This window comes from Leucoraja erinacea, chromosome 3 (genome assembly GCF_028641065.1).
Source record: "Leucoraja erinacea ecotype New England chromosome 3, Leri_hhj_1, whole genome shotgun sequence".
In the NCBI taxonomy this organism is placed as follows: Eukaryota; Metazoa; Chordata; class Chondrichthyes; order Rajiformes; family Rajidae; genus Leucoraja; species Leucoraja erinaceus.
This window is the reverse complement of record NC_073379.1, coordinates 93,620,161-93,764,339: the sequence shown is the minus strand read 5'-3', so window position 1 is coordinate 93,764,339 and position 144,179 is coordinate 93,620,161. Positions and strand designations below refer to the sequence as shown.

Sequence of the window (144,179 nt, the reverse complement as noted above, 5' to 3'; positions counted from 1 at the left end):
CCAAAGTTGTCCTGCATAGGTTTCTACAGTCACTTGTCAGGGACCTTCTGTCAGTGGTGCAACAGTGGAGAAAAAGTAGGACAAGGAGATTTCACGTATTCACCAATGAGCTGTTGGCAATTGGATGACCTTTGGAATGATACGAATTATATATTTGAATTATAAATAATTTGGAAAGTTGATTTTATATGAGGTTGTATTCCAATGTTATATTCAAACTCACACCCTCATTGCAATAATGGGAGGAGGAGACAAGAAGGATGGTCTCAAGCTGGTTGTGTTATGTTTTTTTAGCATTGGAGCCAGATTAATTTGTCACGGTTGACTACTACTGTTCCAGACCTATTTACCACAGAGGTGATGGCCAGGATGCAAGGTTGCAAGGTTGTGTAGCATATGGAAACCCATCAGCGGGACTTTCTCTGTTTATTACTACAGTTGCTGTTGAGAAGCTTAAGCAACAGAATCAGTGTCGATGTTCAGCTATATCAGTTTTCTTGTGACTTAATGGCTTTCATTAAGTGCCTGTTACCCTGGGCTTTTCATTATAGTCATGGGCCACGTGAATTGCGGTTGCCACCGCTATCTATCCCCTTATTTATCAGTGATAATCAAATACTGATACTGCAACTTGGAAGTTCTAAACATTTAACAAGAGTCATCTGGTAAGTTTGGTATTAATTAGAAATATGTATCCATCTTGTTGTGAGAAAAACTGAAAGATGATTGTACAGTTTTTGTGGTCAGTGGTGAGGTAAATATCTTGAAGGCAGATTAACACAAATGTTTAGGAAACTTTCAGAACATTATCAGTTTTATCTTAGACTCAACTGTCACACAACTACTATCATCTTGTCAAATAGGCTAAACACCATTTCTATATTTAATTTTGAAATTATATTTATTCTGTAAAAATGAGACCAGAAAAAAATAGGTTTACTGAGACAGCGGTTGTTATAAAAATCCTAAGGTTATATTTTATTTAAGCAATGTATATTCTGCTATCCGTATATAAGGATAGATTTAACTTCATCATGTGGACATCATGGGCAATGCCTTCAATTAATGCAGAAAGGAAAATCTGATCTAAATGATCACAGCCCCTTCAGTGCATTTCTTCTGCATTGTTTCAACTGCAGAGAAAATTCCAATCCATCCTGCAAGATCCTTTTCCTTTTATTCAATCTATATATTTATTGTGCATGTGGAAAGGACAAATTTCAGACTAGTTAAGATGTGCCCTTTATTTTAGTTTGCATTTGCAGTTACCAATAATTAGCATTAGAATTGACTTTATTTTGAAAGCATCATTTGCATTACTAGCAAGCTTGAAATTAATTGCCCATTCCTTGCTTTTCTTCAGAAACTGGTGGCAAGTCTTTTTGAACAGTCCACATAGAGACAGTGCTCCTGCAGTGTCGATAGACAGAGAATCCATGGTTTTTAAACCTGTAGTGATTGAGGAGCTCTACTAGATTTCCAACTTAGAAAAGTCTGCAACTTGGAGAATCTATTGGGACTGATGGTATATTCGCAAACATCTGCAGTATGTTGTTCACCTTCTTTGCTAACCTTTCCATTTCTGTTGGTGTCGGACATTGATAAGGGTGGTAAAGAATGCTTGCTTTCACTGGTCGGGGCATTGAGTATAAAAGTTGGGGAGCCATGCTGCAGTTATAAAAAAAAATTTGATTCCGCCACAAGTGTAGTAATGTATTCAGTTCAGGTCGTCACATCATAGGAAGAATATGGAGGCTTAAGAGGATGTAGAAGAGGTTCACCGGGATGTTGCCTGGATTGTCTCAGCAATTTGGAGAAGTGGGGTTACTTTCTCTGGAGCATTCCTATCAAAGCCAATAACACAGGTATCGATGGACTGGTTCTTAAACATCATCAGACTGAACTGGCAGAAGCCTCATTCTCCAAACGGTCCAGATAAGCTTCATGCCCTTAGCTCAGTTATGGGCTCAGTAATGGCCCCATGACAGTTCAATGAAGTATTATCTAGAAACAGATAGTTCGATTTTCAAGAGAGAGTTAGATAGAGATAGCAGAGTCATGGGGTATGGGGAGAAGGCAGGAACGGGGTACTGATTGGGGATGATCAGCCATGATCACATTGAATAGTGGTGCTGGCTCGAAGGGCCAAATGACCTACTCCTGCACCTATTGTCTATTGTCTATAGATTATAAAGGTGCCATGAATTTAAATCTCAATAGCCCCAAAAATTCCAACAAGCTGAAGCTTGATTCAAACTGAAAAGAAGAAAGTGGTAAGAAAAGAGATAAATAAAACACATCCAATAATGGAAATAATTGAAATGCCATTAAGAAATGTCTGGGAATCCAGGATTAAAATACTGTCTCTACAGAAAAGTTCACTGAATCATTTTAGGTTAGCTTTGAAACAAGGGGTCACTGGAACTGAAGGCTGGCATCAATAGATTTTTATTTCATGTTTCGAGTTATATGTGTTTAGAATGGGAGATGGGTCACACAGGGAATTAACTTGTAAATCTGTGACATTTTACACAAGGATCATAAGCTTTGTAAATAAATGTAGCAATTACACAAAGCCTGTCAATTATTACAAAGTTGGATTACATTGATTGTCCACAGATAATACAATGCCTATGCAAACAAACTTTAAATTACAGAGAAAATAGCATAATTATTATATTCACACATATAATGTTTATGATACAGAAATGTATCTTTGGAAACTAATTTCTTATTCACTATTAGTCCTCAAGTCTGGAAACTTGCATAATTGTCATATGCCCACACATAAAACAGAGGATGAGGATGATGTAAGGACATTCCTGATTAACTAGATTAACATGTTAAAAATGATTTGAAGGAAAAAAAAAGGCTTGTCAAGGGATGAATGATTCAATGCATCAAAACACCTCTTCATTGCTGAATAATAATTTCATATCTTGCTTGTCAGAAGGTGGGGGAACAGAGTGATAATGGTTCTTCTTCCCCAATCGTAAAGTATGATTGGGACCTTTGAATTTTACTCAGGAAGAATGAGCAAAGAATATTAAACCCACCTGTTTTCGTTTCTCGTGGGGGCGTCCAACAGTTAGTATAAATAGGTGTAACTAGGACAGCAGTCTATATCTCTCCTATCAGCAAACAGTCCATTGCTGGCTTCAAAATGAGTAAGTCATTCTTGAATACAGAATTTGCAGATGAATGAATGTGTGAGAGGTTTTGATGTTCAGCACTGTAAGATCTAAAATAGTACACTGTACTGCAACAAGAACTTTCAAGTACGTATAATACATCTTTTTATTTCACAGTCTCTTTTAGGTGCATTATCTTGTTCCAGGTTTTATTTGTGTTTGCGGATGAGAAGAATGCCAGTGTACTTAAAGTATGTAACGAAACAGAACTGAAACAAGATCAACAAATAATTTTCGATGGCTTGGTAAGTTATTTCATTCCAAATAGGATTATATTTAATTTTGATTTATAGGATACGTGAACACTGAATTCTGTGTGATATTAAATGTTAAAAGTCCTCCGTCGGGCATTTGATAGAGCTATTCTCTGGATATTGAGACAAAAGCAAAATACTGGACGCAGTCAACAGGTTGGACAGCAGCTACAGACAGGGAGATAAGAGTAAACGCTTCAGATCAATGACAAGTACTTTAGCATGTTGCTTGCCCTGATGCGTGTTTCCAACATTTTTAGGGTTTTTTAATTTAAATTTAAAGAATCAGCAGTTTTTAAAAATAGATTTTTGTGTCTCCAGGCGCAATGTCAGGTTAACGGTGTCTGTTCAGGTAGGATTTGTATGGGAGCTACTGCATGCCTTTCGACACGGGTACTTCTGAATGCTCCGTTATGTAAATGCAATCCGACCACATTGCAGGAAACTATGGACAAAATTGTGGGGTCAGTGGTATCACCCATAGCTAAGGTGCTGGAGGAGGACAGGAGGGTGGCTAATATTGTGCCGCTATTTGAGAAAGGCAGTAATAAAAGCCTGGGAACTAGAGACCAGTGAACCTAACATCAACCTGAGCTTTATCAGGCACAGGCTAAACCGCATTTGGAGAATTGTGAGCAATTTTGAGCCCCATATCTGAGGAAGGATATGCTGGCATTGGAGAGGGCCCAGAGGAGATTTACGAGAATGATCTTAGAAAATGATTGGATTAATTAATGATGAGCGGTTGACCGCACTGGGTCTGTATGCGCTGGAGTTTAGAAGGATGAGGAGGACGTCATTGAAACTTATCGAATAGTGAAAGACCTGGATAGCGTGGATCAGGAGAGAATCTTTCCATTGGTGAGAGAGTCTGGTATCAGAGGGCATAGACTCAATAAAAGTACATACCTTTAGAAAGGAGTTGAGGAGGAATTTCTTAATCATGGGATGGTGAACCTATGGAATTCATTGCCACAGATAGAGGCCAAGTCATTGGGGGTTCAGTATTGATGTGGATAGAGAACTGGCTGGCAAACAGGAAGCAAAGAGTAGGAGTAAACGGGTCCGTTTCAGAATGGTAGGCAGTGACTAGTGGGGTACCGCAAGGCTCAGTGCTGGGACCCCAGATATTTACAATATATATTAATGATTTGGATGAAGGAATTGAATGCAACATCTCCAAGTTTGCGGATGACACGAAGCTGGGAGGCAGTGTTAGCTGTGAGGAGGATGATAGGAGGCTGCAAGGTGACTTGGATAGGCTGGGTGAGTGGGCAAATGCATGGCAGATGCAGTATAATGTGGATAAATGTGAGGTTATCCACTTTGGTGGCAAAAACAGGAAAGTAGACTATTATCTGAATGGTGGCCGATTAGGAAAAGGGGAAATGCAACGAGACCTGGGTGTCATGGTACACCAGTCATTGAAAGTAGGCATGCAGGTGCAGCAGGCAGTGAAGAAAGCGAATGGTATGTTAGCATTCATAGCAAAAGGATTTGAGTATAAGAGCAGGGAGGTTCTACTGCAGGTGTACAGGGTCTTGGTGAGACCACACCTGGAGTATTGTGTACAGTTTTGGTCTCCTAACCTGAGGAAAGACATTCTTGCCATAGAGGGAGTACAGAGAAGGTTCACCAGACTGATTCCTGGGATGGCAGGACTTTCATGTGAAGAAAGACTGGATAAACTCGGCTTGTACTCGCTAGAATTTGGAAGATTGAGGGGGGATCTTATAGAAACATACAAAATTCTTAAGGGGTTGGACAGGCTAGATGCAGGAAGATTATTCCCGATGTTGGGGAAGTCCAGAACAAGGGGTCACAGTTTAAGGATAAGAGGGAAGTCTTTTAGGACCGAGATGAGAAAATCATTTTTTACACAGAGAGTGGTGAATCTGTGGAATTCTCTGCCACAGAAGGTAGTTGAGGCCAGTTCATTGGCTATATTTACGAGGGAGTTAGATGTGGCCCTTATGGCTAAAGGTATCAGGGGTATGGAGAGAAGGCAGGTACAGGATACGGGGTTGGATGATCAGCCATGATCATATTGAATGGCGGTGCAGGCTCAAAGGGCCGAATGGCCTACTCCTGCACCTATTTTCTATGTTTTCTATGTTTCTATGTATTTCTGTAACATAAATTAACAGATACTTGATTAGTACTTGGGTTACGGGAGAAGGCAGGAGAATGGGCTTAAGAGGGAAAGATAGATCAGCCATAATTGAATGGCGGAGTAGACTCGATGGACTGAATGGCCTATTTCTGCTCCTGTAACTTATGAACTTATGACAAGGTACAAAATGATAGGCTGATATGAAACATTAGGTCATATGTGATTCAGGCAGAGCTGGCCAACTGGATACAAAATTGATTTGAAGGTCGCAGACAGAGGGTGGTGACAGAGAGTTGTTTTTCAGACTGGTGGCCTTTAACAAGCACAGGGAGAGTGAAACCACAAAATACTGCAAATATCTTGTTGCCACAATCAACAATAAACAACTGCTCCCTCCATGAAGATGGTAATAGACAATAGACAATAGGTGCAGGAGTAGACCAATGACACCAACATTGGCGGTGCAATGGACAGTGAAGAAGGTTATCTAAGATTACAAAGGGAACTTGATCAACTGGGCTAAGGAATTGTAGCTGAAATTTATTTCAGATAAAGGCGAAGTATTACATTGTGGTAAGACAAACCAAAGCAGGACTTACACAGTAAATGATAGGAATCTTGGGAATGTTGTAGAACTGAGAGATTACGGGTTACAGATATATTGTTCCAAGAAAGTGGGGACACATGTAGACATGATGGGGCAGAATATGTTTGGTACACTTGGCTTTATCGATCATGGCTATTGAGTACATAAGCTGTGTTACAGCTATACAAGATGTTGGTAAGGCCATATTGGGAGTTCTGCATACAGTCCTGGTCACCCTGCTGCAGAAGGATGGCATTAAACTGGAAAAGATTTACAAGAATGTTACTGGGTTGCAGAGTTTGAGTTATAAGGACAGGCTGGATAGGCTGCGACCTTTTTCCCTGGCATACACTGAGGGGTGATCAACTAGAGGTTTGTCAAATTATGAGGGACAAAGAACAGGTGAAGAGCTGAGCAGTCTTTTTCCAAGGGTGTGGGATTCTAAAAGTAAAGGGCGTGGGTTTAAGGTGAGAGGGGATAGGTTGACAGGGGGTCCTGAGAGACAACTTTTTTCCACACAGAGGGTGGTGCATACATGGAAAGAGCTGCCAGAGGAAATGGGAGAGGTGGGTATGACTATAACATTCAGAAGAGACTTTCAGAAAGGTTTAGAGGATTATGGCCAGGGCAGACTTAGCTGGGTTAGATTAGGCAACTTGGTCAGATGGACAAATTCAGCCGAAGAGCCTGTTTCCATGCTGTATAATTCTATGACAATATATCATAGTTGGTACCATTAAAACATGATTAATGCAAATACATCAAATACAGTAAAAGGACATAATTAACTGATTGCTTTCTTTGTTTATTCAGAACATCAAACGAGGGCTTCCTAACAAGGTACATTTTCATGCATGTTAATATATTGCCTCTCATTTATCAAATCATTTTTATAAAAGAAAGTAAATAAATAAGCTTCTTAAAACAATGCAACTTACGTAGCGGTCTAAGTCTTTGTCAGGTTGAGCTTCAGTGAGAGGAGAGGAAAATGGAAAGGTACAAGAAATTCTAGAATATAGGGTTGGGTGAATGAAGTAAAGTAAAGCCATCAATGAGGAGGCAAGAGAGGGGGGTGAGGAAGTGTATGAAGCCAGTTTGCAGTAGGTTGTATGGTTTGAGAAGATGAAGGGAGTTGAGAATTTTTTTTAATGAAGCTGCCATTGAACGTTAACCAACTGGGAGGAGATGGAGGAATGAAACGATACAAATTAAGATGTACACAGCAAATTAGTGATAGTAAGACTAAATTAGTTAGACAGCTAGGCTTGCACTGCATTGAGCGTAGAGGAAACAAAATCATAAAGGAGGGAGAGTTTCATCAGCAGACTTGGTACTGGAAGGACAGTGGGTTTGGACACTCTGCTTGAAGTCAAATGTAGGCTGACCCCATCAGGGTCATAGTTAGACATGGTGGCATGTCGCTAAAACATTTGACAAGGAGAAGGATACAATCTGTGATTAGAGAACAAGTAACATGAAATGCCAAAATAAGAACTGTTATGGTATTTATGGATTCACAAGGCTACCCACCATTCGATAAAATGATTGCTGATCTAATCTTGACCCCAATTCCACTCCCCTGCCTGTTCTCCAATATCTTTCATTCTCCTAGAGCCCAATAATCTGTTCACTTCAGCCTCCATAGCCCTCTGAGATAAGAAAGTCACAGGTTCACTCCTCAACACATTCCTAAATGTGGACCTCCGATTCTGAAACCTCACTCCCCACTGCCAAATTTTACAGCTGAGAGGAAGCTCCATCTCACGATCTTTCCTGTCAAGTCCTCTCAACTTTATGTCTCGATCAGATCACCTCTCATTTTTTAGGCCTAGTCTGCACAAACCTTTCCCACAAGGCAATCATTCCAAAAGTCCACCTTGTGAACCTCTTCAAACTGCTTGCAATTATTGCAAACATACCGCTCCTAAAATACAGCCAGACTATACACAGATTATTGCACAACTATGGGTAGACTTATGAGTAAGCAGCTTAGAAGCGGACCAGCACTTGACATTCAGTATCACTTTGACAGTAATGCAGATTAACCTCAAGGCATAGTCATTAACTTTCCCAAGTTGCCCAGAGTTTGTGTGTTTCTCTGTAATAGAAACCGAGGAGACATTTTCATGAAGGACCTTGCCCATATCCTGCAACTACACACACTAACCACTTTGATTTATGAGGTGCCCTATTCTTTCTATGTACCCCTTTCCCCCTTAATTTACTTAAAATCTATTTAGATACTCTTTAATCTTATCTGCCACATCTAGTCAAAGTCAAACCAGGACAAGGCCTTCACAGTGAATATTGGTGAGGCTGCACTTGGAGTATTGAGTTCAGGTTTTGGTCACCCTGCTATACAAAAGATGCCATTAAACTGGAAAGAGCGCAGAGACTGATGAGGGAGTTGCCAGGACTAGCTATAGGGAGAGTTGTGCAGGCAAGGACTTTATTTCTTTGAGGACAGGTGGCAATCTTAAAGAGGTGTATAATTGATGTGGGGAATAGATTCGGTGAATGCACAATATTTTCCAGGGTAGTGGAATCAAGAACTAAAGGGCATAGGTTTAAGGTAATTGGGAGAAGATTTTAATAGGAACCTGACAGACAACTTCTTCACTTAGAGGAAAATGAAACCTTCACTTTTTCCAACCATAAAAACATGATGGATTGATGTGCCTTTAAGGAGCTGGGACTGTACATTTGTCTTTGCTGTTTTTGTGAACTTTATAACCGAGTTATCTTTATATTGCTAAAGCCTCAAGGATCCCCTGTAATCTACTACCCCAGGATGAAATTACGGCACCTCGAGTCTAACATTTACGTTAGATACTCTCTTCCCTTTTATATACTTGCAGGAGCTCCACTCTTATTATGTGTTATATCATCTTTTTGGTACTTTGTTCATAATCTATTTTCTCCATTCTGAAACTATCTCAATTTATGAATCCCCTTCCTAATTTTCTGGACGCTCACTAATTTTCTCAATATTTTATTGCTTTTCTTTGGGTTTGAATCGAACTTTGAATTGGAATTTTCTTTTCTTTGAATCCTTGACTTTCTTAGTTAGTGATAGATAGACTAAGTTATCCTTTTGGGGAAAGCACAAAGTTTTGGAGTAACTCAGTAATTGTTCTGGAATAACCAGTAGCATATTTAGAGGATATGGTTAGGTGATATTTCAGGTCGGGACCCTTCTTCACATTGATTGTAGTAGCGGGGATGAAAGAAAAGAGGTGGATGCGAGGTCAAAGCCTAGTAAGTGATAGGTGGATACAGGTGTGAGGGCTTTTAATTAGCAGATGTGCGGACAAAGGTTAGAGGTAAAAACAAAGACAAAAGGGTGTAAGGAGCAGAGGAGAGAGATATGAAGCTAGAGGAAGGGATATAAGTGTAATAGTGTGGGGAGACAGTGGGAGTGGGCAAATAGTGGGAGAAATTGGTGTGCACCTGGGTGGGGCACAGGCAAGAGAGGGTGAAAATAGTTTGGGGGCGGGGGTTTGGTTGTTACCTAAAATTGGAGAATTAAATATTAATACCATTGGAGTTATTCCAGCACTTTGTGTTTTGCTCAAGATTCTAGCATCTGCAATTCCCTGTTTCATTACCTTTTTCGTAGAGTTCTGCTTTCTTGCAATTAAACATTTCTTTGTTGAAATTTTTGATTTTTATTTGGCAATGCTTTTACGTGGGTCAAAGCCAGTGGTTTATGCCTTCCCAAACAGATGGATGGAAAATGAAAACAAAGGGTGTAAGATAAGGAGAGAAGAGGAGTGAGATGTGAAGCTAGAGGGAGGGATATAGGTGGGCCATTGGGGGAACATTTGCAGAACATTAAGGCATAGAATTGTGAGCAAAATAGAGATTTCGAATATGTGGGATTTTTATCAAAATAAATTCCCCATTGGAAAAAAATCAATGCCCAAGTTCTAATTCTGGCCCTCTGCTTTTGCTAGCAGACTATATAACTACCCGAAACATGTTTTAACTTTATTGTCTAATATGTGCCAATTCTATCACTTATATCTATTGCTTTTCATTTCATTTAACACGCTATTGTCATTTTATGAGTGAAACGTGGTAACCAATTAAAAAAATGACAGAATATAATCAATTTGATTTTAGAACCCACTCCAGAAAATTGTATGTGTCACCTGCAAGCTCCAGGGTGAATGCAGTAATATAAACATCTGTACTGCAGTACGGTCAGTCTTCAGAGCTTGCGGCAAGGACATTTGTAAGGTAAGTTTTAAATGTTGTTTACTTTTCTCACTGTTCAAACATATATTACAGTATTCAGTGAAGATGTTGATACCAGTTCTAAATGTTGCACAATCATCAAAATTATTTTGTGATTTTGAGATCATATTTTGTAATCAAGTTATGACATTGGAATCAGAATATTTATGACACATGAGGTTGTTTGGCCCATCATACCTGTGCTGATCAATGAAGAGCAATGCAACCCAGTCCCTCTTTCTGGTACCAGGTGTATAGCTCTGCATGTGACCTTTTTTTTTTAACGTACATCCAAGTTATGTTGGCAGTGAATACCCGACCTCTACCGACTCCTGGGTTAATATATTTTTCTTAGTTCCTCCTCAATCTTTCTATCAAATACATTAAATCTTTGTCCACAGCAATCCATCTGTGAAGGGGACTATGTCATTTTTGATTATTCTACCTTGGTCCTTCATAATTTCATACAGCTGAATTTATCTTCCTCTGTTCCAAAAAAAACCCACCACAACCTATCTAGTTTATCCACGTGACTCCAATTTTCCAGTCCTGGCAACAACTTAGCTTTGTATTTAAGAAGGAACTGCAGATGCTGGAGAATCGAAGGTACACAAAAAAGCTGGAGAAACTCAGCGGGTGCAGCAGCACCGACACTTCCCTACCATTCCTTGACCTCACTATCTCCATTGCAGGTGATTGACTTCTGACCGACATACACTATAAACCCACTGACTCCCATCGCTATCTGGACTACACTTCTTCCCACCCTGCTTCCTGTAAGGACTCCATCCCCTACTCCCAATTCCTCCGTCTACGCCGCATCTGCTCCACGGATGAGGCGTTCCACACCAGGACATCTGAAATGTCCTCATTATTCAGGGAACGGGGGTTCCCCTCCTCCACCATAAATGAGGCTCGCACCAGGGTCTCTTCCATACCCCGCAACACTGCTCTCTCTCCCCATCCCCCCACTCACAACAAGGGCCGAGTCCCCCTAGTCCTCACCTTTCACCCCACCAGCCGTCACATACAAAAAGTAATCCTCCGTCAGTTTCGCCACCTCCAACGTGACCCCACCACTCGCCACATCTTCCCATCTCCCCCCATATCTGCCTTCCGCAAAGACCGCTCCCTCCATAACTCCCTTGTCAATTCTTCCCTTCCCTCTCGCACAACCCCCTCCCCGGGCACTTTCCCTTGCACCCGCAAGAGATGCAACACTTGTCCCTTTACCTCCCCCCTCGACTCAGTTCAAGGACCCAAGCAATCGTTCCAGGTGCGACAGAGGTTTACCTGCATCTCTTCCAACCTCATCTATTGCGTCCGCTGCTCTAGATGTCAGCAGATCTATATCAGTGAGACCAAGCGGAGGTTGGGCGATCGTTTCGCCGAACACCTCCGCTCGGTCCGCAATAACCAAGCTGACCTCCCGGTGGCTCAGCACTTCAACTCCCCCTCCCACTCCGTCTCCGACCTCTCTGTCCTGGGTCTCCTCCATGGCCACAGCGAGCAGCACCGGAAATTGGAGGAACAGCACCTCATATTCCGTTTGGGGAGTCTGCATCCTGGGGGCATGAACATCGAATTCTCCCAATTTTGTTAGTCCTTGCTGTCTCCACCCCTTCCTCAGTCCCCCTGCTGTCTCCTCCCATCCCCCAGCCTTCGGGCTCCTCCTCCTTTTTCCTTTCTTGTCCCCGCCCACTCCCGCCCCGATCAGTCTGAAGAAGGGTTTCGGCCTGAAACGTTGCCTATTTCCTTCGCTCCATAGATGCTGCTGCACCCGCTGAGTTTCTCCAGCTTTTTTGTGTAACTTAGCTTTGTAACTTGGCTCTGAACTTGGCTCTGAGTGTGTTGCCTTTGTAAATTTACTCTGCAAACTAGTGCAGAACCTCATCTGTCATCGATACTTCTGGCATAAAATCCCTATTCTATTCTTTGTATACTACAGAAATGCATGAATGTGCTTTTTTACCCATGTCATTGAGTTGAACTCCTATTCCTTAAAGATCTGAGAACATGCACGCAAGGTCCCCAAATTTCTCAATATCTTCCATTTATTTTACTTTCCCTTGTTTTGGTTACAAAGCCCAAGTGCTTTACCTCAAACTTATTTGGTCGTATTTCTCATTATCCAGATTTGATAATCCCAACTTGTTTTCCTTTTTGGGGAATAGACTTTTGGTTCTTGCATGGCTTTGAAACGGATATATCTTTACATAATTGTCCAATTTTGTTAACATTATTAACAGTGACATTGGTCTTACTTCAGTGTATAATCTTCACCTTTTATCTTTGTACCTTGCAGTAAGCACCTCACAGTGTGATTGTCCTTTGTTTGTAACTAATTCTGTATTAATGAAAACATAGACTTCAGATGCTGGAACCTTGAGCAAAAATAAACTGATGTGAAACACTCAATGGGCCAGGCAGCACATGTAGAGGGAAATGGACTGACAACTTTTCACTATCATCCACCTCTCTCTATTCTTGGTCCCCAATTTTCTCCCCCCAACCTGCTTTCCACTCACCATTCCTCCTTGTGGTTCTACATTTCACTCCCTACCACCCTACTCGCCATCATTTGCACCCTTTTGGCCTCTCCACCTATCACCTCCAGCCACGGTTTCTATCCCTATCACTCCACCCCCACCCGACCTTCATCTGCTAATCAACTTCTCCTTGCCTGGATTCACTTAACACTTGTCAGGCCTTGCCCCACCCCTTCCTCTTCCCTCTTTCTGCCAGCTATCTTCCTTCTACTCCATCAGTCTGAAGAACTGTCCCAACACAAACCATTACTTATCCATGTCTTCCAGAGTTGATGCCTGATCCGTTGAGTTACTTTCAACTAGCACCTTCAACTGAAGTAACCTTCCTTTACTCAAGATTCCAGCATCTACAATTTCTTATGTCTCTCTAAGAATTTAGTTTTTTGTTAATCCAACTGGTCCAAGTATTAAATTATGTGAATTTCATCATGAAAGAATCAATGTTATTGTTGCACTGTGATTTATTCTTTTCAAAATGTACTAATTATTGCTTTTCTATTTTAAAGGACACAGAGGCATTATGTCCAAAAAATAATCGTAAATCCACTCCGGGGGAGAACAATGGTAACTCATCACAAAAAATGCATTGCAATCCAAACAAGACAATAGCTATCCTATATAGCAATTGGCTTCAACTAGAATCAAACGTCATCAATCATAAAACTCCAACGATCCACTTGCGTAAAAGGTTTTCTGGAGTTGTGTATCATAATTAATTTGATGAAGGAATGTAAGAAAATTATTGTTATGATTTTTTAATGCCATTACATACAACACATTATAAGAACCACGTCATAAAAAATAATCGCAAGGCTAAATTTGTGATGACTACAACTTTAAAAATTATTATTTCCTACAATTGGAATTTATAAAACATAGAACCATAGAAAATAGGTGCAGGAGTAGGTCATTTTGCCTTTCGAGCCAGCATGCCCATTCAATATGATCATGGCTGATCATCCAAGATCAGTACCCCATTCCTGCTTTCTTCCCATATCCCTTGATTCCTTCAGCCCTAAGAGCTATATCTAACACTCTCTTGAATACATCCAGTGAATTGGCCTCCACTGCCTTCTGTGCCAGAGAATTCCACAGATTCACAACTGTCTGGGTTAAAAAATTGTTCCTTATCTCAGTCCTAAATGGCCTAACCCCTTCTTCTTAAACTGTGCTGCATGGTTCTGGATTCTGCCAACATTGGGAACATAGTTCCTGCATCCAGCCTATCCAATCCCTTAAGAATTTTATATAATCAAGCTTTCATATTTTATATTAAAATATGCAGTTATTTTAGACAGATAAATCATTTATTTTTGTCTTACATAAAAATACAGCACAATCTATAAGGAATGTTAATACATACTGATATTGATTTATTCAGCTGTGCAAAGCAATAGGAATTGTCAATTTTACTAACGCACTAAGTTTTTAATTTATTTAATCCAGTTAATTTATAAATACAATCTGCTATATTCTAGCTTCAGTATTTTCTGTATTAAATGTAAATCCAGGTGGAATATTAACATTTAATATCTATGACTGGAATCTTGAAATATTTATGTGTATTTATTATTAAAAACATTAAAAACAGATGTGAATCTGGTTTAATTTCGATATCAAATAGTCCTTGTTTGACAACTCATTGATTTTCACCATAACCTATGATAAAAAATTACCCTGAGGGGTAACGTTGTTACACAACGAGTGGTGGCTTTATGGAATGAGCTGCAGAGGGGGTACAGTAGTTGAGGCATGTACTATCATAATGTTTAAGAAACATTTGGACAGGTACATAGATAAGAAAGGTATAGGGTTATGGGCCAAGTGTGGGCAGGTGGGATTAATGTAGATGGGTATGTTGGTTGGCGTGGGCAAGTTGGGTTGAAGGGCCTGTTTCGATGCTGTATGAGTCTATGACTTTATTGTATTGTATTGTATTTTAATGACCACACAGCCAGGCTGGTGGAATTTGGGTTGTCAGGTGCAATACAATAATAAAGAACACACAACCACAATAAAAAATGTAACACAAACATCCACCACAGCATTCATCACTGTGGTGGAAGGCACAGAACTTGGCCAGTCCTCCTCCATTTCCCCCCCATGGACAGGACCAGAGTCCAGAGTCAGTCCAGGATCGGCTCTTCCTCACCGGAGACCGCGGCTTTAAGTTGTTGTAGGCCGCAGGCCGGCGGTCGAGATTTAAAGTCTCCGCAAAGGACATGGAACTGTACGGGACTGACCCGTTGGACTAAATATTCCCTGTATTATAAATAGTTTGAAATGTAAATGAAAAAATAGATTAAGAAATACAAAGGATAAATTTCACAAAATTGTATTTTGTTTCAACTTTCTTTGAAAAAGTGTGCATTCAATGGACCTGCTGATTTTCAACAAATTGAGGCATAATTGAAGTGGCTCTTCCGTGACCACTATGGTGGCCAATTACATAACAATTGGGGAGAACAGATTGTAAGAGATTCCTGAGTAATAGAGACCCCCGAATATGTCATCGAGCCCATTGGAAACAATTAATCCAATTATGCTCATGCCAGTTATTAGGTTGCTCCCATTTCCTACCTCCCAATCTGTCACCTTGTGGGTATTTCTATTCAAGTAATCCAGATAACAGTTCTTGAAGCTTTTGTATATTCTGTCTGAATGGAGAGGGGAGAAGATATAAAATGGTTGGCGCAGCGGTAGAGTTGCTGCTGCCTTACGGCAAATGCAGCACCAAAGACCCGGGTTTGATCCCGACTACAGGTTGTCTGTACGGAGTTTGTACGTTCTTCCCGTGACCTGCGTGGATTTTCTCCGAGGTCTTCAGTTTCCTCCCACACTCCAAAGACATACAGGTTTGTAGGTTAATTGGCTTGGTAAATATACAAATTGTCCCTAGTTGGTGTAGGATGGTGTTAATGTGCGGGGATCGCTGGTCAGCGCGATGGTTTCGGGATTGATGGTTTCCGCGCTGTATCTCTAAACTAAAAGAAGGAATGACCGAGAAGTGAATGGTCCTTGGATGGAGAGAGGAGAGCAGAGGGGGTGAGAGAGAGGGGAGGGGAGGTGAGAATGAGGGGGAGCGAGGGGTTGGGGGGTGGGAGGGAGAGGGAGAGAGGGAGAAGGAGAGAGCTTTGTAATGTGCCTATTTGCATCCATAACTCTCCAATTCTTTGGTCCAAGCAGCTGCCAACCCCAAGCCGTGATGAATCCCAATAGGATGCTTGCTGTGTTGCACTCTGTATTTCCCTTTTGTACTGATTGTTTCTGTGTATGGTATATTGCCACATCCCTCATATTTTTGTCATAATTAGTTGTTTTGTATATTTTTAACCATAGAAACATAGAAAATAGGTGCAGGAGTAGGCCATTCGGCCCTTCGAGTCTGCACCGCCATTCAATATGATCATGGCTGATCATCCAACTCAGTATCCTGTACCTGCCTTCTCTCCTGATCCCTTTAGCCACAAGGGCCACATCTAACTCCCTCTTAAATATAGCCAATGAACTGGCCTTTTGTGGCAGAGAATTCCACAGATTCACCACTCTGTGTGAATATTTTTTTTCTCATCTCGGTCCTAAAAGATTTCCCCCTTATCCTTAAACTGTGACCCTTTGTTCTGGACTTCCCCAACATCGGATACAATCTTCCAATCAGCAACCCACTTTGGTGCAGTTGTTTTTTTTTAATTTAGGTCGGTTTAACCTTTTAAGTTAACAGCAGGGGTTGGGTCCTCCCAATGGTTTTTCTTTCATATCAGAATGTATCAATTCTGTCAGATCCCCTTAAATAACTTCGACCAAATTCCAATTGATTGACCCCCCCCCTCCCCAATCTAATCTGCAAGTTAACTTTAGCTATATCTGCATTTTTGCCCTCAATATACACTACTTTAAATTTGAAACATTACAACACTTGGGGGGAGAGCTATTTTGCTCTTTCTCAAAGTGAATGATTATTTTTACTTCCTTTGGGGTGCCTTCAAATTGAATTTGTAAATAAATCATATCTCATTGCGCAATAGGATCAGAAAGCTAGTTCCAAAATGTGCAATTTATGGACATTATCCCGTAAACACTCCATGAACTCTTCATCGAGGCAATCATTACCCATATAATATTCCAGTCTACATAGGCATTTAAAAAATTAATTATTGCCATACCATTCTGACAAGTTCCCATTATTTATTCCTTATATTCTGTTCTATCATGTGATTACATCAAGTCTATAAACTCTCACAAATTATATCAATGAGATTGCCTCTACATCTAACCTCAAGACATTATAAAACCAGTTCTCCTCTTGACAAAACCAGCATTCCAGGAATCAAGCTGTTGTGTCTCCCTCTAGGGGCGCTGCACTGGCAGCAGCCTCTACCTACTACTGTCTGTTATTTCTATCTTTTTAAAAATTTTTAGTTAGTCTGAAGTCTTGTGTTGGGGGAAACTTTTACTTTTCTATGTGGGGGAGGGGGGCAGGGTAAGGGGGAAACCGTTTCCCAGTCTCTTCCTAGCGGGGACGCGACTATTTCTCCGAGTCGCGTCCTCGCCCCCCACCTCGCGGCCTACCAGCTCGGATCGGAGCGGCCTTTCCTGCCGGGGACCAGGAACCGGACCAGGGCTGCTACAGCGGCGGCGCAGCGCTGGAGTCACCGCGGAGCGGGCGATGCCTACATGGGTCGCCGTTTGGTGCTCTGAAGCGTTGAGCTGCTGCTCCAACATCGTGGAACTCTGGTGTGGAGAGCTTCCAACGCGGGCGGCGCTGACCGTCATCGTGGAGTCCTGGGGCACCTTGCAGAGGGTCTCCAGCAGCAGTCTCCACCCGGCGCGGCCTGCGGACTTTGGAAGCCGCCGACTCCGGTAGGAGGGGCCGACTCTGGTGTCCACGCCGCTGAGGACGTCCCGCAGCCCCGACGTCGGACTTACAACACCCCAGCGAGCGGGCCTGAACATCAGGCCGCTGGTAGCGGCAACTGCGGAGAGCACGGGATGGCCCTGACCACGGGGAACAATGGAGGAAGAGAATGACTTTGGTGCCTTCCTACACAGTGGGAAACTTTGATTCTGCTGTGTGGGGATGTTTTATGTCAAACCCTATAGTGTGTTGTGTCCCTTTTTTTATTGTATGGCTGTATGGGAATTTCATTTCACTGTGCCATCTGGCACATGTGATGTATAAATCTATCTTGTATCTTGTATCTTGTATCTATTGTAGGTACGGTGCCCTCCATAATGTTTGGGACAAAGACCCATCATTTATTTATTTTCCTCTGTACTCCACAATTTGAGACTTGTAATAGAAAAAAAAAAGCATGTGGTTAAAGTGCACATTACATGAGGTAACATGAGGGGGAACTTCTTTACTCAGAGAGTGGCAGCTGTGTGGAATGAGCTTCCAGTGGAAGTGGTGGAGGCAGGTTCGATTTTTTATCATTTAAAAATAAATTGGATAGTTATATGGACGGGAAAGGAATGGAGGGTTATGGTCTGAGTGCAGGTAGATGGGACTAGGGGAGAATACGTGTTTGGCACGGACTAGAAGGGCCGAGATGGCCTGTTTACATGCTGTAATTGTTATATGGTTATACATTGTCAGATTTTAATAAAGACCATTTTTATACATTTTGGTTTCGCCATGTAGAAATTACAGCACTGTTTATCCTTTCTCGCCCCCATTTCAGGGCACCATAATGTTTGGGATATAGCAATGTCATGTAAATGAAAGTAGTCATGTTTAGTATTTTGTTGCATAACCTTTCCATGCAATGACTGCTTGAAGTCTGTGATTCATGGACATTACCAGTTGCTGGGTGTCTTCTCTGGTGATTCTCTGCCAGGCCTATTTTGCAGCCAACTTTAGCTTATGCTTGTTTTGGGGGCTAATCCCCTTCAGTTTTCTCTTCAGCATATAAAAGGCATGCTCAATTGGATTCAGATCGTGTAATTGACTTGACCACTCACAAATTGACCTTTTTTTAGCTTTGTTGCTTTAGCAGTATGTTTGGGACCATTGTCTTGCTGTAGAATGAACGGGGAGTCAATGAGTTTTGAAGCATTTGTTTGAACTTGAGCAGATAGGATGTGTCTATACACTTCAGAATGCATTATGCTACTACCATCAGCAGTTATATCATCAATGAAGATAAATGAGCCAGTACCTTCAGCAGCCATACATGCCCAGGCCATGACACCGCCACCACCATGTGTTTCACGGATGAGGTGGTATGCTTTGGATCTTGGGCAGTTCCTTCTCCTCCATACTTTGCTCTTGCCATCACTCTGATATAAGTTAATCTTTGTCTCATCTGTTAGCAAGACCTTTTTCCAGAACTGTGGTTGCTCTTTTAAGTACTCTCGGCAAATTGTAACCTGGCCATTCTATTTTTGCGGGTATCCAGTGGTTTGCATCTTGCAGAGTAGCCTCTGTATTTTTCTTCATGAAATCTTCTGCAGACAGTGGTCATTGACAAATCAACACCTGACTCCTGAAGAGTGTTTCTGATCTGTCGGACAGGTGTTTGGGGATTTTTCTTTATTTATAGAGAGAATTCTGTCATCAGCTGTGGAGATCTTCCTTGGCCTGCCAGTTCCAGTCCCTCTCACCAGCACTCTTTTTCTTCTTAATGATGTTCCAAACAGTTGATTTTGGTAAGTCTAAGGTTTGGTGATGTCTCTAATAGTTGTATTCTTGTTTCTCAGTCTCATAACGGCTTCTTTCACTTTCATTGGCACAACTTTGGTCCTCATGTTGATAGACAGCAATAAAAGTTTCCAAAGACTGGAGGAAAGACTAGGTGCTGTGAGCTCTCTTATACCTGCATTAAGGAGGCAATTAAACACACCTGAGCAATTACAAATGCCTGTGAAGCCATGTGTCCCAAACATTATGGTGCCCTGAAATGGGGGACTATGTGAAAAAAATGGGGGACAGATGAAATCAAAATGGATAAAAAATGGCCTTTAATCTGGCAATGTGCACTTTAACCACATGTGATTTTTTTTCTATTACAAATCTCAAATTGTGGAGTACAGGCAAATAAATAAATGCTGGGTCTTTGCCCCAAACATTATGGGGAGCACTGTATATGCTTCCTTAGGAAGGGAGACTAGTGTAGTATAAATCCAGATGTGGTCTTAATGTGGCCATTTACAATTGGAGCCGAGTCTCTACACATGCCTTCAGATTCTCTTGCAACATATTGATCTCCGTTGCATTTACTTGCATTATCTGTATGTTAGCTTTAAGTCATCTTTGTACAAGGACGCCAAGGTCTCTTTTTCAAATCTCTTGTCATTTAACAAGTACTCTGCTTTCTACTTTCTCTACCATAATTCATGAGGATTAGTTTTTTGCACATCACATTCCATCTACCACATCCTTGCCCATTTAACCAACCTATTTCCCTAAAAGCTCTCTGCATCCTCTTTACTGCCTACCAATCATAGCATGATCAGCAAATTTAGATATATTACCCTCGATCTCCTTATCCAAATCATTAATGTATCTGGGACTCAGGTGATAGACCCTGTGGCACATCATTAATCAACCAAAAATGGTTAACCTATTAACCAATCCTCAACCTACCTCAGTTAACTCTGATTTACTTAACTCATACCATTGTTTTCAACATCATAGGACATGGTGTTTCCTATCATCCTTGATGCCAATTCCACATGTAAGTTTTACTCTGGTTTTCAGCAGCTAGCTTGCATCACATGTTTTAGAGGTGGATGTTATTTCATCTGGCATCAGGGAGACGCCTAGACATGCGTGTTCTACTTCACGTAACTTATAAATAGTGCAAAAAAGCACTAGCTATAAATTTGCACGCCAAAAATGGTTTGCTGTACAATCCGAGTCTGATTAGATTTCCAGGTCAGTACTTTTCAAGCTTAATGAGATTCATTAAGTATTTAATGTTGAGTAAAAAGTTATAATGTGAGACATAGTTATGAAGATTAATTTGATTCACTCCAGTGTAGATACACCATATATCATGTAGACATAAGCAATTGCAGATGCTGCTTTACAAAAAAAGACACAAAATGCTAGAGTAACGCAGCAGGTCAGGCAGCATTCTGGAGAAATTTTGGGACCCTTCTTCAAACATTGTATAAGGGGGAAAGCAAGCTGAAAGAGAGGTGGGATGGGACAAAGTCTGGCAAATGACAGGTGAATACAGTTGGTTGGGGGGGGGGGGGGGGGGGTTGATTGGCAGATGGGTGGGAAATGCTAGAAATTACAAGAATATTTGTAGATTTGTAATATGAATAACCCAGGAGCATACACACTGGGGAAACGATGGGAAAAGAGGCTAACATATATTTATGTAAGACGATAAATAATAATACTGTAGCGGGGCCTGCTAGCGTAAGCAGATATCGAACCCAGCGGTTGGAAGCCGCGGTCACGTGACTCGGGAGGGGCTGTTGTTTTCGCACGTTTTTTCCCTTGCGCGCGTTAGTTTAGCGCTGACCACCGTTGTGGGCAGACGTGTCTGATAAGCCTATATGCTGCAACTTGAACTTTCGAATAAAGATCTGTTGAAAACTCCAGTAGTTGTTTCTCAGACCACTAAAATACGGTGAAATGTTATAAGACGCCAGGTACTGTCACAATATAAATAAATGTGTATATATAAGATATGTAGGAAAGAACTGCAGATGCTGGGTTAAACCAAAGATTGACATAAATAGCTGAACTAACACAACGGGACAGGTGGCATCTCTGGAGAAAAGGAATGTGTTTTTTCGGGTCGAGATCCTTCTTCAGACATCGGACGGGTACGGGGCAATGAAATAAGGCACAAGGGCAGCCTGTGTTTGGGAGGAGCTAGAAGGTAGTTTAATATAACACGAAGTATCGGTAGGGCCCTCGATGTGCTGATTACCAATAAAAAAGTGCTGACCAAATGGGAACCCAAGGGATCCAAAGGACAAACTACAATGCATTATATACTTTTTTAATTCAAAAAATGATAGGGAAAGGATATGATCCAGATGCACTCCTTGCTGAACAAAATGTTTTGTAGCAGGGATAAGGAAAAAATAAGCAGAGTCATAGAGTGATACAGTGTGGAAACAGGCCCTTCTGCCCAACTTGCCCACACCGGCCAACAATGTCCCAATTAAACTAGTCTCACCTGCTTGCGTTTGGTCCATATCCCTCCAAACTTGTCCTATCCATGTACCTGTCTAACTGTTTCTTAAACTTTGCGATAGTCCCAGCCTCAACTACCTCCTCTGGCAGCTTGTTCCATACACCCACCGCCCGATGAGTGAAAAGGTTACCCCTCAGATTCCTATTAAATCTTTTCCCCTTCACCTTGAACCTATGTTCTCTGGTCCTCAATTCCCTTGTCACTTAAATCTATAAAAAGCAGTAATTATACTTGCAGCCATGGCGAAGTACTAGCAAGGAACGGTAAAAATAGCAGCAGTGGAGTGTACACAAGATGAGGAGCGTAAGAAGCCATGCGGGAGAATGGTGGTGGCTGAGTTGCCTATGGCCCCCCTTGTGGACAGAAATGCCATGAACCGGATGGCTTAGGCAATTAGGCATGGGTACGATGAGGACTATGGGCCACCCTCACCCAATGAAAAGGATAGAACAGAAATTAGCCACAATTGCAGCAGCTCCGATTTGGACAGTAGTCAGGATGACAAGGGATGAACTACACAGACAGACTGTGAGGAACCTTTGACAGCACCAGCGAAAAAGATGATTTGAAATGACAGGAATCGGGTATTTTGGGATATGTTAGTGTGATAAAGAGAGGCTCAGTTGTCAGCAGCAGTGTGGAGAAATAAGGCGAACAGCGAAGGAAGAGAAAGCAGAGGATTTCTCACAATTTTTAGATGTCAAAGAAAATTGGAAGCTGCGTTGATCTGGAGTTTTGTGTGAAAATTGGATGGTGTTTGAATGGTCTGTGAGATTCAGCATATAGGATAAGGTGTGGCAACCTGCAAGTTAATTTTGATTTATATGAGTAGAAGTGAAAATGCATAAAGAGTGCAAAGATTGTTACAGTACTTGTTTAAGAAGGAACTGCAGATGCTGGAAAATCGAAGGTAGACAAAAGTGCTGGAGAAACTCAGTGGGTGCAGCAGCATCTATGGAGCGAAGGAAATAGACAATGTTTCTGAAGAAGGGTTTCGGCCCGAAATGTTGCCTATTTCCTTCGCTCTTCTATATGATTCTGCTCCTCTATATGAAATAAATTAGCAGTATCCCTTTATTGTTATGAGGCAGTGTCTCTCTAAGTTGTGTGAGGAGGGGAGGATCTCTAACCCATTCATCTTTTATTCTTTGGACTATGTGTTCAAAGGTGTCAGTTACTTACAAAGGTTTTCACGAAGGAGAAGTGCAAGCATGCAGTTTTGTTTTGTCTGATTTGTATTTTAACTTGGTGTTTGTTTTATTTTCCTAAAATTTCCTTTTGATTTGATTTCAACAAGGGATTCGGATTCCGCACTGACAATTGGAATCCAGGTTAAAATCTTAAAAATATGAGTGTCTCTATTCCAGGTATGAGATTTTCATTTAACTTCAAACAGAAAAAAAAATTGTTCCCGATGTTAGGGAAGTCCAGGACAAGGGGTCACAGCTTAAGGATAAGGGGGAAATCCTTTAAAACCGAGATGAGAAGAACTTTTTTCACACAGAGAGTGGTGAATCTCTGGAACTCTCTGCCACAGAGGGTCGTCGAGGCCAGTTCATTGGCTATATTTAAGAGGGAGTTAGATGTGGCCCTTGTGGCTAAGGGGATCAGGGTGTATGGAGAGAAGGCAGGTACGGGATACTGAGTTGGATGATCAGCCATGATCATATTGAATGGCGGTGCAGGCTCGAAGGGCCGAATGGCCTACTCCTGCACCTAATTTCTATGTTTCTATGTTTCTATGAGATGCTGACATTTCAAGTTCAAGTATTTCAAGTTCAAATGAGTTTATTGTCATGTGTCCCTGATAGGACAATGAAATTCTTGCTTTGCTTCAGCTCACAGAACATAGTAGGCATTTACTACAAAACAGATCAATGTGACGATATACCATTTCAGAAATAAATTGGTATTTGGGGAAATTGGAAATTTTGTATATTTATACTGGGAACTGGGGAGTAATCTTAAACATTGCTTTTATTATCAGCAATGTATGTTCAAATGGTTTATTACTGGTTTTCATTTTCCGAGTTCTTTCCGGAAAGATGGCTGATGTAATCACAGTGTTTTTGCCTTCTAGACTCTAGACACACAGAGGTCCACCAAGTCCATGTCGACCAGTGATCACCCTGTGTAGCGGAAGTTTTTATATCGTTCAAGAGATTACTCCCTCTAGCCGCTAAATGGACTGCATGATTAAGGGAAATGTCTTTATAAGCATGCGAGCTCACCATCGGGGACCTTCAGAGCTTCTTAGAATATAGAATAGTAGAATATAGAATAGTTTCTTTATTGTCATTGTAACATGAATCATGTACAACAACATTTAAAAATGTCAGCCAGTCAGTGCACAATTCAAACATTTCTAAAAGCTAACGATACATACAGGTGCACAACCTTTTATCCGAAGATCCAAATAACGAAAACCTCCGAATAGCGACATTTTTTCAGTCCTTGAAAAAAGGTCCTTGAAAACGTTCACGGAGGGCGGCCCGCAGAGGTGACAGCGGAACCTCCGGTCGGTCCTCGAAGAAAGGGGAACTAAATCCCCATTCATAAAAGAGAAGGTGAGGGTATATTGCGCGGGAGGGTTAATAATTGACAATATGCTGCTGTCTGCCCTCTGAGTTAAAAAAGTTCCCACGGTAGACTCACGATACACAGTGTATCGTGAGTCTTGCGTGGGAACGTTTTAACTCAGCGGGCAGGGAGCAGCAGATTGTCGCTCCCTTCAGTTTCACCCCACCTACACCCCTCTGCTTCCCGGCCATGTGTGTGACCCCTTCCCTCCCCTCTCCAGCTCCCCGCCCATTGCACCGGCGTGGGGGCTTTGCACTGTCTTCACGTCGGCAATGCCAGTCACCGGAGACGTCAGGACCAACGGGACACCGACCCCCAGGCCCACTGCAAGCACGGAGATCCCAGAGACCCACAGCCAGCAGCAGCCCAGCCCCGTTCCAACTCCAGAGGAAAACTGCAAACTAGCGGGAGACATCGGGACCACCAGAAGCCGCTCCCCGATGGGGCCGCTACGGCGACAAGTGGCAGTTCGCCCACAGCCCGAGCTGTGCCCCCTCATCGGGACACCGACCCCCAGGCCCACTGCAAGCACGGAGATCCCAGATCAGCAACTCCAGTCCAGCCCCGCTCCAACTCCAGAGGGGCAGCTGCTGCTGGTGCGCAAGGTGCGTCTTGTTCTCGGGCTGTGGGCGAACTGCCACTTGTCGCCGTAGCGGCCCATCGGGGAGCGGATTCCTCTGGAGTTGGGGGTGGGGGGGAGGGGGAGGGGGGTATTGTGCTGTTTGATCGCCCCCTGCTATCCCAGGGACAGGGAGACAGGACGTTCACCGAGGGCGGCCCGCAGAGGTGACAGCGGAACCTCCGGTCGGTCCTCGACGAAAGGGGAACTAAATCCCCATTCATAAAAGAGAAGGTGAGGGTACATTGCGTGGGAGAGTAGGAATCCCAAGACAAAGTTGAGTGAGCGTTCACCGAGGGTGGCCCGCAGAGGTGACAGCGGAACCTCGGGTCGGTCCTGGAAGAAAGGGGAACTAAATCACCTTCATAAAAGAGAAGTGGAGGGTATATTGCCCGGGAGGGTATATCGCCTACCTGGAAGAAACCGGACATTTTTTCCAGGATGTCGTCTGCACACCAAAGCTCACGTTTGGCGCCTCTGCTGCACACGGATATAAGAGTGTGAAAATGTCGCCTTAGGCCGCCTTAGGGCATGTAGCCCCGCTAGGGTGACATGAGTGCGGGAGGTGATTCAATGCTGCGGTCACATTTACAAATTCAGGAATTCATTCAACACACTGCATTTCATACAGACATTTATTCTGCAAGAAAAAAACTACACTGAAGACTCAAACTCGCGACCGAGAAACTGCCGGGATCAAGGCGCAAACTCGCGACCTTGCAGATATGAGCCGGGCACTCTACCACTGAGCCAGCCATTAAAATCTACGCTAAAAAATTTCCATTCCGAAGACCGACAAATTCCAAATTACGAAAAGTGTCTGGTCCCAAGGCTGTCGGATAAAAGGTTGTGCACCTGTACAAGGTAAAATATTAAAAGAAGATAAACAACTAAAATAAATATCATGAAAATACCACATATAAACACCCAACCCTACATCCTTCTGTCGATTTCACAGTGTACCACAGTCCCTTAGTATGTATCGCCCCTGCGTTCCTTGGCGGCTACATTTAGTGCCTTTATAGCAGTGGGGTAAAAACTGTTTTTAAGTCTGTTTGGCCTTGTCCTTGTAGATCTGTACCGTCTGCCTGACGGCAACAGTTCAAACAGGGAGTGTCCGGGGTGGGAAATGTCCTTTATAATACTCTGGGATTTTTTGATGCAGCGGGAACTGTGTAAGTCCTTCAAGGTAAGGAGAGGGCAGCCAACAATCCTCTGGGCGTTGTCAATGGCCCTCTGGAGCGCTTTCCTCTGAGCCGCTGTGCAGCTGGTGTACCATACGCATACACAGTATGTTAGGATGCTCTCAATGGAGCACCGATAAAATTCTTCCCAGATAAGTCTTCAAAACACAGTCCTTTGATTAATAAATTCTTTATTGTTGATGAAAAACAATAAGGTACATCCAAACTTCTTCCGACTCATACACTAATCTTCATCAAACTCCAGTTTATTGCATTAAAGGTTAGAAAATTCCTCATGTCTCCGTCACGCTTCGCATGGTCTCCATGCTGGTCCCAAACTAAACTAAAAACTAAAATTTAAAGACACATGCCATAATTAATGACACACAAAACAAGCCAAATGGCCACTACACCCTGTACACTAACACAATCCTACACAGTAGGGACTTTACCCAAGCCAATTAACGTACAAACCTGTATGTCTTTGGAGAGTGGGAGGAAACCGGAGTACCCGGGGTATGCAGTCACAGGGAGAATGTACAAACTTTGTACAGACAGGACCCGTATGCAGGCTCAAACCTGGGTCTCTGGCGCTGTAAGGTAGCAACTCTACAGCTGCACCACTGTGCTGCCCAATTTTCTTGTAAAATCCGAATGTGCAACCAGGATTCCTGTCTCCCAGAATACAAACGTGTACTATGCTTGAAATTCAGCATGTGTCTGGTAAGTTCTAAATAAGGGTCCATGCAATACTGTGCATGATTATGTCAGATCCTATCTTACAAAAAGGTTTGAGAGAACTCACCCATGGAGGCAAAAAGTTGAGAGAGAAAGTAGATTGGGAGAAGAACAAACTCGTGCATTTACTGTAAAAAATCCAGTAGGCTCTGACCGCCTCTCAAACTCTGGGGCTCCCAGATTTGTCTAAACCCTTCCATTTGTACTGTGACAACGAGAGAAGGTACGATATAGTAGTAGTGACACAATACCATGGAGACAGAATAAGGTGACATTCACACTATTTAACTAGACAAAGTCCAGTGGTCGCTGGGCTGCACTGACATGTTCAAGCACTCAACTAATTAGGAGTGAAACTGCAATTTCACATCTCCCACCACCATAGAGTTTGTGTATTAGTGGAGCGAATGAACGAGCCACTTAAGAACTAAATTTAACTAAAAGCTTGACTGAGACCAGACAGAAATTGGTTAAAGTACTCCCTGTTATTCTGAAGAAGTACAGAGCAACCCCAGCTAGAGAGCCAAGTGAACAGCCTAAGAGCCTGTAGATTAACCTTTATTAACCCATGTCATTTATAATCTCCACTACACATATAATGCATGCCACCCATTACATGGTATTACGGTACTACACAAACGCTGACGGCCAGCTGGCAGAACGTATGCTGAGCTTTATGAGCACGGCTTTTCAACTTAAATGCTCTGTATTTCTGAATGGAATAAAGACCTATGTTTTACCATGTATGTTGTAGTGGATCATGAACAAACCGAGCCATTATAGAAGTGTACAAAATTCCTAAGGGGTTGGACAGGCTAGATGCAGGAACATTGTTCCCGATGTTGGGGAAGTCCAGGACAAGGGGTCACAGCTTAAGGATAAAGGGGAAATCCTTTAGGAACGAGATGAGAAAAACATTTTTCACACAGAGAGTGGTGAATCTCTGGAACTCTCTGCCACAGAAGGTAGTTGAGTCCAGTTCATTGGCTATATTTAAGAGGGAGTTAGATGTGGCCCTTAGATGTGGCTAAAGGGATCAGGGGGTATGGAGAGAAGGCAGGTACTGGATACTGAGTTGGATGATCAGCCATGATCATATTGAATGGCGGTGCAGGCTCGAAGGGCCGAATGACCTATTCCTGCACCTATTTTCTATGGTTTATTATCGGAATGACCTACCGGACGATGCAATAACCGGAAGAATAGGGGTTTGAAATGGAAGGGAATGAGGTTTTGAGTACATCCAGGAGTTAGTAAAGTGATTACACAAACCTAAGAAGGAGGTAATTGTTAAACAGTTGATGAAACGTTGGGAAAAGGAGAAGATAAGCATTGAAGCTAAATGCCAAAGGATGCAGATCAGATAATGGTTAAAATTCTCCCAGAAAAGACTTGTCTCCAATCCCAGCAGAAGGAACCATATAGTGCAATAGTGGCTAGAGAAACATGTGTTCTAGTGAACTTGAGGGGGACTGCTGGGTTGAAACATAGGACTCAGTTGAAGCAGTATAAACTATAAAGGAAAAATGTAACTAACACTATCAATAGTTGGCTGAACTAATTGAAATAAGTTAAAAAAAACTGCATACAGGATACAGTTGTAAATGATGGTGGAAATACTTCTACCTGCACAAATGGAGCTATGCTAACAATAGAACAAATTATGTAGTGTGAAGGGAAAATGTTACTTGGATATTTTGGAATTGTAGTATTTGGGGTTGGCTCACTGGAGATCAAAAGACGGAGACACAAATGCAGTTCATTATATATTGTAGTAGGTATGGAGACCCCATTACAATAATGTGTGGTTTAGTTAAATTGATGTACAACTTATTCACCTCTATTCTACATTTCTACAATGATCTATTCCTTTTTTCTTCATTCCCTTTGTCCTGTTTTCACACCTTACACGGCCTTATCTATATACTTCCTTATGTATGTACCTCCCACTCCACTGACATCCATCTGAAGAAGGGTCCCGATCGAAAACGTCACCCATTCCTTCTCTCCAGAGATGCTGCCTGTCCCGCTGACTTACTCCAGCATTTTGCGTCTATTTTATTCACCGCTAACATCCACGACCGAGAGCCTGACCCTCTGTGATAAGGATATCAAGGTGGTGGATGGTCAAATGTAGTGATGCTGAAGGGTAATTTTTGTTCCCTATTTCCAGTATCTTCAGGTGATGCTTAAACTCATGAGGTTGGACATTCCAGAATGGTGCTCTAGACCTACATAGGAATCATTCCAATATCTGTTAAGGGATTAGATTAGGAAAAGGGATAAAAACATGTGGAACTTAAAGAGGATGAGAAGAGATAGTGGGAGCAGGAGGTGCAGCAGGGATATCCAAAATTGATATCATAGATGCAGCAGGACTTAGAAAAACAATTTGAACAACTGAGAGAGACGATACAAAGAATGGCAGCAATGTTATTTAATGATACTCTAAGACTCAATAAAGCAGAGGAGGAAGCAAGTATTTCCTAAAGTAGTTAAAATACTTAAGCCAACGAGGGGTCAATAAATAGAATGATGGACAGTGATTATTTCTGAGGAAGAGCACAGGGAACAGGTGTAGTAATAAAGAACTGCAGAGCACCTCATAATGACAAGGATTATGTCATTATGTTATCGATATACTTAGAAGTCTGACCTTGGATGTGTGTGTATGTGTATAATCACATCTTCTCGAAAAAGCGACGTGGTAATGGTAAGATTTTTACATATTCCGGTGGAGATTTATCCCATGGAGTCCGAAATCGCTTTATCTGAAAATGTCATGCTTTATTTCTCGAGTTATTAATGAAAATGGTCAAAAATCTGACAAAACTTTGTAATAAAAATAACTGTCTTTCGCTGATGACATCACAATGGATATACATGCCTGCTTGACGTCACCCCCCACCCCCCCCCCCCCCCCCCCCCCCTCCCCCCCCCCCCACCCCCCCCCCCCCCCCCCCCCCCCCCCCCCCCCCCCCCCCCCCCCCCCCCCCCCCCCCCCCCCCCCCCCCCCCCCCCCCCCCCCCCCCCCCCCCCCCCCCCCCCCCCCCCCCCTCCCCCCCCCCCCCCCTCCTCCCCTCCCCCTCCTCCCCCTCTCCTCCCTCCTCCTCTCCCCTCCTCCTCCTCCCCCTCCTCCTCTCCTCCCCTCCTCCTCCTCTCTTCCCCTCCTCCTCTCTTCCCCTCCACCTCTCTTCCCCCCTCTCCACTCCCCCTCTCTCCTCCCACCCCCCACCCTCCCCCCCTCCCCCCCCCCCCCGCCTCCCTCCCCCTCCCCCCCCCTCCCCCCCCCCTCCCTCCCCCCCCCTCCACTCCTCCCACCTCCCCTCCTCTCCCCGTCCTCTTCCTCCCCCCGGCCTCTCTCCTCTCTCCCCTCCCCTCCCCCTCCCCTCTCCCTCCTTTCCCCCCCTCCCCTCGTCCCCCCCCCTCCTTGTCCCCCCTCTCTCCTCGTCCCCCCCCTCTCCCCTCTCCCCCCCCTCCTCTCTCCCCGCCCCCTCCTCTCCCCCTCCCCGGCCTCTCTCCCCCCTCTCTCTCCCCTCTCTCTCCATCTTCTCTCTCTCTCTGCCTCTCTCTCCCTCTCCCCACCTCCTCTCTCCTCCCCCCCCACCCCCCTCTCTCCCCTTCTCTTTTCCCCTCCTCTCTCTCCTCCCCTCCCCCCCCCTCTCTCTCCCCTCCTCTCTCCTCCCTCCCCTCATCTGCCCCCCTCTCTACCCCCTCTCTCTCTTCCTCCCCTCTCTCCCCCCCCCCCCCCATCTCTCCCCTCTCTCTCTGCCCCTCTCTCTTTCTGTGCCCTCTCTGTCTCTGCCCCTCTCTGTCTCTGCCCCTCACTCTCTGTCTCTGCTCCTCTCCCTCAGTCTCTTCCCCCTCTTTTCCACCCCCCCTCCCTCTCCCTCTCTAGACGCACCTGCGAGTTGGGGGCTATGCATGAATGGATAGGGCGGGGATGGGGTAAAAGGAGCGAATGAATAATATTAATATAATATCAAGGGGGGTGGTTAGTGTGTGTGTGTGTGTGTGGGGTGTGGGTAGTATGTGTTTGCGCTGCAGGCTGCTCTACCACCCGCAACCATGCATTGAGGGGATGGGACCCAATGGGTCCCACTTGGGCTAGTTACTATTAAAAAATAAAAACAGTTAGAAATCTGAAAGAAAGTAGATGATGAAAGGCCATGACTTGAAACATTAATTCTGCTTTCTCCTACCATAAATGTTGTCAGACCTATATATTCCAAATCAATTTCGCTGTAATGCTACACTTTTGCTGCAGAAACATAAACAGAAAATGCTAGGAGCACTCAGCAGGTAAAGCAGCATCAGCGGGGAGAAAATCAGAGTCTGTGCTATGGGTCAAAGATGCTTTAGCATAACTGGAAATGTGAGAAAACGTGTGCTTGATATCAGAAGGTCAGGTTGGAGGAATGGATTTATACAGTGGAGAGCGAACAGAGAGAATGTTCGGTATAAGAAGCAGACCAAAGTTGTTAAGGTAGCAATTACTGTAATAAAAAAACAATTAGAGGTACCACAATAAAACAAGTTGACGCAGAAAGTGCAGCTACGTCTGTGAAGAGAAATAACATTGAGATGATTAGTTAAAATTGTTAAATTCAATATTCAAGGATTGCAAGACAACCAGAAGGAAGAGGAAGTATTATTCCTTGATCTTATGCTGGTCATCTTTTGATCTCTTGATGCTGAACTTGGAGCAACACTCATGAATCTACTGATGATCCATGGCAACACAAAATAAACAATTCTGAAGCACCATTGCACTACTGAGCGAATGGTATACTGTTCAGAATTTAATCATTAAAAACTCACTGATGCCATGTGAGCACCAACAACAAAGTCAGCATAAACGTTCCAGTTGTTGCTCTTGAGAAGGTGCTGGTGAATTATTTTGAATATCCCCAGTCTTATTGGTGTTGTGTTCAGAGTTTAGGATTTAGACACAGTGGTGATGAAGGAACAGTGATATATTTTTAAGTTAGAATACTGTGTGACAGAGAGGAATTTGCAACTGATGGTGAACCCATGGACCTGCTACATTATGTGGCAAAGATTATGGGTTGTGCCGAGGTAGCACGGATGGTCAGTAACAGCAATCTATTTTGTAATATGCCGCTGTGGAGCCATTGAGTAAATGTTTGTTGCATCATCAAGAATGTGCACTGTATATGAACCAGAATAATAAATTTCTCAATTGAAATTCTGCTTTACAGCTACATTAGATGCACCAACAATAAATACATTGTCCATTCTTAGTAAAAATAAATCTGACCACCATAGTTTAAAACAAACTTTGTAAAGCAACCACAATAGTGAAAAGTCCAGGAAAGAACTGCAGATACTGGTTTACACCAAAGATAGACACAAAATGCTGGAGTAACTCAGCAGGAAAGGCAGCATCTCTGGATAGAAGGAATGGGTGACATTTCGGTTTGAGACCCTTCTTCAGACTGAGCGTAAGGGGAGAGGGAGTTACAGAGATAAGGAAGTGTAAGAGATGAAGAGACGAGGCTCTGGTAAGACCACATCTAGAGTATTGTGTACAGTTTTGGTCTCCTAATTTGAGGAAGGACATCCTTGTGATTGAGGCAGTGCAGCGTAGGTTCACGAGATTGATCCCTGGGATGGCGGGACTGTCATATGAGGAAAGATTGAAAAGACTAGGCTTGTATTCACTGGAGTTTAGAAGGATGAGGGGGATTCTTATAGAAACACATAAAATTATATAAGGACTGGACAAGCTAGATGTAGGAAAAATGTTCCCAATGTTGGGCGAGTCCAGAACCAGGGGCCACAGTCTTACAATAAAGATTAGGTCATTTAAGACTGAGGTGAGAAAAAACGTTTTCACCCAGAGAGTTGTGAATTTATGGAATTCCCTGCCACAGAGGGCAGTGGAGGCCAAATCACTGGATGGATTTTAGAGAGAGTTAGATAGAGCTCTAGGGGCTAGTGGAGTCAAAGGATATGGGGAGAAGGCAGGCACGGGTTATTGATATGGGACGATCAGCCATGATCACAATGATTCGCGGTGCTGGCTCAAAGGGCCGAATGGCCTCCTCCTGCACCTATTTTCTATGTTTCAATGTTTCAAGGAAAATGGAGAATAGATCATTGTTAGCGAGGAGAAGGTGACAACGAAGCAAACAGGGATACAATATAATCAGGGGGACAGAGACTGGTCAGAGAACTGGGGACGGGGAGGGATGGAGAGAGAGGGAAAGCAAGGGCTACTTAAAGTTAGAGAAGTCAATATTCATACCGCTGGGGTGTAAGTTGCCCAAGCGAAATATGAGCGGCTATTCCTCCAATTTGCGCTGGGCCTCACTCTGAAATGGAGGAGGCCCAAGACAGAAAGGTCAGTGTGGGAATGGGAGGGGGAGTTCAATTGTTTAGCAACTGGGAAAAGTCTGTCGTGGTTTACTGCTGAGAAAGGGTTGTGGTGAGGGTTGTGCAAGTTAAACCGTCAGGTTGATGAAAGAAAGCTGTTCTTTAACCTGTAGGTTCAAAACATCTGAGATGTTTATGTTACATTTCATTGCCCTGTGCGGTGTCCATATAATGTCTAGTGGTGTTATCAATCAAACAAGCCGGATTTCATGAATCTGAAGGATTTCTGAAGAAGGGTTTCGGCCCGAAACGTTGCCTATTTCCTTCGCTCCATAGATGCTGCTGCACCCGCTGAGTTTCTCCAGCTTTTTTGTGTACCACCGGATTTCATCTAGTTCCTTTTCAACCATGAGCAGTTCATCATGCAAGCCTGTATTGGATATCCAGGCAGTCTGAATTACTCTTTCATGTGATACCATTCCTCAGAGGTATCTTTATGTCAACAGACCATTAAGTTGCAGAATTGATATCGGGCAGCAAGGCAATCACTTCCAGTTATGACTTTTGAATTTAGTTAAGGGGTATGAGACATAGATGTAGGACTCGGGTACATTAGTAATCATGCTGTCGCAAGAAATATAAAGAAATTACAAACAAATCATGTCTGCAATGCTCCCGCCACAGCACATTCCAGTGAATTATGCAGACCAAGGCCTCCAGAGAAAACTTTGAGGTCAGCAACCATTCATCTCCATGCAAGCATTTTCTTGGTATTTGCAGTAGGATAACCTTAATGTGAGCTGTCAGCCTTCATGTGCTTCCCCCTGTGCTTAGTAAAGCTAGCATTCATTCCATGCTGATAAGCATATGGAAAATATGATGCCATGGGTAACTCCAATATTCACTTACACTTTTAAAAATTAATTTTGAATGATTCATTTTTTTGCTTTAATTTCCCAGTAAAATTTTAAAGGTGATTCATAGGGCAATGATTTGTTCTCATGTTTTCCTAATGTTGAATGCATTGAATAATTTTTATTCATTGCCATAACTTAACCACATGCAGTTGATGGCTAATCTTGTTTAAAACATATCCAGAGATAATTCCAGTGACATCAGTGGGAAGAGGAATATGTCGAAATAATGTCGGAAATATTCCACCGGGTGGCGCTTCGATGGCACTACAGTCTGTCTGTCATTTTCATCTGTTTAAAAGTACCTGTATGTGTTAATGTTCCCTGGTTTGCTTTATGTGGGGGGGGGTTGGCGGGGGGGCGGGGGGGGGGGCGGGGGGGGGGGGGGGGGCGGTGGGGGGGCGGGGGGGGGGGGGGGGGAGGGGCCAGGGGGGGGGGGGGGGGGGGGGGGGGAGTCGGGGAAAACTTTTATTCAATCTCTTACCTTACCGGAGTTGCGATTGTCTTCCGGGTCGTATCTCCGGTCGTTCTGCGGCCTAACATCGTAGTGATGGAAGTCTTGCTCAGGACACTTTGACCTTTACCACCTCGGGCAGCTGAGGAAATTCAGAGTCTCTCTGAGGATCCTTCAATCCTTCTACTCTGGTGCAGTAGAAAGTATCCAGACCGGACACATCTCGATCTGGTTTGGGAACAGTTCTGTCCAGGGTAGGAAGGCTCTGCAGAGAGTAGTGCGTTCGGCCGAACGTATCATGGGAACTACATCTTGTATGTGTATGTGACAAATAAAGTTGACTTGGTTCAGCTTGTTTGTTCTATTTTTCCCTTTCGTTTCTTCAGCCCAGCCTGACCCAGTTCCTTTGATAGCTAAAAACAGCTCATTTACACTGCGCCATGCTTTCAATAATAATGGTGCTGCTAATCAGGCTGGAGTTTCCCCGACAACTGGAGAAGTATTAAGATAAACAAACATTGCGAAACAACCCAGCTGTTCGTTAAGGCACAATAAAGAGTATTAATATTTGCTGTTGCTGATGTTGGTTGTCACTAACAGACCTGGAGGCAAAAGAAGCACCAAAGAGACATTTTATAAGCTTGATCTCCTGCTCCTTAAGGGCCCGGCCTACTTGGCCATCATTTACGCGACAGGCCGGTAGTGACTGACGCCCGACGTTCGTGCACGTTGTCATGCGTCCGCACAGCCGTCTGGAGCGCGTGACGTCATTTGAAGATAGACACAAAATACAGGAGTAACTCAGCGAGACTGGCAGCATCTCTGGAGAGAAGGAATGGATGATGTTTTGGGTCGAGACTCTTCTTCAGTCTGAGTTACTCCTGCATTTTGTGTTTATCTCCAATTGTCTTGGCCTCGCTCTGGGAGTAGGAGTGGGGGCGGATCCAGATCGTTTGCCTGCTTCTGCTGCTGTTGGAGGTGAGACGTTGTGTCGCGCCAGGGTCTTGGACCTGTCCCACTTTGGCCGTCAGTTACACGACAGGCTGGTGATGCGCGAAGATTTTGTGCGGGACAAAATCCACACTCCACCATGCTACTCCACCCTCTCCACATCACTCCATGCGCCCATCCAGTGCAACACGCGCGCTACGCACGCGCTACCCACACGCTAGCAGGTCATGTAAATGGCGTGCGAATGACGGCCAAGTGGGACAGGCCCTTAAGGATAAAAAAAAACAAGCACAAAACTGATTGTCAATCAGAGGTGTTAAGTCTCATTCACGTTGGGAGTTGGGATGGGTCTAACAATGGGTGTAACGAGGTTTTGCAGTTACAGATTTTGGTTGCCGTGCCCCCCCATAGTTCCCTTAAGTTCTTATCTAAAAAAGGATGGTGGCAAACCTGCATGTATATCATTAAATGTCATTGTCAGTTAATCAATTATCCTGAAGATATTAATGACTCTTAGGGGACTCATTAAAATATTCAAGTGGTCAGACTGATTCAACCATATGTTTCGATGTGAATAAAAAATCGTTCCATCAAACATAAAAATGTGTTCACAAATTAAGACTGCATTAAATAGATATATAAACCAGTTATACTCAAAAATCATTAAGTACAATGACGGAAGAACTTTACTTCTAAGTATTTTGGTATTGTTAATGTGAAAACAGTTGTTTGTAACTTTGTCTATTGGCCTGGCATTGATAAAGTTCTGGATGGGCTAACTAGAAAGTGTAAAGTCTGCAACAACTGCAGATTATAGCCATTAAGAGGTCCACATGACAGTGGCAATTTAACTGTGTACATTTATTTGAACTTTAGATCAACAAGGCTCAGCCTCCAAGAGTCTCTGTTCAAAAGGTCACACCAGACGACTCGGAGCACAGTACAGGAGCACAGAGGCTGGGCGATGACTATTGGAGGTGAGGGGTGCTGCGTCCACGGGCTGATATCGAAGAGGCCTCGAAGTGGTCGATTGGGTCGCTGTAGACCCTGAAGCAGCCTGGGGCTCCATTAGATCGGGTGCTGCTCCAAGTGATCAAGTGAGCGATATGGACACAGCCTGCAGCGGCATGGAGTGGCAAAGCAGTGGTAGAGGATATCGACATATTTCCTGGCCAAGATACGGTAGATAATGTGGACCTGCAACATTGGCCCAGTGATACCGCCAGGACATGGACCTTTTAGATCAACTTTAGACTCTACATTTTTTTTTCAACTTCAGATTAAAGGGGGCAAGATGGCGCCTAAAATGTGGCGACTCTTGTGTACTAATTCTGTGTGATCTACTAGCTTACACTCTTATACTTAGTATGCTTGTGTCAAATGTATAGTAGGATTGGCAATGAACTGTAAGCAAAAAGAGACTTTCACTGTGCTTGAAGTACCATTGAATCACTGATAGGCTACAGTGAGAAACGTGTGGACAACTTTGAGTTGTTGGTGAAGAGCCATTTAAAATGAATTAAGGTAAAGCATATGGAATTATGCTCCATCATAGAACATATCATAGTAGAATTCAGATCTATTTTGCAGACACATGATTTTCAAGGTGGTTCTATCATTTCAATCGTATCAATTTGAACAATTTATTGAATCATATAGAATGGTTACAATACAGGACACCATTTGTCCATAAGGTCTCCACCAGAGCAACTCTCTATTTCCACATACTACCCTCTTCTCTATAACCTGGCCATTTTTTTCCCTGTCATGTATTCATCTAATCCATCTTGAGGGCCACAATGGAGTCTGCCACCATCACAATGGCAGCCAATGATTTCCAGGCACCTACCGTACGCTGCTTAAGAAAAAACAGTCACAACCTCCGATTTTCAGAAGGCCTTCGATAAGGTGCTGCTCGTGAAGCTGCTAAACAAGATGAGAGCCCATGGTATTAAAGGACAGATATTAGCATGGATAGACGGTTGACTGAATGCCAGAAGGCAGAGAGTGGGAATAAGTGGGCTTTTACTGATTGGCTGCCGTTGACAAGCAGTGTTCTGCTGAGGTTGGTGTTGGGACCACTACGCTTCACGTATATATCAATGATTGAGATGAAGGGATTCAAAATAACATTAGTAAATTTGCAGATGCCGCAAAACTGGGTGGCAGTGTGAACTGTGAGGAGGATGCTATGAGAATGCAGGGTGACTTGGACAGGTTGGGTGAGTGGGCAGATGCATGGCAGATGCAGTTTAATGTGGATAAATGTGATGTTATCCACTATGGTAGGAAAAACAGGAAGGCAGATTACTATCAAATTGGTGTCGTTGGGAAAAGTCAAGTCAAGTCAAGTTTATTTGTCACATACACATACGAGATATGCAGTGAAATGAAAGTGGCAATGCTCGCGGACTTTTGTGCAAAAGACAAACAACCAAACAACCAAACAAATTAAAAACACAATCATAACACACATATTCTTTTACATAATAAATAATGGAAGGAAAATCGTTCAGTAGAGTTAGTCCCTGGTGAGATAGACGTTTACAGTCCGAATGGCCTCTGGGAAGAAACTCCTTGGAGTAAAGGGGAAGTACATCGTGATCTGGGGGTCCTTGTTCATCAGTCAATGAAAGTATCATGCAGGTACAACAGGCAGTAAAGAAAGCGAATGGCATGTTGACCTTCATAACAAGAGGAGTTGAGTATAGGAGTAAAGAGGTCCTTCTGCAGTTGTATAGGGCCCTAGTGAAACCACACCTGGAGTATTGTGTGCAGTTTTGGTCCCCTAATTTAAGGAAGGACATTCTTGCTATTGAGGGAGTGCAGCGTAGGTTTACAAGGTTAATTCGCGGGATAGCGGGATTGTTATATGCTGTGAGAATGGAACGACTGGGCTTGTATACTGGAGTTTAGAAGGATGAGAGGGGATCTTATTGAAACATATAAGATTATTAAGGGTTTGGACATGCTAGAGGCAGGAAACATGTTCCCGATGTTGCGGGAGTCCAGAACCAGGGGCCAATGTTTAAGAATAAGGGGTAAGCCATTTAGAACCGAGATGAGGAAACACCTTTTCTCACAGAGAGTTGTGAGTGTGGAATTCTTTGCTTCAGAGGGCGGTGGAGGCCGGTTCTCTGGATACTTTCAAGAGAGAGCTAGACAGGGCTCTTAAAGATAGCGGAGTCAGGGGATATGGGGAGAAGGCAGGAACGGGATACTGATTGGGGATGATCAGCCATGATCACATTGAATGGTGGTGCTGGCTCAAAGGGCCGAATAACCTACTCCTGCACCTATTGTCTATTGTCCATTGTCTATTGTTGTATATCAATCATATGTGGGGGTGGAAGATTGCAATCTTCACGTGGATTGTGGGGGTGGAAGATTGCAACCTGTTTCAACTAATGCAATCAACGACGTGCACAAACGGAAGATCAAATAAAACAAGTTATCCTACAACTTTAGGCTGTGCACGCCACATGAAAGAAGAAGAAGAAGAAGAATCATATCTGGCCAAGTTTGCGGATGATAAATCACCAAGGGAGAAGATGGAGACGTGGGCAAGCACCAAGAAAATACACCTGACTGTGGTGGCTAGTCCGGGTTAATACGAGGTCATGGAGCTGAAGAGCATGAGGAATTCAGAGAGGGTGCAGCAAGAGAGAGTGTTGCTGAACTCTTGGCGGAGAGAGGAGAACTTCTTCAAAGTAAGCATACCTTGAGGAGATAGACGCAAAAAGCTGGAGTAACTCAGCGGTACTGGCAGCATCTCTGGAGAGAAGGAATGGGTGACATCTCGGGTCGAGACCCTTCTTCCGAAAAGTCACCCATTCCTTCTCGCCAGAGATGCAGCCTGTCCCGCTGAGTTACTCCAGCATTTTGTGTCTCTTCGGTTTACTGTAAACCAGCATCTGCAGTTCCTTCTTACACATACCTTGAGGAGATTTGGCAGTGGAGCAGACAAACTGTGTTGGGAGGAACTGCAAAAGAAAGCTGGAGTTATTCAGGTGGTCAGGCAGCATCTCTGGAGAAAAAGGAATTGGTGACGTTTTGGGTTGAGACCCTTCTTCAGACTGAGAGTCAGGGGAAAGAGGGGTGATATATAGACAGTACTTAGGACCAATGAATGGAAGATATGCAAAAAGCAACGATAATCAAGGAAATGTGGAGCCTGCAATGGCTGTGGGATAGATAAATATGATGCACCTTGTACAGCTCTCTGTTGCCCACGCTTTGCTCTCTACATTCTGAATTTTATTTCATGTTTCCTAGAATACATAAGACCCTAAATTAAAGAGATCTGACATTTTGACCCAGTGACAGTTAAAGAATGGTAATTAATTTCAAAATCAGATGCCATGTGACTTGGGGCAGAAATTACAGGTGGTAGCAATCTGAAACATCCTTCGCTCATCTGTCCATATGGTACAGGAGATTGGTTTTGAAGCTGCAGCAAAAGAAGTCCTGGTGAGCTGCTGCAAGGAATTTTGAGAAGGTACAAATTCTAACTCTAATGCACCAATGATGAACAGAGTCAATGTTCAGGATCGTGGAGTATGGCGTTAGCCAAAGATGCTACTCTGCACAAACTTTTCAAGTGTTAGTGGCAGAGATGTTTCATAGATATAGATTCGTGAAGCTATCGCATAGATATAGCTTTTGATACTTAACTTATTAACTGTAAAACAGCAGTCGCTAATCTTCTCTGTAATCACTGTGAATTCTACTTAAAACATGTAAAAACCCTATTCTTAAATATTCTACATTTCAAGTCAACTATGAATCTATGTTAACGATAGAGCATAAGAAATATTAAAAAACAAGAAACCCATCAATCCAGTTTGAGACAAGGGGAGGAGAGATCATCATGTCCTTTGTGGTGTCAATCAACATCAGAATGGCAATCTATTTTTGAGCGTTGAGGAACATAACCATGAGTTGGATGGACTGGGTAGTCATATAACATGGGAAATTAACGGTATCTTTCACTGTTGAGTCATCAAGACTCAAGGTGAGGTGGGAACAGAAGGTGGTAGCTTTGTCTCAGGCCGAGGTGCAGGACAAAATCAATGGGCCAAATGATCCAGTTGAATAGTGGAAGCTAAATGGTCCCATTAATATCTGAATGTGGTCATAAGATCATGTGATAGGAGTCGAATTAGGCCATTCGGCCCATCAGGTATACTTTGCCATTCAATCATGGCTGATCTATCTCTCCCTCCTAACCCCATTCTCCTGCTTTCTCCCCTTAACCTCTGACACCTGAACTAATCAAAAATCTATCTATTTCTGCCTTAAAAATATCCACTGATTTGGCCTCTACAGCCTTCTGTGGCAAAGAATTCCACAGATTCACCACCCTCTGACTAAAGAAATGTCTCCTCTTCTCCTTCCCAAAAGAACGTCCTTTAATTCTGAGGCTATGACCTCTAGTTCTAGACTCTCCCTCTAGTGGAAACATCCTCTCCACATCCACTCTATCCAAGCCATTCACTATTCCGTAAGTTTCAATGGGGTCCCCCCTCATTCTTCTAAACTCCAGCGAGTACAGGCGCAGTGCCGACAAACGCTCATCATAGGTTAACCTACTAATTCCTGGTAGGTTAATAATCAACTAAATAAGCTCAGCATATTGTAAATGTCATTGAGATCCTTAGTGTCATTCATCTGCATGCTTACATCGATCGAATAAAACCTTGTATATCTTCATTGCCAAACTCAGAGTCACCTTTTAATCTACACCAACAAGTAGCTGAAGGTAGGTTGCCACTCCCTCAAAAAGTCGAGGTTTGGTTTTCATGCCTATATCTACATGGTCCTAAGCATCTCCCTTGGTCTTCTTGGCTGCCATTCTTCATTTTTAATTTACTATTGTAAAGGTTTTAGAAGTCTCTCCGGGGATAACATTTTTAACCTTTCCCTAGCACACTCCTCCGTGCCAGCGTGCCTGAAAACTACCACTATCATCCCGGTGCCCAAGCAGACAAACATCAACTACCTCAATGACTACAGGCCCGTTGCTCTTACATCTGTAGTCTCCAAGTGCTTTGAAAGGCTGGTCCTAGGTCACCTTAAATTATCTCTCCTCCCCTCACTCGACCCACACCAGTATGCATATAGGGCTAATAGATCAACAGAGGATGCCATAAACACTGTCCTCCATGCTGCACTACAACACCTAGAGGAGAAGGGGTCATATGTCAGGATGCTTTTTGTTGATTACAGCTCAGCTTTTAATACAATCATACCCAGCAAGCTGATCACAAAAATGCTAGACCTTGACCTCAGCAGTCAACTGTGTCGGCGGATATTGGACTTTCTCAGTGAACGCTCACAGACGGTGAGACTTGGACCCTACACCTCGACATCCCTGACCCTCAGCACAGGAGCACCGCAGGGTTGTGTGCTCAGTCCGCTCCTCTACGCCCTATACACACATGACTGCTTGCCCCATCACCCCGCAAATAGGATCATAAAATTTGCGGACGATACAACTTTGGTGGGGCTCATCTCAAATGGGAACGAGGTCGCCTATAGAGAGGAGGTGCACAGACTTTCTGAGTGGTGTGCTCACAACAATCTCTCTCTGAACACTAAAAAGACAAAGGAGATCATCACTGATTTCAGGCGACATAGAGCGGAGCTCAGGCCACTGGAGATAGGGGGCGAGGAGGTGGAGAGGGTGTGTAGTTTTAAATTTCTGGGGATCAACATCAGTGAGGATCTTAAATGGTCTGTGAACTCTGCTGTAGTTGTAAAAAAAGGCGCAACAGAGACTTTACTTCCTCAGAACACTGAGGAAGGCCCATCTGTCTGTCTGAGACCAAATCTGGAGTATGGTGTACAATTTTGGTCGCCCAATTATAGGAAGGATGTCAACAAAATAGAGAGAGTACAGAGGAGATTTACTAGAATGTTGCCTGGGTTTCAACAACTAAGTTACAGAGATAGGTTGAATAAGTTAGGTCTTTATTCTCTGGAGCGCAGAAGGTTAAGGGGGGACTTGATAGAGGTCTTTAAAATGATGAGAGGGATAGACAGAGTTGATGTGGACAAGCTTTTCCCTTTGAGAATAGGGAAGATTCAAACAAGAGGACATGACTTCAGAATTAAGGGACAGAAGTTTAGGGGTAATATGAGGGGGAACCTCTTTACTCAGAGAGTGGTAGCGGTGTGGAATGCGCTTCCAGTGGAAGTGGTGGAGGCAGGTTCATTGGTATCATTTAAAAATAAATTGGATAGGCATATGGATGAGAAGGGAATGGAGGGTTATGGTATGAGTGCAGGCAGGTGGGACTAAGGGGAAAAACATTTTGTTCGGCACGGACTTGTAGGGCCGAGATGGCCTGTTTCCGTGCTGTAATTCTTATATGGTTATATGGTTAAACTGCTGGAGTCTTTCTACCGCTGTTCGGTAGAAAGCATACTGACACTACATAACTGCCTGGTTTGGGAACTGTTCAGCAGCTGACAGAGCAGCTCTCCAGAGGGTGATAAAAACTGCCCAGGACTCCCCCTGCCCCCTCTGGAGGACATTTACCACTCCAGATGCCGCAGCAGGACCTGTAATATCATGAAAGACATTACACATCCTTGTCACCACCTTTTCACACTGCTGCCCTCAGGAAAAAGGTACAGGTCGCCAAAGTCACGCACTGCCAGACTCAAGAACAGCTTTTACCCATCAGCAACCTTGGAACTGAACTCTGTCTCGGGAGAGCGGGTTAGGGGGGGGGGGGGGGGGGGGGGGGGGGGGGGGGGGGGGGGTGGGAGAGAGTGTTAATTTATGTGAATGTTAATCCATGGGTGGGTTTGGGAAGGGAGGGAGTGTAAAAAGTATGAGTATGTAAATGTTTGAAGTTCTTTTAAATGGAGAGACACAGTAATGACAATAAAGCATTCTGATTCTGATTCTGATATAAAAATTCATCACATTAAAAAGATAAAATGAGTACATTAAAATGTACTAGAAACACAAATACATAATTAGATATTAAAATACAACAAAATAAAGAAATGTAAGTAATTTAACTTTCCTTTTGTCTTGCAGCCTCCAGATCAGTCATATTTATGAATCAATAAAACAGGCCCTTTGGCCTCTTTCGTCTGCGATTGGCACATATCTCTAAACCTTTTGTATCCATGTACTTGTCCAAATGTCTTTTAAAGATTGTAATTGTGCCAGCCTCTACAATTTCTTCTGGCAGCACTTGTCAGATACCTACCACCCTCTGTGTGAAAATTATCATCATCGGCAGTCACTGGAAATGAGTATGACTGTCCTCTCCTCTCCGTAGGATTGTCTACTTGTGGGTCTGCAGATGTCTATAGAGGCCGATCCGCGATCCACACACCTTGGTGCAACATGGGCAATGGAGACTGGCGGTGGTTGGTAGTCGTCTAGCCCCCTTCTCTCTCTCCTTACGGTGCTGTCGCTTTGTCTCTGCAACACGGCGTAGCTCTATTTCACGAAGTGCAGCTCCTCCCTGCACGGATTTCCTCCAGCAGTGCTTGTCCAGTGCAATGTGCTCCCAGTTGCTCGATGTGATGTGGAATTTCTTCAGACAGTTCTTGATGTTGTCCTTGAAGCGTTTCTTTGGCCTGCCGGGGGCTCGCCGATCTTCCTTCAGTTGAGAGTACAGGATTTGTTTAGGGAGATGTGTGTTGGACATGCGGATGACATGGCCAGTCCATCGATGTTGGTGCTGCATTATTGTGGTGGTGATGCTGGTCATGTTGGCTTCCTCCAAAACGCTGATGTTGGTGCGTTTGTCCTCCCAGCTGATGCTCAGAATCGTTCGTAAGGATCTTTGATGGTATTGTTCCAGGGCTCTCATGTGCCTGCTGTAGGTGGTCCATGACTCGGCTCCATGCAACAGGGTGGAGAGGACAACGGCTCTGTAGACCAGCAGTTTTGTTTGAGCCTTTAGGTCTCGGTCTTCAAAGACTCTTTCCCCGAGTCTGGCGTAGGGTCCACTGGGACAACTCAGGCGATGGTTGACCTCAGAGTCGATGTCTGGTTTTGAAGAAAGAATGCTGCCAAGGTAGGGGAAGTGGTCAACGTTTTCAAGAGTGGTGTCGTCCACTTTTATAGTGGGCTGGGTAGACGGCTGGTTGGGTGGAGGATGATGTAGGACCTGGGTCTTCTTGATATTTAAGGCTAGACCCATGGCTCTGTATGCCTTGGCCCAGTTGCTGAGCACTGTGACCGACATGTCATCATGTAGAAGCCTCAATATTCTGATGTACTTGTCGTGACAACCGTACCTTGATAGTATGCTCCAAAGAGCCTGGCGGTCTACCGAGTTAAAAGCCTTTGTCAGGTCTATGAAGGCCATGTACAAAGGCTGCCTTTGTTCACGTCATTTTTCCTGGAGTTGGCGTTCTGTGAATATCATGTCTGCTGTACCTCTGGATGGGCGGAAGCCACACTGTGATTCTGGGAGTACCTCCGCATGCAGTGGTTGAAGTCGTTTTGCAAGGACACAAGCAAGGACTTTGCTGTTGTTGACAGGAGCGAGATGCCCCTGTAGTTTCCACATTCAGCCTTGTCACCCTTCTTAAAAATGGTCACTATTACAGCATCCCTGTTCTGAGGGAAGTTCTTCTTTTTCCCAGACCTTCCCAGATTAGGGCGTGGGTGTGGTACAAGAGCTCTGGTCCACCTTCTTTTAATATCTCAGCTGGGATCCCATCTGGACCGGTGGCCTTGTTGTTCTTAAGGCTCTTGATGGCATCTTGAACCTCTCTCATTATGGCAAGTTCTTCCATGTCTTCTCTGATGGAACTCTGGGGGATGCGGTGGGTAATGTCTGATTCAGTTGTGCTGTGACGGTTGAGGAGATCCTGGAAGTGCTCTTTCCATTGGGCATTAATGGACTCATTGTCTTTCAGCAGTTCTTGTCCGTCTTTTTAGCACAGGGGGTTTAAGCCGCGGTAACTTGGACCATAGACAGCCTTAGTAGTGCTGAAGAAGCCTCTGGTGTCGCCCGAGTCTGCCAGTCTCTGGATTTCCAGAGCCTTATCTGTCTACCAAGAGTTCTTAAGCTCTCTCATCCGACTCTGGACATCCACCTTGTCTCTGGAGTGAGCCGCTCATTTGGCCTTGCAGGTTACATCATTTTTCCAGGCACAAAAGGCTTTCCTTTTATAACCATATAACAATTACAGCACGGAAACAGGCCATCTCGGCACTTCTAGTCCATGCCGAACACTTATTCTCACCTAGTCCCATCTACCTGCACTCAGACCATAACCTTCCATTCCTTTCCCGTCCATATACCTATCCAATTTATTTTTAAATGATAAAATCGAACCTGCCTTCACCATTTCCACTGGAAGCTCATTCCACACAGCTACCACTCTCTGAGTAAAGAAGTTCCCCCTCATGTTATCCCTGAACTTTTGTCCCTTAATTCTTAAATCATGTCCTCTTGTTTGAATCTTCCCTACTCTCAATTTTCTTGGAGATAAGCTGTTCTATCTCTGTGTCGTTCTCGTCTAAACCAGTCCTGGTGTTTTCTGGATTTGCACCCAAGGGTGTTATTACAGGTTTCAAGGATGGTGGATTTGAGCCGGCTCCAGTGCCCTTCAATGTCATCTTCCTGTTGGAGGCTTTCCCCAAGAGCAGCTGGAAGTCGCTGCTGGGTGGCAGTTTCAACCAGGATTTCAAGGTTCAGTCTTGGCCGGATCTGCTTTGTTTGAATCCTCCTCTTCCTCTTCAGTTCGATGGACATCATGGAGCAGATGAGGCGATGATCTGTCCAGCAGTCATCTGCGTCAATCATGGCCCTTGTGATGTCCACGTCATGACAGTCCCTGGCTTGTACAGTAACATAGTCAATGCGATGCCACTGTTTGGAGCGTGGGTGTCTTCAAGATGCCTTAAGTTTGTTTTTCTGGCGAAAGAGCATGTTAGTGATGACGAGGTCATGCTGAGCACATTTGCTGAGAATCAGAGCTCCATTGGAGTTGATGTTCCCGATTCCTTTTTTTCCTATAGTACCCTTCCAGAGGTGTTCGTCCTGGCCGACCCTGGCGTTGAAGTCTCCTAGGAGAATAATCTTATCCTCCCTGGGGATTTTAGACAGTGTCTCGTCCAAGCAGGCATAGAAGGTCCCTTTTGCTTCCTCTTCAGAGTCTAAAGTAGGCACTGACAACTGTTGCCATCTGGTTGTTTTTCAAGCACCAGACGGATGGTCATGAGATGCTCACTGATTCCCACAGGAAATTCAGAGGTGGCTGATGAGCTGGTTCCTGATGGCAAACCCAACACCATGGATCCTGGGCTCATCAGCAGCTTTCCATTTCCAGAAGAAAGTGTAACCACCCATCTCCTTCTTCAGTTGTCCTCCGTCTGCCCGCCGGGTTTTAGAAAGGGCAGCTATGTCAATCCGGCATCTTCGTGGTTCTCTTGCGATGATCACGGTTCTCCTCTCTGGTCTGTTACTGGTTGCACTTTCCATCAATGTGCGCACATTCCATGCTCCAAAGTTCATATTCATATTTCTGTGTTTCTGACCACGTGTGGTGATACCTCTGGACGCGGTAATCCAGTCGGTAAGTTAGAGTCAGACTATTTTTAGGGCACCTCTTCTAGCCCTTTCCCCAAGTGGGGTGAGCAGAGTGGATCCTAAAGAGGACTGCTCAGTGGTGGGTGCAGCTGCCGAACGGCTCTTCTGCCTCGTTCCAAGAGTCCAGCGACTGAATCTAGCATCCACCGCCTGATATGCCAAGTCATGACTAGGGACCTCACAATCCTGCCCCCGTCACCACTGCTGATCGCCATAGGACATAATCCAGGGTGTTAGGTGGATTCCCTATATGGAGGACGCCTGTGTGTGACTTTGTTTAACGTGGGGAGACTGGTGCACAGGCAGCCACCACACGGTCCTTGACGGATCTGGATCAGGATCCAGTGGCATGGAGCCCAAGATGACCGGAGACCCTTTTCTGCTGCAGCCTTCATCCACCTTCGCAGCTGTTGTGATGCTCCACTAAAGTCAGCCACCATCCTCCGCCTGTTCCACCATTGAGGTCTTGGTTGGATTGCTCTTTGTCAGAGACCTCCCCCTCGACTTTACCGCCATGGGTGGCCCTACCAGGAGCATAGCTCCAGACGGCATCGCTCCCAGGATCTCAGGACCACACAAGCTCCTCCACCATGACAAAGTGACAATCCACGGAGTATCCATGTACTTGTCCAAATGTCTTTTAAAGATTGTAATTGTGCCAGCCGCTACAATTTCTTCTGGCAGCGTTTGTCAGATACCTACCACCCTCAGTGTGGAAAATACAACACAGAACAGGTTTTATAGGGCAGGTTTTTTACAGTGTATTCATTTATAGGACATTTGTTGCATAATCAAGTGTTTCTCTAACAGCCTCTTATCATTCCTATAGTACCAGCTTCCACCACCACCCTGACAGCACATGACCTAGCACTGTAAAAAACCTGCCCTATAAAACCTGTTTGGAGCTGGACCTCCTCCCTATAGGCCGACTCATCGTTGTTGCTGATGAGGCCAATCACCATTGTATCATCTGCATACTTGATGATGGTGTTAGTACCATGTACAGGTGTGCAGTCGTAGGTGAAGAGGGAGTAGAGGAGGGGACTCGGCACACAGCCCTGTGTTCAGGGTGAGGGTTGAAGAGGTGTGCTTGTCTAACCTAACAGACTGGGGTCGGTTGGTTAGAAAGTCCAGTATCCAGTTGCAGAGCAAGGGGTCGATGCCCAGGTCACCGAGTTTGGTGATCAGTTTAGAGGGTATAATGGTGTTGAATGCTGGTGTTGAATGAGAGGTTGTTGTTTTGGCACCAGGTTACAGTAGCAATGTTACAACATTTTGAGATTTAAAAAATCAAGTCTCCAATTAATGCCATCAGATAAAGCATAAAAAGAAGTTTAATTTGACACCTAATTCACTTTCGAATCTTCAGTATTAAAAACGTTATGGCCATTTTCATACTCAGAAATTAGTATCTTGTTCCCTATTGCTTTTCCATTGACTTAACACAAACGCTGTGATCCAAGATCACAAAACCCATAACTTTCTTAAAAATTAAGAGAACTGAATAAAATTTTCAGATTGAAGCATTCTGAAACAAATATGAAACAATCTTACTTGGATGACCTGAAATTAAAGCATATAATTAGTTAGTTACCTAATTGTAGCTAATTACAAAATTCAATTACTAAATCTAAACATCTATGCATTTCTTAAGAAAAGGTTAACATTTTTAAATAGCCTAAGGGTCCAAATAACATTCACACAAGTATTCACAATATAACATGATTGTTAAATCTCATTGTCATGAATTTATCAGCCAAATGGAAGAAATTTAATGTTTAATTCCCATAAATTAATGGGCATTTAAATCATCTTGCGAGTGGGTGTTTCTGGAATGCGATTGATTGTAACTTTGCGGTTGCTGCGAATTTGAGCCCCATATCGGCTGGAAAAACACTGCCGGTTCGTATGGGGCCATAATCACATTTTCGCCAAGGAAATTTTGATTAGTAATCCTAAGAAGTAAATTTCTATGTAAAATAGACGACTTACCCAATGTTTTGTCCCCTACATGAGATCCGTCCCGATGTTGGCGTTGATGGCGTTAGAAGTAGCTTTTTTATTTCACTCCAGCAATTAAATTGTCCCACGATTTTTTTTTAAACTTCCAAGGATGGGCCGGAACAATTTTTCTGCATCAGCTTAACATCCTGAGGAAATCCATCTCGGACAGGCAGGAGAAAACGGCATTTTAATCCCGCCCCCCCCCCTCCCCCCCCCCAAAGGCGCTATAGTCGCGCACACGGCCAGTAACAGAATTGCAGCGCCGCTGAAGGTAAGTTTTGTAACATCGCTAGTTACAGGGTCCTCAAACTCCTTTCTGTATTCTGTCTCTTTATTTGTTATCTGGCCCACTACGGTGGTGTTGTTTGTGAACTTGTAGATCAAATTGGATTGGTATTAGGCTGCACAGTTGTGTATGTCAAAGATGTATAGTAGGAGGCTGAGAACGTATCTTAATTTAGTTTAGTTTATTGTCCGGAGTATCAAAGTACAGTGAAAAGCTTTTGTTGCGTGCTATTCAGTTAGCCGAAAGACAATACATGATTACAATCGAGTCATTTAAAGTATATAGATACTTGATAAGGGAGAGCCAGCAAAGTCCGATCAAGGATAGCCCGAGCGTCACCAATGAGGTAGATCGTAGTTCAGAATTGCTCTCTAGTTGTGATAGGATGATTCAGTTACTTGATAATAGCTGGGAAGGATGTGTCCCTGAATTTGCGTTTTCACACTTCTATACATTTTGCCTGATGGGAGAGGGGAGAGGAGAGAAACATAGAAAACGTAGAAAATAGGTGCAGGAGTAGGCCATTCGGCCCTTCGAGCCTGCACCACCATTCTATATGATCATGGCTGATCATCCAACTGAGTATCCCATACCTGCCTTCTCTCCCTTTAGCCACAAGGGCCACATCTAACTCCCTCTTAAATATAGCCAATGAACTGACCTCAACTACCTTCTGTGGCAGAGAGTTTCCAGAGATTCACCACTCTCTGTGTGAAAAATGTTTTTCTCATCTCGGTCCTAAAGGATTTCCCCTCTATCCTTAAGCTGTGACTCCTTGGCCTGGACTTCCCCAACATCGGGAACAATCTTCCTGCATCTAGCCTGTCCAACCCCTTAAGAGAAACCTGGGCGTGATTTGTCCTTGATTATGCTGCTGGCCTTGCCAAGGCAGCGTGAGGTATAAATGGAGTCAATGTTAAAGGGCTTTCTCACGGTGCGACCTGACCCAAGACTTAACAAGAGTTTAACATCGTGGGAACCTCCTGCGATAACAGTACGGCATTCGTGGACCACTGAGGACCTCCGTGGCGCTAACGGCAGATAGTCGTGGAACTTTGTACGGTCGGGAGAAAATTCAAACATTTTTGAAATTCTCCAAGAGTGACTTGAGCACTTTGTGGTGAGCGTTGCAACATTGTATGAACGCAGATGCCAGTGCGATATCCGTAATGACTCTTGCGGGCAAAGATCCTAGAGGAGCAAGATAGACCACTCCTCGAAAAACGCGTAGTATGACGTGTGTGATCGTCGACGCCATTTTTCGAGGCATTTATTGGGCTTCCCCCACACTGTCATGGCGCCCTTATCTAAATTTCATCTCACTGCTCTGCTATCAAGTATTCTAATCGTAAATCTAAACGACCCGACCTGTCATTCTTTAGGTTCCCCAATAAAAAAGAAAGGTGAGAAAATATTTTTATTATTTTCAGTCGATATTCTGTCGTGAAAATGTTATTTTCTGTTCTCCCATCAACGGCCATTGGGAAACTGGGTTTGTCGGTACATTAGAAAGTTATTAGACTTATTTTTAATAGTTCTTTACTTACCATAATAATAAAGACAATTTTAACACTTCTGTACGTTTTTGGTTTTGTTCTTGTAAGGGATTGGTCTCCACAATATGGCCCGCGGACACATCAGGTCCAGTGACCAGGAGATTTTTCGAGCTCAGATTCAAGTCCGAGAATGGGCGGCTGTTACCCATTATATTCCTCGAATTGTCAAGACATCACAAGCAAAGATCGCAAGCCCGCCGTGAACAAGGGTGCAATCAAATATTATATAACTCTGCTCTATGATCTTTGGGTGCAATGGTGGATCGGGGGGTTCGGTGGCGGCGGCCGCAATCAAAGATACTAGTGGAGCTCTGCTCTATAATCTTTGGTCGGAATGGGACGGCTGCGCGTTATAATGTGCTATCGTTCCACTCTCCCTGTCCCCCTTCTCCCTGTCCCCCCCTTTCCCCTTCTCCCTCTCCCCCTTCTCTCCCTCCCCCCTTCTCCCTCTCTTCTCTCGATCTCTCTCTCCCCTCCTCTCGATCTCTCGCTCCCCTCTCTTCTCTCGATCTCTCTCTCTCTCTCCCCCTCTCTTCGCGATCGCCCTCCCTTCCCTCTCTCCCTCCCTTCCATCTCTCCCTCCCTTACCTCTTCGTGAGAGTTGGCAGCTCTGCTATGCCTTGGGTCCAAAAGAGGATAGAAAGAAAATACTTAATGGTCTTTGTAAGAAGATTTTAATAAGCTCTTCTACATTTAAGGTAAATTGACATATTAGAGGCAAAACGCATTTTCAATATACAGGTCTCTCCACACAACTGAAAACAATTGCATTTAAGAGATATATCATTGTTCAGGCAAGTAGCACTAGGTTACAATAAACTTCCTACATATTCCAGGAATGCATCTCATAAAAATGGGAGAGGCTTAAATGCATTGTAAAATCATAAATCCATGTTGGACTAATCCTTTTACTGCTATCCAATGCCCCATTATTACATATTTAATAATTGACTCCAGCATCTTTCACACCACCAAAGTCAGGCTAACTGGTCTGTAATTCCCCGTTTTCTCTCTCGCTCCTTTCTTGAAAAGTGGGATAGCATTAGCTATCCTCCAATCCACAGGAACTGATCATAAATCTATTGATCGTTGGAAAATAATAGAAACATAGAAATTAGGTGCAGGAGTAGGCCATTCGGCCCTTCGAGCCTGCACCGCCATTCAATATGATCATGGCTGATCATCCAACTCAGAATCCCGTACCTGCCTTCTCTCCATACCCTCTGATCCCCTTAGCCACAAGGGCCACATCTAACTCCCTCTTAAATATAGCCAATGAACTGGCCTCGACTACCCTCTGCGGCAGAGAGTTCCAGAGATTCACCACTCTCTGTGTGAAAAAGGTTCTTCTCATCTCGGTTTTAAAGGATTTCCCCCTTATCCTTAAGCTGTGACCCCTTGTCCTGGACTTCCCCAACATCGGGAGCAATCTTCCTGCATCTAGCCTGTCCAACCCCTTAAGAATTTTGTAAGTTTCTATAAGATCCCCTCTCAATCTCCTAAATTCTAGAGAGTATAAACCAAGTCTATCCAGTCTTTCTTCATAAGACAGTCCTGACATCCCAGGAATCAGTCTGGTGAACCTTCTCTGCACTCCCTCTATGGCAATAATGTCCTTCCTCAGATTTGTAGACCAAAACTGTACGCAATACTCCAGGTGTGGTCTCACCAAGACCCTGTACAACTGCAGTAGAACCTCCCTGCTCCTATACTCAAATCCTTTCGCTATGAAAGCTAACATACCATTCGCTTTCTTCATTGCCTGCTGCACCTGCATGCCTACTTTCAATGACTGGTGTACCATGACACCCAGGTCTCGCTGCATCTCCCCTTTTCCTAGTCGGCCACCATTTAGATAATAGTCTGCTTTCCTGTTTTTGCCACCAAAATGGATAACCTCACATTTATCCACATTATACTGCATCTGCCAAACATTTGCCCACTCACCCAGCCTATCCACGTCACCTTGCAGTCTCCTAGCATCCTCCTCACAGCTAACACTGCCCCCCAGCTTAGTGTCATCCGCAAACTTGGAGATATTGCCTTCAATTCCCTCATCCAGATCATTAATATATATTGTAAATAGCTGGGGTCCCAGCACTGAGCCTTGTGGTACCCCACTAGTCACTGCCTGCCTAATGAAGAACTCAACCATATTATGGTCACTCTTGCCCAAAGGGGGGACGTACAACAAGATTGCTAACTAACCCTTCCTCATTACTCAATACCCAGTCTAAAATAGCCTGCTCTCTCGTTGGTTCCTCTACATGTTAATCATATGTATAAATATATATGTATGTGTATATATGCATGTATGTGTATATATGCATGTATATGTATATGTGTGTATATATGTATGTATATATATGTTTATATGTGTGTATGTATGCATATAAATGTATCCATATGTATGTGTGCATATGTATGTGTATACGTATGTATGTATGTGTATATATGTATGTGTGTATATATGTATGTGTATATATAAGTGTGTATAAATATATATATATGCATATATATATAATTACTATATAATTATATATATAATTGCCTTTATGGTTTATGTATATCATCTTACAAGACAAATAAATTAATAGTGATTATTTAAATCAAAGTTGCTTCTGATTCATGAGAATAAACTTAATTATCTCTAACTTGCCTCTCACACACAGACACACATTCATATAAATATATAAAATATGTATACGTTAAATTTAATTTTGTGCAGTGTGTGTTAAAGCAATACAATGCAAGGGAAACTACGCAAAGGAGGGGGCTGTTCCCGCCACAAGATACTCGAGGATCTTTGCTTTGGATCAAAGATTATAGCGGAGCTCTAGAATCTTTGCTTTGGATCACAGCGGGTGGCATACCGGAAGTCGCGTGTCGCATTACAAAATGGCGGCCGTGACGTTCCGTCACGTACTACACGCCAGTCCATTGGATTTCGGAGGAGTGGTCTATCTTGCTCCTCTAGGATCTTTGCTTGCGGGTACCGTGGGAACTCCTGGGAACGGTAAACCCGGAAGCTTGACAGAGGGGACGTAAGGTGAGTAAAAAAGGTGGTCTCAATATCGCCAATGGATCATGTGTCCATCGAGGACGTCCCACCTAATTGTCATTGTTTGAGAATCTTTTTCACAGTAAGACTTGCAGATAAATTAATAGTTTAAGAACTCAGGATAGCAAACTGAAAACAAAACTGCAGGGCAGAGAAACCATAGGGATTAGCAATATATTCGTCTCATTGTAACATTCTTTATATATGTTTCTGTTGCAACATAGGAATAACAATATACACTTATGAGTTACTGAGTAAAACTGCGACTCTCTCTTGATCAGAAAAGCCAACGTTTCTGAGATGAATTGGTTCACTGCATCTAAGAGCAGAAAGCCTGAATCTGGCAAAATGAATAAATTCACAGTTGTTTTTGAGACTTACAACAGAGAAAGTTGCAAACTGTATTAAAGAGTATAATTGGACATATACTGGAAAGAATTAGGCTGAATGTATTATTTTGTTTGTGCAGCAGATGCCCTTGGAAGCTGTATGCTCTCAGTAATTTTCATATTTCCTTAGCTCATCTCAAATCTGGCAGCATATGTGAAATATAAAAAAATGTTGTTTTTTTTAAGCTGTTTGAGTATGTACTGTATATGGATAAGTGAGGGTGTAATTTCTGACGCACTGATTTAAATATATACGCTTAATTCCAATGTAGATTTGTGTGTTTTTTTACTTTTAAAACCATATGCAAAATGTTGTAGTTGGAATAAGGGGGTCTTGTAAGCTTTTACAAGACCCAACGATGCACACCATTGTTTTTCAAAGACAAAATGTGTAGGAAGTAACTGCAGATGCTGGTTTAAATCGAAGATAAACATGAAATGCTGGAGTAATTCGGCGAGACAGGCAGCATCTCTGGAGAGAAGGAATGGGTGACGTTTCAGCTCGCGACCCAGGGTCTAGACCCAAAATTTTCTCAATGGTCTTAAACTGAATACTGAAGAGGGGTCTCGACCCAAAACATCACCCAATCCTTCCCCAGAGATGCTGCCTGTCCCGCTGAGTTACTCCAGCATTTTGTATCTATTTTTCAATGACATTTTGTTATAGGATTCTTCTGTCAATAACCATATGAAACACATAGGGTTGAAAGCAGGCATCTCATTGAAGCTTCGACAGATACCTGCAGGGATTTCTGGATCAAGGGTATTATCAATGCCACCTTTATGTTCTTTAACTGCTAAATATCTCGCCTCATACAACTTTTTCATCTGTACATTGAGTATATGTTCCAGTATATAGATCATTCCAATACAATCCACTGTTTGCAAGCAGTTTCAGTTTAATCTCATGAAACAGTGATATGATAAAAGTTTGTTGCTGAGTCTATTTAAAATAGTGCCAAGGCTTGCTGCATAAGTCTTGCCCAAGGGAAAGACGCTGGATTCTTTTTTTATTTGCTGACTATGTTATTTTCCTGCTCCAACACACTGCAGTATTTTGTCAATCTGGGTTATTCTTCATTTAACCCTCGGCGAACGGAATACATGATTGCATCCTGCAGCATTCTGCGGAGATCTAGTATTATGGAGGGGCAAATTGCAAGTTTATTTGTGGATCGCATGTGCATCAAACAATTTGTTTTGATATCACCAAATATTTATCAAGCTGCAGGTCGCAGACTGTCTTACATGACTCGATGGGCTTGGAGATACCTTGTTATGTGAATAAATGTATAATGTGCTTCTATGTTTGAATGCCTTCCTTGCATCTATTTGCACTGTGCTGCATTAATACTATTGCCATGTCTTCTAGAAAAGTACTAAAATTACATTTACAAATGAAGCAATTGATTTAATATAATGTAAATTGTAGCACCCAACGATCAATATTTGAATGAACGTATTTCAAGTATAAAAGTAATCTTTTTTTTGCATTTTGTGACAGGAACACAGCAATGCTAATAAAACATGGAACTTATTGTTTCCTTCAGTGTTTGTTATTGTGTTATGTTATCGACAGAAATACTGGCGATATTGAGACCACCTTTTTTATATTTATATAGTGTGTGAAAAAAAGTGACATCATTTGTGCCACATGATTAACTACACTACAGTCCACGATGGTCATTCACGATTAACGGGAAAGATCGGGAGACGGACAAGTCACTCGCACAAATGACAGAATTGCCGAGTACCGTGGGAACTCTTTATCTACCCGCCCTTATATCGTGCGGAACTCGTGCTGGACCACGACCACTTCACTCTGGTGACATCTTGCGTCAGGTCGCACCATGAGAACCGGCCATTAGGGAGGTTGGTTTGTGTCGAAGACAGACACAAAATGCTGGAATAACTCAGGCAGCATCTCTGGAGATTGAACTTCAAGTAACCCTTACTTTCCCAATCTCTCCAACCCTCCCCCTTCCCATTACCCTGAACAGTCTAATTAAATCTGGTTTCTGTTTGCTTTGTTGTTCCCTTCTTCTAGCTAACAATGATCTACATTCTCCTTGATCTCCACCCCTTTGATGTCTCATTCTCACTTCCTTATCTCTGCAACTCCCCCTCCGCTGACTCAGTCTGAAGAAAGGTCTTGACCCGAAACGTCACCCATTGCTTCTCTCCCGAGACATGCTGCCTGTCCCACTCCAGCATTTCGGAACTATCTTCTGTTTAAACCAGCATCTGCAGTTTCTGCAGATTGATTTGTGTGATGGTCTAGGCTGAGTCCACAATTCGCTGCAATTTCTTGTGGTCTTGGATGGAGCGGTTCCCATTCCAAGCTGTAGTGCATCCTGATAAAATTCTTTCTATGGTGCATCTGTAGAAGTCGGTGAGAATTGTAGGGGATATTCAAATTTCTTAAGCCTTCTAGGGAAGTAAAGGTGTTAGTGTGCTTTCTTGGTCGTTGCTTCAACATGGGTAGTCCAGGAGACGTTGTTGGTGATATTGACTCCTAGGAATATGACAAACTGGGGTATGTGTAGCTCTTCACTTCCTGAAGTCAATCTTTGCAGGGCACCCTTATTGAGAATTATTGTTCTAGATAATTTAGTTCTCTAAATAAAGACATGTGGGCAGTGGTGTTTGGGCACAAAATGTGGCAATTACTTTGTTTCGAATGTACTACAGGCTTACAAATAGTCCAAAGGAGATAGAAGAGGAAATGCAGAGACAAATCACAGGCAAGGATAAAATTAATAGGAAAACAGCAATGGAGGTTTTCAATGCCCCTAATATTAACAGGGATTGTTTGGTTTGAGAGGCATGGAGCCTGCAGAATTTTTATAGTGTTTCCAGGAGATTTTCTTTAACCAATATGTAAATAGTTGTACTGGGCAAGGGTTAATACTTGATCTAATCTTTGGGAATAAAGCTGGATAAGTGGAGAGATTGTCAACAGGAAGCATTTTGGGATATGGTGACGATAACATTTGGAGAATCTCACGGGAAATTAACCTCAGTCGCCGCAGCTTACAGCCCTAATGCAACCTCAGTCACAGTGGCTTGGCGCCAACCCGGAGCATGCGGCGTTTTTAGGGAGGGCACCTACGGATCTTGAACCGGATGGCATCACCCTGCTGCAGCTGAATGCGGAAGGCCTAACTGGCAGTGGCGCGTGGAGGGCATTACGTAACTTATGCTGCCTCAAACGCAAGAAGAACGTCATGGATGATATGGCTGTCCTTTAACTCCACATATATGTCTGCCTCCAGCAATCTTTTACTTCCTTGATTATGAACAATCTAAATGTGCCGTAAAAATATTTGAGGACTGTTTTCACTTTTGAAGGAAGAGGTCGAGAGAGACTCATAATTCTCAGAGAAAGAAACAATATAGCCTCATCTTTGACTTAATTGTGCAATGCCTTATATTAAGGACAATCCCAAAAGATTTTAGAAATACATTAGACCAAGTGCGGACCCGTTGGGCCCGTTGCCCCAACGCAATATTCCACCACTCACCCATTGCCCCCAACTGCACAGGCACGGCTGACAGGTTCCCATTGTGCTGCCAGAGATCCCCATTGTGTCGCGAGACACGGCTACGCTCACCCAACTGCGCAGTGGGAGCGCAACTGCGACATTTTTAAAGTTTAACATGGCAATAACTTGTAAAATATAAGATCAATGTGAACGTCTCACTCTCCCTCTTCAGTCCTTATTCCCCTCCTCCATTATCCTCCCTCTCCCCACCCTCCACCAACGCTCCTCTGCTTCCTCCGCTCACCCCCTCCTTCACGTCCTCTCTTCCCCTCCCCTCCTCCATAAACTTGCCATCCCTCATCCTACCCCTATCCTCCTCAACTCCCCCTCATCCCCTAGCACACCTGCTCCCTCTTCTTCACCCTCCCTCTTCTTTTCCCTCTCCTCCTCCCCTCCCCCACTCCTTTCCCCTACCCTCAGTCACTGCCTTCATCCATTTAAAATAACCTAAACACAATGTTAGCTGTTAATGAAAACGAAGAATTGGATTGAAACTAAGTTTTTTTTAGAATAAAGTCAATGTCAATGAAAATTGCGATTTTTATGTAAATGAAATTTGAGATCCCATTGTGATGTCATTGTGACGTTGAACATTGCTAACAGGCAGGGCAAGTGGAAAAGTTGTTTTGTTAAGTGATATTTTGTAAAGTTTAAAAATATTAATACCTTGTAAAATATACCATCAATCTGAACAAAACTTGGCTATTGCGCATCCCACGACAATGGTGAGCAAGGTGGGCCAAAAATTGGAGTGCAATTATGTACCGTTTTGGCGGTTTTGGGAAATCACGCACACGCAAACAAACAAACAAATAAGATAAGAGCTTTAGTAATGTATATATAAGGAGGAAAAGGGTAACTAGAGAGTGGGACCTCTCAGGAATCAAAGCAGTCACCTCTGTGTGGAGCCACAGGAGATGGGCAAGGTCCAAAATTTGTATTTCTCATCTGATTAAGCAAGTTTGGTATTCTGAAAAACGCAAGGAATCATGGGTCAAATGCTATAAATAAAAATCGAATGAAGCGCTACAAATACAATGAGTACTGTTTGAGTCCGATTTTTTGTCATTTTTCATGCTTGTATTTGTCACGGGGCAGATAGAGGGGGTAGATGCGAGTGGGGGGAGACTGGACTGGCGGAGAGAGATTCTCGGCAGCTGCACACACACACTCATCCGCAGCCAGGATCGAACCCGGGTCCCCAGCACCGCAAATGCTGCCGAACCGCCACTGGACCGTTCACCCCCACTCAAGTGTCCCATCCCCACCCGGGGAGCGGCCGGAGATGTCCAGACCAAAGGGACACTGGCCCCCAGGCCCACAGTCAGCGCTGAGAAGAATCGCCAACCCCAGCTCACTTCCGCTTCTCCAGCCGGCCCAACCGACAGCCCCGGACCTATGTCACCAGCGGCCCCAGGCCAATAGACAGTGCAGAGAACCCACAGGCCCACAGCCAGTGCCAACTCCAGCCCGACCCCGCTCCAACTCCAGAGGAGCGCGCTCCCCGATGGGCCACTACGACGACAAGTGCCAGTTCGCTTGGCCGCGCTGCGCTCCCTCAGCCACCACCACAAGTACATGACGGAGCCATGCCGCACCTTGCACACCACCAGCTTCGACCCGCTGCCACTTCATCCACAACCCAGAGACGGAGCGAGGGCCACAGCCTAGCCTGCGCCAGCCTGGGCTCGGCCTCCTTCGGCCCGGCACTCGACTGTGCCATGCTGCGGGTGGCCTTCAGCCCCGACCTGGAGTTGGAGCTGGCCCAGACTCTGGGCTTGGGGCTGGGCAAGGGAGGGGGAGGTTGCTGCTGCCGCCAGCACCGCCATCACCAGCAGCTCCAGGGGGTGCCCGGCCTATCCATGGCTGGCAGGAGCCCATCCGCAGACTCTCTCTCCGACCAGGGCGACTCCAGCAGCAGCGGCTCCGAGTTAGCCGTCTTCGTGCAGGGCTGGCGGCTGCCCATCTTCAGCAGGATCTTGGTGTCGGACTGAGGGGAGGGAGGTGGACGTGGAGGGCTGCCGGCCAACCTGGCTGGACAGGCAGAGCCGAGCTGGAGCCAGCTGCTGCAGAGCTGGCTGCAAGTCTGTGGCCGCCCCGCCAGAACGGAGACGACGAAACACTTTTTCTCACAGAGAGTTGTGAGTGTGGAATTCTCTGCCTCACAGGGTGGTGGAGGCCGGTTCTCTGGATACTTTCAAGAGAGAGCTAGATAGGGCTCTTAAAGATAGCAGAGTCAGGGGATATGGGGAGAAGGCAAGAACGGGGTACTGATTGGGGATGATCAGCCATGATCACATTGAATGGCAGTGCTGGCTCGAAGGGCCGAATGGCCTACTCCTGCACCTATTGTCTATTGCCAGCCCAGGGCTGCCCCGCCTGCCCCAGGGCCACCTCAGACAGGGACGGGACACCGGGGAGAGGACGGGGACGGCCCAGCAGCAACTCAACAGCGGCCGGACGGCCAGGCCAGGCCCGACCCCGATCACGAACGAAATGTAAGCCTGTGCACAACTCAGCACCACCGTTGCCAAGACTGTTTATATCAAGTGATCTATAACCTCGGAATGTGCAGAAGAAAAACAGTAGGACGGAGGAAAGTGGAGCAGTCACTGGAAGTGTCTTGAGAGCATTCAGGGTTACTGTCGAAGAAGTACTGAAGGTACTGTCGGTTTGAAGGTAGACAAATCTCCAGAGCCTGACCAGATATATCCGAGGATATTGTGGGAAACAAAAGAAGAAATTGCGGGAGCCCTGGTTGAAATTTACGAGTCGTCCTTAAATCCAGGAGAGGTGCTGGAAGACTGGAGGGTGACAAATGTTGTGCTTCTTTCCAAGAAGGGCTGCAGGGAAATTGCTGGGAACTATAGGCCGGTGAGCTTAACATCTGTAGTTGAAAGGTTACTGGCAGGGCCGGATTTAGATGAAGCGAGGCCCTAAGCTATTTCACTTGTGAGCCCCCCCCCCCCCCCCCCCCCTCCCAATGCCCCACCCCCACGACTAGAGGACCATGTCTACCTGACAGTGAGTAGGAGGTCCCTGTGGGCGGATGGTCGGTGAGGCAGCGAGGTGAGTAGGCCCCCCTAGATCTCGAGGCCCTAAACTTAACCTTGTCTAGCTTATATGTAAATCCGGCCCTAGTTACTGGAGAGTATTCTGAGGAATAGGATATACAGGCATTTGGCTGGGCAAGAGCTGATTAGGGACTGTCAGCATGGTTTTGTACGTTGGAGGTTGTGTCTCACAAATCTGATTGATTTTTTTTGAAGACATGACCAAAAATTGATGAGGGCAGAGGTGTAAATGTTGTGTACATGGACTTCAGTGTTCAACAAGGTTCCATATGGTAGGCTGCTCTGGAAGGTTAGATGGCATGGGATCCAAGGAGAGACAGCTGAATGGATAACAAATTGGCTCCATGGAAGGAAGCAGAGGGTGGAAGGTTTGTTCTCTGACTTAAGGCCTGTGACTAATGGTGTGCCTGAAGGTCCGGTGCTGGGCCACACCACTGTTTGTCATCTGCATCAATGATTTGGATTGTAGATTGGTTACATTACTTACTAACCAATGTAGAGCTTTATTAATATAAGCTCCGCCTACTACAACACCATTCATATTATAGCAACCAGACATGTGCTGTTAGTTGGTGATGCAGCATGGTTGAGCTAACCTGCAATAGTGTTTTGTATAAGTTACTCAATAAATACTGTTGTACCAGATCCGTGAGTATGTGTGATTTACTCAACATGGTGTCAGAAGTGGGATACGAACCCACGCCTCCAATTGGAGACCAGAACATACACTCCCTGGTTGATTCCACTAACAAGTGACTCGACCCTGAAGTTTCACTTTGTGGCAACAATACCATTACTGTTGCAAAGATCGACAATGGGGCCAAATGTAACTTCATGTCATTGTCTGAATTTACACGAGTCAAGAATGACGAACATATTGTAGACACATCAGCCACTTTGTTAGCCTATGGGGGTGGGGAGGTACACAGAGTTGGAAAAGCTGAACTGCAGTGCCACCTAGCGGCACAAGCTCACAAGCTGAACTTTTTTATTGTCCGTGGGAAAGTTGCAACTCTGCTTTGCATTAACACATGCCATGACTTATGACTGGTAACTTTCGGGCCAACTGTCCATCAAATATCTCCTGCCGATGGCTTCACCCAGCAGATACTTTCCCAGTACAAGGAACTTTTTGACGAAAAGCTTGGGACGCAAATACAATATATTCACCGATGCAAATGTCTTACCTGTGGTACGAGCACCATACCACATTCCACATGCTATGCGTGACAGAGTACAAAGGTTCATTTATTGTCACATACACCAATTGGTGTAGTGAAATTTGAATTGCCATTGCAGCACATTAATAAGATTACAACATAACATTATAAAGGAATTTAACAATAAACATAAAAACATCCCCCCACAATGGTTCCCACTGTGAGGGAAGGCACAAAGGCCAGTCCCCATCCCCTTGTCCGCCCATGGTCGGGCCTATTGAGGCCTCCGCAGACGCCGCTATGGCAGCCCGATGTTTCAGGCCCTTCTCGCCGGTGCTCCGGCGTCGGGAGAACCCTCTCAGCGGCTTGGGATACCTGGCATGGCCCCTTCCTTACCAGAGACCACGGCTTCCGAATCCAACAGGTTGCGCTGGACGGAGCTCCGCCATTGGCGATCTCGGCGAGAGATCCCAGGCTCTGTGGTGTTAAACTCAGCGCCGCCGCCCATGGCTGGCTGCTCCACAGACCCGCAGCTCCACAATGTTCCATAAGTGGCGGCGCTGGTGAATGGCTGCGGCTCGCCTGCAGTCCGTTTGTTTTTACTTTTTTGTGTTGTTTTTTTCGTCTTGTTTATTTAAGTTTTTGGTTTTTAGGTTTGTGTTATGTGTGTGTGTGGGGGGGGTTGAAACAGGGCTTTCTGTCTCTCCCTTCGGGGGAATGCGACTTTCTTGTCGTATCCCCCTTCTCTGCCTCCGTCTGCGCTGAGGCCAAATGGCGGAGCTGGCGACCTCGAGGCTCCGGAGGCTGTCAGGACTTGCCCTGGGCTCGCTCCCGTGAGGGCGGCCCGGCTCTAGGGTAACGACGCTCCCGTGAGGGGCTGAGACGCTCACGTGAGGGCGACCCGGCTCGGGGCTGGAACGGTGCTCCGGTGGCTGAGACGGCGTTCTGACGGCGGCAGCCTGAGTCCAGGGTTCGGCCGCGGGCCAGTGGACGACATCGTCAACAGCTGCGTCCGCTGGACTGGAGGGCGGCAGCTTCGACCACCCCCGGGCCGCGGAGTTTGAACCGGCCCGTTCGCGGAGCTCGGTGAGCTACGGGACTGACTTACCATCGCCCGGTGGGGTATCGCCTCAGCGCAGAGGGAGAAGAGGAGGGGAGAGACAGGAGCCCTAAGATTTTTGCTTCCATCACAGTGAGGAGGTGCTTGGTGGACTCACTGTGGCGGATGTTAATTTGTGTTTACTGTCTGTTCTGTTGTTTATTATTGTATGTATGGCTGCAGGTAATGACATTTCGTTCAGACCGTAAGGTCTGAATGACAAATAAAGGATCTAATCTAATCTAATCTAATCTTCAAACGGCAGAACCAGCACACACGTTCGGCACCCCCTTTGGATGTTACAAGTTCCTGCAGATGCCCGTTGGCATCAACTCTGCTAGTGAAGTATTCCAGTGTACACTGGAACAATTGTTTGCGGTGTCTCCTTGTGCCATCATTCTCGTTGCTGGATGCAACATGACTGAACATGATGCCAGTTTTTTTTTAAGTACTAGACCGTGTAAAAGACATCCACCTCAAACTCAACCCTCTGAAGTGCAGATTCCGCATCAAGGAGGTCCAATGTCTCGGTCACTTTTTCATCAGTGATGGCCTCAGAGCTGACCCCTCCAAGACCATTGCCATCAACGAGGTGCCAGTTCCCACTGACGTGACAATTTTGCAGAGATTCCTGGGAATGGTTAACTACCTGGGGAAAATCATTCCCAACCTCAGCGAAATATCTGCCCCCCTGCGACATCTGAGTCACAAAGACACTGCATGGTCTTGGTACCCACACCAGAAGACGTTCAAAATCCTTAAATTACAATTGTACAGTGCTCCTATCCTCACTTATTTTGATATAAAACTGCTGGTGACACTTACGTGTGATGCTTCCGAATATGGACTTGTAGCTGCTTGCCCCCACAATTCCATCGAGGGAGACTGCAGACCTGTTGCTTACACCTCCCGCACCTTGTCTGAGATGGAACAGCGATCCGCCCAGATCGAAAAGAGATTACTAGCCATGGTTTTTGCCTGCACGATATTCAAGAACTTTATTTTTGGGAAGTCTGTGATTGTTGAAACAGCCCACCAACCTTTGGTCACTATTCTGAACAAATCCATTCATGCTGCTTTGCTCGCCTGCAATGCATGATGATGCAGCTACAGAGTTTCGATTTCACACTTGTCCACAAAAGGGACAAGGACATGCATCTGGCTGACACGTTATCAAGAGCCCCATGAAAAATCTGCAAACAACAGCTGTGTGAAAATGACCAGTTGACAGTAATGATGGTGTCGTACATCCCTACAGAATGCCTCAGCAACCAGGCAGAGCAAACGGCTGCAGATACAACTTTACAGCTACTATTTTCAGTCATTGGGCTTGGCTGGCTGGATAAACAATATCCTGCACCACTTCCTATACACCCATACTACCTGGTCCGTGACGAACTGATGCCGCAGGACGGTGTCATAATCAAGGGTCACAAGGCAGTCATCCCAACTGCCCTACGGGACACATATTTTGATGCCGTCTACAGGAGTCACTGGTGTGGAAGCAAACATACTCCGAGCAAAGAGCATGTTTTTCTGGCCTGGAGTGACCGAATTCGTACGTGGGAAATTTGAAGCCTGTGCTATCTGCAACAGCCTGACGCTACACCAACAGAAGCAGCCCCTGCTCTCACATCCTGTCCCATCGCTGCCTTGGTCCACGCTTGCTACTGACCTATTCGAGTGGCGTGGCAAACAGTATCTGGTTCTCGTTGACTCATATTCGGGCTGGTTCGAAATTGACCTCCAAAGCCCAACATCCGCTGCAGTAATCCATAAGCTGGCACGCCATTTCACTGTACACGGTGCCCCAGCACACCTCTTGTCAGGTAACAGCAGTCAGTTCAATAGCCAGTGTTTTAAAAACTTTGCCCAATGATGGTATTTTTGCTACGTCACCAGCAGTCCAGAATTCCCACAATGAAACGGACTTGCAGAATGGGCTGTCAGGAGCGCCAAGCAATTGATGGAGTGCTCACACCTTGCACACCTCACATTCGATATCAACCTGGACCTGCTCAACCTGAGAAACATCGCCCGTGACCCAATACTGGGGTCTCCTGCCCAACGCCTGATTTCCCGATAGACCCGTGCTGCCTATGCCCAAACAACTACTGCAGCCACAGGTTCGTTCACCACTTGCTGTCCAGAAACAACTCCAACTGAAACGTGATACCCAAAAACGATGTTTTGATAAATCCAGCAAACCACTTACACCTCTCTCCAGTGGCCGAGTCGTTCGCCTTCAAACCAACAAGGGCTATGGCCGTTTGGTTTTCATCCACAGTCCCGCAAAAGAGCCACGCTCGTACCTGGTGAGTGCAGACGGAGGGATCTACAAAAGCAACGTCAACATCTCCTTCCTGTGAAGGAACCATGTCCTGCTGTCTCGTATCCTGATGCTCCGCGTCCGATCTACCCATCTGCTGACGGACACATTGGGCAGGAAATGGTGCTGGGTAGACTGATGGGACTGAAGGCTGATAAATCCCCAGGGCCTGATGGTCTGCATCCCAGGATACTTAAGGAAGGGGCTCTAGAAATCGTGGATGCATTGGTGAACATTTTCCAATATTCTATACATTCAGGATCAGTTCCTGTGGATTGGAGGGTAGCTAATGTTATCCCACTTTTTAAGAAACCAGGGAATTATAGACCAGTTAGTCTGACATCAGTCGTGGGGAAGATGCTGGTCAATTATAAAAGATGAAATAGCGGCACATTTGGATAACAGTAACAGGATCGGTCTGAGTCAGCATGGATTTACGAAGGGGAAATCATGCTTGGCTAATCTTCTGGAATTTTATGAGGATGTAACTGGGAAAATGGACAATGGAGAGCCAGTGGATGTAGTATACTTGGACTTTCAGAAAGCTTTTGATAAGGTCCCACATAGGAGATTAGTGGGCAAAATTAGGGCACATGATATTGGGGGTAGAGTGCTGACATGGATAGAAAATTGGTTGGCAGACAGGAAACAAAGAGGAGGGATTAACGGGTCTCTTTCAGAATGGCAGGTAGTGACTAGTGGGGTACTGCAAGGCTCGGTGCTGGGTCCGAAGCTATTTCCAAATACATCAATGATTTAGATGAAGGGATTCTAAGTAACATTAGCAAATTTGAGGATGACCAAAGCTGGGTGGCAGTGTGAACTGTGAGGAGGATGTTATGAGAATGCAGGGTGACTTGGACAGGTTGGGTGAGTGGGCAGACGCAGTTTAATGTGGATAAACGTGAGGTTATCCACTTTGGTAGCAAAAACAGGAAGGCAGATTACTATCTAAATGGTGTCAAGATGGGAAAAGGGGAAGGACAACGGGATCTAGGGGTCCTTGTTCATCAGTCAATGAAAGTAAGCCTGCAGGTACAGCAGGCAGTGAAGAAAGCGAACGGCATGTTGGCCTTCATAACAAGAGGAGTCGAGTATAGGAGCAAAGAGGTCCTTCTGCAGTTGTATAGGGCCCTAGTGAGACCACACCTGGAGTATTGTGCACAGTTTTGGTCCCCTAATTTGAGGAAGGACATTATTGCTATTGAGAGAGTACAGCGTAGGTTTACAAGGTTAATTCCCGGGATGGCGGGACTGTCATATGCTGAAAGAATGGAGCAGCTGGGCTTGTATACTCTGGAGTTTAGAAGAGTGTGAGGGGATCTTATTGAAACATAAGATTAAGGGTTTGGACACGCTAGAGACAGGAAACATGTTCCCGATGTTGGGGGAGTCCAGAACCAGGGGCCACTGTTTAAGAATAAGGGGTAAGCCATTTAAAACGGAGATGAGGAAACACTTTTTCACACAGAGAGTTGTGAGTCTGTGGAGGCCAGTTCTCTGGATACTTTCAAGAAAGAGCTAGATAGGGCTCTTAAAGATAGTGGAGCCAGTGGATATGGGGAGAAGGCAGGAACGGGGTACTGATTTGGGGATGATCAGCCATGATCACATTGAATAGAGGTGCTGGCTCAAAGGGCCAAATGGCCTACTCCTGCACCTATTGTCTATTGACTTTCTCTTCCCTCACGACCTGCAGCTGCAGACCCACCCCTGGTTGTGTCTCCACATTCCTCACCACCACGCACGGTACCCCGCTCGCCTGCCTCGCCGTGTTTGTCCCCCACGTCCCTAGTGCTCCCACTGCCCGGGACCCTGGCATTCTCGCTGGTGAAGGGAGGAAACGTGGATCTGGACTGTACACGCGCAGGACGGGTTTGAAGGCTGCCCCTTAGAAGTGTGAGGTGTTGCATTTTGGGACGTCGAACAAAGGCAGGACCTACACAGGAAATGGTAGGCCTCTGGGTATGTTGTAGAGCAGAGGGATCTAGGAGTACAGGTGCATGTTCCTTGAAGAACGAATCGGAAGTAGATAAGGTTTGTCAAAAAGGCTTTTGGCATTTTGGACTTCATCAGTCAGAATATTGAGTATAGAAGTTGGGAGGTCATATTGCGGTTGTATAAGACGTTGGTGAGACTGAATATTTTGTTCAGTTCTGGGCACCATGTTATAGGAAAGATATTGTCAAGCTTGAAAGGGTTCAGAAAAGATTTACAAGGGTGTTTCCAGGACTAGAGGGTGTGAGCTAGAGGGAGAGGTTGAGTAGGCTGGGTCTCTATTCCATGGAGCGCAGGAGGATGAGGAGAGATCTTATAGAGGTATACAAAATCATGAGAGGAATAGACCAGGTACATGCACAGAGTCTTTTGCCCAGAGTAGGGGAATCGAAGAACATAGGTTCAAGGTGAAGGGGAAAAGATTTAATAGGAATCTGAGGGGTATGTTTTTCACACAAATGGGTGGTGGGGGTATGGAACAAGCTGCTGAGGAGCTGGGACTATCCCATTGTTTAAGAAAGTTGTATAAGACAGGTACATGCATAGGACAGGTTTGGAGGGATATGGACCAAGCGCAGGCAATTGGGACTAGGGTAGCTGGGACATTGTTGACCGGTGTGGGCAAGTTGGGCTGAAGGGCCTGTTTCCACACTGTATCACTCTATGACTCCAAGACATGGTCTCCTCGTTTTAGATTCTCCCACGGAAGGTGCCGTTCTTTCCAGGTACATCTTAAATGTTTCAATCAGGTTCTGCCTCTCACTTCTAAATTCGTCTCTTCTATCCGTCAGATATCCTTCGCAAGTTGCAGTTTTGCTGTTTCGGCCCCACAGGTGTCCAAGTTCAGTTTAACTTCTTCTTCTTCTTCTTCTTCTTTGGAGTTTTACGGCAGCCGGCATCCACAATGTTGCATTGCTGCCACCTTCTGGCTTCATTCCACAGTACTCTCATGTCTTTACATTATATCCTTTTTATAAGCCCAGAGGCCCTCAAGAAATCAAACAATTTTATTCCTTTTCCTTTCCCTCCACACTCTAGAATGTTCTTTACTGATATTTCTGTCAATCCAATTTTCCTCATTTCAATGATCATAAATCCTCTTTCTTTCACATATCTCCTACATGCAATTAGGGCATGCTGAACTGTTTCTGGCTGATGGCATTCCTCACACAGCCCAGTAGGGTGTTTTACCAATATTTTTAATGTGCTGTTCAGGTGAGTGTGTCCTATCCTCAATCTTGTTAATACTACCTGTTCCCTCCTGTTCCCCCCTCTTCTTGCTGTAATGCCCACTCTGTTTTGTAGCGAATAGAGGTGTCTCCCCTTTGTCTCCTGTTCCCAGTATTGTTGCCATTCCTGATTTATTTTCTTCCACACAATGTGTTTTCCTTCAGATTTGGATAGTTGTTCAGTTTAACAATATGAATCTCTCTTTTTAATTGCCGAATTGAACACTGCCAATTAACTGAGGGTACATAAAAATGCTGGAGAAACTCAGCAGGTGCAGCAGCATCTATGGAGCGATGGAGATAGGCAACGTTTCGGATCGAAACCCTTCTTCAGACTGATGGAGGGAACTGATTGAAGAAGGGTCTCGACTTGAAATATCACCTATTCCTTTTCTCCAAAGATACTGCCTGACCCGCTGAGTTATCCCAGCATTTTGTGTCCATCTTCACTAACTATAGGATGTCGTCAAGCTGCTAACTCGGAATAGAAATACTTTTGGGCTTCCCCCTCCATTTGTGGTGAAAGTTGCAAAACCAATGTAACTTGTTTGTACAGCTGTTCTTGCAGTGGTCATTTTACATTTCAGTCGACGCTTGTTTCCTTTTTTTTTGGCATCGTGAACAAACGCAAGTTTTTACCAAAGATACTAGAGGAGCTGTAGGATCTTTGTTTTTTTTTTGTACTGTGTGATGGAGAATCCACCTCCAGCAGCTGCTGAAGAGTGAATGAGGGCAAAGATGCTAGATCAGTCTGAAGAAGGGTTTCGGCCCGAAACGTTGCCTATGTCCTTCGCTCCATAGATGCTGCTGCACCCGCTGAGTTTCTACAGCTTTTTTTTTGTGTACCTTGTGGATGTATAATCTTTGAATGTGGGAAGGAAGGTGAAAAGTGGGACACACAACAAGGGGGACGGACCGTCGGAACCAAAACTGCGCTGTGAGGAGGACGGTTTATTGCGCTGCACGCACTCTTGCGGTGGTTGGAGGTGGAGAATAAGTTGGCATTTGGACAGTCGCGCCTGGGTTTTTAAACCCCTCAGCATTTTACCTTCCCCGCTGTGTGTCGGGGCCGCAGGATGTCTCCCAGTAACGGCAGCGCCATTTTCAACAGCTACCGGGCGCTCGCGCTCAACTGTAACCACGTCCCGCACGTGGTTCGCTTCCACCAGCGGCACCGCGCGTTTTACCTGGTGACGGCCGTGGGGGCGAGTTTCCACATCTACAACGTGAGTCCTGCCTGCACCTCAACTACATGCACCGTCTGACCGGCCGGCCGGCCATCCGACCACCTTTATTCCCCGTGCATTATTCACCGTGGGGAGTCATTGAGTGATTACAGTGTGGAAACAGGCCCTTCGGCCCGACTTGCCCACAGTCCGGCCAACACTCGTCCCAACTTGCCCACGTTGTTTGGTCCATATCCCTCCAAACCTAAAAATCCTACTCGTGTACCTGGGGTAGACAAAAAAGCTGGAGAAACACAGCGGGTGCAGCAGCATCTATGGAACGAAGGAAATAGGCGATATTCGCTCCATAGATGCTGCTGCACCCGCTGAGTTTCTCCAGCTTTTTTTGTCAACCTTCGATTTTCCAGCATCTGCAGTTCCTTCTGAAACTACTCGTGTACCTGTCTCACTGTTTCTTAAACGTTAGGATAGTCCTTCCCTCAACAACCTCCTCTGACAGCTTGTTCTGTACACCCACCACCCTTTGTGTGGTGTGGGAATGGACAAGGTTTAGACAATAGTTGCAGGAGTAGGCCATTCGGCCCTTCTAGCACAGCAATATGATCATGGCTGATCATCCCCAGTCAATACCCCGTTCCTGCCTTCCCATTCCCCTGACTCCACTAACTCTCTTGAAAGTATCCAGAGAACTGGCCTCCACTGCCCTCTGAGGCAGAAAATTCCACAGACTCTTAATTGTGAAAAAGTTTTTCGTCATCTCTGTTCTAAATGGCTTATCCCTTATTCTTAAGCAGTGGCCCCCGGTTCTGGTCTCCCCTAAAATCGGGAACATGTTTCTTGCCTCTAGTGTCCAAACCCCTAATTTTATATGTTTCAATAAGATACCCTCTCATCCTTCTAAACTCCAGCCGCTCCATTATTTCAGCATATGACAGTCCCGCCATCCCGGGAATTAACCTTGTAAATCTACGCTGCCCTCTCTCAATAGCAATGATGTCCTTCCTCAAATTAGGGGACCAAAACTGCACACAATACTCCAGGTGTGGTCTCACTAGGGCCCTATACAACTGCAGAAGGACTTCTTTTCTCCTATACTCAACTACTCTTGTTATGAAGGCCAACATGCCATTCACTTTCTTCACTGCCTGCTGTACCTGCATGCTTACTTTCATTGACTGATGAACAAGGACCCCCAGATCCCATTGTACTCCCCTTTTCCCCAACTTGACACCATTTACTTCCACTGGGTTAGCGGATTCTGAAGCGGCTAATGAGGACAATGTGGGAGACATACACTTTTCCATTGATGTGGCATGAAATACTTTGTTTGATGAGTGGGAAGTTCTCTTCTGTTTACACAGATGATCGCATCTCTGTTTACACCGGCCATCACCTTGGATAATCTTTTGAATCATTAGGGAGACGGGGGACATTGCATTGTTTTTTCTAAAGATGGCTTTGAGAGCATTCCTGAATATTTACCTCTGTCTCGTAAAGTCAGCAGTACAGTACAATAATGGTCATTGAATCTGTGCTGACCCATGACACGTACCTAGAATGTAAAACAATACATCATAAGAATTGATCCAAGATGGACAAAAAATGTTGGAGAAACTCAGCGTGTCTCGAAGCACCTCTGGAGAAAAATGAATACGTTTTGGGTTGAGATCCATTTTCAGTCTGAAAAAAGGTCTCGATATCTCGACCTGAAACGTCACCAGTTGCTTTCATCCAGACATGCTGAGTTACTCCAGCATTTTTTGTCTATCTGGTGTAAATGCTGAGTTACTCCAGCATTTTTTGTCTATCTGGTGTAAACCAGCCTCTGCAGTTTCTTTCTACACCTAAAATAACGCCCTTTGGCCCACAATGTCTTTCCCGCACTACCTGAGGAAACACATACAGGCCTCACTCTCTACCAACCACCTCAGGACTTTTTACAGGGGCAAGGTGGAGTCTGTACTCACGTACTGCATGAACACATGGTACTCCAACTGTAACTGCTCAGACAGGAAGGCTCTGCAGAGGGTAGTGAGGAGAGCAGAAAGGATCATTGGCGTCTCCCTACCCTCGGTACAAGAACTGTTCCAGAGCCGCTGTCTGAATAAAGCTCTGAGAATAGCTAAGGACAAACTGCACCCCCTCCACACACACCTGGATCCCCTGCCATCAGGCAAGAGATACCGTAGCATCAAAGCCCGGACTACCAGACTGCTAAACAGCTTCCTGCCACAGGCTGTGAGGCTGCTAAACAGTCACTCCACCTGATTCTGCTGCTTTGCACTGACAATTTAATAACTCTGGCACTGGCCACTCAAATCAGCTGCCCTGGACATTTTAATGACTGTTTTTACTGTATTTTAATGTTGCTGTTTTACCTGCTTTTAATTATTTATACTGTTTCATCAGGGACTGGATTGTTTTTACTGTTATTATGTGTGAAATGTTTAAGTTTTATGTGCGATGCTCCGGTATTCCCTGGGAAACGTCTTCTCATTTTGCATTGTGCAATTGTTGCTTTGCAAGATGACAATAAAGGTTGATTGATTGATTGATGCCAAATCTAACTATCTTATCTATGCCTCTTTTAATTTTTTGTTCTTCTGTCGGGTCTCCCGAGAATACAGTCTAAGTGTTCAATCTCTCCCTCCCTCTCCCTTTTCAAAGCCTCCACATCCTTCCTGTAATGGGACCAACAGGATTGTGTGCAATAATCCAAATACGGCCTAACAAATGTCCTATACTGTTGCATCCTGACCAATGACGGCAAGCATACCAGAAGCCTTCTTTACCACTGCTTTTGCTTTGCCACTTTCAGGAAGCTATAGACTTAGGGTTCCAAGATCCATTTGTACATCAGTGCTACAAAGGTCTTGCAAAAAATTGTGCTAAAAAAAGGCCAACGGCTTAAATGAGGTAGGTTGGAAGATCAGGAGAATGTCTTTGGCATGAGAAAGGTCAGTTCAAGAATTTGATAAGTGGAGGAGAAACTGTTGTTGAATCTGGTGATATGAACATTCAAGCTTGTGAATTCTGGTTGATAATGGATATCGAGGCATTGTCAGGAAACAGGAGGCAGAGATATGTCAGGGGTACAGTCCTTGGCGATGCTGAGCGCCCTCCGCAGACAGCGCTTCCTTTGGACAGACTCAATGGAGGGGAGCGTGGAACCAGTGATGGTGGGATTAAGTAAATACTGTGATTTAAGGTAAACTCGATGAGGTAGAATCACCAGGGAGGACATGGACCTTCTTCAGTCTCCTCAGGAAGATAATGAGGCCAATACTTTATTGTCACAGAGGTGATTAGGCACAGGAACCTGTGAAATTCTTTGCTTGCGTACATAACGCATACAAATAGCAGCCACCTATGACGCTGACAAAGTTACAAAAAACGCCGGCTCCCCCCCAACAGTTCCCCCACGAGCGAAATATTCAATATTTTAATATATTAATTTTGTATATTAGCAGTAAATGGGGCGGGAAAGCATAGATAAGTCTTTTTTCCAGGTAAGGGAGTCGTAGGTTTAAGGTGAGAGGAGGAAGTTTGAAGGGCAAGTTTTTTGTTTGTTTGTTTTTTTTTTACACAGCAGGTGGTGGCTATATGGAACAAGTTGCCAGAGGAAGTGATTGCAGAAAGTACAATTACAATATTTAAAAGACACTTGGATGGGGAAAGTTCAGAATGATATGGGCCAAATGCAGGCATAGGATTGACTCAGTAGGCATCTTGCTCAGCATAGATGAGTTGGGCCAAAGGGCTTGATTCCATGTTATATGTGGTGCATTGCTGTTGACTTTAAAATATGCCCTTATGCAATTATTCTCAGCAGGCTAATCATGTTACATAAATAATACAGAATGAGAACAGAAAATGCTGAAAACATTCAGTAGATACATTTTACTTCCACCATCTATAGTTTTTTGATTTTCAATTAATGTAAGACATATTTGTCTTAACAGGTGAAAAAACTTGGAATAGTTGCAGTTAGTAAGTATGCAATTTTTTATTTGTGCTTGTAGTATTTTTGAAACTTTGCCTTCATTTGTAGTATTGTAAATTACATTGAAAGATGAGATGTAACCCTATTATTTAATAACATTAAAGTCATGTATATTTCAAATAATTAGCACAGGAAATGTAGACCTTTTATTTAAAAAAAAAAGTAACCAAAAAAACAGGTTATTCGTTGTGTGTTTCTGAAATATGTGCATGTTCAATAGATTGCCCTTCAGAAATAATTACGTATATGTGTAGAACTTGGAATGCCAGAAAGATTTAAGATGGCAGGGGCAAAAGACATTTATGATAACCCATGATAAGAAATTATTAATAGCTGAGGGTCTACCACTGCTGTCACAATTTATTGTTAATTTCTCCTTGATTACCAGTGGGTTAATTTGTGCTTCTGGAGAACTTTCTGCAAATATATAAAGTTAATTAATGTACAGAACTTTTATGGAATCATTATAGTTTCCTAGAGCATGTTTGCCTTTGCCATTCTTCATTGCTGATCTCCATTTGTCATCTGTTTGGTTAATTTAATTCTGCATGTGCCAGCGTTGGTTTACAGACTACATGCTCATGAACTTATATCATGCATGGTTTGAAAACTGAATCAATGTGCTTTGTGCACAGACCAAATCCCATTTATCAAAATAAATCAATGAAGTTCTAATTCTGAATGGTTCCAATTGCTGGATAGGAACAAGAACGAGCACATACTTCTCATGACTTCCTTTCTTTTGTAATTTGCTATAATATTTTTTGATAAATAATATTGCAATGTAGACAATATTGCAGTTTTATAGCCAGCAAAAAAGCCTGATACAAAGATGAATATATGGGAAATATCACAGAGGAAAAATATTTTGTTATAATCGGGATGTTTCTGAAGATTTTAAATGGCTTAATTGAAAAAGGGAGGAGGTAAAACAGCTGCACACTGGAAAATAAATAGAATCACATGTCAGGTGACCTATTTATTTAGGTTGAATTTTTTCCATAAAAATTATCGTGAATGTAATTAGAAAAGTAAATTTAAGAGAAATTATATTTTCCCTCTTCAGTAACTTTATCCCAAACTGGATCATCTTTCCTTAATGTGCCGATATGGTTGATGCTTAACTGCCTCATCTGATATGGGGCAAAGAGGAATTGGGCAACATGTTATGCATAGTTGTGTCATTTCATTGCTGCTAAATTCTTTTAACTGCCATGCAGTTGAGCATGCTGATGTGTTTTGGTTTGTATGTATACACTGTATAAATGCAGATAATGTTTGCTATTCTCAATCTTTTTGAAGGAAGCAGCTTGCAGAAATTTACGATTTCCTGTAATGTCCTGTTAAATAAAATGCATCCAGCCTACCTACAAAAACTAATATGATGAAGTTCCCGTGTAAATATTATTACTTCTTCTAGGTAATCCACTTCCTGAGGACATCACCTGTCTGGCAGCAGACCGAATGCTTGTGTTTGCAGCTCATGGCAACTATGTGAAAGCATTTGCCAAAAACAAAGATGTGAGTTTAAATTTTAGTTGAGTTGAACGACATATTTAAGAAATGCCAGGGTACAAGAAATCTTTTTGCATTTGGAATATCAAATTAAAATAAACTGCATTCACATTTTAACATTTTATTTAATGAATAGCTGCGATTTCTTGTAATGAATGAGGATAAAGAACATAGAAACATAGAAACATAGAAACACAGAAAGGAGTGCTGATAGGTTACCACCCGTCAAGATTATAATCTCGTTCCTTACAAATGTGATTATTGAAGGAAACTAGGATTTGCATAGCATAACCTCTGTCGTAACAGCACTCACTGTAATGTTAGTGATAGGAAGTATTCTGGAAACGACTGTAGGTTGAGATTCTTAATTGGCAAAAGATGTGTTGGAGAATCATATCCAGATGTTGCTGCGGGGACCAGTTTTAAATTAATGGTGTTGGGAGGAACTGCAGATGCTGGTTCAATGGTTAATGGTTCCTGATGCTGCTTGTCATCCTGCAAATAGCATAACTGACAATTGACAGAAGTACGAAAGCAAAAACACTTATTTGTTGTAAAGGAAATTAAAATATTTCTAAGTGACAACTATGGTTGAAAATCTGTATAGAATTATAGAAGAGTATAGCACATGAACAGGCTCATTGGTCCACAATGTTTGTACTATAGAGGCACCAAACGTGGTGAATAAACAGTTGCTTTATTCAGGTGTTACATGCAAGTTTGGTCCACTAACTTAATTGTCATTGCTGCTGTAGCTGAGCGAGGGTGATGTCTCGAGCTCAGCTACCTGTCGACTGGGGTTATCTCAAGGTGAGATATGCTTATGTAGCAGGACACTCCCCTTAACCCATGACGTCACGTGGCAGCCCTCACAACCACTGACGAGTGTTCGACCGTAAGTGGTCTGTGTATCAGCTGACGCCATAGTACTGAACATGAAGCCAAGTAAAACTAATCTCGTTTCATAATTTTTGTGACGTATGATTTAACTTTGTCATCATCTCTGTAGTCCTTGTCTCCTCAATGAAGTTCACAGTCTATAACGATACTGTTGCTGACAGAAATAAAATGCTGGGGATACTCAGCAGGACAGGGAGCATGTGAAGAGGAAAACGTGTAATGTTTCATGTCGATAACTGTTCATCTCTGCTGAATAGTCATCAGACTTGTGACGTCAACTTTATTTCTCTGTCCTTTAATGCTGCCTGACCTGTTGAGCATCTCCAGTGTTTTCCATTCCAACATTTGGATTCTTTTGCTTTTCAAGTACCATTATTGACACCTTGGGTCCATGAGTGCAGGCCGAATACTTCGGTTCCCGACAACAAATGTTAAGAATATAAGTAAGCCAAGTTTGATTTGTTTTGGAGCTTGTATAACAATATGAGCAGCAGCTGGGTATAGCTGAATAGGAGATTAGGTGAATGGGAGATTAATTGCAAAATGGCAATGTTGAAAATGGAGAAGTAGAGTGAGGAAAGTTGCATCTTCCTATCCAAAAAATATATTTTTTTTTAATTGAAGATAAATACTTTTTTCCTATTAGAATTTGGTAAGTAAAATCAACAGCATTTTTGTCAGTAAAAATAATGATTTGGGCTAAATTGTGCTTTTTGCTGTTTTCCATTGATGATTACGAGTGCTCAGTTTTCTCGTATGCATTGATTTAATTTGTTAATGCAATACGATTAAAAAAAATGTATTTAACAACTGTTTATTTTTCCATTTATGCGACTGATTTTTTCCCCCTTAACTTCAGATTGTATATATATATGAAGGCCATAATGCAGCAGTCCATCTTTTGTTGCCTTTTGGTGATCATGTGATCTCAGTGGATCGAGATAACACGCTTATTGTTTGGGATGTGCAATCAGAGGGTGAGTTTAAAAGATTATGAATTGTTTTTGATTATTAGCCACTAATTCCCATATTTCCTGGAATTGTATTTTGAAGAATTGAGGCCTCCAAGTTAGTCTGAGTAAAATAACATGCAACACCAATTTGTGTTCATGGTTTGTTCCTTGCGTTGCCTCATCTGAATTTTGTGGGCCATTTTGGATTGCTTGTCCTTTCCTTCAATCATTTGAGCATTCTTTGTGTATGGAAGGACACTTTTGTACCCTGGTCTATTATAGAACATTGTTGTTAAGCTTGTTCTGCATTGATGTCAAGTGGAAGCAACAGAACAAGCTGATATTTTCCATTACTAATATTACTGATACGTATATAATAAACAAGTATACTGAAACCATTGTAGATCTAGGCACTGACAGCTTGATTAAACCTAGTAAATGTTTAAACCAGGGACTTTCTAATAAAGACGAAACCTGACAAGTTGCATGGTTACATGAATTCTTAGCAATCTTGTGCAAGATCATCTGCAGTCTTGATTACTTTTGCCATTGTAAAATGACTAGAATGAAAATATTCCTTAATGATGTATAATGCTGTATTAACCTTATTGTCTTTATTTGCAGAAGAATACCTTCAACTGAATTTTGATAAAATCACATTTACAGTTTCTGCCCTTCTGCATCCAAGTACCTATATCAACAAATTGTTACTTGGTAGCCAGCAAGGAAGTCTTCAGCTTTGGAATATCAAGTCCAAGTTAGTTCAGCTTCTATTATTTTTTTTAATAAAATGTTATAATTTTTAAACATTTCTACTTTGTTCTTTTTCCCAGAAGTTTTTAAAATTTAGATAAACCTAAAGTCCACTTAAAACCAAAGTGATCTTCATCCAACCTTTCCTTTTCAGACCTGACATCTGGTGAAAAGTAGGATCATGATGTTAGCCTTCATAATTTGGTTAATGTCTTCCTTGAAGGATACAATACATTTCTAAACTGATACTTAGATATTACATAAAATAGATATTTTGAAATTGTAAAGCGGTGTAGTTTAATTGTGATTGATTGTGTATTATCCATGCCAATAGCTCCTACTAGTGTAACCTGCTACATTATTTACCAATCAACATTTTTCCAATGGAAAGGATACATTGAAAATTATATTACTGAGCTTTGGTTAGCTTTTTGCACATATTTTGTGATATAATCTAGGTTTGAAGCTGGAAATCTGCTTGCATGTCAAGGTCACTCTATTCCCGAGAGATTGAAAATTAGAACGGTGCAACAACTTTTCAATTTGATACATTTCCAATTGTTCTTGGCATCGGTAATGTTGCCCATCCTCTATTTGCCCAACAAAAATGGTAATGCATCATCTGTTTGATCTACTATAATCTTTATGGTGCTGTGACCAAATTCCTGTGGCACCATTTTACACAGACATGATACCAAATCGTGATCACTGATAACTACTGACTTGTCTCCAATGCTCAATTTTTAACATATTTAAAACATATCTGCAGCCCAACATCATACTATGAAATTGTTGTTTTCATGCCCGCTGTCCACTTTCCCCTTTGCTTCTATGCCACTGACTCCATGACATCTCCTCTGTTTGACCTCGATTGTTTCTTTGCAATTTTAGTGATCTGTTAACTGTTGGTGAAGCTTTATACTTGATGGAAGATGTAGCAGAAATTTTGCATTACTGAGGCACCAGCCTTTACTTTTAAATTAAAGCAGTACTACTTTTGAAACACTCAGCTTCTCATAGAATCAGTAAACTAGCAAGTTGGACAAAGGCACAGAAAAAGTGAGAATCCAAATTGGAGAGAGCGTGTGGAAGATTCTATCCATGGAACCCTAATGTTTGAAAAGAACAAAGGCCCATCTATGATAGGGGGAAGCAGTGGTGACGAACTGCTTAAGAAGCAAGCTGGTTGATTTAATGAGAAAAGAGAGTGAAAAACAGAAGTTATATAAATGTTGTGAAATGCAGTTGAGAGTTCTTGCAGACAACTGAAACCAAAAACAGTGTCCGTAGATAAACTGAGCTAATATAAGTGGGACTGTAACCTCCATGATTTCTGCACTCTGTGAAACACAGTTGGTTTGTGGATTGATAATGATACTAGTGTGGTTAAAAGATGAGAGTTTATGATGAAATACATTTCTGCTCTTGGGGTACAGTTCCAATAGCTAGTTTTGAGCTGTTAGTTTTGTTTTAAATCCATCTCATTTGATGCAGTGCACCACAACCTCTGCGAAATTGAGGAGTATAGGAGCAGAAATAGGTCCTCACAAAGAAAGTTATTTTGTGGTCACTCCTGTTCAGGTATAGATGCATCTGCCACAAGTAAGTTGGTGAAGACGAGTATGCTTTGCTCGCAATATAGTTCTCTTGCCTCACGTAGGTTGAGTCGGGCAACTGAATTGTTCAGGCAGTTAAATTATTGTTATGCTACTGTCACTTTTGATGAGTAGCATTAAAGTCCCCACCTTTAGCACATTCTGTACCCTGTTAGCTTTTTAGCACCATTTGAAAACAAAGAGCAACCTGGAGGAGTAATGATTTATGAGCTGAGGGAGAGCAGCAATAGAGCTGACCTTGACCACAATGTACAAATGTTGCAGCTAGACCAAAGTTTTATTGGATATATTTTTGTTGGACTTGAACTAACTACTTTGACTGTTTTATTGAGATAGGTGAGGTTTTCAGTATGTCCGATTATTTTCATCCAACATTGGAAATCTGTATATTTTTAAAAAATATTTGTCTTTGAAATGCAAATCATTTAAGTTGTGATGGTCTTAAAAGAGTTAAATGATTTTCTTTACTGAACAATAAGGCAACATTAATTCAGTGGTTAAAATGATTTAAGAAAAAATCTCCAATATTTACGACTTTTTTCTTTTATGATCCAAATGTAGCAAACTTTTGTATACTTTTCAAGGTTGGGACTCAAGTGTGTCTGTTCTTCAGCAGGTCAGTAATTTACTGTTATAATTGGTGTTCAGTTCAAGCACAAACTCGTATTTTGAAGTTTATTTTCTTGATGATGATAACAGTACTTGCGGTCAAACAGTCCATAGTATTTGAATTAAAATCTTTGGGAGAAACCTTTGGAAAAGTCGGCAGTATAAATTTTAGAATTATCCCGCAAGAATAGTGCAGTATAAAATGATAGTATTTAGTGATAATACTCGTTCCGTTGCTTTGAAAGAGAAAAGCTAGCAGTTCCATTACCCAGCAATTTATTTCCTATTGTAATTGAGGCAGTGCAGCGTAGGTTCACGAGATTGATCCCTAGGATGGCGGGACTGTCATACGAGGCAAGATTGAAAAGACTAGGCTTGTATTCACTGGAGTTTAGAAGGATGAGGGGGGAATCTTATAGAAACATATAAAACTATAAAAGGACTGGACAAGCTAGATGCAGGAAAAATGTTCCCAATGTTGGGCGAGTCCAGACCAGGGGCCACAGTCTTAGACTAAAGGGGAGGTCATTTAAGACTGAGGTGAGAAAAAACTTTTTCACCCAGAGAGTTGTGAATTTGTTGGATACCCTGCCACAGAGGGCAGTGGAGGCCCAATCACTGGGTGGATTTAAGAGAGAGATAGAACTAGGGGCTAGTGGAATCAAGGGATATGGGGAGAAGGCAGGCACGGGTTATTGATTGGGGTCGATCAGCCATGATCACAATGAATGGCGGTGCTGGCTCGAAGGGCTGAATGGCCTACTGCACCTATTTTTTATGTCTATGTCTAAATATCAGATCCCTTCTGTAAGATATTATTACATTTACCTCGAGTGCTTTTCACTTTTCAAGTACATTATAAATCAGACCAAATATCACTTAAAATAATGATTCTCTTCTTCCTGTGGGTTCTTTTTTCAAGTTATCTTAAACGTCTAGTCCCTTGTTGCTGCTCTTGGTGCTGGTGGCTCGGGCTACTACATCAAATGCTATGTAAGAAACATCTGATAAATCTGTTACAAACCACCTCCATTTTAAGAAGAACAAACTGATCTGATGTCTAGACTGGCCCTTCGTTCTGACATATTTCTTGGAGGGGGTAAAGCACGATCTATTTTCTCAAGTGTGATGTCCTTATTTAGACAGTACTCCAGCTAAGTTCTAACTAGCAATTTATGTTTAGCATTTTATAAATTTTGTGCCACTATATAAAATAAAAATTACCTGTGGGAAAGACCGTAGGCAGACTATACTTCTTCCCACCCTGCTTCCTGTAAGGACTCCATCCCCTACTCCCAATTCCTCCGTCTACGCCGCATCTGCTCCACGGATGAGGAGTTCCACACCAGGACATCTGAAATGTCCTCATTATTCAGGGAACGGGGGTTCCCCTCCTCCACCATAAATGAGGCTCGCACCAGGGTCTCTTCCATACCCCGCAACACTGCTCTCTCTCCCCATCCCCCCCACTCGCAACAAGGGCCGAGTCCCCCTAGTCCTCACCTTTCACCCCACCAGCCGTCACATACAAAAAGTAATCCTCCGTCAGTTTCGCCACCTCCAACGTGACCCCACCACTCGCCACATCTTCCCATCTCCCCCCATATCTGCCTTCCGCAAAGACCGCTCCCTCCATAACTCCCTTGTCAATTCTTCCCTTCCCTCTCGTACCACCCCCTCCCCGGGCACTTTCTCTTGCAACCGCAAGAGATGCTACACTTGTCCCTTTACCTCCCCCCTCGACTCCGTTCAAGGACCCAAGCAATCGTTCCAGGTGCGACAGAGGTTTACCTGCATCTCTTCCAACCTCATCTATTGCGTCCGCTGCTCTAGATGTCAGCAGATCTATATCGGTGAGACCAAGCTGAGGTTGGGCGATCGTTTCGCCGAACACCTCCGCTCGGTCCGCAATAACCAAGCTGACCTCCCGGTGGCTCAGCACTTCAACTCCCCCTCCCACTCCGTCTCCGACCTCTCTGTCCTGGGTCTCCTCCATGGCCACAGCAAGCAGCACCGGAAATTGGAGGAACAGCACCTCATATTCCGTTTGGGGAGTCTGCATCCCGGGGGCATGAACATCGAATTCTCCCAATTTTGTTAGTCCTTGCTGTCTCCTCCCCTTCCTCAGCCCCCCTGCTGTCTCCTCCCATCCCCCAGCCTTCGGGCTCCTCCTCCTTTTCCCTTTCTTGTCCCCGCCCCCGATCAGTCTGAAGAAGGGTTTCGGCCCGAAACGTTGCCTATTTCCTTCGCTCCATAGATGCTGCTGCACCCGCTGAGTTTCTCCAGCTTTTTTGTGTAACCTTCGATTCTCCAGCATCTGCAGTTCCCTCTTAAACATAAGTGTTCCTTCTATTGGCTGCAGTCATGCCTTGCAGAAAATAAAGATGATTATGGCTATTGATGATCAATTATCCCAGTCTCTGGACACAACGGCAGGCGTTTCTCCGGCCATCTTTTGTGCTAGCTATTTTCAGTTGTTTCATTAATATCCTTTTACCATATATAAGATTGAAAAGTATTACTTTTCCCATTATTTCCACAGTATATTGCTTATATAATCAAAGTTTGTAATTTGGAATTCCAGTTGATAATTGCATTGTGGACAAATGTGAAGTTAACTAGAGATTTAATGATTTAAATATTTGTACTTGGATTTTATTATAATCCTTCATTGAATATTTAATTTAGTCGAGTGCAAATGTTGTTAAAATGACCTAATTGAAATAAAAAGACATTTCTTCTGTAAATTTGTTAGAATTTGAGTCATTGTCACCAGTTTGCAAATTGAGACAAACTAACAGAATCGTAGTGTATGATCCCTCAAACATAAAAATTAAATGAGATTTTAAATTTATGTTAAATCAATAGCCATGTTTAAAATTCTATTTGGTTATGTCAATGGGAAGATTATAATTGGTTGCACACAGAGTCATAGAGTGATGCAGCATGGAAACAGGCCTTTGGGCCTAACTTGCCCACACTGGCCCACATGTCCCAGCTACACTAGTCCCAACTGCCCACGTTTGGTCTATATCCCTCCAATCCTGTTCTATCCATGTACTTGTCTGTTTCTTAAATGTTGGGATAGTCCCAGCCGCAACTACATCCTCTGGAAATTTGTTCCATACACCCACCACCCTTTGTGTGAAAAAGTAACCCCTCAGATTCCTATTAAATCTTTTCCCCTTCAACTTAAACCGATGTCCTCTGGTCCACGATTCAACTCCTTTGGGCAAGAGACTGCATCTATCTCATCTATTCCTCTTATGATATTATACCTCTCTATAAGATCATCCCTCATTCTCCTGCCCTCCAAGGAAAAGTCCCAGTCTATTCAGCTATTCCCTATAGCTCACACCTTTTAGTCCTGGCAACATCCTTGTAAATCTTCTTTGTACTCTTTCCAGCTTGACAACATCTTTCGTATAATATGGTTCCCAGAACTGTTATAATTGTTAGGTTATATGTTATAATTTTCTCTTTGTGTTTTCCATTTTCTAGGCCCCAGCAGTGGATGTAGTTGCTGTTGGCCTAACATCTGGCATGATAGTTATTCATAATCTGAAATATGATGAAATGGTAATGAAATTTCAGCAAGATTGGGGACCAGTCACAGCAATATCATTTCGCACAGGTAATGAGATTATATCAATGCTGTTTATTTAAGAAGAATTTAGGAAGAAAATGAGAAAAAGCTGTAGGCTCAGTATAAAGTAAAGTTGTAATATCAGTTGAAACAAACCGTATCACACCAATCAATTTTGTACAACTTTGGCTGGTTTAATTTGATACAGTAAGATTTTGATTGTCATATGATGATTTTTAAAATGTCTAGCCTCTTTAAATTAATATTTGGATTTAGATAACCTGTGTACTTAAAATGTCTGACTTTAAAATACAGGCAGTTCTACTGTAAAATGTGTTTCTATAACATGGGCCAGAGGGGCCTACCGTGCCCCCCCCCCCCCCCATAGGATCCTACTTCGTGGGTGTCATTTTGTTCATTGGGCTCTTCTGTCGGAAAAATGATATTCCCAAGAAAAAACTAATCTGGACTATATGTTTTTTAACCCCTTATTTCAATCCATGGCAAATTTGTGTGTTTTCACATTTTGCCCTCATTCTTGTGGCCCTATTCCATCATCCTATGTCAACCGGAAAGCAAATCCAGATTTTGGCTAGTGCCATAGCTGGGCAATTACTCTGAGTACTTTCCTACAGAGGCAGAACACTGGCCATAAACCAACTGGTGGCCTCTTTGTTGTGATACTGGTTGGTTGCCTTGGTCCTGCCCTCTGCCTTTGTTGGCAGGACCCAGAGGAAGTTGGAGTGTTTCTTCTGGGCAATCGGAAACACAGTCGCTGCTGCGGTCCTGTATCTCCCAATTGTGAGGGCGGTCGGTCACTGGTGTGCAACCGCATCCAGGTGGTGGCTCTCCACTTCAAGACCCTGCAGAGATTACCTCGGGCATAAGATTTCTCTGCGGAAATTCGCAGGTTTTGATTATTTGGTAAAAAGAAAAAAAAATGAAAAATCCGTAAAAAAACAAAAAAAAAAACAAGCAAACATTTTTTGTTAATCTCCGCTTTCAATGACGTTCCGCTTTAGCGTCACAACGTCTGCCCCTCTGGCGTCACGGCATCTGCCTCTCTCCAGCCCCCACCCCCTCCCCCTTACCTGGTACAACTCTCACCTTACCCCCCCAGTCCCTTCCCTCGTACAACTCTCCCCTCACTCCCCTGGTATAACTCTCCCCTTACCCCACCATGTCATCTCTGGATGCCCGCTCTAGCACCCACCAAACGGAGCTCAGGGCCTGGCAGACAGTGACACAGAGACAACAACCTGGCTGCTCAACACCCGGCTTGAGATATAACTATTCCTTTGGTTTATGTTTCATTTGCAAGAGGAAGACCCCCCCCCACCCCCCCCAAACTCCCTCCCCTGGTACAACTCTCTCCCCCCCCCCCCCCACTCCCCGGGTACAACTCACCCGTTAACCCCACTCCCCTGGTATCATTCCGTCCCATGGTACCAACTCCCCTCCCCCCCAATCCCATGGTACAACTCTCTCCCAACACCCCCCCCCCCCCCGGTACGACTCTTCCCCCCCCCCCCCCCCCCCCCCCCCCCACTCCCTCCTCTGGCCCAACTTTTCCTTTACCCACCCACTCCCCACCCCCCCCACCCCACACACTTATGTTAGAAGCACATGTTGCGCAAAAAGGGAGTCTGTATCAAGACTTGGCAAACCCATGGAAGATAATGGGAATACATTGCATCCATCAAGCGTTGTGATCTTTATCAGGTACTGGACCCACACTGCGCGGAAATGGGGTTATTTCCTCTTTAAATCCGGGACCAACGGTGACGAATGTTGCCAACTGTGCAACTGCTTTTTGCATCAGTTCAGGGACTTTTCGTCCGCCTTCTGCTTCATGGATGAGAGTAGTGATGTTCTGTTTTGACAATACTATATATATTTCTTTTAGATTGACATCTCCTTAGAATGTCAATTTAATCGGCATTCGTACCTATAAATGATCTTAATTTTGTAAACAAAAGTGTGGTTTCACCAACGACTTGTACAACTGCTTCATGATCTCCCAACTTATATCTCTCTCTCTCTCTCTCTCCCCCCCCCCCCCCCCCCCCCCTCCTTTTCCCAATGAAGGCAAATATGCAAACTTTCTTTGCTACTCATTCTCTAGGGGTCTACCATTTACAGTGTAAATCCTGCACTGAAGTAATCCAGAGATTACTGCCTTTGAGGTCCTGCTTTTTTCAAATCAAGTCACTTTTATTTCTATAGCACATTTAAAAAACAACTCTCGTTGGCCAAAGTGCTTTACATTGGTGGAGGTACTAACGTTATACAACATAGGTTCATAGATTAAGTACATACATAAATACATACATATAGCCCTCCCTCAGAGGACGTCAAGAAAGGCTTGAGAGTACAGATGAGCTTTAAGTCTCGACTTAAAGCAGTTGATGGAGGGGGCAGTTCTGATGGGAAGAGGGGTGCTGTTCCACAGTCTAGGAGCTGCAACCGCAAAGGCGCGGTCGCCCCTGAGCTTATGTCTAGGATGTTCAGTAACCCCAAGTCGGCCGATCTGAGGGACCTGGAGATGGTGTGGTGGGTAGCAGACTTTTGATGTAGGTGGGGGCAAGCCCGTTAAGGGCTTCGTAGACATAAAGAAGGGTCTTGAAATTTATTCGGAACCGCACAGGGAATTTTTAAATTTCCTAACTTCATTTCTTGTACTACCTATGATGTACATAACGACCTCTGGCTGCTTACCCTTGCTCTTGAGAATGTTCTGGAGCAGCTTTGAGACATCCTGAACTCTGGTACCAGGGACGCAGCATAATATTTTGGAGCCCTGTCTGTGGCCACAGAACCTCCCATCTGTCCCCCTAGCTATAGAGTCTCATATCACTATAGCCCTATCCTGCTGTTTATCAGACCCAGTGCCATGGATTTGGCTGCTGCTTCCTGCTGCATGGTTCCCCCAACCCCCACCCCACCGGCAATAATATCCAAAGGGTATATGTGCTTTAGAGGCAAATTGCTGGCAGGAGATTCTGACATTCAATGCCTACTCCCTTTACCTTTCTTAGTGGTCGCCAATCTACTTTCTGTCTGTACTTTGAAAATGACTGGTAGCTCTTAACTATGACGCTCTGTCTCCCTGACAAATCTGAAGTTATTTAGCAAGCCACTTTAGGAGCAGGACTGATCATGGCCTTGCCTCTGCATTCCCACTTATCTTTTTCCTTTTCAAGAATCTGCCTCAAAGAAGATTCTGTTCCAATTGCCTTTGAAGACGAGAACTATAAAGACTACCACCCATTGAGAGAAAATATTTTGTCTCGCTCTGCCCTAAATGGACAAATTCAATTTCAGACAATGATCCCCTAGTTTTAGATTCTCCCCACAAGAGGGCGCTCCAACAGATCTTTAAGTTTCACTTGGTGAGTCCTCTGAAAGGGTAAAGGATGCATGGTTTTGTTATCTTGGTTTAAACTTCAATTGTCAACTAAATGATTTACTGTTATTTAAGACAGTTGTATTCATATGTTTTTGAACAGATACTAGAAACTAATATGATTTAAACCAGCATCTGAAGTTCCTTCCTACTACATAATTTCAATTTACCATCACCTAATGAAGTGTTCCTTCAGAATACAATTCCTTTATAAATCATGGAATGCCTGCATATAATATCTAGAGGTTCTTGTAGGTTTCTTTGCACACGTCTGCCATTAAAACTATCCTTGAACATCACAATGTTTTTATATTTCAATTTTACAGATGGATTTCCAGTGATGGCAGTTGGCAGTCATGTGGGTCACGTTGGCCTTTGGGATTTGGAGGAGAAGAAGCTGATTACCCAGATGCGAGAAACTCACTCAACAGCTGTTGCCGGATTAACATTTGTTCATGGAGAACCACTTCTCATTACTACTGGTGAAGACAATGCAATTCGGGTATGGTTCATGTCCTATTATCAATAGTCAAGAGTCAATTTAATTGTCATTTGGACCCCTGGAGGTCCAAATGAAATGCCGTTTCTGCAGCCATACATTACACACAAATAGACCCCAGACGCAACATAATTTACATTTTACATAAACATCCATCACATAGCTGTGATGGAAGGCCAAAAAAAAACGTATCTCTCCACTGCACTCTTCCCCCCCGATGTCGGAGTCAAAGTCAAAGCCCCCGGCTGGCGATGGCGATTGTCCCGCGGCCATTAAAGCCACGCCGGGTGGTGCGAGGTCGCACACCGGGTCTTGATGTTAGAGCCCCCGGCGTGCGCTCGCAGAGTCCCGCGGCCATTCCAAGCCGCGCGGGGCAGTGATGTAGGCCCCGCTCCAGGAGCTCTTCGACCCCGCAACTCGGGCGGGAGAAGTCGCCGTTGCAGGAGCCCTGAAAAGCGGTCTCCCTCCAGGGACCCGCGGGCTCCCGGTGCTGCCGTCCGCAGACCCGCAGTAGCAGCCTCCGCAGCGGCAGCAGCAGCAGCGGCAGCGCTCCTCCACCGCTCCACCCGCTCCGGTCTCGGCCAGCTCCGCGACGGTGAGGTGAGTCGGCACCTGAGTCCCCGGCTTCTTCTGTTGGAGGCCGCTCCTCGTTGCAGCCTCAACGACAACTGAGACCCGACGAAAAAAAAGGTCGGGTCTCCAGTGCAGGGAGAGATTTAAAAGTTTCCCCCTCCCTCCCACCCCACCCCACCCCCCCCCCACACACACACCCCCCAACATAAAATAACAAAAACTACATATAAACATAGACAAAAAATAATAAAAACGCGGACAGGCTGCAGAGGCCGCTGCTGACCAGAGTCGCGCCGCCTACCGCCTATTATTGTCATATGACTATTCCCTATAAAGTGTTTTCATTGGAAAAAAAAGTAAGACTCTAACTACATAATACAATGATCTAACTAAATGGAATGGCTGAGGTTAAAATAACACTTCACTGTTGTGGATCACAAAGCTGTCATCCTCTTTCTGTGTAAACATCTATTATGTTTGAAGTATAATTTTGCAATCTGTTTACCTGCTCTTGACTGTCTCTGATGGTTCTGCCAATGATCAGTTGTGATTAACTACTTAAGTTTGTACAGAGTCAGCTGTGACAGCCAAAGTTTTGGAAAGGGATGTAAGAAAGAAAAAAGTAATTCATTTCAACACTATGTCAGAAATAGTCCGAGTGAATTGGAGTGAATGTTAGTGGTAAAGTTAATTAAATCACGTTCTGCATGGGTGCAGGAGCCATCCCCGATACAGTATCTATGTTCTCCATTGATGCTGCCTGACCCGCTGAATTACTCCTGCACTTTGTCTTTTGTAGAGCTACATTTTTCGTTCCTTGTTTCTACCTGTGCACTATTCAATCTTCTTTAATAGCCGGCTGAACAGGATAAGGTGGGATAACACTATTGTTGTGAAAAGCATAACATAGACAATTTATCCTTTTGTATAAAAAGAAATACAGTAAATGCTTTCTGGTTTATGTTTAGGTCTGGATTTTTGATGCTCCAGGAGGTGGAGGTCGCCTTTTACGATGTCGTATGGGACATGGTGCCCCTCCAACCAAAATAAAATATCATGGATCTGACGGACAAAACATTCTTAGTGCAGGTAAGAATATATATAACCATATAACAATTACAGCACGGAAACAGGCCATCTCGACCCTTCTAGTCCGTGCCGAACACATAATCTCCCCTAGTCCCATATACCTGCGCTCAGACCATAACCCTCCATTCCCTTCCCATCCATATAACTATCCAATTTATTTTTAAATGATAAAAACGAACCTGCCTCCACCACCTTCACTGGAAGCTCATTCCACACAGCTACCACTCTCTGAGTAAAGAAGTTCCCCCTCATGTTACCCCTAAACTTCAGTCCCATAATTCTCAAGTCATGTCCCCTTGTTTGAATCTTCCCTACTCTCAGTGGGAAAAGCTTTTCCACGTCAACTCTGTCTATCCCTCTCATCATTTTAAAAACCTCTATCAAGTCCCCCATTAACCTTCTGCGCTCCAAAGAATAAAGCCCTAACTTGTTCAACCTTTCTCTGTAACTTAGTTGCTGAAACCCAGGCAACATTCTAGTAAATCTCCTCTGTACTCTCTCTATTTTGTTGACATCCTTCCTATAATTAGGCGACCAAAATTGTACACCATACTTCAGAATTGGCCTCACCAATGCCTTGTACAATTTTAACATTACATCCCAACTTCTATACTCAATGCTCTGATTTATAAAGGCCAGCACACCAAAAGCTTTCTTTATCACCCTATCTACATGAGATTCCACTTTCAGGGAACTGTGCACAGTTATTCCCAGATCCCTCTGTTCACCTACTTTCTTCAATTCCCTACCATTTACCATGTATCTTCAATTCCCTACCATTTACCATATTACTGTATTATTTGCTAGTCTTCATTTTGTAGAACTGATCTTTTCATTAGAATGAAATCACACTAATCTTCAAGTGTACTTGGTGCTTGTTCTGTTGAGTGGTAGTCTGTATCACTCAACGTATCGTAGATAGTATATTTTACAAATCTTTTGATTAATGTTTGTGCTCATTGTGCTTTAAAGTTGAGCATAGTTTCACAAATCATCCATTTGTTTTTAAATATAGGACAAGATGGAACTTTGCAGTCATTTTCCACTATTCATGAAAGTTTTAATAAGAGTTTGGGTCATGGTGAGTATAGTTCTAAAGTACAATGAATGTATTATGGATATCTTTCATTTGAATAAGTCTTTAAGGTTTCGCATGGTAGTCTGCTCTGGAAGTTTAGGTCACATGGGATCCAGGGAGAGCTAGATAATTTATTACATAATTTGCTTGATGGTAAGTAACATTAGCAGAAATGCTGTTTTTAGGACTGGCAGTCTGACTAGTGGTCTGCTTCAGGAGGTGGTGCTGGGTGCATTGTTGTGTCATTTCTATCGCTGATTTGGATGAGAATAGTAAATTTGCAGATGTCACTAAAATAGCTGGCATTTTAGATAGTAAAGAAAATTATTAAAAATTACAATGGGATCTTGATTAGCTAGATAATTGGGTGTAGGAATGGCAAAAGGAGTTTAATTAAACTTGGATTATTTTCTCCTGAGCCTTGGAGGCTGAGCATAGACCTGAAAAAAGTATATAAAATTATGAGAGGCATAGATAGTGTGGACAGTCAGAACCTTTTTCCCAGGGTGGAAATATGAAAGATTAGAGGGCATAGCTTTAAGGTGAGATGGGAGGGGGAATTTAAAGGAATTGTGTGTGGCAAGATTATTTTTTACAAAGAATGTGTACCTGGAACCAATGTTAGGCGATAGTATAGTGTCATTTAAGAATGGAGGTGCATGGATTGTGAGCAGGCAGTTGAGATTATCTGTGAGGTTAATCTCACTTTGTGAGGTAATAAATGTGAGGTTATCCACTTTGGTGGCAAAAACAGGATAGTAGACTATTATCTGAATGGTGGCCAATTAGGAAAAGGGGAGATGCAACGAGACCTGGGTGTCATAGTACACCAGTCATTGAAAGTAGGCATGCAGGTGCAGCAGGCAGTGAAGAAAGCGAATGGTATTTTAGCATTCATAGCAAAAGGATTTGAGTATAAGAGCAGGGAGGTTCTACTGCAGTTGTACAGGGTCTTGGTGAGACCACACCTGGAGTATTGCGTACAGTTTTGGTCTCCTAATCTGAGGAAAGACATTCTTGCCATAGAGGGTGTACAGAGAAGATTCACCAGACTGATTCCTGGGATGGCAGGACTTTCATATGAAGAAAGACTGGATAGACTCGGCATGTACACGCTAGAATTTAGAAGATTGAGGGGGGATCTTATAGAAACTTACAACATTCTTAAGGGGTTGGACAGGCTAAATGCAGGAAGATTATTCCCGATGTTGGGGAAGTCCAGAACAAGGGGGTCACAGTTTAAGGATAAGAGGGAAGTCTTTTAGGACCGAGATGAGAAAATCATTTTTTTGCGTGGTGAATCTGGAATTCTCTGCCACAGAAGGTAGTTGAGGCCAGTTCATTAGCTATATTTAAGAGGGAGTTAGATGTGGCCCTTGTGGCAAAGGGGATCAGAGGGTATGGAGAGAAGGCAGGTACGGGATACTGAGTTGGATGATCAGCCATGATCATATTGAATGGCGGTGCAGGCTCGAAGGGCCGAATGGCCAACTCCTGCACCTATTTTCTATGTTTCTATGAGATTAGTTTAACTTGACATAATGTCACAGGCATTGTGGCCTGAAGAGCCTATTCCCGTGCTGTACTGTTCTGGGATATGTGCCAGATATGGCATTTTGGGAAGTCAAACCAGGGTAGGGTTTTCATAGTGGGGCTCTGGGAAGTATTGTTAAATGGAAGGACCTGGAAGTGCAACTGCATGCTTTCCTGGGGGTAGTGATGCAGGTGAACGGGATGGTCATGAAGACTTTTGCCCTGCTGGCTTTCACCAGTCAGGGAATTGACTAGAAGTTGAGATGTTATGTTGTAGTTGTACCAGATGTTGGTGAGGCCTCACTTGGAGTATTGTGTTCAGTTTTGTTCACCCTGCTAAAGGAAAGATGCTGTTGAGATGGAAAGATGGCAGTGAAACTTTATGAGGATGTTGTGAGGACTCTACTGAGTTATGGAGGTTCGGCAGGTTAGGATTTTATGCTTTTGGAGAGTAGGAAACCTGAGGGGTAATCTTGGAGGTGTATAAAATCATGAGTGGCAGAGTCAGGGTGAATGCACATCGTCTTTATCCCAGGGTTGGGGATTTAAGAACTAAAGGGCACAGGTTAAAGGTGAGTGGCAAAAGATTTAATAGGAACCTGATGACCAACCTTTTTACACAAAGGGCAGTGGGTACATGGAATGAGCCAGATGAAGTGGTTGAGGCAGGCGTGATAACATTCGGAAGACATTTGGACAGATACAGGGATAGGAAAGATTTAGAGGTATTGTATACGAGTCAAATTGGATTAGCTTGGGTCAGTATAGATGAGTTGGGCTGAAGGGCCTGTTTCTATACTGTGCGCTTTATGTGCAATGTGACGAATAAAACTGATTGTATTGTATTGACTAAGTGCAGTCGAACCAATGTTTTAGATAGTTGCAACATAATGTCCTCTCCACTGTATTGTATGCCCTGATCTTTCACGGCAAACATCCCATCTGCACCACCCTATCGGCTGATACTGTAGCTTTTCGGGAGCTATAGACATGCAGCCCAGAATCCTGCTATTCATCAACATTCCTCAGCCTCCCTGTATATATCCTGTCCCTATTTCACTTCCCAGAATGCATTGCCTTACACTTGTTGGTATAAAATTTCATCTGCCAATGCTCCATTTTCCATTAAAGCAACTTTCCATGTGATTTATATCTCCTGTAGTTGGAACCAACCTTTCTTGCTATCCAAAACAACACCAGTTTTCATGTCATCTGAATATTTACTAATCATCTCTCCTCCATTTATATTCACGTTATTAATATATAACTAGATCATGAGAACTCAAAAACTCAATGTCAGAACAACTCTTAAAAGTATGTGCATAGCAATCTGTGGTGTGAATTTGTGGAATGGTCTGGAACAGGAGATAAAACTTAGCACAAACATAATTCAGTTTAAAAAGATGTACAAAAACACTTGTTTAAACGGATATTGGGATGAGGATAGGTGATTCTGTGGGATATTTGTTATACTGATTGTATTAGGAAGGGTGATGGGTTGTGTATATATATGACTAAGATACTATATAGTATATGAGGGTTTTTTCTTTTCTTTTTATTTTTTTTCTCTCTTTTTTGTATGGCTTTGTAAATATTTGATTAGTGTATAAATGTAAATAATTTGGTGTACATATTGCTGCTGGTGTACATATGGTGTACATATAGCTGCTAATTTTGTATAAGATAATTATATGCAGTTGAATAAGGGGTGGGAATTAATAAGCTTTGGCTTCTTCCTGCCCCTTTTCGGATACATACGATTTCATTTATTTATAGATATTGTTTATGACACTTTATAAATATTCTTGTTTTGTTTTTTGTATGCTGTTTCACACTTGCTTTTTATTCTTTTATTCTGTTCGAAATAAAGAATTAAATAAATAAATAGATAAATAAAGTGGGACCCGTTCCCCCAACGCAATATTCCACCAAAGGTACACAAAATTGCTGGAGAAACTCAGCGGGTGCAGCAGCATCTATGGAGCGAAGGAAATAGGCGACGTTTCAGGCCGAAACCCTTCATCAGTCTGAAGAAGGTTTTCGGCCCGAAACGTCGCCTATTTCCTTCGCTCCATAGATGCTGCTGCACCCGCTGAGTTTCTCCAGCAATTTTGTGTACCTTCGATCTTCCAGCATCTGCAGTTCCTTCTTGAACAATATTCTACCAAACTGTGCAGTGAGGATGACGGGTTACTTTTATGACGCCAGAGATCCCCATTGTGACACGAGTCACGGCAACCCTCGCCCAACTGCGCAGGCATGGCCGGCAAGTGGGAGCGCGACTGCAACGTTTTTAAAGTTGAAAATGACAATAACTTGTAAAATTTAAGATCAATGTGAACAATATCTCACACTCCCTCTTCAGTCCCCTATTCCTAACCTAACCACAATATTATCCTGTTAATGAAAACGGAAGAATTTGATTAAAACTTAGTTTTTTGAAAATCACGATTTTTTTAAATGTAAATGAGATTTGGGATCCCATTGTGACGTCATTGTGAAAGAAAATGGAAGAATTTGAGTAAAACTGATTTTCTTTTTAAATCGCAATTTTTTGTGTAAATGAGATTCGGGATCCAATTGAGATTTGGGATCGTCATTGTGACGTAGACTGACGGCAGGGCAAGTGGAATAAAATAAAAAAAATAGTGGTTTGAAATGTTGTTTTTGTAAAGTTTAAAAGGTCAATAACCTGTAAAATATAACATAAGTCTGAATGAAACTTGGCTAACGGACACACCGGGACAATGGTGAGTAAGATGGGCCAAGAATTGTAGCGCTATTGTGTACTAGTGTGTGTGTGTGTGTGTATATATCTATATCTATATCACAATCGGTAAGGGTTCCTGCAACAATCCCTGCGGTACACTACTAGTCGGAGACGTTTGATCAGAAAAGTATCCTCACACCTCTACCATGTGCCTCCTCTGGCCAAATTGAACCAAGGCTTACTTGCTCGTCACTTCCTATCTCTTCATTTTAGCATAAAGTTTCCTAATTTCTTCCTAATATTTTTGTGAACATGTTCAAGATTGCGTAAATCTCCAGCGAATCCAACTCCACTCCCGGGATGGAGCCAGCCTTCCTGATGAGCTTGTTAATTCTGCTGCTGTCTGCGGCCTTTGCCCTGCTGCATGGGGAAGCTGATCCTGCCTCACCTCCCCACCATTCCCTTCACTCCTTAGTAATGGGTTTCCATGTGCTAAGTTGTTGCTAGTTTGAATCAAAATACCTCCAGTCAGGAAATTGATACAGGATCAGCAGAAATATATTTTGTATTACTTTGTAGATCAGCAACAAGCACTGAGAGCCAGCAGAATTCTTTTTGGGAGTTGTTTTTCAGATTTTACTAAAATAATTAATTTAATCTTTCAAGTAAAATATACCCTCTGTCATCTTCTTGCCTACTCGTTTAACTTGTTTGTATCTCTTTGCAGATTCTTTACATCCTCCACATTTAGCTTTCTTAACTAGTTTTAGTTTTAAAAAAAAAACCAAAAAAACACCCACCTAGATAGTAAAATTGAATATACAACTCAGTCCTTTCCCTAAAGCAGGGATCGGCAACCTTGTTCTGCACAGGGGCCAAGACGCATGTCTGTGAGTGGATGGCGGGCCACATTTATCGCGTGTACACATGGATCCCGGCCCCATCCCGCCCCTTCGAGGATGCCACCCGGAGCACTGGCCCCTAGTTACGGGCGCTCACGAACATGGCATACCTATGGACCATTGCCTTAGCTCTGTCCTGAAAGTGGTGGCTCAAATACTCACACTCACTTGGCCCCGGCCTATAGACAACCCCTATCCCGACAGTGATGCCCAGACACAGAAGGTGCGCGACTGTGCCAGCAGGAGAGCCAGAGTGCACTGCTCGGCACTCAGCGCTGCTCGGCGGCTCCACCATTGTGGCCGCCAGCACAGGCCTGCTTGTGTCTCCACGCCTCGGGGCCCGGGAGGTACTGGAGATGACAGACCCTATGTGGTCAACCAGCTTGAACGCAACTCTCATAAAACATAAAAACTAGTTTGAACGAGTGATCTATTGTTGGTTGTCTTGTAATTCTGCTCCTATTCTCACCCTGTTTGACTGGTTCAGTAAAACACTGCCGAGCACTGGATTCAACCAACTTTATTTCCAATCACAATAACACTACCCCGATACAATACCTAACCAACACAGCGGGTCAGATCCTTGTCTCTACTTATCTAAGCCCTTCAGCCTCGTGCGAATAGACACCTCCAGCAGGTCAGCACAGTCCCAAGTGCTCCCCCAGAAGATCAACGCAGACTCGTGTGCTGTCCCCTCTTATATACCCGTGGCGCAAAAAAATACATGGGGAGGGCAACCCCGACAAACCAATCATAAATAAAGATCATACAATACATTAATTGACAGTTCCCTAACCCAATCACAAAATATCCAATTATATTGTTTCTACATAAAGTTCCTAATGGAAGACAGTTTCCCTAAGTAAAGAAACATTTTACCAGGTAATATAAACAATTCAGGCAATGTCCCTTGCCTTAACCAATCACAAGATAACAGTGCAAAGACCATGCAACATAATTAACAGTGGTATTATAACATACCATTCCCCCAACCAATCCTGATCATGTATTTGCATGATCAGACATTCTGGAGCCATGAACCTCATGGTCTTTCCTTCCTTCTCCCCCCCCCACCCCCCATCAGTCTGAAGAAGGGTTTTGGCCCGAAACGTCACCCATTTCCTTCGCTCCATAGATGCTGTTGCAACAGCTGAGTTTCTCCAGCATTTTTATGTACCTTCGATCTTCCAGCATCTGCAGTTCCTTCTTAAACCTCATGGTCTTGCAGCTTTTGCAAAAAGATGCCAAACAGGTTTTGCAAAGGCATAAATGCTTCACCTTGTCAGACACTAAAATGGGCAATATTATCAGTCTCAGTGGGCCTGTATACATGTATCTCTAAATTAAAATAAGATTTTGGGAGGGAATTCCAGCTAAGTTAATACCTATCAGTGATGGAAGTTGGAAATGCCACAAAATGATGTTTACTTTTATTTGAATTATGCCAGGAAAAGGGAGGAGGGTTCCAGGGTATTTATTTCAAAGTAATTGTAGGCAGAAGATGTTCAAATTTGCCTGCCTTCACTTGTGCAGGAACATTGTAAGTTTTTAGAAAATTTTAGATAGTCATTCAACCCCGTTGAAAAAAATGTATTTATTTTAATGTGCAGATATCCAGAACAGTGGATGAAAAACATGTGGAAAGAATTGCTGAAACTATTATTCAATGGGGTCTAATGACTATCAGTATGAATTTCTAAAAACTTACCGTTTCGAAAATGTAAATTTTTCACAGAGTGTCTCTTGAAATAAATAATTGTGTAGTACAAGGAGTGAACATTTTCTAATCAAATTTCAGATGTGAAATGTAAAGTGATACAATTTTTGAGTGGGTTGCATAAGTATTGGAATTCCCGCAGAGATCAAGCTGAAAAGTTTAATGAATGGAAAATATCTAACGTCTGCATAAATGTATCTCTACCTGAACTGGTAGATAAATGGTGATAAATGGAGACATTGATTTAAGAGCTTAACAGACAATGCCTGAATAATTTAGAGAAAGCTGCAATTATCTGTACTGGGCATTGGTCATACATCTCGAGCACTGTATTTGGTCTGGTAACCATAAACCAACAAATGTTCAAAGCCTAAACTTAGAGAAAATCTACCTGACGTGTCTAGTTGCAGTAGACCTATGTTTTGTACACGCTGTAACAATTTTGCTTTTCGATCATAAAAGTAATAGACTGGAATAATGTGGAATATAATAAGGTACACAGAATAATGAATTCAATGCGAAAATACTTCAGGTTTAAACAGTGTGTAAGGCAAAGAAGCAAACATTTCAGAGTAAACACAAAGTAAAATCCAACTGCAGATACTTGAATTGGAAATTAAACCCAAAAACGGAGTAGGAAAAATTGAGTAGATCAAGCAGAAAATTTGAAAAGAGCGGCAGTTGATGTTTCGGGTCAAATTCCCTTCTTCCGTCCTGATGTTGGAAATATTCTTCAGACAGTGACCATTATTTAGAATAGACCTTTGACGAGGTGGTGGAGCTAAATTTAGTACAAGCCATTGGCGATCCTCTTTGATGGGCTGAAAGACTACTTATTTGCAATTATAAATCGTTAATTATGAAGCCTCTTAGTCAAATGGATGAGTGTGAAAGGAACAATGAGTGAAAATAGCAGTTGAGTAGATATATATTCTTTCTCAAAAGTTCAGCGAAGAGTTTTTGTAACAACATTTGTTCTTTCCCTCTGCTTCAAGGTTGCAAGAACAAAAAGAAATCTAAAAAGAAAGGGCTGAATTACATTTTTATGAAACTACCTCCTATTACTAACTTTGCTTCAGGTAACTGCATCAATGCAAATACTGTTTTTCTTTTTCTTGGGATGGGGTGATTGGCTTTGAATGTTTGAATATTAGACTTGCACCTTTTCCAGATTTAATTTAGTTGACAAATAGGTATAACAAGCAATGTATGTCTTGTAAGGTATTTTACTGCATACTGGTGCACATGATGATAATAAATCAATATCAATAATGGTGTTTAAATGTTTTGGTGATTTTTTTTTTTTTTTTAACATCTAAACTATCAATTTTGTTCATAAATGTAGTTTTGTCTTTGAATACGTTTCTAATGCGATTAATGAATTTATTTTGGATTTGCATGGTAGAAACCGCACGCCAGAGTTATTGGGATGGAATTGTTGCATGTCATCAAGGATGTCAATTCAGTACAACATGGAATTACCAGAAAGGTTCAATGGGAGCACTCAAATTAAAGCCTCGGAGATGTAAGAAAGGGCACGACGAGAATGTTTATGCCACAGTATGTATTTTTACAATATTTATTCCAGTTCACCTGGAACTGTACAGATAGATTTGTACAAGTATTTTAGCTGGAAACCATGCACAATCCTTTTTCTATCTTTATCTTCTATAATAATGTTGTATAGTGATTAGAAACTGTATTTGGTGCAGTGTTCATCATTTCTCATTCTGACTTGGGGCCCAATACTATAACATGGACCACTACAGCCTTTTAATATGATTAGCTGTTTCTTTAGATATATAAAGATTAAAATTGAGGCAAGAGTGGACACTGGACCGCTGGAAAATTAGTTAGGAGAAGTATGGCCTCAAAGTATGGTGCGGCAAAAATAACCTAGAATTGAATGTCGACAAAACTAAGGAGATGGTTGTCGACTTCAGGAGGGCGCAGCCAAAGCAATACACTGTTTTTCTTTTTTAGTGGCACTGCAGTGAGAGGCTTTGAATGTTTAAATATTCCTCGGTGTGCAAATAACGGACAGATTTCATTTAGTTGAGGAAACCACTATAACAAGTCAAACGGGCCCATCTTGTGAGGTGTTTTACTGAGCAAACTAAAAACACATGATCCCCACCAACATCCTCAGGACTTAATACCGTTGTTTAAATGTGGAGTCTGATTTAAAAACTGCAAAAAATTTTTGGTACTCTAAACCTGCAATTTCGGTTCATAAAGTAATTCTGTCAGAGGGTAGTGAGGGGAGCATGAGAGGATCATTGGCGTCTCCCTTGCCTCGGTACAAAACTGTTCCAGAGCCGCTGTCTGAAGAAAGCACAGAGAATTGCCAAGGACAAACTGCAACCCAGTCCACACACACATGGAATCTCCTGCCATCAGGCAAGAGAGCACTCGAAGCATCAAAGCCTCGGAGATGCTGCTAAAGGGCTTCCTACCACAGGCTGTGAGGCACTAAACAGTCACTCTGCACCCACATTCACTTGACTGGACTCTGTACGGCTGGCCCGGACAACTTATAATAACTGGGAAACCACTCAAATCAGCGGCCTTTTTCTATCTTTTTCTTTATATGATTGGTGTATTGTGATTTTTAACATTGTGTTTTTTTTGCCTGCTGTTCATCATTTTCTGTTCCATCTCGGGACCAATTGTTTTTTTAGTGTTATTACTGTGAAGTGTTTTAAATTTCATGTGCGATGCTCCGCTATTCACTGGGAAACGTCTTTTCATTTTGCACTGTAACAACTGTTGCTTGCAAGATGACAATAAAGGTTGATTGATTGATTGATTGATTACAGGGAATAAAGAAATGGCGGATTAATTGAATGTTTTTTGTGTCAGACTTCACAGCGGAAGACACCAGCAGCCGACCAGACATTCAAGAGAGTCAGAGGGCAGAAGTTAGTGAAGTTGCTATTACTAAGGCGACGGTGCTTGGGAAGCTGAAAGGTCTCGAGGTGGATAAGTCACCTGGACCAGATGGACTACACCCCAGCATTCTGAAAGAGGTAGCTTTAGAAATTGTGGAGGCATTAGTAGTGATCTTTCAGGAATCGCTACATTTGGGAATGGTGATAGAGGACTGGAAAATTGGAACTGTTATGCCATAGTTCAAGACGGGAGTGAGATAAAATAGGGGAAACTATAGACTCGCTAGTAGTTGGTGAGATTTTAAAGTCCATTATTAAGGATGAGGTTCCTGAGTACTTAAAAGTACATGATAAAATAGGCCATAGTCAGCATAGCTTTGTGAAGATGAGATCATGTGCGACAAATCTGTTGGAATTCTTTGAGGAATTAAATAGCAGGAGAGACGAAGGATATATTGTTCACTTGGATTTTCAGAAGACCTTTGATAAAGTGCCGCACATGCGGCTGCCAAAGAAGATGAGAGCCTACAGTATTCGAGGGAAGATAGCATGGATAGAAGATTGGCTGAATGGCAGAATGCAAAGAGTGGGAATAAAGGGGGCCTTTTCTGGTTGGCTGCTGGTGACTAATGATGTTTCGCAGGGGTCTATGTTTGGTCTGCTACTTTTCATGTTGTATATTAATGATTTAGGTGATGGTATTGATGGCTTTGTTTGTGGATAATACAAGTAGGTGGAGGGGCAGGTAATGTAGAGGAAACAGGGAGCCTGCAGAAGAACTTTGACGTTGGGAGAATGGGAAAAGATGTGAGAGATGGAATATAGCATAGCACAGTTTGCAGTCATACACTTTAGTAGTAGGAATAAATGTTGTATATGAATTGTTCATTCTACCATTGGTTCTGTAAATCTTTTTTCTGTCATTTATCCAAAGAACAGAAATGCATATCCAGGCACTTCCTGACCTGCGAATTATGTAACCTCGTACTTGCGTAATCATTTCACGATAGGTCGTCCCATTTCCTGAATGACCTGTGTTATTGCAATGGGTGGATGGCAAGGGCTTCCTGTCCGCTTCATAGATATAAAAGCGTAGCCCGGGGTTGCTTCTCTTCCAGTTTCAGCCACTGTTGTGTGACACTGGGAAGGCGAGTGGGAATGAGTGTGGCGGTTAAGAGCAACTCCTGGCTGGGCCTCTGACATCATCCACAAGGTGCACTAGCAAGTCCTTCATTACTTGCTGCACTGTCCGGTTGATGTTTTTCTGTCAGTCGCCGTTTTGTCTGCTCTGCCGCTTTGTCTGCTCTGCCCTTCCCTCTCTACCGCCGCCTCCACCTTGTGGAAGATGTCGGCGACTACGGGGTAGAAGGAAGAAGTGGGAGCAGACAAAGCGATGGCCGACAGGAAGAAGCAGCAGCAGGTGAGGGGATGGAGCCCCACAGCGACCGAGCTTGTCCTGTCGGTGGCGGCAACCTGAAGAAAGCGCTGTCGGCCAGGGGCTACAACGTCACGTCAACCGGACTGTTAGGAAGATGGTGAAGAAGGACTCTCTGGTGCAGACAGTGGCTGATTTTATTAAAGGCCATATTTATACATTTTGGTTTCACGATGTAGAAATTACAGAAGTGTTTATACATAGTCCTCCATTTTAGGGCACCATAATTTTTGGGACACGTGGCTTTTCAGGCGTTTAATTGCTCAGGTGTGTTTAATTGTCTCCTTAATGCAAGAGAGCTCTCAGCACTTTGTCTTTCCTCCAGTTTTTCCATCACCTTTGGAAACTTTTATTGCTGTTTATCAACATGAGGACCAAAGTTGTGCCAATGAAAGTCACAGAAGCCATTTGAGACTGAGAAACAAGAATAAAACTGTTAGACATCAGCCAAACCTTAAGCCTACCAAAATCAAATGTTTGGAACGTCATTAAGAAGAAAGAGCACTGGTGAGCTTACTAATGGCAAAGGGGCTTGCAGGCCAAGGAAGACCTCCACAGCTGATGACAGAAGAATACTCTCCATAATAAAGAAAAATCCCCAAATACCTCTCCGATAAATCAGAAACACTCTTCAGAAGTCAGGTGTGGATTTGTCAATGACCACTGCCCGCGGAAGACTTCATGAACAGATCCTGTTCATGAAGACTTCCTGAACAGACACATCCTATCTGCTCAAGTTCAAACAAATTCCTCAAAACTCATTGGCCGTCGGTTCATTCTACAGCAAGACAATGATCCCAAACATACTGCTAAAGCGACAAAGGAGTTTTTTTAAAGCTAAAAAATGGTTCATTCTTGAGTGGCCAAGTCAATCACACGATCTGAACCCAATTGAGCATGCCTTTTATATGCTGAAGAGAAAACTGAGCATAAGCTAAAGGTGGCTGCAATACTGGCCTGGCAGAGAGCATCACCAGAGAAGACACCCAGAAACTGATGATGTCCATGAATCGCAGACTTCAAGCAATCATTGCATGCAAAGGATTGTAACAAAATACTAAACATGACTACTTCCATGTACATGGCATTGCTGTGTTCCAAACATTATGGTGCCCTGAAATGTGAGGACACTGCTGTAATTTTAACATGGTGAAACCAAAATGTGTAAAAATGGCCTGTATTAAAATCTGACAAATGTGCAGTTTAACCACATGTGATTTTTTTTCTTTTACAAATCTCAAATTGTAGAATACAGGGGTAAATAAATAAATGATGAGTCTTTGTCCCATTGTATGTGAGACGTTCACAATCCATTGATGGCCCTGGATCTCATTGAGTGTGAAGGTGGTTGTGTGCATTTGGATGATAGTTGCCCACACTAAAGTGCTGACGATCATCTCCTTGTTGAGGGCTGGGGAACAACTGGAATAAAGAATATGGCATGAGTAGGAGGCCAACAATGTTTGTGACAACAGAAAATGGACATCCTTGTTTAATTATGTTCAAAAATGTAATTAAACAGATGAAATTACAAAATATAAATCACAGTTGCTGAACATTTTGAAGAAGATTAACTAACCTGAGTGAGCAAGGGTGTAATGATGGATGTCTGCATCCTATATTTGCTTTCAGAATTCTATTGTGCAGTTTGCTGTTGCATGAATGTATTTCAAAGCAATACCGACCATTCATTGAAAGTATTTTGTTGATTTTTTTTGTTTAGGCTGTGGAGCTGACATCTTGTGGAAATTTTGCTCTTGTTGGCCTTTCTTCAGGCCATGTGGACGTGTATAATATGCAATCGGGCATCCACAGAGGACGGTATGGTAAAAACGAGAGTAAGTATAAAGTAGAGGAGTTTTAATTTAAACTGGATTTTGTTTGTCAACTTTTTCCTGTTATTTCTGAAGCACAGTGCTTCCTGATCCTACTCCTGTTGTATAGATGCTGGTAATTTACCTGTACCTTTCCCAAATCATGATTTGCCTGAACCTAAATGATGGAATCGTAGATAATGTCTATGGAGAAAACATGATCCTGATCTTTTCATTCCTCCACCTAAGTGTGCTCGCAGATGACCAGCTGAGGACTGGAAAATGCAATGGCATTGAGTAGTAGAAACAAGTAACTACAGATGGTGGTTTACAAAAGAAGACTAAGTGCTGTAGTAACTCAGCAGATCAGGCAGCATCTCTGGAGTACATAGATAAGTAACGTTTTGGGTTGGGACTCTTTTCCAAATTTCAGACTGATTTCAGGAGGGGGGTGGGAGAAAGCTAGCAGAGAGGAACAAGCATGACAAAGCTTGGCATGTAATAGGTTAGTGCAGGTGAGGATTTTTATGATAGGCACATAGTTGCACAAAGACTAGACGTGAAAAGGCAAAAGGAGTGAGAAAAGAATTGGTGTTGCAAACTGTGAGGCTATAGGAAGAAAATTAGGTGCAAGGCGAGAGTTCAATGTGCAGTTACCTGCACTGAGACCAGGCCAGTGTCCCATCTCAATTAGCCTATTTCCCAAGATTAGCCTATAAGTCAGACTGTGAACCAAATCTACGTCACTGAATCTTAGTTTCAATGCTGCGTTCGCATAGTTGTCATTGTGTGCCTATGTAATGGAATTCTCTCGTCTCATTATAAAACCAGAGATTTTGCCTGATCTTGACAGATGGTTTAATGAGATTTTGAAGCAGGTTCTTCGAATTGCTTTTCTATTTATTAAATTGAATAGATTGTCCCCTTTGAATTAATAGCATATTAATTGGTTTTATTATTTTGATGTGTGTTGTAGAGGTAGTTCTTCTATAATGCGATAGTTGAGTTCCTAAGAAACGTTGCATTGTTGAAAGCCGTGTTACAGAAGAATAAACAGTATTTGTCTTCAAAGCACAGATTTGGTGGTTTTCCCGATGGCAACCGTACTCTAATCAATCTGGCTCGCACAATGCAGATGGTGTTCCAAAATCGATCTAACACAATATAATCAATTCCTTTGATAGAAATACAATATAGCAGAACTACCTGTACATGCATTAATGTTTACATTTTTGCTTTCAAAAGACGGGTATCTAATGTGGGTACACTCACAAAAAATGTTTGGTCTGGCACCATGATTACTTATTCTCTTTTAAATTAGTTTCAAAAGGTGTTGGTTTTGAGAGAAAGCTGGATGTCCCAGCACTGAATCTCACAGTTAAAATACAGGCACAGCATGCAATTAGGAAAGCAGATGGTATGTTAGATAGTATGATCGTTTCAAGATTTAAATGGAAGACTAGTGATAATTTGCACCCATTGCATATGTCCTTGGTGAGACCGCTAAGGAGAGAGATGCGTGCGATTGTGGTAGTACACTGAAGGTTGCTGAAAACATCCTTGGCATGGTGGTTTTGGTGCAGGAAGAAAGATTAAGCAGACTATATTGAGTTTAGAAGAATGAAAGGTGAATTGCACAACGTTTTCATGGGGCTTTTGACAGGTGTATGCAGGGATAATGCTCCCACAGGCTAGGGTGTTTAAACTACGTTTTACGGTTTCAAAGGGCAGAGATAAGGAGACATTTCTTCTCCCAAAGGACAATAAATCTTTAGAATTTCCCATCCAAGATGGGTGACTACTCATGGAAGTGGTGAAAAGATTCTTGGATATTAAGAACGTTGTGGATATGGGATCAATGCAGGAACGGGATGCTTAGTTTGAAGATCAGCCAAGAGCTTATTGAATGGTCAAGTAGGCATGAGGGACAGAATTACCTCTTCCTGTTTCTTGCATTGTTTTTGTCTGTAAAATCAGATTGATGGGCTCCGTCACTTTCAGCAGCATTGTATCTCCTTGTCATACATGTATCCGCATCCCTTTCCTGCATGTATTCTGAGAAGAAGTTAATGGAAAATGATCAGGGGCATGTCCCTTCTGACCTTTACTGTTCTAGAAATCTGTTGCAAATGGAGTGAAACATGCGAACTGTGGATTTGCACATCTGAAATAAATAAATTCAGCATTAATGTATAAAACTATTGAAGTGCAAAGGGTGAAATTAAATTGGTTGTATTTTTATCACATTTCAACATCTCACTGCATGCTTGACAATTTAACTCAAATAATTTAAAAATAATTAGAACCATTGATCTTGCAAAAATATTAATTCCAAATCCATTTCATCTCTTCAGCTCATCATGGTCAAATACGGGGAATCGCTGTTGATGGACTGAATCAGCTCACTATCACAGCTGGTGGAGATAAACAAGTCAAGTTTTGGAAGTTTAAATCGAAGGAGTTGGTTTATGCAATAATACTAGATTCATCACCAGCCACCATTTTGCTACATAGAGACAGGTTGGCAATACATCTTTTCCAATTATTTTCTTGAATTCTGCGTGTAATTTTATTATGCGTTGTTTTCGTGGTGTCGTACAAAATGGTAAGGAAATGCGTTGTCTGGTACAAATTGGCAATGAAGTGGCAAGATTAAAATAGTCTGTGCAGCCTATCCAGTAGTTGTATCTCTATAGTGTCCCGGTGCTTCCATCAAGCTTGTTGTTTTTCATTGCACATGTCCCAAAGTCCATCATTAGTGTTGAGCTCCAGGTGGATTCAATCTGGTCGTGGGGCAGCACAAACCTCTGCAGACCTTCCCAGGCAGGTCTCTGGCTCCTTTGAAATCGAGGGGATAATATAGCTGCCTAAGTAACAGCAAAAAGACCACCAGATTTAATGGTTCAATGGTTCTTTTTATTATCATGTTGACCAGGTACAGTGAAATTAATTTTTTGCATACAGATCAGTAAGATTATTGCTGTACATAAGGACAATCACCGACAAAGTACCAAATGTATAGAAACAGCCCACCGATTCCTTATGCAAATGTCACTAGGTTTGTCGCCATTTTCAGTCCCAGCTGCAGCTGGCCATAATGGCCCGTTGCAGCAGTCGCCTCCGGGTCACCAGCGTACTGTAATTCTGATCTCTCCTGGCCTTCAGCCTTTCTACACCTGGTTGGCACCTCCCGCAGCCCACATTGAGGGTGACAATTGACTCCCAGTTTTCTTACTGGCTCTTTGTTCCAACGTCCGTTGCCCACTCTCTGTGCCCTCCGATTCTTGGTCTTCAGAGCAAGCAGGAGACGGGCCTTGGCCACACTCGAGGTGAGCTCCGGTTCCACTGCAAGCGAGCCAGGTCTCCTGTCAATAGGGGTTTGGCAGCTGCCACGAGTCCCTCTGGGAGCTTCTGCTGCGGGGCCGATAGCAATTGTGCTGAAGTGATCAAAGGATGAACACAGGAGCCTGGTGCTGAATTTAAAAGTATATGGATAACTAGACTAAGTGGGACCCGTTGGATCCTAGCATCACACGGGAGGGCTAGTCCCACAATGCAATATTCCACCTCTCCACCAATTCCAATATTGGTGGCCAGTGGGGGTGGGGGGGCTTTCTGGAGCGCTAGTATGGGTGTTGTGCGCTGAAGGGACTGGTTTCCAGAGGGCTAGTATGGACATTGTGGGCCAAATGGATTCTTGGGCTGGCGGCTCAGTCACTCAAGCCTGTTGTGCTGGTCGCTCACTCACTCACGGCTGATGGGCTCGCAGTTGACTCACGGCTATTCCTTGATATTCCATTTCAAGCAGACTGCAAGGGCACCAAATTCAAGTGCAGTTTCATACCATTTCAAGCATGGTGCAAGGCCACTAAAGACAGCGAGTCGTGACCTCTCCCTCCATCTTGCAGAGACTGAGCCACGCCCACACTTCTAGGTTTTATAGTCCCTCCCACCAGAAGGGGCGTGGTCTTCATGGCGTGATGGAGAGATAATCTCATCATTTTTTTTAAACAATAATAACTTTTATTTTTAATCAATGGGAAAAATCCTCAGCACCTGATGAGCGGAGGGGGACTCTGAGTGAGATGGCCAAAAATCAGACTACGTGGTAGCGTTTTTTCTAAAATCAAGATAAAGCGCAAACAGGAAGTGGTCAAGATTAGACTTTAATTCTATAGAAGGCAAGGCAGCTCTAATTAGGCAAGGCAGCTCTAATTAGGCAAGGCAGCTTGCTTCAGCACTTTCAAAACCATAGGCAAGGCGCCTTGCTTTAGCACTTTTAGAAACCATAGGCAAGGCAGCTTGCTTTAGCACTTTCAAAACCATAGGCAAGGCAGCTTGCTTTAGCATAGGCAAAGCAGCTTGCTTTAGCACTTTCAAAACCAAAGGCAACGCAGCTTGCTTTAGCACTTTCAAAACCAAAGGCAACACAGCTTTAGCACTTTCAAACCAAAACACACTTTTGCATTTTCAAACTACATTTTCAAACCACATTTAGGGCACTGACAGGTCAGTAAAACCATTCACAGTTTAGTAGACATGTGTTCAGTGTTATTCACAGCTCAGACTGAGAATTGCGACCTCTCGCTCCCCCATCTTGCAGAGAACTGAGGCACCTCCACACTTCTGGGCTTTATAGTCCCCCCGGAAGGGGCGTGGCCTTCAGGAGAGAGAATCTCAACATTTTTTAAACACTAATAACACTTTTATTTTTCATCAACCAGAAACTGCAGATGCGAGGTCCTAATCTGAAATGTTGATCACGTATATCATCTGCCCCCCCCCTGAGTTCCTGCAGCTGTTCTTGGTTTCTTGGTCCTCCAAAATATTCCAAATGGAATTTAAACTGGAGGTGGTGAAGGGAGGGCTTTATGTAATATGTTTATGTAATACTTTTTTGCTATCTGTGATCCATGCATCTCAAATTTCTTATTTGATTGTCTACTTTATCACCTCTGTTTGGAGGACTTTGGACAGTTTCAATTAGAGTTGTTACAATTATTCATTCCATTACGTTTAAGATTTCATGATTTCAGGGTAGAACAAAATATCACACATTTCACAAATTACTGTTTATATATCCTTTTTATTAGTGGCATGTTGGCTGTTGCTATGGATGATTTCAGGATAACTGTTCTGGACAGTGAAACAAGAAAAATTGTGAGAAGATTCACTGGACATCAGAATCAAATAAATGATATGGTATGAGTTTTTGCATACAAAGTATGCTTGTAGATTTTGTAGAAATATTTTCTAGCATTGCTAACAAAGTATTCATGGCTTGAAATTATTTTGCTCCGTTTTAGTCATTAAATGGAATTTAATTAGTGGAATTTAATTTGTGTTACTTTAGAGACTGGGCAGAATAATTACATATTTTTCCAGTCACTTCACTCGTGAATTAATTAATCTGCATCCAAAGGGTGTCTACAGCTATATTAATAGCAAAAGGATAACGAGGAATAAAATTGGTCCATTAGAGAGTCAGAGTGGACAGCTATCTGCAGAGCCAAAAGAGATGGGGGAGATATTGAACAATTTCTTTTCTTCGGTATTCACCAAGGAGAAGGGTATTGAATTATCTGAGGTAAGGGAAACAAGTAGAGTAACTATGGAAACTATGAGATTCAAAGAAGAGGAAGTACTGACACTTTTGAGAAATATAAAAGTGGATACGTCTCCAGGTCCGGACAGGATATTCCCTAGGACATTGAGGGAAGTTAGTGTAGAAATAGCAGGGGCTATGACAGAAATATTTTAAATGTCATTAGAAACTGGAATAGTGCCGGAGGATTGGCGTACTGCGCATGTTGTTCCATTGTTTAAAAAGGGGTCTAAGAGTAAACCTAGCAATTATAGACCTGTTAGTTTGACATCAGTGGTGGGCAAATTAATGGAAAGGATACTTAGAGATAATATATATAAGCATCTGGATAAACAGGGTCTGATTAGGAACAGTCAACATGGATTTGGCCTGGAAGGTCATGTTTGACTAATCTTCTTGAATTTTTTGAAGATGTTACTCGGGAAATTGATGCGGGTAAAGCAGTGGATGTTGTATATATGGACTTCAGTAAGGCCTTTGACAAGGTTCCTCACGGAAGGTTGGTTAAGAAGGTTCAATTGTTGGGTATTAATGGTGGAGTAGCAAGATGGATTCAACAGTGGCTGAATGGGAGATGCCAGAGAGTAATGGTGGATGGTTGTTTGTCAGGTTGGAGGCCAGTGACTAGTGGGGTGCCACAGGGATCTGTGTTGGGTCCACTGTTGTTTGTCATGTACATCAATGATCTAGATGATGGTGTGGTAAATTGGATTAGTAAGTATGCAGATGATACTAAGATAGGTGGGGTTGTGGATAATGAAGTAGATTTTCAAAGTCTACATAGAGATTTAGGCCAGTTGGAAGAGTAGGCTGAAAGATGGCAGATGGAGTTTAATGCTGATAAGTGTGAGGTGCTACATCTTGGCAGGACAAATCAAAATAGGACGTACATGGTAAATGGTAGGGAATTGAAGAATGCAGGTGAACAGAGGGATCTGGGAATAACTGTGCACAGTTCCCTGAAAGTGGAATCTCATGTGGATAGGGTGGTAAAGAAAGCTTTTGGTGTGCTGACCTTTATAAATCAGAGCATTGAGTATAGAAGTTGGATGTAATGTTAAAATTGTACAAGGCATTGGTGAGGCCAATTCTGGAGTATGGTGTACTATTTTGGTCGCCTAATTATAGGAAGGATGTCAACAAAATAGAGAGAGTACAGAGGAGATTTACTAGAATGTTGCCTGGGTTTCAGCAACTAAGTTACAGAGAAAGGTTGAACAAGTTAGGGCTTTATTCTTTGGAGCGCAGAGGTTAAGGGGGGACTTGATAGAGGTCTTTAAAATGATGAGAGGGATAGACAGAGTTGACGTGGATAAGCTTTTCCCACTGAGAGTAGGGAAGATTCAAACAAGGGGACATGACTTGAGAATTAAAGGACTGAAGTTTAGGGGTAACATGAGGGGGAACTTCTTTACTCAGAGAGTGGTGGCTGTGTGGAATGAGCTTCCAGTGAAGGTGGTGGAGGCAGGTTCGTTTTTATCATTTAAAAATAAATTGGATAGTTATATGGACAGGAAAGGAATGGAGGGTTATGGTGTGAGCGCAGGTATATGGGACTAGGGGAGAATACGTGTTCGGCACGGACTAGAAGGGTCGAGATGGCTTGTTTCCGTGCTGTAATTGTTATATGGTTATCAAGTGAGAATAAATGGGTCCTCTTCAGGTTGGGTGACTGACCAGTGACATGTTGCAGGAATCTGCCTGGGGTTCGAGATGTTCACTGGCGCAGAGATATGAATGAGGAGATTGAGTGCACTATGTTTGCTGATGATGTGTCGCTCGATGCCAGTGTGGACTGTGAGAAGGATGTGACTGTGTTCAAGCTGAGTAAATGGACAAGGATAATATGGAAAAATGTGAGGTCTGCAACGTTCTAAGAAGAATAGAAAGTGGGAAAATGTATTTCAAATGGAGAGAGATGGAAAAGTGTTGGTGTTCAGAAGAGCTTGCACCTGAATCACCATGTTAACATGGTGCAGTATTGCGCTGGAACAGGGGCCTTTGGCCCACAATGTCTGTACTGAACATGATGACATGACTAACTCTTATCCGCCTGTGCCTAATCCATATCCCTTCATTCCCTGCACCACCTTCTGTGTGTATAAAAAACAAACTTGCACCGCGCAACCCCTTTAAAATGTTCCCCTCTCACTTTAAAACTGCTTGCAGGTTGAGCAAGCTAGTGAAAAAGCAAACTATTTTGGCCTTCATTGCAAGGAAATTTGAGCACCGACTATACAGAGCCCTATTGAGACTGCAAGTGGAATATTGTGTATTTGCCTGCTGAAGGGTATTCTTCGAATTGAGGGGCTGAAACAAAGGTTCACTATATTGATTTCCCCAGATGGTGGGGATCCCCATCTAAAATTAGATTAAGTGACTGCCTTTTTACGGTATTGAATCTGGATGAATGAGAGGTGATCTCATTGAAGCATACCAAATTCTTAAGGAGGTTGACAGTGTAGATTTCTCTTGGCTTGGGCCAAGGGTTAGATTCTCAAAATAAGTAGTTGGTCATTCAGGACAGAGATAAGAAGGAAATGCCTTTACCCAAGGGGACTGTCAAGACTCATTTGGAGCATATTCAAGACATAAATTCATCATTGCCACGATCTTATTGAAAGAGCGAGCAGAACCAAGGGTTGAATGGCATGCTTCTGTCATATTTCTTGTGGTAAACTGGAGCTTTTCTGAAACGGGCTGATATAGTGTGCAGTTCTGGTCACTCCATTACAGGAAAAATATGGAATCTTTGGAGGGGGTGCAGAGGAGGTTTACTAGAATGCTGCTTGGAATAGAGGATTTCAGGGATAGCTGCAGGGATAGACTTGCTTTGTTTTCTTTGCACCGTTGAAGGTTGAGAGGGGACTTGATAGTATATACAATTATGAGACGCGTAGATAGGGTAGACAGTCAGAACCTTTTTCCCAGGCTGGAAATGTCCAACAATAGTTGCCATAGCTATAAGGTGAGAGGGGGATAGTTTATTGGAGATGTGTGGGGCAAGTCTTTTGCAGAGTGTGTGGTTGGGGCTTGGAACGCCTTGCCCAGTGGTTGTGGAAGCAGATTCGATAGTGGTGTTTAAAACGCTTTTAGATAGGCACATGGAAGAGCAGGGAATAGAGGAATATGGATCATGCGCAGGCAGATAAGGTCAGTTCAGTTTGGCATCCAAGTTCGGTGCAAACATTGTAGGCTGAAGGGTCTGTTTCTGTGCTGTACATAGAAATGGTTTTTATGTATGAAGTGTCCAAAATACTCAATACTAACTAATTGGAATGCTGATTGAAATTACAGAATTTGGATTCTGTAAAATTATGGTTGGATTGGATCAAGCTGGCATGACCATTGCCTCCTTTGGAATACCTGCAATTGACTTTCTTTCATACCATTTCATGAGATGGGGTGATCAACAGGTGGTGACTCGATTTAACACAGCTCAAACTTGAGGACCTGTCCCCAGGCAGCAATGGTAGTAGCTGCCTTGCAGTAACCTGCTGACAGAATGCCCTTTGCATGGTCTGTAAACGTCTTTGATGATCAAAGTATTACAGTGGGATCTTGATCAGCTGGGTAAATAGGCCGAAGAATGGCGAAAGGAGTTTAATTTGGATAAGTGTGAGGTATTGCACTTTGGGAAGTCAAACCAGGGCAGCACCTTCACAGTGAGCAGTAGGACCCTGGGGAGTTTGTAGAGCAGAAGGATCGAGGAGTGCTAGTGTATATTTACCTGAAAGTGGTGACACACTTAGATGGGATTGTGAAGGTGGCATTTGGCACCTGGCCTTTACATAGAAACATAGAAAATAGGTGCAGCCTGCACCGCCTTCGAGCCTGCACCGCCATTCAATATGATCATGGCTGAGAACTTAGCAGTCAGAGAACTTAGTATAGGAAAAAAGGACGGAGTGCTGGTGAATATGGATGGGTGATGTTTTGGGTTGTGACCCTTCTTCAGACTGATTGTGGTGGTAGAGGGAAAAACTGGAAGAGAAGTGGGGCAGGACAATGCCTGGCTAATGACAGGTGTATACAGCTGTTTAATAGGCAGATAGTTAGACATTGGCCAAAGATGAAAAGACAAAACGTATGAGATACAGCATGTAAACAGGCCCTTCAGCCCAACTTGCCCACATCGACCAACATGTCCCATCTACACTATGTATAAAATCATAAGGTGACTAGATAAGGTGAATGCACAATCTTTTCTCCCCAGTGTTGTGGAGTCAAGAACTAGGTGGCATAGGTTTAAGTTGAGAGGAGAACAAAATTTAACCTGAGGGCAATTTTCTTACACAAAGGGTGTTGAATATATGCAATGAGCTGCCGGAGGAAGTGGTTGAGGCAGGTACAATAACTACTTTTTAAAGACATTTCAAAGGTATATGATATGGATTGGAAAGGTTTAGAGGGAAATGGCCAGGTACAGGCAAATGGTATTAGCTTAGATGAAGGATCTTGGTTAGTATGGATGTTGGGCCAGAGGGCCAGTTTTAGTGCTGTTTGTCTCTCTGACTCTGACATTTCAAAACATTTGAAATAGTTTAACATTTTAATTCTAAATCGGTAGGTGGTAATTTGCAGGAGTTTTCCAATTGATATTGATGAAACTTTTATAAATACTAAAGAGAGTATAATATTAGGTTAATACATCATAATAGTATCACTTGTCCCATTTCTTTCCAGGCTTTTAGTCCAGATGGTCGGTGGTTAATTACAGCATCAATGGACTGCACGATAAGGACCTGGGATCTCCCATCGGGCTGGTATGTTGCAATAAAAGGTTGCATACGAATAATATTCTACGGAATTTTTTTTGTTTGCTTATTCTATTGAACTAAAACTGTTTTGTAATTTTGTAAACTGCCAGGTCTCATTTGGAAAAAATTATGATTGACAGTTTGAATGCTTTTATTTTAACCCTCTGTAAACGCACTTTGGGGCACAACATGAATCGCAAATGTTTTAAATTAAATTAAGTGCATTTTTTTGAAAGTCATAATTTGATTTTAATTTTTTTTTTTTTCTCTTCACAGCTTAATAGATTGCTTTTTGCTTGATTCGGCAGCTATCAGTATTACCATGTCTCCCACTGGAGATTTTCTTGCTACTGCTCATGTTGATAACTTAGGAATATACCTCTGGTATGTATAATTTTTACAGAACAAGTATACAGTAATATTCAGTTGCTTATGTTTCTCCATACCTACGTTCAGCAGATTGAAATGTTTCTGGTTTTCCAGTAATTGGTGGTGAAGAAGTTAAATGAGATTCTGCTTGCAATTGAACGTGACAGTACTTGTGTGAAGAAAAAATTAGCTTTCTGTTTTACGTAATTACTAGGTGCTGCACCATAACTCAAAGATTATAGCAGGTGCAATAATGCTTTCAAATCCTAGAAAAGCTATCAGAAATCAAATTAATTAATCAAATGAATAAGATTTGTACTTTCCAATAACTTGTATTTGTTTAGTGTTTCAGTACAGTATAATATTTAAATATACGTAGGAAGATGATTAAACAAGACTTGACATTGTACTGCTAGGTATATATTAGGCCAGGAGATCCAATAGTGGCATTTTTCCGAGTTGGTACTATCAACACTGATTTTCTTGAGAGATATTTGAGTGTCCAAATTTTGGTGTCAGGACCATTTCAAAGTTTGCGGATCACATAAAATGTGAAGTATATAATGACACTACATGAGACAATCAAAGATTTATGAGTGACTACTGAATGAGGAATATATTTTAGTGCCAATTAAGGTACAATGATATGCAAATTACCATACAGTCATACGCAAAAAAAGCAACAAGAAACACAAACACAGAAAAGTTAACATAAACATCCACCACAGTAGATTCCCCACATTCCTCATTGTGATGGAAGGCAAAAAAGTCCAATCCTCTTTATTTCTCCCGCGGTCGGGGCAGTCAAATCATCCTTGGGGGGAATCAAAGCTCCCGCAGCCGGCGGTCAAAGCTCCTGTGTCGGGGCGATCGAAGCTCCCGCATCGGGGCGGCTGAAACTCCCTCGGCTTGGAGTTCCCGATGTCGGTCTCTGACCAGAGACCACGGGCTCCGTAACGTAAAGTCTGCAGGCATCCACGGTTGAATCTCCAAGGTCGAGCCCTGGTAAAGGGATCACGAGTTCCGCGATAGTAAGGCCGCAGGCACCCACGGTGGAACTCTCAAACGTCTGTCTCCAGCAAAGGCCACCAACTCCTTGATATTAGGCTGCAATGCGGACGGAGATACTGTACGGGAAAAAAATCTCATCTCCATCGAGGTAAGAAATTAGAAAACGTTTCCCCAACCCCACCCCGCCCCACATAAAACAAGCTAAAGAACACTACAAACATACATTTAACACATACTATTTAAACACAAAGAAGGAAAGGACAGACTGTTGGCGACAAAGTATATGAAGAAAGGTTTGCTGTTGGCATATGAATTGAGAAACACTGTTCATAAATTGAAGGCAACTGGAAAAAGAAGCAATGCAACAAGTAATAATGATCTAGTATTTATCAAGTCATGGGGCAAGGGATTACATTGAGACTTGAAAGGAGAGAAACAAAAATTAGAGTTGTGAGCAAAGTCGAGAATGGCTTAGGAGATGCAAGAGACTGTAGATGCTAAAATTTGAATGAAAAGCAGCGTCTTGACCTGAAATGGCTTGGGTTTGATGAACTCCTTCATTGCAGTAACGTTTTTATGATTCTAAATCTTAATTTTAATGAGCGAGGGAAACAGATGGGATGAGGAGAAGTTCAGCAAAGAAGACATCAGAATGCACAACCACTAATTGGAGACCCGTAAGATCTCAAAGGTTTGTAGGGCTGAAGAAGATTGGATACAGAGTAAGGTTTTAGGTTTTAGAGGGATTTGAAAATGAGTATGTCTTTTTTAAAACTGTTGTTGCAAGTCATCATGCACAGTGCTAAAGGTTGAGCTGGACTGGATGTTTTTAGGATATTGATGGTAGGATTTCCAGCTCACCCATTTTTATTGACGATAGAAATTGAAAGTTTGATTAGATTATTGGAATTATCTTTCATTATAAAGGCATAAATGGGGGTTTCAACTACACATGAGCTGAAGCACTGGGGTGAGGTAGTATGGTTTTAGAATTGGGGTTTATGAGGAACATGAAAGTAGGTTGAGGTAGATAACAGCGGTCCAAGGTTTATTTCTAGATTAAATATAAAACAGAAATTGTGAAAGGATTAAATAAAAACAGAATGCTGGAAATAATAAACAAGCTGGGTAGCATATGTGGTTAATATTAAAAATTAAAAATTCAGGTCCGAACTGGGTAAGAGAGCAGAGATGACTTTTAAGTTGCAGAGAGGACTGGGAAAGAAGGATGAAATGTAGGGAATATCTCTGAGGGTGGGGCAGAATGACCATGAAGACAAGCTAAGGATGAAGACATCTGGTTGATAGATTAATGAAGACAGTTGGAGAGAGAGAAACCTATGAAATGCAGGTCAAAACTAGAGGAAATGCACAATAAATCACTTGGTACTGAAGTGAAAGGATCAATTTCGCCTGTGCTAATTGCCAGCAAAGTAGATAAAATTAATGATTAGGAATTGAAATTTGTGGCAAGAATCTGCTGCAGTCAGGATCGTCAGTGAAATCATGCAGAAAAAGTCCCTCCACTGCGATCTTGTGTTTATTGCTTCCAATTTTGCAAACTTCCCACAAGCTATCACTGCTCTGGAGAAACGTGGCAAAACATTAGTGAATAACTTGCAGGTTTTCAACAAAGTGACTGACGATATTTGTAAAATTCCTGGCGATGTAGGTAAAGACATACAAGGAAAATGTGAGAGAGAGATTTTAGCTAACAAAGATCTTGAAGAAATACAAAACCATAGCTAAATTGAATTTTGAATTGAATTGAATTATCCTTTATTGTCATTCAGACCTTTCCGTCTAAACAAAATTTCTCAAAGGTAGTTGTAATGCACAAGATATTGACATGAATTAGAGTCTGTAGCTTGTTTCGGGTATGCACCATTGACCTCAGCTGAGGTAGAACGTTTTTCACAACTGAAGCATATTCTGTCTGGCAGACGGCAGTTTAACACCAGATAAATTGAAAAAAAACTAGTAATTATGTGCAACCAGGCAACTTTGGTCATTTAATGTAGTATACCCTTATATTATCTTTTTTAACCATATTTTGGTGGTGGAAATACATGCCTTTTTATGCCTTTTTTTGGTCAATAAATGCCCTTTGTGCCTTTTTTGTAATTTTATTATGCATTTTTGCCTGCCTATTTCAGAGTGTTTTAGTGCCTAAACATCCTGGCTCTAGTAATCAGCAAACTCGTTTCTTGCAGTGAAAGATAAATTTGTTCACACTATTATTTCTTCAGGAACACAACATAGAGCCACAGAGTATAGTTTCAGAGTTTACTCAAGCTAAATTCTCAGAGTATTGTCATGATATTTTCATTCCTGGAAACCATCTCCTCTAATGTAATAAGTTGGCCAAAGTCTATTTGTGTGAAATACCCACCGACAAGTCCTCTAAATCACGTAGCAATTTGTAAAAAAGTTTCTGTTACAAGGAAGAAACTAAGCTGGACATCAGCCTACAAAAAAGGCCATCTTTAAACAGACTGACCTTTTGGTGCCTTATTTATTCTGTAGATTGTTGTTGCTATTCTTTTGTAAAGGTTATCAATTTAATTTTAAATATGAATCATGTCCATACAAAATGTTTTACGTCGGTACAATTATCGCGCCCAGATGCAATTTCCTAAAAGAGGTTATATCAGTGGATTCCATTATATCAATATGATATGTAAGTGCCTTAAAATAGCCTGAATGCCTGTATATTTTAAAGAAGTACTTTACATATTTTCCAGTGTTTGGACCCAGGAGTTAATCAATGAACTACCATCATAATCTGAGTTTCATGTGTGAAGTGTCAATCTCTGAAACCAGATTGGAATAACTCAGCGGGACAGGCAGCATCTCTGGAGAGAAGGAATAGGTGACGTTTTGGGTCGAGACCTTTCTTCAGATTGGTTAGGGATAATCGAAATGAGAGATATAGACGGTGATGTGGAGAGATAAAAAACGATGAATGAAAGATATGCAAAAAAGTAATGATAATAAAGGAAACAGGCCATTGTAAGCTGTTTGTAGGGTGAAAATGAGAAAATAGTGCGACTTGGGGGGGGGGGGGGGATAGAGGGACAGCGAGAGAGAGGGAACCTGATGTGAGAAAAATCAATATTCATACCACTGGGCTGTAAGCTGCCCAAGTGAAATATGAGATGCTGTTCCTCCAATTTGTGTTTAGCCTCACTCTTACAATGGAGGAGGCCGAGGACAGAAAGGTCTGTGTAGGAATGGGAAAGAGAATTAAAGTGTCCAGCAACCGGAAGATCAGGTTGGTTCACACGGGCTAAGCGAAGGTATTCCACGAAACGATCGCCCTGACTGCATTTGGTCTTGCCAATAGACAATAGGTGCAGGAGTAGGCCATTCGGCCCTTTGAGCCAGCCATTCAATGTGATCATGGCCGGTCATCCCCAATCAGTACCCTGTTCCTGCCTTCTCCCCATATCCCCTGACTCCGCTATTTTTAAGAGCCCTATCTAGCTCTCTTGAAAGTATCCAGAGAACCCTCTGAGGCAGAGAATTCCACAGACTCACAACTCTGTGAGAGAAAGTGTTTTCCTCGTCTCTGTTCTAAATGGCTTGCCCCTTATTCTTAAACATTGGCCCCTGGTTCTGGACTCCCCCAATATCGGGAACATGTTTCCTGCCTCTTGCATGTCCAAACCCTTAATAATCTTACATGTTTCAATAAGATCCCCTCTCACCCTTCTAAACTCCAGAGTATACAAGCCCAGTCGCTCCATTCTGTCAGCATATGACAGTCCCGCCATCCTGGGAATTAACCTTGTAAACCTACGCTGCATTCTCTCAATAGCAAGAAAGTCCTTCCTCAAATTAGGGGACCAAAACTGCACACAATACTCCAGATGTGGTCTCACTAGGCCCTATACAACTGCAGAAGGACCTCTTTGCTCCTATACTCAACTCCTCTTGTTATAAAGGCCAACATGCCATTCACTTTCTTTACTGCCTACTGTACCTGCATGCTTACTTTCATTGACTGATGAACAAGGACCCCCAGATCCTGTTGTACTTCCCCTTTTCCCAATTTGACACCATTTAAATAGTAATCTGCCACCCAGCTTTGCCATCTGCAAATTTGCTGATGTTACTTTGAACCCTTGATCTAAATCATTGATGTATATTGTAAATAGCTGCGGTCCTAGCATCGAGCCTTGCGATATACCCCACTAGTCACTGCCTGCCATTCTGAAAAGGACCTGTTAATCCCTACTCATTGGTTGGCAGACAGGAAACAAAGTCAGCACTCTACCCCCAATACCATGTGCCCTAATTTTGCCCACTAATCTCCTATGTGGGACCTTATCAAATGATTTCTGAAAGTCCAGGTACACTACATCTACTGGCTCTCCCTTGTCCATATTTGTAGTTACATCCTCAAAAAATTCCAGAAGGTTAGTCAAGCATGATTTCCCCTATGTAAATCCATGCTGACTCGGACCAATCCTGTTACTGCTATCCAAATGTGCCGTCGTTTCATCTTACATAATTGACTTCAGCATCTTCCCCACCACCAATGTCAGGCTAACAGGTCTATAATTCCCTATTTTCTCTCTCCCGCCATTCTTAAAAAGTGGGTAAACATTAGCTACCCTCCAATCCACAGGAACTGATCCTGAATCTTTTGAACATTAGAAAATTATCACTAATGCGGCCACAATTTCTAGAGCCACTTTCTTAAGCACCCTAGGATGCAGACCATCAGGCCCTGGGGATGTATCAGCCTTCAGTCCCATCAGTCTACCCAGCACCATTTCCTGCCTAATGTGGATTTCCTTCAGTTCCTCCGTCACCCCAGATCCTCTGGCCACTACTATATCAGGAAAATTGTTTGTGTCTTCCTTAGTGAAAACGGATCCAAAGTACCTGTTCAACTAATCTGCCATTTCCTTGTTCCCCATAATAAATTCACCTTTTTCAGTCTTCAAGGGTCCAACTTTGGTCTTAACTAATTTTTTCCTCTTCTCATACCTAAAGAAGCATTTACTATCCTCCTTTGACTTCTTGGCTAGCTTACCTTTGTACCTCATCTTTTCTCCCTGTATTACCGTTTTAGTTATCTTCTGTTGCTCTTTAAGCATTACCCAATCCTCTTGCTTCCAGCTCACCTCTGCTACGGTGTACTTATCTTTTATTTTTATACTGTCCCTGACGTCCCTTGTCGGCCACGGTTCCCAGTTACTCCCTTTGGAATCTTTCTTCCACTTTGGAATGAACTGATCCTGCACCTTCTGTGTTATTTCCAGGAATATCTGCCATTGTTGTTCCACTGTCATCCCTGCTAGGGTATCTTTCCAGTCAACTGTGGCCAGCTCCTCCCTCATGGCTCCATAGTCCCTTTTATTCAATTGTAACATCAACACCTTCGATTTACCTTTCTCCCTCTCCAATTGTAGATTAAACGACCATATTATGGTCACTACCTTCTAATGGCTCCTTAACCTCGTTCCTTTATCAAATCCAGTTCATTACATAACACTAAATTCAGGCCCCAATACAAGCTGCTCTAATAATCCATCACGGAGGCACTCCACAAACTCCCTTTCTTGGGGTCCAGTACCAACCTGATTTTCCCAGTCTACCTGCATGTTGAAATCTCCCATAACAACTGTAGAATTACCTTTACTACATGTCAATTTTAACTCCTGATTCAACTTGCACCCTATATCCAGGCTACTATTTGGGGGCCTGAAGATGTCCAATTAGGGTCTTTTTACCCTTACAATTCCTTTGTTCTATCCATAATGACTCCACTTCTCCTGTTTCAATGTATCTGCTTGCAAGGGACTGAATTTCATTCCTCACCAACAGAGCTACCCCACTCCCTCTGCCCACCTGTCTGTCTTTTCGATAGGAGGTATACCCTTGAATATTCAATTCCCAGCCCTGGCCCTCTTGCAGCCATGTCTCTGTAATTCCAACAACATCATACTTGCCAATATCTAAGTCTCCAGCTCGTCCACTTTATTTCTTACACTTTGCGCATTCATACACAACACTTTGGCCTCGGTATTCACCTCCCCTCTCGCACCGCTCGCTATTGGCCCTGACCTTACTCTCTTATCCCTTCTCGAACTTTCCTTCCCATTAATTCGAGAGTCTTTTGTAACTTTTCCTGTACTCACTTCCCTTTCAACTCCATCTTTATACTCCCAATTTGTCAATCTCTCCGCCTCTTGCCGATGTATAAGAGTCCACATCTTGAACAACATATACAGTAGATGAGGTTGGAGAAGGTGCAAGAGAACCTCTGCCTAACCGGAAAGGACTGTCGGTCCCTGGACAGGGTCGAGAGAGGAGGTATAGCGACAGGTGTTGCATCTACTGCGGTTGCAGGGGAAAGTACCTGGGGAGGGGGTGGTTTCGGTGGGAAGGGATGAATTAACCAGGGAGTTGCGGAGGGAACGGTCTCTGAGGAAGGCGCAAAGGAGTGGATGTGGGAAATTGTGGTTAGTGGTGGGATCTTGTTGGAGGTGGCGGAAATTTTTGATTTTGTTTTATCAGTTGTCTCAGTGCAAACCTTTTTTGTGTGTCTAGACTCCGGAACAGACATATCCTGTCTCACTCTGCAGGGTTACTTTAAAAGAACAACTCTCTTGTATGGTGCAAAGTTGATGGGTCATTAACCTGAAACATGAACTCTGTTTAATCACAGATACTCCAGACCTGCTATGAATTCCAAGCACTTGATGGTTTCTTTGGATGCTGTCCCAGGCATAACATGTCTCCTGTATGACCAAATGTTGGTGTCTTTATGTGCTTTATTTTTGGGGGAAACCTCTTTCTGGCCCAGAGGTCAAGTTATTCAACACAAAGGTGCCATGTGTCTTAATAACAATATAAAATAATTGGTATTTATTTGATGGCTGAAGGAAGTGGACCCCTAACCTGTTTTTAGTCGCTTCACTTCTCTGACCCAGATCATAGACCAGAAAGAAAAATATTTTGTTTAAAATTCGTTCTATGAGTGGATTTCACTGATTGATTGACAAAAGATTTTCAAGGTGGCATTCATCTATAGCTGTTCTGGTCTAAACTACAACAAAAACAATACAACAAAAACAATATTTTTTGGCACTTCTCTTCAATTGTCACAAACATGTGACAATAGTAAACCAATACCAATTGTTGGAAAGCAACGAAGCAAATCAGAGTCTCGCTCAAGTTGACTGGTGCAGGCTATTTGAGGGGAAAGGAACATCGGCCAAGTGGGCTGTTTTTAAAAGTGTGCTTATGTAAGCTCAGGATACGTACGTCCCCGTTAGAGTGAAGGGCAAACGTAAGGAAACTTGGCTGGTGAGGGAAATTGAGGCATTGGCCAAAAACTAGAAGGCTGCGTGGGACAGATATAGGCAGCTGGGATCAAGTGCATCCCTGGAGGAGTTTCAGCAGCTAAGGAGTAAACCGAAAAAGGAGATCAGAAGGGCACAAATTGGCCAGGAGATAATGCTGGCACGTAGCATTAAGGGCAATCCCAAAAGCTTTTATAAATACATAAGGGGGAAAAGGGTACATAGGGAGAGAGTGGGACCTCACAGGAATTAAAGCGGTCACCTCTGTGTGGAGCCACAGGAGATGGGCAACGTCCTCAATGAGTATTTCTCCTATGTATTTACCAAGGTGGAAGACAGTAGGACAGAGGTACTTGGGGCAGTCAATGGAAGTGTCTTGAGAGCAGTCAGTGTTACTGTTGAAGAAGTACAGAAGGTACTGTCGTGTACGAAGGTAGACAAATCTCCAGGGCTTGATCAGATATATCCGGGAAACTAGAGAGGAAATTGCGGGAGCTCTGGATGAAATTTACGAGTCGTCCTTAAATAAAAGAGAGGTGCTGGAAGACTGGAGGGTGGCAAATGTTGTGCTTCTTCTCAAGAAGGGCTGCAGGGAAAATGCTGGGAACTATAGGCCGGTGAGTTTAACATCTGGAGTTGGAAATTTATTTGAGAGCATTCAGAGGGATAGGTTATACAGGCATTTGAATGGGTACGGACTGATTAGGGGCTGTCAGCATGGTTTTGTACATGGGAGGTTGTCTCGCAATCTGATTTTTTTTTTTGAGGAGGTAGCTAAAAAGGTCGATGAGGGCACTGTGGACATGGGTACATGGATGTTAGTAAGGCATTCAACAAGGTTCCGCATGGTAGGCTGCTCTGGAAGGCTAGATCACATGGGATCCACAGAGAGATAGCTGAATGGATAGCAAATTGGCTCCACGGAAGGAAGTAGAGGATAATGGTGGAAGGTTGCTTCTCAGACTGGAGGCCTGTGACTAGTGGTGTGCCTTGGGGTTCGGTGCTGGGCCTGTTACTGATTGTCATCTACATAAATGATTTGGATGAGAACATGAACGGCAAGATTAGCAATTTTACTGATGATACAAAAGTGAGCATATAGTGAAGATGTTTGTGAAAGATTGGTGCAGGATCTGGATCAATTGGTCAAGTGGGCAGAGGAATGGTTGATGGAATTTAATACAGAGAAGTGTGAGGTGTTGCGTTTTGGGATGTCGAACAAGGGCAGGACCTACACATCAAATGGTAGGCGTCTGGGTAGTGTAGAGCAGAGGAATCTAGGAGTACAGGTGGCATGGTTCCTTGAAGGTTGAGTCGCAGGTAGATAAGGTGGTCAAAAAGGCTTTTGGCACTTTGGCCTTCATCAGTCAGAGTACTGAGTATAGAAGTTGGGAGGTCATGTGCAGTTGTATAAGACGTTGGTGAGACTGCATTTAGTGTATTGCGTTCAGTTCTGGGCATCATGTTATAGGAAAGATATTGTCAAGCTTGAAAGAGTTCAGAAAAGATTTACATCGATGTTGCCAGGACTAGAGGGTATGAGCTATAGGGAGAGGTTGAGTAGGCTGGGTCTACTCAACCTCATGGAGCACAGGAGGATGCGGGATGATCTTATTGAGGTGTACAAAATCATGAGAGGAATAGATCGGGTAGATGCACAGAATCTCTTACCCTGAGTAGAGGAATTGAGGACCAGGGGAAAAGATTTAATAGGAATCAGAGGGGTAACTTTTTCACTCAAAGGGTGGTGGGTGTATGGAACAAGCTGCCAGAAGAGGTAGCTGAGGCTGGGACTATCCCATCGTTTGAGAAACAGTTAGACAGGTACATGGATAGGACAGGTTTGGAGGGATATGGACCAAGCGCAGGCAAGTAGCTAGGACATTGTTGGCCAGTGTGGGCAAGTTGGGCCGAGGGGCGCGTTTCCACACTGTATCACTCTATGACTCGAGATTGTTGCTCAAATGTTTTTCTTTTCTCATTCAACTGAGACTGAAATTGGTTGAGATTGAAAAAGATTCTTGATTAAAGTGACAAGGAAAAGTAATTATTTCTCATATTCTACCTTAAGATATTTATATACCTTTTTCGGTGAGGTTATGTTATACCTAAATATAATATAAACATATTGGTGTGTATAGATGAATGTAAATGTTTCCACTGCAGTACTTAAACGAGCAAGGACATTTCGTCAAAGTCTTGGCCAGTGTTTATACCTCAGTCAACGCCTCCATAGATTTCTAAAATGATTGGTAGTCTTTTGATGTTGATAAAAGGTTTGTTGACAAGCATGAACATCAGTTGCTATTTTTAAGCACGTGTCTACTACATTCCAAAAACAATTACATTTTCTGTACATTTTTGGGAATCTCTAAAGCACTGTTTTTCACACGTGGAAAGATATTCTAATAATCCTCAATGGGCTGTTAATGCCCTTTCAAAAGATAAATACACATGTTAAGGGGAGTTGACTATGAAATGCAGCTCTGATGATTGTGATATACAGTGAATCTGAATGTTTGTTTCTCCTTCTTTTGCTTAGGTCTAACAAAACGTTATATAATATTATTGCCCTTCGTCCACTTCCTGCTGATTATCAACCTGCTGTTACAGTGCTTCCTGGAGCGTGTCAACAAGGTTTTTATTAAAACCCTTTTTTCTAAAAATTGCATTTAAATTCTAGTTTTGCTTAATATGTGCTACAGGTGCACAACCTTTTATCCGAAGATCCAAATAACGAAAACCTCCGAATAGCGGACATTTTTTCAGTCCTTGAAGAAAGGTCCTTGAAAACGTTCACCGAGGGCGGCCCGCAGAGGTGACAGCGGAATCTCTGGTCGGTCCTCGAAGAAAGGGGAACTAAATCCCCATTCATAAAAGAGAAGGTGAGGGTATATTGCGTGGGAGGGCTAATAATTGACAATCTGCTGCTGCCTGCCCGCTGAGTTAAAAAGTTCCCACGGTAGACTCACGATACACAGTGTATCGTGAGTCTTGTGTGGGAACTTTTTAACTCAGTGGGCAGGCAGCAGCAAATTGTCGCTCCCTTCAGTTTCACCCCACCTACACCCCTCTGCTTCCCGGCCATGTGTGTGACCCCTTCCCTCCCCTCTCCAGCTCCCCGCGCATTGCACTGGCACGGGGGCTTTGCACTGTCTTCACGTTGGAGCCAGTTCCAGTCACCGGAGACGTCAGGACCAACGGGACACCGACCCCCAGGCCCACTGCAAGCACGGAGAACCCAGAGACCCACAGCCAGCAGCAGCCCAGCCCCGTTCCAATTCCAGAGGAACACGCTCTCCGCTGTCCCCGTAGGGACAGAAGCTGATGGCTCGGGCTGTGACGTCTCCGGACACCCCCCTGTACAGGAGCTGAGACTGGGAACTGTGGGGTTGTTTGCAGTTGCAGAGGGAGGGGGCAAGGGCGGTATAGTTCCCAGTCTCAGCTCCATTCCAGGGGGGTGACCGGAGACGTCAGGACCAACGGGACACCGACTGCAAGCACGGAGATCTCATAGACTCACAGCCAGCAGCAACTCTAGCCCAGCCCCGCTCCAACTCCACAGGAACCCGGGTTGCGGATGAGGGGGCGCAGCTCGGGCTGTGGGCGAACTGCCACTTGTCGCTGTAGCGGCGCATCGGGGAGCGGGTTCCTGTTGGTCCTGACGTCTCCGGCCACCCCCTTGGACAGGAGCTGAGAGACATCAGGACCACCAGAAGCCGCTCCCCGATGTGCCGCTACGGCGACAAGTGGCAGTTCGCCCACAGCCCGAGCTGCGCCCCCTCATCGGGACACCGACCCCCAGGCCCACTGCAAGCACGGAGATCCCAGAGACTCACAGCCAGCAACAACTCTAGCCCAGCCCCGCTCCAACTCCAGAGGAACCCGGGTTGCGGATGAGGGGGCGCAGCTCGGGCTGTGGGCGAACTGCCACTTGTCGCCGTAGCGGCCCATCGGGGAGCGGATTCCTCTGGAGTTGGAGGGACAGGGAGACACAGCGGCTTTTGAGAATGGTGGGCAATCACTTCCAAAGTTCTGCCCACACAGTCAGTACACCTCTCCTACACTTGTCTCCCGCACTAAGATCCTCTCACAGAGAATGATCCCAGCCTAACCCTCCCTATTCTCTCCTATTCTGCAAGAAAAAACTACATTGAAGACTCAAACTCGCGATCGAGTAACTGCCGGGATCGAGGCGCAAACTCGCGACCTTGCGGATACGAGCCGAGCACTCTACCACTGAGCCAGCCGTTAAAATCTACGCTAAAAATCTTCCATTCCGAAAGCCGAAAAATTCTGAATTACGAAAAGTGTCTGGTCCCAAGGCTTTCGGATAAAAGGTTGTGCACCTGTATTTCAAATGACTAAAACCACATTTTCAAGAATTTCTAATGTTAATTATTTTGCTTTTTTAGATTCTATTTAAGGGGAACATGTAACGGATGTGCATCACTTTTCTTCATGGCCTAAATACTTCATGTTAAGTTTATAACAAGTTATTGGCATTTAACATTTTATCAATAACATAATAAACACTTTTGGTTTAGATTTGAAGACGTCTGACATTGAAACAGAAGTGCAAGATCAGATGATAGAATATGAATCATCTGAACAGCTCGGAGAGCAGTTGGTGACACTCTCCTTGCTTCCAGAATCACGTTGGAAAAATCTTCTCAATCTTGATGTTATTAAGGTAGCAAATAATTTGCTTTAGTAATCAAAACATTTTTGAATTCATATTTTAAAATATATTTATAGTGGTGACACTGGGAACTGCAGATGCTGGAATCTTGAGTAAAACAAAGTGCTGGAGGAACTCAGTGGGTCAGGCAGCATCTGTGGAGGGAATGGACTGACACCGTTTCGGGTTAGGACACTTCTTCAGACTATTGGGGTGGAAGGAAGAAAGTTGAAAAAGAGAGGTAATTGAGTTACAAGGCTGGCAAGCATATTTGGATTTGAGAGCAGGTTGACTGGCAGATGAGTGGGGTAAGGAGGCGATAGGTGAAAAGGATACAGAAGGGTGTCAGATAAGGAGGAAAGTGGAGGAATGAAATGTTAAGCTGGAGGGAGGGATATGAATGAAAGGGGTGAAAAGAGGGGAACTAAAAAGGAAAAAGGCGACCTGAGGATGAGATATGAGTGGCTGGAAGTTGATAGATGGTGGGTGAAATGCATGAGCACTGGGAATGGGAAGGGGAGTTACAATGATTAGAAACCACGATATCCACCAGGACATGACGTATAGAACGCAAGTGTCCAGTGAAATGGTAGCTTAGTTCATGCTTGTTTTTGCCAATGTAAAAGGCCACATCAGTTGCACCAAATGCAGTAGATGAGGTCTGAGAACGTGCACTTGAAACCGCTGTCTCACCTGCAAGGACAGCTGGATGAATTCCGTGATTCGATCATCCCTCCCGCCCTCTTCTCAGATGCTTTGCCTGCAACTGCAAGAGATGTCACACCAGTCCCTACACTTCTTCTCTTATTTCCATCCAGGGATTCCAATGTGGCCTCCTTTAAATTGGTGAGACCAAGCATCTTCCAATCAACATCTCCCCCACCACCAGTATCTACCTATCATTTTCCAGGCTTTCCAGCTTTCCCCCCCCCCCCCCCCCCCCCCCCCCCCACTTCAATCAGTCTGAAGACAGGTCCCAATCCTTTGCGTCTGTCCATACCTTCCATGGATACTGCCAGACTCGCTGAGTTCCTGTAGCACTTTGTGTGTTACAGTGGTGTTACTTAAAAATTATTTAGACAATCGTGTTATCAATTTTGTGCGCACAGGTTGCTTGTAGACATTTTATTTGATGATTTACAATATCTAAGTGAATTTGTTCAAATTTGGTTATAATTTATACCTGAATTTTACCACATATTTTAGATGAATGCTATCTTTGAATTTTTGTCAAATAATAAGTCTTAAGCCCTAATTTCATTACCTTCAGTTTAATTGAAAACTGAGGATCTTTTAATTAGGTAGAATGATATATAACAGTTTTAGTTTGATATATTTATTAAAACATTTAACACATTTTAAATCATACTACAGGTATGTGCATCTGTTGTGTTCTTATTGCTTATCTGATTTTGTTTGGATGATCTACAGAAAAGGAACAAACCCAAGGAACCACCTAAAGTGCCCAAATCTGTTCCTTTCTTCATTCCAACGATTTCTGGCCTTGTGCCTCACTTTGCCGCTGCAGAACAACAAGGTGCTGAGGGTCAGGTATGAGGAGAAAAAAACAATCATATTTTATACACTTATGGTGGTATTGACATTACTTGGGTCTGATCAAAGGCCTCTGTGTGTAGGGCTTTTAAATACTTTGTTGGTCGTATTTTTTTTCATCACTTTAATTTTCCTGCTTTGGAGATGTTACTGCTGTGAAAGTGATGACATTCTCCAGCAGTACTTAAAATCTTAGTATCAAAATTAAAAGCTGTTTTGTCATAATTAGAATCATCTTTCTTCCACTGTAAATGGAGAATTAGATTTATATGTTTGAAAGTTACAGTAAAAATGTAATCTGTACCGTTGACAATAATACAGACATTAAATATATCAGAAGCAATATGGAGGGTTATTAAGAATTAATATCACCTAGATTATAAAATTCTCTGTATGGATTCAGCTCTTGGCCACTGAGATAGGTTTCACACAGATGCATTCTGTTTCGTCAACACTCAGGATAATTTGTACATTTGAATTTGATAAGTGTGCTGGGATCTATTTTTAATTCTCAAAAATATTTTGGTATTATTTTCAGTCCAAAGTGGTAAATCTGGGAGTATTGGCACAAAAAACAGAATTGTACATGCAGCTGGAAGGTGCTCTGGACACCAACAATTGTGAGTGACTTGTCATTATTTTCTTGGGTACACTTGATATTTAAATTACACTACTCCTGATATTGATAATTACCTATTTATCATGAATTGTCATTAAAGAGAAATAATTCTAAAACAATAAGAGAGGATGTGAGAGAGGGTGTTGTGGGGGGGGAGGGAGAAGAAACAGCGAGCGTTGTGGCGCTTGGGGGGAGGGGGTGGTGTTGGGGGGGGTGGGTGGTGGAGGGGGTGGATGTGGGGGGGGGTTGTAGGGCAAGGGGGAGGGATGTGGGGGGGGGGGGGGGGGGTGGGGGGGGGGGTGTGTGTGTGTGGGCGGAGGGGGTTTGGCAATTCCATTTGCCACGTTTTCATCCTCTTACTCAGCTTATCTTGTCACAGAGTCCAAATGTTCTCATCACTGCATGCCTTCCCACCTATTTTTGCATCAACTAACTTTGGATATCATTTACTCAATTTACTCAATACTCAAATGATTGGATATCATTTACTCAATTTATCGTTTAGCGAAGGATATTTTTTGGTACAATTGGATCTGCTCTTTTAGATAGCAAGGAATTGGTCAATGGTATTTTTATCAATCAAATGCATGCAATTATTGTTTTTTTGGAACTGGGGATATCAATTTGCAAATAAATACAATAGCAAAATGTTCCATTCTTAAACCCAACTAATTTAAACAGTTGAAAATCTAGTGACTTCTTAAATTGGGTTCACAACAGACAACACAGCATCATAAAAGAGCCTTTCAAATGTAGAACCATAAATCAACTCAACAGTGCTGATTCTAACTTTTGTAGATGAAATATTAAAACATCTACAGTATTTTCTTGCACATGATCTCTGCACTTGATTTTCACAGAATTGTAAATATATTCTATAACCCTATAGATTGAAATAAAAACAATTTGATTAAATATTTGATACATCTTCACAAAGGGCTCATGGGGCATTCACAACTTTTTGTTGGCTGTTCACCTCTGGACTTTGTCCACCAATCTACCAATCAGCCCTCCCCCCAATTTTCAACATGTCATCTGTCCATATCTGGAGGATATGGACAGATTACATTTTGGGTCATGATCCTTCTTAAGAATGATTGTGGTTTGGGGGAAAAAGCTGGAAGAGGTGGGGGTGGGACAAAGTCAGATAAGTGACAAGTGAATACGGTTGGGAGGAAGGGCTGATTGGTGGACAGAGGTGAAAAGCCGACAAAAAGCTGTCACCATGAGGCCTTTGTGAAGATGTATCAAATATTCAATCAAATTTGTTTTTATTTCAATCTACAGGATTAGAAAATATACTTATAATTCTGGAAAAATCAAATGCAGAGAACATGTGCAGGAAATTATTGCAGTTTTAATATTTCATCTGCAAAAGTTAGAATCAGCACTGTTGAGCTGATTTATGGTTCTACATTTGAAAGGTTCTTTTATGATGCTGTGTTGTCTGTTGTGAACCAATTTAAGAAGTCACTAGATTTTCAACAAGTTAAATGAGTTGGGTTTAAGAATGGAACATTTTGCTATTGTATTTATTTGCAAATTGATTTTCCCAGTTCCAAAAAAACAATAAATGGATGCTTTTGATTGATGAAAATACCAATTGTACCAAAATATATCCTTGGTAAGTGGCTAAACGATAAATTGAGTGCATGATATCCAAAGTTAGTTGATGATGCAATAATAGGTGGGAAGGCATGCAGTGATGAGAACATTTGGACTCTGACAAGATAAGCTGAGTAGGAGGATGAAAACTTGACAAATGGAATTTAATGTAGGAAGGTGCGAGGTTCTGAAGGAAGAATAGAAAAATAGAATTATTTGGAGGGAATCGATTATTATTTTGTATAAGATAAACCTTAGCATATACATACATAATTAATTATGAGGGCAAATGGCATATTGACCCTTGTTATGAGGGGATTTGGAGTTTAAAAGCAGAAATATGGTTACAATTATACATACTGTTGGTGAGAACACAGTTGGAAAATTGCCTATAGTTTTGGTTCCTTTATCTGGCATTGCGAGTAGTTCAAAAGGTTTTTGATAATCTATTGCGATGAAAGAGATGTCCTATAACAAATGGCTAAAATAAATTGGCTCTGTATTCTTTGGATTTTGGAAGAATTGAGGGGTGGTCTGATCGAAAAGGGCGAGCCAGTTTAGATGCCAATATGTGGTAGAGTATTGACCATGAGTTTTAATTATTTCTGTCTTAATGTAGGCCCCTGTTATTTCCATTGCCATGGAAATAAACACTTTCTCTGCCTTTCATTGAAACTGTTGCTGTTTGAGTCTTGGAGTCAACCCATTGTTTCTTATTTCATTATAACCAACTGCAAATTCTCTGTGTGCCAAATTTATTGCTGCAAGCTCATGAAACTGAATTTTATAAAGGGGGATTGTATCTTACCCTAGATTCTGTTCCACCCTGCAACCATATCTACGTCTGTCTTAATTGCCACAGGTGGCTTCTTAAAGCAGTTCCTGATTCAGAATCAATAATTCCTGAATACTTTTCCCTTGATTACACTTGACAAATTAAAATATATCTCCAAGTAACTTTGGTCTGTGGGGCTTAATCAAAGTAATTATTACAAGTTGTTTTCCTTCTGTATTTTTTCAGTAATCAAGATTTTCACTTTGTCACCAGCAATAGTACGATGAGATAAGGTCCCTTTTCTGCCCTTCCCTTGAAAATTGGTTCATAAAATCGGAGTGGGTAAATTAATTAATTGAGTTGAATAGTTCCTTAAAGAGCGATAATTTTGTTTATTTAAATGTAAAATGAAAAAGATGACTAGCTCCATTGATAGTTTAAAGAAATGTAGAATATCAATTTGATATTTTCAATATAAAGTTGGAAAGATCCACAAGCAAGGAAGGATGGCAAAATTCTGATTAGAGAAATGAGGCCAGAAATTGCAACATACAGAATTTTTAATTTATAATGGACTAAGTGGACCCGTTGGGTCCCATGTTCACACGGGAGGGCTGGTCCTCAACGCAATATTCCACCTCTCCACCAATTCCAATATTGGTACGCAATGGGGGGCTTTATGGAGCCCTAGTACGGGTGTTGTGGGCCGAAGGGACTGGTTTCCAGAGGGCTTGGGCTGGCAACTCAGTCACTCAGGTCTGGTGAGCTGGCAGCTCAGTCACTCTGGCCTGGTGGGCTGGCAGCTCAGTCACTCTGGCCTGGTGGGCTGGCAGCTCAGTCACTCTGGCCTGGTTAAGCTCGCAGCTCAGTCACTCTGGCCTTGTGGGCTGGTGGCTCAGTCACTCAGGGCTGGTGGGCTGGCAGATCAGTCACTGGTGGGCTGGCAGATTAGTCACTCAGGGCTGGTGGGCTGGGAGTCACTCGTGGGCTGGCAGTTCACTCACGGCTACTCCTTGAAATTCCATTTCAAGCAGAGTGCAGGCCACCAAATTCAGTTTCATAGCATTTCAAGCAGAGTGCAGGCCACCAAATTCAGCTTCATAGCATTTCAAGCATAGTGCATGCCTCCAAATTCAGCTTCATAGCATTTCAAGCAGAGTGCAGGCCTCCAAATTCAGCTTCATAGCATTCCAAGCAGAGTGCAGGCCACCAAATTGCCAAACAACTCATTGCATTGTCATTAAGGGCTAACAAATCATTTATTGCAAGTACATTGCAGACTCACAGTTCAGTTGATTCACAGCTTAGAATCACAGTTGTGGACTCTTCCTCGCGATCTTCCGGAGTGACTGACTCGCGTCCAGGCATCCGGGGTTTTATAGTCCTGCCCCCCTCCCCTAAACACTCATAACTTTTTTATTTTTCATCGATTGGAAAAATCCTCGGGGCTGCCTCAGTGGAGGAGGACTGAGTAAGATGGCCAAAAATCATAGCGCTATATGGTAGCGTTTTTTCTAAAATCAATATACAGCGCAGACAGGAAGTGGTCAAGATGAGACTTTTAGTTATATAGATGGTTGAATTTAACATAGAAACATAGAAAATAGGTGCAGGAGTAGGCCATTCGGCCCTTCGAGCTTGCACCGCCATTCAATATGATCATGGCTGATCATCCAACTCAGTATCCTGTGCCTGCCTTCTCTCCATACCCCCTGATCCCTTTAGCCACAAGAGCCACATCTAACTCCCTCTTAAATATAGCCAATGAACGGGCCTCAACTACCTTCTGTGGCAGAGAGTTCCAGAGATTCACCACTCTCTGTGTGAAAAATGTTTTTCTCATCTCAGTCCTAAATGATTTCCCCTTTATCCTTAAACTGTGACCCCTTGTCCTGGACTTCCCCAACATCGGGAACAATCTTCCTGCATCCAGCCTGTCCAACCCCTTAAAAAATGTGTAAGTTTCTATAAGATCCCCCCTCAATCTTCTAAATTCTAGCGAGTACAAGCCGAGTCTATCCAGTCTTTCTTGATAGTAAGTGACACAGCAGCAAAGTTAAAAGACTGTGTGTTCCTAATCTGTCTCATTACAATTGAATCTCCTTCATTCTTGCTGCATCATGGTTTTGGAACATCGTCCACTGAGGATATACATTCTCCACTTGTGGGTGTACATTCACTGCTTGAACATTGCAATTGAAGATGTTTAGGTACCTTCTGAAGAATAACAAGAGGTAGCAATATAAAGCTGGTCTTGCAATGACATATAAACTATAGTATAGTTTAAAATTTAATAGTTCTTGACTATTTTGAGTACAGCTGTGGAAAAATATTTGGGTTCTGTTCTGAAACATTTATATCTTTGATGGGGGTAGTGTGCAGAATTTTGTTCATTGTCATAAATTATATTCCGCACCAAAAGAAATGGGATAAATTTGCATATTTTTCCCTTGTGTGGGTGATTTCTCATTTAGCTGCAATTGTTTTAAAATATTGGTTGTTATGAATAATTGTAACCAAATGAACATTTAAAGAAATAGTTTCAAAGGAATTGAAAATTCATTTGTTTTCTGCAGATGACCATGTAATTAAACTTTTGAAAGGAATGGGACCATCGAATATCGACATTGAAATGAGGAGCTTGGCTCCAGAAGGAGGAGGTTCTTTGAATGTGATGCAGAGCTTTCTTCAAATGATCAGCTACATGCTTTGTACAAAGCGTGATTTTGAATTGGCTCAGGCCTACCTGGCACTGTACTTAAAGGTAATTTTTTTTTAATTTGGAAACATAGATCATTTCAATTTACAGCTTCATTTCACTGTAGGAGTAAATCTAAGCACTTGTTAAAAAGCTGGGTGTTTAGTATGCACATGAAAAGGTCATTGCCATATCGCATAAGGTGGTATCCAGCTTTTTGTATGTAAATGTGCAAAATATGTGCTTTCTTGTTTTTCAGGAAAATTTTTTAATCTGGGACTTATTCTTAAAATTTCAGCTAAAAGCTTCCATTTTTTAAATAAATAAATGGTGATTAATATAGAATCTAATTAGATAGGATCTAAAAGAAGATGACCCATCCCAATGGTATTTTTCTACATTGAATTTGCATGTTTTTTAATATTAATTGGATATTTGAACAGCTTTGCAACTTGAGGGCTTTGTGAATATTGCCAGCATCCATGGTGTGCGTTGGACTGGCGTGTTGGTCAGATGTTGGTGACTGATGAAAAGGCTTTTGTAAATATAATGAAACATAGACCAGCAATGTTAACCCGTTATTTTAATTGTTAATTAAAAGTAGCTTGCTAAAATAACAAGAACTTTAAGATGTTCTGACTTTCCCAAATCAACCAATGTAAGATATGTGTGAGTGAGTAAATTGAAGTAGATTGTTGTCAGACTATTACAAGCTTCCTTCCCCATTTAAAATTTGGGTGATGAAATAAGGGACTTTGCATTTGGAAAATGCATTGCTATCAAACATGGGTCATACTAATTTTTCCTCTAATTTACTTAATTTGTGGTTATCCACAGACACTACTCAGCCTATAGATTTGTGGGTGTCACAGTGGTGTTGCAGCTAATGCAGGTTTGACCCAGTTCCAGTAATCTGGGTCAGTGTGGAGTTAGCATGTTCTCCATGTCATCCCTCATCTCAAAGATGTGCTGTTTGTTGGGCTTATTGGCTGCTATTAATTACCCCAAATGCTGTTGGACGATGAGAAGATCAAGGGGGTAAATGTATTAATGAACATGTGAGAAAGTAGATTACATAAATTAGGAAATAGAAATGTGATTAGTCTGAGAACCAGTATAGACTTGATGGGCCAAATAATGGCCTTTTACATTATATGGATTTTAAAGACCCAAAATGATAAACACCATCCTGGAGGCTATGTGACAATTTTAACAATTTGTCCAGTTTTCCAGGGCCCAAACATGAACTGACAATCCTTAAGACACAATTGATTTTATTCCGCTTTCTCACACGAGAAAAAATAGCGATCGTGAAAAGGAATCTTCTTTTGGCACTTTCATTATCACAAAAATGCTATTTTCTGGAAGCTTTGATTTTGATATTCCATGACTGCACTGCTCACTGACTACATTGTTCTGTTGTTTTAAGCAACTTGTACACCAATGGTTGAAGGCCAGTGTCTAGAATATTAAATAACTATCACCCCTGCTATTTGCCCTAATGATAGAACCCCTGGCTGAAAGTATAAGAATTCATCCGAATATTCAGGGCTATAATACCAGGGACTCAAAGAATAAAATCTCATTATATGCAGACGATATACTTTTATATATTACAAAGTCACAAACGACCATACCAAATTTATTAAACTTAATAGAGGAATTTGGGTCTTTTTCTGGATATAGAATAAACTGGAACAAAAGTGAAATCATGACATTAAAACCTCAAGAACCTACACACTTATTGAAGTTCCCCTTTAAAATCGCAACAGAAAAATTTAAATATTTGGGTATTCAGATTACTAGAAAATATAAAGCATTATTCAACGCTAATTTCATACCTTTATTAAATAACGTTAATACGCTGATTAAATTTTGGAAAACACTACCCTTATCATTATTAGGTAGAATAAATTCAATAAAAATGATCTTCCTACCACAATTACTATACCTATTTCAGTCTATACCGGTATATATACCAAAATATATATTTTTTAAATTAGACTCTAATATTACTAATTATATTTGGGACTATAGATCACATAGAATCACAAAAAAACACTTATGTAAACCAAAAGAGGTCGGGGGACTTTCACTTCCGAATTTTATGTATTATTACTGGGCAGTGCATATTAAGAATATGATTTATTGGTTGGATAGTTCTACCCAACAGACAGAATGGATAAAAATGGAGAAGGAGGATTGCCATCCTTGTAATATAGGAACGATCCTCTTCTCCCCAAAAAAACTGAATAACACAATATATAAGAAGAACCCAATTATATATGGTACAATAAGAATTTGGAAACAAATAAAATTATCTTTAAAATTAAGAAATCTATCACTGTTAATGCCAATAGCGAATAACCCTTTATTTAAACCATCTCTTATTGATAAGACATATAACCAATGGGAAAGTCTCGGAATTAGAAGGATCGGGGATATGTACGAAATGGGAAACCTACTATCATTCCAACAATTACAATTAAAATTTAAATTGAAAAACAACCAATATTTTAAATATCTTCAGATTTGCGATTTCATGAAAAAATATATACAAGGATATCAAAAAGTAACTCCTGACTTATTGGAAGAAGCAATGAATATTGAAGCTGACTCACAAAAATTAATATCATATTTATATAATAGTATTCTAAATATAGACCTACCATCGACAGAGGTACTTAGAGAAGAGTGGGAACGGGAACTAATGATAAAAATTACGAAGGTTAAATGGGAAAAATACTTGATATATGTTCAATATATGTAAGACATAATCTAATTCAATTTAAAATTGTACATAGATTATATTATTCAAAAACAAGATTGAACAAATGTTATCCAAATATATCCGCCACTTGTGATAAATGTCTAGCCCAAAAGGCAACTATAACACACTCCTTAGTTTCCCGCATAAAACTTTATAGATTTTGGAGTGATATTTTTGAAATATTTACAAAATTATTCAAGACAAGAATGGAACCTAATACTGAAATTATTATATTTGGCGTAATGGAAGATGGGAATAAATTGAACACATCTCAAAATCTATTCCTTAACTATGGTTTAATAATAGCAAAAAAATTAATACTTAAATTTTGGAAGGGTACATCAATACCAACGCTTAAAATGTGGATTGCAAGTATGTTGGACACAGCTCATCTTGAGGAAATGCGATTCCTCCTAATGGATAAATCAGACCAATCAGACGAGTTGGTCTCCATTCGTCGTTTTTTTGGAATCATATAGTGCAACACAATTGTAAAAGAACTGTTTCAGGACTGGACGAGGGTTGGTCAAGATTATAAATAATGATCTCCTTTTCTTTTTTATTTTCTTTTCTCTATTTTCTCTCTCAGCTTTCTTCATTTACTCGTTTTCTTTCTTCACACACTATGTATTTCACATCTTTCTATCCTTTACTATCTAACTTATTTTTCTTATCCTAATCTTTTTTCAATGTAACAAAAAAAAAAGAAGTTATACATAAAATGTATTATGAAAATATATATTAGGCACTTTGGTGCCATATGACTGTACTTACTTCTAATAATTTTTTTAAAAACATTTTTTAAAAAAGAATATTAAATGAAAGAAGTTTGACAGAAAAGTGATATTTAAATACATAGGAAAATTATTTTCTAAATTCATAAAAAAGATATTTGATTGACCATTTGTAAAAATTGATTTTGGACATTTGGCCAAATCTTTGAAAGAATTTTGTGCTTTCCTATAATTCCAGAAGGCAGTTTCAGGTTCAGGTGTAATTTCTTTCAGCCGTGAAACAAGGTCGATGGAATAGTGAATTTTTAGAATTCTCCAACTCAGTTATGGAGTTCCTCAGGACTTTAAAAATTAGCTTTCTAGTCTAAAGAATTATCAAAGTCTGTGAATAGATCATGCACAAAACTGTTGGATTCCTTTTTTTTTTTAAAGTAACACTGAGGGCGGCACAGTGGATAATAGCTGCCTCACAGCACCAGAGTTCGAGCCTGACCTTTGAAGCTGCCAAGATAGAATTTGCACATTCTCCTTGAAACCGCATGGGTTTCCTCTGGGTGCACTGGATTCCTCCCATGTCAGAATGATGTGCGGGTTTGGAGGTTAATCGGCTGCTGTAAATTGCCCCCAGTGTAAGGAGTAGATTCAAAAGTGGGATAACATCGAACTAATATGAATAGGTGATGGGTTGTCAGCATGGACTCAGTGGGTGAACGACACATGGTTATCTTTCAATCGATTATTGCGAGATGGCCTGTTTCCGTGCTGTAATTGTTATCTGGTTATATGAAATCAATGACATAGCATCCCATCCTCGTCAACACTGGTTGGTTTACATCTGTGCCTCCTCAAAAGATGTTTTTAATATAGCTCTAATGACCAAGACCACATGATTGCATTAAATAATTGGTTTATATAAAATATTGAAGCTCAAAGTCGCTATGAAAGCTGACCATGTTCGCTTCCTTCACTGCCTGTGCACCTGCATGCCTACTTTTCCTGTACCATGACACCCAGGTCCTCGCTGCTCCCCTTTTCGAGTTCGGCCCGCCCCTTTTTTTTTTTGCCACAAAATGGATAACCTCACATTATTGTAATCATTGTTGTAGAAATTAATTCTGCAAACATTTGTGAAAAACAAAATCTTGTGATTATGAAATGATTCATCAAATGTTGTACAAAACTAAATGTGACATCAATTGATATATATAAACTTCCATGTATACTCAATCCATCTTTTTTTATTTGTGGTGAGACAAAATACATTTAAGAACATTGTAGGCTTTGAAATAATTGTATGTGAGATTTGACAATTGAGCAACCTATTCATGAAAAGGAAATTATATCTGAAATCTAATTTGTTTTAAAGTAAATAATTGAGCATAAACTTGAGTGTAATGTGTGATGTTTGGTGGACTGTGGGGTGGGAGGACCCGTTGCTCCTCTCGTGCAGCAGGTGGTGCTGCACAGGACAAAGGGAGATGTTTTGTATACAGCTTATCCTGTCTGTAGACAGTGCGAGTGTGCAGGCAGATTCTGTGTGTGCAGCCATTTTGAGTTGTATTGCTGCCAGCATTGGGTAAAGCATTCATGACTTCTGTTGTAAATTGAAGACTGCCAAGTTTTATGCAGACTTAGAAAACGAACACGAAATAATGTATGTGGTCTTTCAGAAGGCTTTTCATAAGGTGTTGCACAAGATCATGAAACAAGTGATGAAAGATGGTAAATCAGAATAGGCTGTTTACAACTGGCAGATCTATTTTAGCACACATTCAGACCTCGAAAACGAAAGTGGTGTCAGGAGTGGGATACTTCGGTTATGTCCAAAGACCCACATAAGAGCCTATTTTTCGATTTAAAAAAAAAAGAAAAAAAATGTTCTTTGAGTTCTGTAGTATACTCAAACTAACACGTCTCGGCAGTTCGATCGTTTCAATCCCGAGCAAGAAAGGTTGTCGTTTTATTTTGAAAGTTTGACAATTACTACTGATCTGAAGAAGGCTCTCTTGTGTTCATCAATGTCTCCAGAAACTTTTACTTGCGGAAGAAGTAACTGAAGTTTCATATGCTGAAATCACAACAGCTTTTCAGCTGCATTTCGAAGAAAGTCAAAATTTCCTAGCAGCTCGCCTCGATTTCTACCAGACGGTGCAACAGGAAGGGCAATCGATCACCGAATTTCTTGCCGAACTTCGTACCAAGGCAAGGGCATGTGATTTTAAAGCTCAATGCTGCAAAAAGTGCCAAGACAGTGCGTTGCGGGGTTAGACTGGTCATGGGCTGCAGGCACGCATTTATCCTGCAGGCGATTCTCAAGGAATCAGATGCCTCATCGAAGAATGTGTTGCAGTGTGCTAAGATGGCCCGAGCTGCTAACTAAAGAACTGCGCAAAATGGCCGGCAAAACAGCATCAAAGCTCAGTGTCAAATGGCACTGGTCCAAAGAGTGTGACCATGCATTCACCAGGTTAAAGGAGATGCTCGCCCAGAAGACGCATTTGGTTCACTATGACCCATCGAAGCTGATCTCGTTAGCCGCTGATGCATCGCCTAGTGGTCTTGGAGCAGTAGTCTCACAGACGGCGCTGAATGGCAAGGAAGAACCAATCGCGTTCGCATCCAAAAAGCTGACGACCGCCAAGAAAAACGACAGTCCTGGAGAAAGAACAGTATACAGCTAAAGCAAATACTGATATCACTTCAAAAGAGAACACTGAGGAAAACTGAAATGCAAAAAAGTCTGGAAAAAAAGAGTGAAGCGAGGTCCAGCTAAATGGAGACGTTCAAACTGGAAAGGGGGAATGTGATGTTTGGTGGACTGTGTGGCGTGGGAGATGTTTTGTACATAGTTTATCGTGTCTGTAGACAATGTGAGTGTGCAGGCAGATTCTGTGTGTGCAGCCATTTTGAGTTGTCTTGCTGCCAGCATTGAGTAAAGCATTAAAGACTTTGTAAATTAAAGACTCTCAAGTTTTATGCAGACTTAGAAAACGAACACGAAATAATGTATGTAGTCTTTCAGAAGGCTTTTCATAAGGTGTTGCACAAGGTCATGAAACAAGTGATGAAAGATGGTAAATCAGAATAGGCTGTTTACTCCTGGCAGATCTATTTTAGCACACGTTCACATAAAGTAGCAATTATGCATGCATAAAATCTCATGACAGTTTATTCAATTATTTGGGGAAACCTACGCGTTTGGTGTTTAATGACTGGCATGATGATTTTTCAAATATTAGATTGAAATATACAGCATGGAACCAGGTCCTTTGGTCACCGAGTCCATGCCGACCATTAATCAACCATACTGTGCGTTGCCATGGATAGAAATTGCATTTTAGATACAATTTCTCCATTTAAGGTTTTAAGTATTTTGTTGACTATGATTTTGCAAACTTGTAGTATTGATGCCTTATTTTAATATAGGCCTATAATAGGTCTATATAGAGGAGAAAATTGTCCAAAACTTATCGAAGTATGCATTTTGCGGATAATCCAATTATTTGTCATTACTAGTAATATGTAAATAAATTTTATTATGGAATGACATCTGTATTTCAGCAAGGTTTTATGTTGAATTAAAAAGAATGTTTTATAGAATTAACCATTTTATGTACTCGCATTATCTATTGTTTTGTATATTTTGTATGGTCCTAAATTAAACCTGGCTATTTTATTAGTTATGGTTATACCTCTGCTAAGTAATAATCAGAAGAATGATTACATCGATATGTTAATGTTATTGAATCAACCATTCACACTAGTTCTATGTAATCCCACTTTTGCATCCTCTCCCTTTACACCAGCAGAAGTTTATAGAGATCAATTAACCTGTAAACCCATACATCTATGGGATGTAGGAGGGGAGAGAGACCACCAAGGGGAAACCAGAGAGAATGTGCAAACTCAACACAAACTGTCACAATCGAACCCAGGTCTCTGGCGCTTGAGACATCACCTCCACCACAATCTTTAATCTATGATCCTTCCTTTTTAAATTGGAATCTTTTTTTATTTATAATATTCATAAGAAAATAATATGTTAACTTTACCATGTTTGGAAGAAAGAAAATTATGATCCTTTGTGAAATCAGTATTTTTTTTAGATCAGTACAACCTAGGAACAGGCATTTCGGCCCACAATATCTGTGTCAAATATGATGCCAAATTAATCCTTTCGACCTGCACATGCTCCATGTTCCTCCATATCCCCAAATTTTCATGTGCCTATCTAAAAGCCTCTTAAACGCCACTATTGAATCTGCTTCAACCACCACCCCTGGCAGCACGTTCCACACTTGGTGTTAACACTCTTGCACATCTCCTGTAAACTTTTCCCCCTTGACCTCAAAACTATCCCCTGCAGTATTTGACATTTCCATCTTGGGGTAAAAAGATTAACTCATTAACATATATCTTAATTATCTAAACTAGGTCCCCCGTCTGTCCATCCCTTCCTCCCCACCCCGCCTCATGCGCTTCAGAGACAACTTGGAGCTTCAGAGGCTAAAGCATAAGCTGATAAATGTATAAAATGATTTCACTGAAGTTATAGTTTAATAACTTTAAGTTACGTAGTTACTGAATTAATACATTTTTAAATGTCATTCAGAGCCCACATTGCAGGTAGGTTGATGCATCATTCATTGTGCTGGATCATATCTGTCCTCATTTACAAATATGTTAATATTCTTCTTTTTCTCTCCTGCCATTGCAGCTCCATCTCAAGGTTATTGCTGCTGAACCAGTTCTATTAGAAGAAATGTCTAAAGTCTCAGTGCTGTTGGAAGAAACTTGGATGCATATGCAAACTCTATTCAATAAAAGCATGTGTCTCCTGGGCTACATGAAAAGTGCTCTGCTGTAGACTGAAAATTAGCACTTCAATGATTCAGTGCCCATTCTACTTCATCACACCCACACATGTTATTTTGCCACTTTTTGTTACATTATATACTGTGCGTTGCCATGGATAGAAATTGCATTTTAGATACAATTTCTCCATTTAAGGTTTTTAAGTATTTTGTTGACTATGATTTTGCAAACTTGTAGTATTGATGGCTTATTTTAATATAGGCCTATAATAGGTTTATATAGAGGAGAAAATTGTCCAAAACTTACCAAAGTATGCATTTTGCGGATAATCCAATTATTTGTCATTACTAGTAATATGTAAATAAATTTTATTATGGAATGACATCTGTATTTCAGCAAATTTTATGTTGAATTAAAAAGAATGTTTTATAGAATTAACCATTTTATGTACTCTCATTATCTATTGTTTTGTATGTTTTGTATGGTCCTAAATTAAACCTGGCTATTTTATTAGTTATGGTTATACCTCTGCTAAGTAATAATCAGAAGAATGATTACATCGATATGTTAATGTTATTGAATTATATAAATACTCATTTAGAAGAGGATCAACACCAATATGTGCACAAAAATATTGGGAATTATCGCTTAAATATCTGGAAGAAATAAGAAAGACAGAATAAGGTCATGGTGAGGAATAGGAAAGGAGTAAACCAGCATGCAGTTTATTTGACATGAGAGATCTTGCGTAGGATGCAAGAATGGTGAATGTTAGATATTTAATTAGCACATAAGTAGTGAAAGTGTAGAACTAGAAGCAATAGGAAAAAGTGCATAACTAAATATCTGTCCTGGCCCAGCACATTGCAATTACAGAGAAAGCTCATCAAGCGTCGACTTCGTCTGAAGTTTGAGGA

At 42.6% G+C, this 144,179-nt stretch overlaps 1 protein-coding gene across 1 annotated transcript; it reads left to right on the top strand.

Moving 5' to 3' along the window:
* The first annotated feature begins 70,122 nt into the window (after positions 1 to 70,122).
* wdr36 (WD repeat domain 36) lies at positions 70,123 to 143,701 on the top strand. Its single transcript, XM_055633208.1, has 23 exons — positions 70,123 to 70,404; positions 74,328 to 74,355; positions 75,789 to 75,889; positions 77,643 to 77,760; positions 78,361 to 78,493; positions 80,667 to 80,721; positions 84,216 to 84,348; positions 88,033 to 88,208; positions 89,747 to 89,867; positions 90,883 to 90,948; positions 98,803 to 98,886; positions 99,213 to 99,367; positions 103,857 to 103,971; positions 106,302 to 106,467; positions 109,041 to 109,149; positions 114,239 to 114,318; positions 114,589 to 114,696; positions 125,554 to 125,648; positions 127,559 to 127,704; positions 129,124 to 129,243; positions 129,785 to 129,866; positions 134,822 to 135,009; positions 143,165 to 143,701. Exons 1-23 carry the CDS (start codon positions 70,255 to 70,257, stop codon positions 143,312 to 143,314), a joined length of 2,679 nt encoding a protein of 892 aa, XP_055489183.1. The 5' UTR covers positions 70,123 to 70,254; the 3' UTR covers positions 143,315 to 143,701.
* Positions 143,702 to 144,179: the final 478 nt, after the last annotated feature.

Coding starts and splice junctions, on each gene's coding strand:
- wdr36 (XM_055633208.1), top strand. CDS start 70,255: ATGTCTCCCAGTAACGGCAGCGCCATTTTCAACAGCTACCGGGCGCTC. Junction 88,209..89,746: donor GTGAAGACAATGCAATTCGG/GTATGGTTCATG, acceptor GTTTATGTTTAG/GTCTGGATTTTTGATGCTCC. Junction 98,887..99,212: donor TATTACTAACTTTGCTTCAG/GTAACTGCATCA, acceptor TTTGCATGGTAG/AAACCGCACGCCAGAGTTAT.